This window comes from Sander vitreus, chromosome 12 (assembly GCF_031162955.1).
Source record: "Sander vitreus isolate 19-12246 chromosome 12, sanVit1, whole genome shotgun sequence".
Lineage (NCBI taxonomy): Eukaryota > Metazoa > Chordata > Actinopteri > Perciformes > Percidae > Sander > Sander vitreus.
Window position 1 is genome coordinate 11,984,633 of NC_135866.1, and position 140,931 is coordinate 12,125,563.

At 40.7% G+C, this 140,931-nt stretch overlaps 9 protein-coding genes and 3 non-coding genes across 24 annotated transcripts; 6 read left to right on the forward strand and 6 right to left on the reverse strand.

Moving 5' to 3' along the window:
* Positions 1–469: 469 nt before the first annotated feature.
* On the forward strand, positions 470–21,028 carry per2 (period circadian clock 2). 5 transcript variants are annotated; one of them, XM_078263821.1, is made up of 23 exons: positions 470–641; positions 5,430–5,976; positions 8,393–8,485; positions 8,612–8,766; positions 9,322–9,443; positions 9,594–9,795; positions 10,434–10,485; positions 10,923–11,065; positions 11,256–11,334; positions 11,460–11,566; positions 11,667–11,820; positions 11,951–12,065; positions 12,283–12,432; positions 12,753–12,843; positions 13,002–13,182; positions 13,570–13,694; positions 13,870–14,076; positions 14,852–15,118; positions 16,222–17,126; positions 17,804–18,011; positions 18,357–18,483; positions 19,260–19,410; positions 19,858–21,028. In XM_078263821.1, the coding sequence occupies exons 2-23, from the start codon at positions 5,549–5,551 to the stop codon at positions 20,023–20,025; spliced, it is 4,230 nt and encodes a 1,409-aa protein (XP_078119947.1). In that variant the 5' UTR covers positions 470–641; positions 5,430–5,548; the 3' UTR covers positions 20,026–21,028. The 5 variants fall into 5 exon arrangements, with proteins under 5 accessions (XP_078119947.1, XP_078119949.1, XP_078119945.1 ...); XM_078263823.1 differs by having other exon boundaries at positions 13,005–13,182; XM_078263819.1 differs by having other exon boundaries at positions 471–641; positions 16,222–17,135.
* A 2,530-nt stretch (positions 21,029–23,558) lies between these two features.
* Positions 23,559–25,593, reverse strand: hes6 (hes family bHLH transcription factor 6). Its single transcript, XM_078263828.1, has 4 exons — positions 25,238–25,593; positions 25,068–25,154; positions 24,866–24,947; positions 23,559–24,513 (listed from the first exon to the last, which is right to left on the reverse strand). The coding sequence occupies exons 1-4, from the start codon at positions 25,310–25,312 to the stop codon at positions 24,092–24,094; spliced, it is 666 nt and encodes a 221-aa protein (XP_078119954.1). The 5' UTR covers positions 25,313–25,593; the 3' UTR covers positions 23,559–24,091.
* Positions 25,594–27,327: 1,734 nt separating this feature from the next.
* Positions 27,328–32,260, forward strand: itm2cb (integral membrane protein 2Cb). The gene is made up of 6 exons (XM_078263827.1): positions 27,328–27,569; positions 29,488–29,625; positions 29,765–29,956; positions 30,041–30,151; positions 30,322–30,472; positions 31,022–32,260. Exons 1-6 carry the CDS (start codon positions 27,483–27,485, stop codon positions 31,111–31,113), a joined length of 771 nt encoding a protein of 256 aa, XP_078119953.1. The 5' UTR covers positions 27,328–27,482; the 3' UTR covers positions 31,114–32,260.
* Positions 32,261–32,871: 611 nt separating this feature from the next.
* LOC144526384 (G-protein coupled receptor 55) lies at positions 32,872–38,128 on the reverse strand. 2 transcript variants are annotated; one of them, XM_078263825.1, is made up of 3 exons: positions 37,989–38,128; positions 36,342–37,086; positions 32,872–35,216 (listed from the first exon to the last, which is right to left on the reverse strand). In XM_078263825.1, exons 2-3 carry the CDS (start codon positions 37,068–37,070, stop codon positions 35,010–35,012), a joined length of 936 nt encoding a protein of 311 aa, XP_078119951.1. In that variant the 5' UTR covers positions 37,071–37,086; positions 37,989–38,128; the 3' UTR covers positions 32,872–35,009. The 2 variants fall into 2 exon arrangements, with proteins under 2 accessions (XP_078119951.1, XP_078119950.1); XM_078263824.1 differs by having other exon boundaries at positions 36,342–37,091; positions 37,989–38,093.
* Positions 38,129–39,925: 1,797 nt separating this feature from the next.
* snorc (secondary ossification center associated regulator of chondrocyte maturation) lies at positions 39,926–45,348 on the reverse strand. Its single transcript, XM_078263837.1, has 3 exons — positions 45,009–45,348; positions 41,069–41,230; positions 39,926–40,966 (listed from the first exon to the last, which is right to left on the reverse strand). The coding sequence occupies exons 1-3, from the start codon at positions 45,331–45,333 to the stop codon at positions 40,857–40,859; spliced, it is 597 nt and encodes a 198-aa protein (XP_078119963.1). The 5' UTR covers positions 45,334–45,348; the 3' UTR covers positions 39,926–40,856.
* Positions 45,349–46,190: 842 nt separating this feature from the next.
* gigyf2 (GRB10 interacting GYF protein 2) lies at positions 46,191–62,149 on the reverse strand. 8 transcript variants are annotated; one of them, XM_078263832.1, is made up of 29 exons: positions 62,042–62,149; positions 59,551–59,601; positions 59,204–59,366; positions 58,922–59,017; positions 58,565–58,673; positions 57,384–57,489; positions 57,196–57,236; positions 57,073–57,108; positions 56,715–56,882; positions 55,967–56,154; positions 55,610–55,757; positions 54,693–54,944; positions 54,418–54,587; positions 54,024–54,180; positions 53,734–53,900; positions 53,175–53,269; positions 52,052–52,180; positions 51,785–51,915; positions 51,566–51,666; positions 51,118–51,258; positions 50,844–51,002; positions 50,507–50,752; positions 50,300–50,422; positions 49,869–50,198; positions 48,468–48,673; positions 48,165–48,316; positions 47,866–48,059; positions 47,041–47,182; positions 46,191–46,938 (listed from the first exon to the last, which is right to left on the reverse strand). In XM_078263832.1, exons 2-29 carry the CDS (start codon positions 59,586–59,588, stop codon positions 46,871–46,873), a joined length of 4,056 nt encoding a protein of 1,351 aa, XP_078119958.1. In that variant the 5' UTR covers positions 59,589–59,601; positions 62,042–62,149; the 3' UTR covers positions 46,191–46,870. The 8 variants fall into 8 exon arrangements, with proteins under 8 accessions (XP_078119958.1, XP_078119957.1, XP_078119959.1 ...); XM_078263831.1 differs by having other exon boundaries at positions 55,967–56,157; XM_078263833.1 differs by having other exon boundaries at positions 54,693–54,887; positions 55,967–56,172.
* On the forward strand, positions 62,145–71,542 carry kncn (kinocilin). Its single transcript, XM_078263838.1, has 5 exons — positions 62,145–62,209; positions 68,337–68,405; positions 68,497–68,568; positions 70,479–70,560; positions 71,277–71,542. The coding sequence occupies exons 1-5, from the start codon at positions 62,155–62,157 to the stop codon at positions 71,350–71,352; spliced, it is 354 nt and encodes a 117-aa protein (XP_078119964.1). The 5' UTR covers positions 62,145–62,154; the 3' UTR covers positions 71,353–71,542.
* trnap-agg (transfer RNA proline (anticodon AGG)) lies at positions 62,904–62,975 on the forward strand. The gene has a single exon. It is a non-coding gene; the product is annotated as a tRNA-Pro (tRNA).
* On the reverse strand, positions 63,576–63,647 carry trnaw-cca (transfer RNA tryptophan (anticodon CCA)). The gene has a single exon. It is a non-coding gene; the product is annotated as a tRNA-Trp (tRNA).
* trnai-aau (transfer RNA isoleucine (anticodon AAU)) lies at positions 63,859–63,932 on the forward strand. Its single transcript has one exon. It is a non-coding gene; the product is annotated as a tRNA-Ile (tRNA).
* Positions 71,543–74,973: 3,431 nt separating the features above from the next.
* tmem275a (transmembrane protein 275a) lies at positions 74,974–75,588 on the forward strand. Its single transcript, XM_078264314.1, has one exon. It carries the CDS (start codon positions 74,974–74,976, stop codon positions 75,586–75,588), a length of 615 nt encoding a protein of 204 aa, XP_078120440.1.
* Positions 75,589–116,859: 41,271 nt separating this feature from the next.
* LOC144526393 (glutamine synthetase) lies at positions 116,860–120,651 on the reverse strand. The gene is made up of 7 exons (XM_078263842.1): positions 120,535–120,651; positions 119,642–119,829; positions 119,387–119,548; positions 118,452–118,598; positions 118,243–118,370; positions 117,943–118,142; positions 116,860–117,820 (listed from the first exon to the last, which is right to left on the reverse strand). The coding sequence occupies exons 2-7, from the start codon at positions 119,805–119,807 to the stop codon at positions 117,508–117,510; spliced, it is 1,116 nt and encodes a 371-aa protein (XP_078119968.1). The 5' UTR covers positions 119,808–119,829; positions 120,535–120,651; the 3' UTR covers positions 116,860–117,507.
* Between the last annotated feature and the right edge of the window lie 20,280 nt (positions 120,652–140,931).

Here is a 140,931-nt window from a genome sequence, read left to right on the forward strand (position 1 = left end):
TAAGGATGACTATAAATTAGATAACAGCCACTGTCAAAGATATCTGGTGTTATATCACCGTTTTTAGACCTGCACGTTTTTTGAATGCTATACACGAACGATATGCACACCAAAAGTCCACACGCGAACACACACACACACACACTTGTATAACCGTTTAGATAACAGTCGGCCGCAGTGAGCCAACCATCGGCACCGATTCATTCACCGGCAGCTGCATAGTAGTGATTTGCTTTTGCCTCTGACACGAGGGTGGTAGCCGTGGGTTTCCACGTGAAAGCGGTGACATCTTATGTAAAAATAATGACAGCACTAGAGACCAGTAGCAGTGCGGAGCAGCAGTCACGTATCCGCCCTCGTGGGGGAGGGCAGCGCCTATTGGTTCACAGCGCTGTGAGGTACAGATAAACTGTTCTCTGGACCAATGGGCGAAGAGATGCAGGAGGAGCGGCTCGAAATCAGGTCACTCTGGAGATCCAGGGCAGAGTTACGTATTTGGGAAACTGAACGGGCAAGAGCAGTGTCGCTCACTCTATGGCCGCACAGTACACTTCCTCTAGTCGGGACCATAAAGAGCTCTAATAACAAGGCTTTTATTTCACGAAGACAGCGGGATCGGTAGAGGATTTGCCTTTTGTGAGGTTGGTGGAATTTTACTTATGTAACATGTTATAACATGCAATTTAGGTGCAATGTAGGTGTTGCTGTGCGATACAGATGTTTTAAAATGCGACAAATGAAGATAACATCACCGTTAACGCGCTGTGCTCTAAACGATGTAAAATACTCTAGCCTATGAACGTGAAAGTTGCGTAACTGTGTCAGTGCGTGAAAGTTGCATAACTGTGTCAGTGTGACTGAATCCCGGTCAGTAGACTACTGCAGGCCAATAGCCCTGCCTCTGCCCACATGACAGCGGTGCGGAAGTAACCCTTGTATGGCTATACCACCCGAGGACGAAAAGTTATGGAAGAGTCAATGGGGAGAGGACATTTGGTTGACGCACGGATCCAACCACTCAGCAGGGGTTGCTACCATCACTCATAAATTTAAAGGAAAGGTTCTTAATACCGTAAGGGATACCGATGGTTATTATAACATGTTTGGAAGATGCTTTTTTATTTTATTTTAGGCAATATCTATGGGTACTGCTCACACTCACAAAATTCGAAATTATTGGAAGAGTTGGACTCTGTATTAAATGAGTTGATGTCTAAATATCCTGTAGCTAAAGTCATTTTGGGTGGTGACTTTAATATGGTTATGGATAACCAATTAGACAGGTGCCCGTCAAAACTAACTCTAAATTCAAAAAAACTAATTGACTTTACGAAAAGGCTGGATCTAATTGATATATGGAGGGAAACAAATACATTGTTGAAAACATACACTTGGAGCAATAGTCACCATACGCTACAATCCAGGATAGATTTTTGGTTGATTTCGGCTGATTTAGAGCCCTCCATTGAGTCATGCACTGTTTCTCCTGCTGTTCTGACAGACCATAATGCCATTTCTTTAGCTATTCAGGTTAGCAATGAACAAAGAGGGAGATTCTCTAGCGGTTACTGGAAATTAAATAATTCTCTACTATTTCATGAAGAGCTAAAAATTAAAATATAACTACTTATCTCAGAACAGTGGGAGGCTGCTAGAAAAGGGAATCATTTTGGGACATCGTGGGAACTTCTCAAATATAAAATTAGAGGCGTCTGCTCGGGTTATGGCAAGATATTGGCACAAAAAAAGAAAAATGTAACATACTCGCTAATCAACAATATTAACAAACTTACTGAAAAAGAGCATTTGAGCCAAGAAGATAATAATACCTTATTAGACTTACAAAACCAACTAGACATTTTATATGAGAACAAAGCAAAAGGAGCTTTTATAAGGTCACGTAGGAATTGGATGGAACAGGGTGAGGAAAAACGGTAGATATTTCTTTAACATGGAAAAAAGAAGAAATGAAATCAATTCTATAAGAAAACTTGACATTGGGGAAAAGATTAGCGAGGACAGTAAAGAGATATCAAACTTTATAAGGGCTTTTTATGAAAAACTTTACTCGAGAGATATTAAACTCAAAGATCCAAAGGAAATCTTTAGCTTGATTAACTCACCTAAATGTGTGGATGCAGAATATAATACAATCTGCTGTCAGGACATAAGTCTTGAGGAGATTATATGGGGAATAACTCAATTAAAGAACAATAAATCACCAGGCTGTGATGGTCTGACCTCTGAGATGTATAAATGTTTCTCTGAGTCACTAGGTACATTTCTTTTAGCTGTCTTCAAAGAATCTCTTGACAGAGGGGAGCTTCCTCCTTCTCTGAGGCAAGGTGTCATAACACTTATCCCAAAACCCCACAAAGACCCTCTATTAATTGAAAATTGGCGTCCCATTACATTGCTAAATAATGACTATAAGATTCTAGCATCTATCTTAGCAAAACGTCTCAAATCTAAATTACACACTTTAATTGATGAATGCCAATCTGGTTTCATGAAAAACCGTCACATAGCCAATAACATTCGCCTAGTTTTAGATCTGATTGAATACAAAGACTTTCTAGATGATGAACACCTTATTTTATTCTTAGACTTTCAAAAAGCCTTTGACACCGTAAGCCACACATTTATTTTTGACACCTTTTTAAACTTTTTAAATTTTGGTAAGAATTTGATTAATGCTGTTAAAACTCTGTACATGGGAGGAAACAGTTGTGTTAAATTGGCTAATGGAACCTCACCCAGATTTTACATAAACAAAGGTATCTGCCAAGGCTGCCCCACCTCGCCTCTTCTATTTTTGATTGTAGCTCAAATTCTCTGTGATTTAATTCACAAGAGTACATTCAAAGGAATTACATTAAATGAAAGAGAAATAAAAATTTCACAGCTGGCTGATGACACAACCCTGTTTCTAAAAAAAAAAAAGAATCCCAAATAGGAGTTGCACTAAATGTTGTAAACCAATTTTCTGAAAGCTCAGGCTTGAATCTAAATCTTTCAAAATGTGAGCTGTTTTCTCTTAAAAATAAACATTTGGGTCAAGTACGTGGCATAAATATAAATAATTTAGTAACTTATCTTGGAATAAAAATCAGTCATAATCACAAATTGATGACAGAGAGTAACATATCTTTACTACACGACTCTATTAATAAAAAGTTTGATCCTTGGCTTGCAGAAGACTTATCTATGTATGGCAGGGTTCTTCTTTCTAAAGCAGAAAGTCTCTCACGAGCAGCATATTTATTTACTTCAATTGAAATATCTATGCTACAATGTGCCACTCTAGACAAACTATTCTATAACTTTATATGGAGGAAGAAGCCCCATAAAATTAGGAAAAACATCTTGACTAATAAAATTGAGGAGGGGGGTTTATCGGTAATTGACTTCTCACTCTTCAATGAGATATTAAAAATCAACTGGATTAAAAGATTTTTGAAAAATCCAAACAGTTTGTGGAACATTGTGCCAAACTTTATCTTTGAAAAACTTGAACAGCAGCAAGTGGGAAAATAACGATGAGACAGAGGAAGGAATCTCTCTTTCCACCAGTTTAAAAAACTGCGTTCACCACTGCATCGGTGGCTAAACCTAAGAATCATCAAAACATAATCAAATTTTAATTTCCAACCCTGATTACAAGCTTAACTGTAATGGTTTAAGCCATCAGTCTGAATGGAGTGTTGCATACTTTTTACATGAAAAAGTAAATTTCTTTTAAATTACCTCCCTTAAAGTCCCGTAAGATTCAAAAAGGCCAAGTGGGCAACATGTACCCAACAGGTCAGCCTTTGATAGCCCAGAATGATTTTTTGATTGCATTAAAATGACTGAAAGGGCCCAAGAGGAGTACCATATAACCTGTAATTGTGTTATGTTTGTCATCTTGCCATGCTAGCCACCTGTTGCACGTTGTACCCACCTCAATGTAGGATACAACCGCTTCCTAGACCTATGGCATCAAGTTCCCTGTGAGATCATTCTAATTTTCAAAATTGGTGGACACGTCATAGGAAATCTACATTACTCTCCTCCAATTCCTTCCCTGCAGCAGCTCAACAGGATGAAATAGATTCAGTTAATGACTAGAAAAAAAGAGATCACAGATATTGAAGTAGTCTGAGGTAACCCTTACTGCAGAGGTGGATTTGACATTTATAGGCTATCATCAGCAATAGTAAACAACTTAGCACACAGTAAATATATTAAATACTGTTAGTGACCTTTATTTTATGCTGTTTATTGATTGTTCTTATTAATGATCTTTTAATCAAGTAAGAATTTGAGCGACTGCTATTTTGATTAAAGTTCTCTGTTTCTGTAACGGGGAAATGAAGTGGGTCTGTACAATAAAGTATCTCATAAATATGTCAGTGGTGCTAAGCTAAATATGTAATTGTCCATTCAGAGTGCTTGCATCCCGTACCTGTAGGTCTGCAGCAGCACAAATCTCTATTCTCTTTTTGTCTTTTTACATCTCTCTACCTTGTTTTGTATTTTCTTTACTGACTCACTTATTTACTCTTTCTCTTTTAACTCAGTTCAACTTCAATTCAGTGCATTTTTATTGGCATTAAACAATGTTGCCAAAACAAAAACATGCATTTACTTTAAAAAAAAAACTTAAGTGCAACAAAAAGTATAAACATGTATCGCTAGTCACTGTCTGTCAGTATCTCATCAAAGTGGAAATGCTCACCTAATACTTTCATTCTTGGGCTTTCTGAATATCAGGCACATTGGCAGTCAGCTCTTTAACTTTGGTATTTATATAGCATCATTATCTGAGATGACACTGGTTTTGTACAGGGCAGTGTTAAAAGCCACAGAAAACTGGGCCACACTGTTGGTCAGCAACCTTTGGTGGCATTCAGATCAACGCTGTCTAGTGTTTTAAGTGTCCCAGGGTGGATGATGCTTTGAAAGGATTGGAGGGCTCAGATGGGACAGACCGACTGTTCTTAAAGGCCACACAGTCTGTACAAGGGAGCTTTTTATTTTTGACTGTACATCGAGAAGCTCCTGCAGGGCTCTTCAGAGGTGAGGGTTTTAACCCTGCTTTGTGCTTTGTTATTATATCAGATGAAAGACAAACGCACACCTTTTTGAAGGAGTATTGATGAACGTTTATTTGAGTTCCTGTTGTCTAGATGGCCACTGATTTCAGTTCATATCAGTATGGCATTGAAATGGTCTTGCAGAGACTTGAAACTTACTTGACATAGGTGATTTGTTTTAGTTTTTGTCCACTTGAACACTGATTAACTAGGGTAATGATCCGTTGCAGTCATAGGATTCCACCATATGTCTACTCAATCATTGGTTTTCCAAATATGAAATACTAAATATGCATAATTTGCAATAGACAAGCGTTACTTCATTTCTAACGTGTAATCTTCTCTCAACAGATCAATCCGTGTCCTCTTTCATTCTCTCCGGCGACACCCTTGTGAAAATGGGGTGATTGTGTTCTTTTATCATCCAATTACAACTAACCCAGAACAAGCCCAGGACAGCACTCCTCCTGATGTCGGAAGATTCAGCCTCCAAGCCCTATCACTTCTCGGTTCTGGAGGACCAGAAAGGAGTCTCATGCAGCTCCATGCCAAGGGGGGCCTCAGGGTGCAGCGCCATGGCACAGCTGCACCGGATGGGTGGCTATAGCCAAAGTGGGCCTGATTTAGGCCTCCCCTCAGAGGGCAGCGACAGCAGTGGTCAGGACCCTCCCGCCTCGCCGCCCAAGCATCGCAAGACCTCCCGCTCCGTACCGCTCCCCAAGGAGGACGTGGAGATGAAGAGCAGTGGGTCCAGTGCGAGTGGAACCGAGTCACAGGGCAATGAAAGCCACGGCAACAATAGTCATGACAACGGGAGCCACGACCATTCGTCGATGAGCAGCTCCAATGGCACCAGTAAAGACTCAGCACTGCTGGAATCTTCTGAAAGCAACAAGAGGTCAGTGGTAGTTGTGGGAATGATGAAGCCATCAGTAGACCTGTTTATTTTTCTGACATGCTTACTGTGATAGTGAAGAAAAGAGGGAGAGAGAAACTAGAGCTACTGTTCTTGTTAGCAGGATAGCACCTCTGTGTTTACTGTGAAGGAATCCTCTGTATCCACTGATGTTTGGTCTAGTCAGCACTCTCTGACCTTCTTTGGTGACAGTAAATCAAAGTAGGGATTCTTTTTTTAAATAAAACACTCTTGAGCTGAACTTTTTAAAAACTCTGAAGAGTGAGGAGTCGGCAGCAGGAGATGTGAAATGGGGTGAAGGTTACTCTTTCAAATGAAAAGGCTTACACAGGAAAGCTGTTTTGTAAGCTGAGTACTGCCCTCGTTGTCAAAACAGCTGCATGTAAAATGATGCTTGCTGTTTCAGCCACCCTATCGTAAAGCACATTTGCATGCACATGCCGTATAAAACATTAAATATGCAGGGAAATATGCATTGATTGCGATGCAGTACCTATACTGTTACATTTTTAAGCCATAGCATCTACCAATAGGTCAGTGTAAAAGATAGAAGCAACCAATAATACAAATCACAGCTGTTATGGCTCACAAAAAGGGTCATAGCTGACAAATTATGCTGGACTTCACTTCTCTTCCTTTTGCCCTTATAGTTAACTTTGACATATTCATATAGACTCATGTCTTTTAGGCATACAAAATAATGTCCGCTTTGCCTTCTGCCACCACAGTCTTGACCTAATGAATGCAGCTATAAGCACCGGATGTGTTTGTCGGCGTTGACTAATGTCTAACTGTTATTTTAACCATGTTGCTCAGCTCTACCACACACTTTTTTACTTTACTCAGCCTGTTGAGCCCATAGATATTGAACATGTTATATCTATGATTAAGCCTACCTGTTTGAAGACTTGTAGGTGACAGAATTAAACATGTTTAGCCAGCTTCTTTGCTCTGAGTCTGTACAGCAAATGAGCCCTACTACACAGGCATTTGGTTGAATCATAATGATATAACATTTCCAAAATTCTGCCTGGAAGTGACCACAGTGTGATTTAAAAAGTAGTTTCAGACACTATGCAGTCTGCCCTCGAGACAACCAGAGCGGGTCTGTTGCTGCAAGTAAGGAAGACCAGATTGACGTCATCTGGGAGGCTGGCTTTCTCTCAAAACCAGACGGGCTGTGTCATGCTTTCCAACTCCTCGTTATTGCCATGGCAATGCAATGTTTATCTCTGTTTGTCACTGGGCGGAGGAAGCAGAGTTGCAAGCTTGAATGTTCTTTCCTATGGTTCATTCCTTCTCACTTTCAGCTCTGTCTGTCTTACCTTACTTTACCTTTTAAATCCATTACTTTTTCTTTTTTTTTTACCACTCCCCTTTGCTTGCCAACATGCGAATTAGCCCACTGAACACTTAGCACTGAAGGCTATATTTGAAAGAATTAGATAGCTGTTGGTGCATAGAGAGGCTATTTGTATAGGTGTTCTCTATTCTAAGGCAGGTAAGCAGATTATAGTAACCTGAGTTGTAGCTCTTAGAGCTGTTATTAGTTTTAAATTAAGCTTGTCAGCTAATACAGTGGACTACATACACACAGTTCAGTTGACTGCCTACCTTCAGTTTGAATCAAACTGCGGTGTATTACTACCACATGATACACAGAATTGAAATGGTTAAACAATGGGTGGCTTTCTGTGCATTAACAATTTTAGTTACTGATATTCTAGAGCCTTTGGATTGCTTTTCTTTTTTGGGAAACAAATACCAACAAATTCAGCTGCTGCCTATTACAGTGTGCAAGCTGAACAGATGCTGAAGTTAGTACTATGCTGAAATAATTAAAGACTGATAACATTATTTACATTCAGAAAAGTAAGATGATTAAGGTAAAGTCTTTTTCTAGGCCCCTAATTCTTGCAGTATTGGTGCTTGTGCTGTGTAGCTACAGCAGGAAAGGTCCACATGGAAGTGAGACGGACCTCAGACCTCAGACTTTCTTTTGTAGCCTGGCTGCTAAATGAGAATGAAGCTGCGTCCACACTGTTCTCAATTCACTTTCACAAAGGCAGAATTTGGCTTATCTATTTTGGGCTTACTTAGCCATATTGTGAGATTGAGTATGTTTTTTTTTTATTTTTTATTATAAGGTAACTTGAGCACCTTAACGACGGGTGTCTCAACTGGTTGAGAAGGGGCTTTTGTATCCAATCCGTCTTCTGTTTGATTACCAATATGGATTTTTGTTCAACTTTAATTTAGTGAAGGAGGAATTAAAATCAGTCTGACTGAATTAGAATCAGTTGCGAGTCTCTTTCTCTCTGTTTGTGTCTCTCTTTGAGGTGATTGGTGTAATCTTTATTTGTTCCAAAATGTTAAGTTGTTCTTCTCTTCCCAACAGCTCGAACTCTCACAGTCCGTCTCCTCCCAGCAGCTCAAACGCCTTCAGTCTGCTAAGCTCAGAGCAGGATAACCCTTCAACCAGCGGCTGCAGGTCAGAGCACCAACCACCGCTGTAACACTGAAAACACTTCACAGAACAATGTTTTTAATTTTTAATGAAATGGTTTTCTTTTTGCAATATCTGACTTGCCGCTGTGTGTGTTTGTGCAACTTGCAGTAGTCAGGAGTCCGCCAAAGCCAAGACCCAGAAGGAGATGATTAAAACTCTGAAAGAGCTGAAGCTTTACCTGCCCACTGAGAAGAGACACAATAGCAAGTCATCCACATTGAACACCCTCAAGTACGCACTGCGCTGCGTCAAACAAGTGGAAGGTAAAGTGCATTAATATCTCTGTCTTCTCTCTGCTCCTGTCTTGTGTGTTGCTGCCAATCTCTACATAGCTTATATTAAGGGCCTGTTCCTATTTTTTTGTTTAAGCTGTCTATAGTTTAATAATTCACTCCACACCAATAAGTACATTTACGAATGTAGCTGTTTGTACACAAGAATGTCTTTTCTTTGGAAATCAGGAAGCATAGTAGCTAAATGAGATCCAAAAAAAGAAATAAAGGCAAAACTTTGTGGAGGAGAGAACATTGTGTAGGCAGGTCTATGGGTAATGGTCTGTAGAAGCTTAATATCTACCCTGCCTAAATGTTTACAGATATAAACAATAAGTGGGCAGAGGTTCAACAGTGCAGTCAGTTTGGTTGTTACGGAATATGACGCATTTTAGCATAGCGCTGAGGCTTTTCTCATCATTAAAAAATGTCTGTGACTTCAGTATGAATCGATCATCTTTTTGTTACCCATCTATTCTGTATTGTATAATATGTTGTGACCAGACTTTAATAAAATCACTATGTGTGTGTGTGTGTGTGTTGCAGCCAATGAGGAGTATTACCAGCTGTTGATGACCAATCACAGTCAACCTTCAGTCCTGGATGTATCCTCGTATACGATAGAGGAGATAGACAGCATTACTTCTGAATACACCCTCAGAAACAACGTGAGTCACGGAATTATCTTTAAACTAATACAAATATTAAAATCTCTTTTAGTTGAAAATACTGGTGTGAAGGTTTTACTGATTGTGTTTGAGCAGTTGGGTACAGGTTTCATCATTTATCCCACCATTTGGATTTTGTCTCCTCAACAGGTCTTTTTTGCAGTAGCAGTGTCTCTCGTTACAGGAAGGATAGTCTACATTTCTGATCTAGCTGCCTCCATCCTCAACTGCAAAAGAGAAGTTTTCAAGAAAAGCAAGTTTGTGGAGTTTGTGATGCCCCAGGATGTTAGTGTCTTCTACAGCTTCACAGCGCCCTACCGCCTGCCCTCCTGGAGCATGTGCACTGGAGCAGGTACATATATAACAGCTGCAAGGCTCTCTTCAGATGCAGTATCAATAATACTCGAGATAGATCATAGTAGTGGTTAAGGAAGATGACTGTGAAAGGGATGATCATTCACACTGTCAATTTTTAAAGTACTTTGCGTACATAAAATATGAATTGGAGATATAAATGACTGAATGAGATCCCTAGATAGCCAGTCTGCTTGATGACAAGTCAATGAAGCACAGGCTGCCATCATCATGGTGCATTAAGTTCAATTTGACCTGACTTTATTAATTCAAAAAAACTGAAGTTGGATAGAACAGACTGAGCTGCCTCAGGTGCTAAAGTAAAATGAGTCACTGAATGGGGAGAACTCATTATCTCCTCTCCAGTTTAACTGAGAGTGCCCAGATTGGCTTGTTGGTCCGTAACCTTAAATCCGACCCAGAGCTGCACTTTATCTGTTGTGATTTGTCCCCTATATGCATTGATATATTTTGTCTTGCACACTAAATTAAGCCTAGACTCTGTTTAAATACATTGCATTTAAGTGCAGAGCTGAAGGTTGCTAGGTCACCTGCTGGAGCCTAGACCCCGATTAGCATTCGGTTGGATCTTGTTGCTTTTAAATTATTTAAAACATTTATTTTTCCTGTTATCAGAAGCATCTCCGCCTGACTGCATGCAGGAGAAGTCCTTCTTCTGTCGTATCAGGTGGGTGTGTGTTGGTTTGATCACGGCGGTGGGCCATCTGCTGCTCATACCTGTTTGCAGTTTTTATTCATACTGTCATTCCTCTCTAGATGTTTATTAATTAGTTTGTGACATCATATTGTGAATTACAGCATTACATGCTTTTTCCAGGCCACACACACACACACCTACCTTACTTGTTTGGACCTTCCATTGACTTTATCTTGCCAGACCTTTAATCTTATTCTGATGGAAATTAAACGTCATCACACTTGAGATCACACACCACTCTCATTAATTTTACACAGATATGAATGGAAACATAGCTAAGAACTGCCCCCTTGTTTTCAATAACTTAAAAATCCACAAGCCCAGGCAGGAATTCTTTGTGAAAACTTGTACTTCAATGGAACAAAAATCCTAATTGTTATGTATCTTTTCTTCTAACACATTTCTAGTGGTGGTAATAAGTGTGAGGGCAATCTGCAGTACTATCCATTCCGCATGACACCCTACCGGATGAAGGTCCAAGACACAGTACATGCTGAAGACCAGTTCTGCTGCCTCCTGCTGGCTGAGATAGTTCACTCTGGTTATGATGGTGAGAACAATATGTGTTTATTTATTGGAGGTCCTCATTAATCTTGACACTGTGAAATTGCTGTTCATCTTTGCACCATACTGCTCAATCACTATACTGTACTGTATATTGGACTAATAAACCCTAACCCTAACCTAAAATTGCCAGATTCGGTCAAGTACTTAAGAAATCTTTTCTTTTACTTTTGAAGCACCCAGAATTCCAACAGACAAACGCATCTTCACCACCACACACACACCGAGTTGTGTGTTTCAGGATGTGGATGAGAGGTAAGTCATTGTGGGATGATTTACTTTTGAACTAAAAAAAATTTTCACCTATCACAGGATAATAGAATTGGTGCTTTTGCTTGCCAACTAACCGAGCGAGTTGTCATGTGTTTTGTGTAAATCAGGGCGGTTCCTCTCCTCGGGTACCTCCCCCAAGACCTGATTGGCACACCATTCCTCCTCCATCTGCATCCCAATGACCGACCGGTTATGTTGGCCATTCACAGAAAGAGTGAGTCCTTAGAATTAAGTAGATTTCAGAATTGCCCATGTCTGCACAGGAAATCTGTCCCTATCATGATCTGACTATGTTATTTGGGCTTTCTCCGCAGTTCTTCAATTCGCAGGACAACCATTTGACCACTCGTCCATCCGGTTCTGTGCGCAAAATGGGGAATACATCGTTCTTGACACCAGCTGGTCCAGTTTCGTCAACCCCTGGAGCCACAAGGTCTCCTTCGTTATCGGAAGACACAAAGTGCGCGTGTGAGTATTACTATCTTGCTGATATACTGTCTGTTATAGTGGCTGTCAATAAGCCACTCTTTGAATAGATATGAATTTCACAGTTTATTATACTGTAGATAGACATTTATCAACCATGTGTTTTTACCAGGGGCCCCGTGAATGAAGATGTTTTTGCAGCCCCAGTCTCCACTGTCCAGGAGATGAAGACCATGGACTCTGACATCCAGGACATTACTGAGCAGATCCATCGGCTCCTGCTACAGGTGAGAGATGAGAAAGGAGAACAAATGATACATAGTATTGATTATAGACGAAGGGGTAGTTTATTTAAGCCATCAAAGTAGCTAGCATCGATGTAATAAATGTAAAGAAATGCACATGCTAATATATAGCTAAGGGATAAGAGCAACATCTTACTTAAAAAAATAAAAATATAAAAATAAAAAACAGGTTGGAAATTGTAAAACAACTTTTTTTCAGCCGGTCCGTAACAGTGGGTCCAGTGGCTACAGTGGTGTGAACAGAAATGACCACCCTGTGGGCATGAGCTCCTCTAGCGAGAGCCTCAACAACGGCAGTGGGAGCAAGATCCAACAAGAGGAGGAGGAAGTGAACGGCAAAGCCAGACCGGTGAGTGAAGTTTAGTACAGTGTGTTTTAGCCCATGTGGTCCTGCTACAGGATGATATGGCAATAGCAGATACTGGGTTGTTGAACTTATGCACAATAACTGTCCATGACTTGATTGTTCTTCAACTGAATGGGAGGATAAAACCACTTTAGCCCGAAGTTTAATATTTATTAATATTTATGGGAATGAATGTAACCAAGTTGGCCAATTAATTCCATATTCCTTTATTTTTGGATTGAAAAGTTTTAGCAAAATGTCCTACCAACATATTTGAAATCAGATGACTCTTGACTCTTGAGTCTTGTGTCTCTATTTCACAGCGAACGTTTCAGGAAATCTGTAAAGGAATACATCTTCAGAAGAGCCAGGAGCAGCAGACAACCAGACCAGACATCAAGAAAAGCAATGGCAGTAAGTCCATTCATAACTACCTGCACATTTATGTTTAAATAGTTGAGAAAGTGTCTGAGCCAGAGACAGTAACAAAGTTGTTGGAGAAAATGTCATTTATATTTGTTGTGAAATTGACCCCATCCTGGAGTTATCCCTAACTTCTGGCTTTTTTCCAGTAGAGTCTGTACAAAAGAGCTCAGCGGTGGTGCGGCCCAAAAACTCAGCAGCTCCCCTCAACTGGAAGGAGACAGAGGCCATTATGGAGGAGAGTAGGTCCTCTTCCCAGGAAGAGACAGCCTTCAATGATCCGACTGTCTACTCCTACCAGCAGATCAGCTGTCTGGACAGTGTTGTCAGGTACAGAGATAGACATGATTTTGAAGAATGGTTGAAGTTGAAATGTCTTTAATGTCCCCAAGTGGCAATTTGGTTCACAACATGTAGCCAACACATACACATTCGCACAAAACACATAAAAACATGAGATAATAAATAGATAAGAGCATAAATACACATGTACACTATAAGCAAATAAATGAAAAAAATATGTGGTAGTTGTGATCTTGTGTAGGGTGCAATTTGAACCAAGCCTTGTACAATTAAATTGTATAGGTTATCCAACTTGTAACACATACTTAGTATGGTAAATACAAGCCATATAAAATAATTGAAATGCTACAAAAATCAACTAGCTACTCTTGCAGATAGCTAGTTGATAATGATGTGTTGTTATGATTCCTGTAGGTACTTGGAGGGCTGTAATGTTCCCATCACAATGAAGAGGAAGTGCCAATCTTCCTCTAACACCACGTCCTCTAACTCAGATGAGGACCAACAGAAAGAACCTAACAGCATGCAGGTGTCTGAAGGTATGTGTCCCCAATTCAGATCCTACCAATATTTATTATAGCACTTATACACTTACTTAGACACTTATTGTCACCTAATCAGACAAAGCTACGGCCTCTCCTTTTAAACTCTTCTCTCAAACTCTACAATGCCAGTTCCTTTTCAGTATATCTCGTTCTCTGTTCTCTTTGGCAGAACCAGCCTTGTTGAAGGATCACTCTGTGCTCTCCGCATTGGATGATCAAGACAAAAAGTCCAGTGACGCAGCAACAGCGGTAGTGGGCACTTCATTGCCCCTACCTGTACCTAACAAAACCGAAAGCGTGGTGTCCATAACCAGCCAGTGTAGCTACAGTAGCACCATAGTGCAGGTTGGGGACAAGAAACTTCGACCAGACTCAGGTACAGTTCCGTGAAAAAGTATTTGCTTCCTACCTGATTCAGAATCAGGTAGGAAGCAAATGTAGGTATGATAAATATGTAACACTAGGGGAATCTAGTGTTACATATTTATCATACAAAGATATCCGATCTTCAGATAAAATCTACTATTAGAAAGTTAAAGAACTGTAACATAGCTTATTATGTAATTACTTAAGGAAAAGAAGTTAACCAAAAAAACACCCATTTAAAAAGGTATTGGCCATTTGAAACATAATTAGCAGCAATAACTGCATTAAGTGTACATATTTGAAATGTAAATGTTTAACGTCAGTCTTGTGGGGAATTTAAGCCCACTCTTCTTTGCTCCGCTCAGACACAGTTATAGATTAGAAGCATCATCTTATTTTTTGGAAGATTCAAAACTACTAAGTGTGACAAATATGCAGACACAGAAGATATCAGGAAAATAGCACTGTAAATCCAACTTTACATCTGTACAGTATGTGTACACGCTTCTTTCTCTGTGTCCTATGTGTGTATATGTAGTTGCATGTTATCATGATGGAAGTATGTAAGTGAATATCTGTGGGGTTCACACTTTTTTCCATTTTGTTTTAAAGCCGTTTTTTCATTGGTGTCCAATGTTCCAATTCAAGCCACTACAATGCTTGATCAACACTGCTTTTGTCATTGTCACTGCCAATGCTAAACTGTTGTATTACATAAAACTCCACCTTTCATTGCTTTAGAGTATGTTAAAGTCCTTTCTCTGCTGTCACCCTCTGACTTACAGATATCATAGGGGATGTCCAAGGAACAGGAGAGACTGTAGAATCCAGCCAGAACTCCGGGGCTACTCTTTCTGTTGTTTTACCTCCCAGTCAGGAGAGGGAGCCCTATAAGAAAAAACTTGGGTTGACCAAACAGGTTTTGGCAGCCCATACCCAGAAGGAGGAGCAGACCTTTCTGTATCGCTTCAGGGAGCATCAAGGACTCACAGCACTCAAAGAAAACTGCTCTCAGTACCTGGAGCGTCAGAGAGAACAGATCGCCAGCGATGGTACCTCTGACCACCATACTGACACATAATTTCAAAAGCCTTTAAAGGATAATGGCAGTTTATTACAACTTGGGTGTTATTTTTGTCTGTCCCTCTAATATTTTACTCCCCAAGTTAATTGCTGGATCTCTCTGACGGCTTATGTTTTTGCCCCAGTGGACTTTGTTGTAGGGATGTCACTGTGTTCTCAGACCTCTGCAAATCCTTAGTTGAGTACAGTGTTATTATAAACGCTAGCAATGATGGCCAAAAATAAGACCCAGGTTTTAATTAGTTGGAATTTTCCTCTTACTCTGTAATTTAGAGATGCACTGATTACAACTTTCTAGACCGATTCCGATTTTAGCCGATTCGGATTTCATTTTTCTAACCACTTTACAGCACACACAAATATTTATTTTCTATCTTTTCTTTAATAGAACATTTAGCACAGAACATAGAACATGTTTTGAACAGATAATGGATCACTATAAAATAGAACTATATAAAGTACTCCTGGTGTGGGAAATTCACACACATCTAAAGTGCAATGTTAGAACCATTTCCTTCTTTTCACATCCAATATCCAACTAAAAAAATGTGATTTTGGTTTTTGGTGTCGTCCCGCCACGCCCTACTTTTTCCTTGCAGGTGTTGCATATTGCAAACGTGTTATCTTCTGCACACACACTGAAGAATTTCCAAACAGCTGACATGTTGCAGGTTAATCCACGAGGTTCCCTACATGTGCGAGAATAGCGCGGACACGTGCAACACACGGCGGAAAAGTTGAGAGAAAGGAAAAAGAGACCGTTCTGTCGCGTCCGTGTGTGCGTGCGTCCTTGAGAACTGTAACTTGTATAACTTATGTTGTCCGTTAATTGTAGCATTGACCGGCATGAAATCGGCATATGTCAGACTGACCTGCCGGTCGCCGGTCATGGCCGAGCACGTGAAAACCGGCCAATTCCGGTCACCGGCCGGTCTGTCGGTGCATCTCTACTGTAATTGTTACCTCATACTTGCCTTTTACTGGCAAATTGTAAAGTTTTCAATAATAATTACTTTCGTGAAATTCACAAATTACTCAACAAACTCTTTTTTTAATCCTCTCTAATCTCTAGCTGTACCTGCTGCTCGATCCTACAATGAGGATGGACCGAGTGTACTGCCCACTGCGCGGCGAGATGCACGAAATAAAAAGACCAAGTCAAAGCGAGCGAAGCAAATGGAGTCCTCAGATAGCACAGTGTCCCATCACAGACAACATCTGCGGCCTCCTCTTCTAAACCTCGGCCTTAACCCGACCTCTTGGTCTCGCTCTGACACCTCACAGTCAACTTTTCCCATGGCCTATCCCTCCGTGGTGCCAGGCTACCCGCTCCAGGTTTACCCCGGAGCCAGTTCCCTACCTCCTCACACAGACGCCACTCTACAAGGCTTTGGGCACAATCAGGGCACCCAGTCCCCTCCCTGTCCCCCATCCATCCATCCTGCTCCCTACACCACCCCCATGGTCACCCCCATTGTGGCTCTAATGCTGCCCATGCCCTACCCTTCAATGGCCCCCGGACTGCCACCTCCACAGCCAGTGTACCACACAGTCACTGGTGGCTTCCCCACCCAATTGCAGCCTTTTGGCCAGGCTGCCTCTCCAGGCCAAGGGTCCTTCACAGATCCACCTTCCTTCAGTGTTCAGAACCAGTTCAGCACCCAGAACCACTTTGCTCTTCAAGCAGGCTGCCTGACCCCGGCGTTCTACTTCCCTCCATCCTTGGAAAACTCAAAGGCCCCCGTGGTGGAGGGCCAGTCTCGCTCCTCTACGCCACAGTCTGGAGGAGATGGAGGCCAGGCGTCCCCACCCCTATTTCAGTCTCGGTGCAGCTCACCCCTCAACCTCCTGGAGTTGGAGCTGTCTGTGGACCGGCAGGACAGCACAGTGCTCTCCTCTGGAGGACAAGGGAATAATGCGGCCGAAAGGGAGAAAAGAGCAAGTGGCAACCAGGCCAAGGAGAGGGAGCTGAAGCAGGTAAACAAGGTAATAAACCTCTTTTTGTTTGCTTTCCTGCTTTTCTTTTTCTCTCCTTTTAGTCCCATTCCCTATGACTGATATTCTTTACCTGTAACATTCTTAAACTGTCAGGATAAAATGTCAATGCCCTGCTGAACTTTATCATTGTGGGTTGTTTGAACTCCAGTTGGTAGGCTGTGGCATGTTCCTCGGAGACATTCATTCATATGTGTCTCTGCCTTTCACGATTTAATGCCATCATCACAGTGATTCCTCCACATTATTCACAGTCAGTCTAGACGTGAAATGTGGCCCAGGGTGTTAACCCATTATATTATTATCCTTTACACCCTTTAGCCATCTCTCAGTCTCCTTGGTCCACCTGGACCCTTGAATTGCGAGGGCTCGCCCCGTGTCTATGAGCATTCTTGGGATAAAGTGTACTCTAGGCTAAGGGCTTGCAGCAAACCTCCACACTTCTCCAATCCCATTCTTACCCGATTCCATATGTCAATCATAGCTTACAGTTTCATGACTTATGAAAAGCATTTTTTAATTTTATTAATAACACAGCCAATGATACTGCACCTGCCTGTATCGTAAAGATGCAGGATAAGGAGGAAATACTACAGTGTGCTGACCAAAGCTATGAAGTCAAGCTCTTCTTAAATAGTATCTCTTTAATGTTTTTGTAGGAAAATTTACATGGCGACGGGAACAACAGTGACACCAACTCTTTGTCCAGCGGCATGTTGGACATAATTCCTGACGAGGACTCATGCTCAGGCACTGGCTCAGCCACCTCGGGGTCCATGGGCTCAGGGTCCAACGGCTGTAGAACTTCAGCCAGCGGGACATCTAAGAGCAGGACGTCAGCCAGTGGGACCTCTGGCAGTGGAAAAGGTCTGCACCTAAGTTTCAATCTTATGGCTATGATGAGATAAGTTCAGCTTCACACATTCTCAAGGATAAATGAGCAGGAAACACTGAATACAAGTAGCAATATGTTTGTTAATATACATCCCATATCAAAAGATTTACAGATGGAAGCACGTACAAAAATTGGTTACCAGATCAAACACAGGGATTCTATGAATTCAGAAGTATGTACATAAGCTGTAGTGCAGTGTAAAAAAAATGAGAAGCTTACCAGCAACCACTGGCATATGCCCTTTAATGATAGTCTTTTTGTAGTAAAAAAATCTTTGTTTCAAAAGTATTAATACTGTGCTCTTTGGGTGTTCTCAGGAAGCAACAACAGTAGTCAATACTTTGGCAGCGTGGACTCGTCCCAGAACAGCCAGAAAGTCAAAGATCACCTGAACGGCAGCGAGGGACCAGCCGTGGAGATGGACCAGAGCGAACACTTCATCAAGTATGTACTGCAGGACCCGCTGGGACTGCTCACTATATGTTGAATTAGAGATAACTTAAGCATAACTTACAGGCCAGTTGATGCTGTCTTTGAAGGCGAGAGTTTATCAGCATCAGCAGTTTATAAGTCACTAGATACGTGTATCTCCTCCTACCATAGCTCTTCTCAGTGCTGTTGTCTGTTTTCTGGCTGCTCACACATCTCAAAGTGAGTGTTTTGCTGTCTTCAGGCAGCACCACTAAATATACCAATAAGCCCTTTTTACTCAAGCTGTCATAGGACCATCACATACTCCTGCACACCATTTCTGTGCTGTGTAAGTGGCCAAAACTGTTGTTAAGCATGTGTTGTTTAACTGTTGGTATTCCCTTGCAGTTGCATTGCCTCGTTTGTGAGGGACAGCACATGAAATAGGAAAAAGGGTTAGGAAATAGAAATAGAATCAGGAACTCTTAGCAGGATTGTTGCTGGGACCACTAGATGGCACACTTACATTAACACAGAGTCATTAGGTAGGAGGTACCTGACGTTGAATTAGACTGTGGACTTGGTTGTATATGGTAAACAAAGGTTTCAGTTGCAAACACTTCAATAGCTCGAGATAATTACAAAAAGCAAAGCTATGTTGTTTTCACCGTTAATGATTCTCCAACATTAGGAATATATCATCCAACCCACTTATTTAGCAAACCCCGGCCTCATAAAGGTTTGTCAGATACCGACTGTTGGGTAGAGGATTGAATGTGGCTGTGTTTGTGTTTTTGCTGTATCTGCAGTGACATCCAGAGAGTTCTCAGACAGGACCGAGAGAAGCTGAGGCTGCTGCAGAAGAACCAGCCACACTTTTCAGAGGAGCATCAGAAGGAGCTGGTGGAGGTCTACCCCTGGTTCAAGAAGGGATGTCTGCCCAAGGCAATAGACATCAAGGTAGAATGAATCTTTATTTATTCCATGCCATTCAATTAATTTCAATTTAGTTAGGCTTCAAAGTAAAATATGTGCAAAATCAGGGTTTTAGTCCAGATGGTTTTACACTCATGTTTTATCTTGTTTATCAATTTTAAATGGTTGACATTTTTCTTTATAACAGTTCGTTAGATACATTAGATTATATCAAACTGGTGAAAGTAATTTGAAGATGTTGTTTTTTAATAAACACTATTTTTCTAAGTACATGTACGCTGGTCAGAGTTAATCTGTTATAGCATTTGGATAATATTTGTTTTTGTTTGGTTTTTTGGCTTGAGATGTTTCTTGGAAAAAAAGAAGAAGAAAAAAGCCAAAGTTGTACACCCCCGTCTTTCTCATTGTTTCTCAAATGCACAACTTTTTCTACGTCTCCTCTCACCTTCTCATTTTGTCTTTGTTGTCCAGGCGTGCTCCTGCTGTGCAGGTGTGTCAGAGGGAGCAGCAACAGAGGAAGCGGTGGCGACGGCAGCAACAGTAGAGGATCAGCCAGACCTAGACATTGGTGATACAGAGACGGGGGAGGTCAGCTGCCAGCAGAGAATCCTCAAACACTCTACAGACACAACCAGCTAGACAATAAACTTCTCAAGATTTTCAGTGAGATTAATCATCTCTTCAGCCTTTTTGTTTTTGTACGAGTGAAGAGGGACCTAGATTAGTTAAAGCATCATACAGGCCCTTTGCTCTTCACACAACATTCTTTATTACTGTCTCTGTCTTGCTCTTAAGATTTCTGGCTGGAACAGTCAGGACTTTTGCAGAATGTGAATATACAAGTGCTGGACTGCTATGTATGTTCATGAATTTGTTTCTGTGTAGCACTTAACACAGCGCAACATATGCACTGATCAGGAGATGCCAAGCCCAATAAGGGAAACACTATACTGTATGTGCTCATACACCAACCAACTGGAGGCCGCTTCATGCACGTCAGGAAATGGTGCTATGGTGTTGTAAGTGCTGCAGTAAATGAATGAATTCAGCATTTTGTGACGCAATTTCCTCAGTTACAACAACACCATGCTATGTCAGCATGTGGTGAGAACAGGTGGAGTTAAGTTCCAGCCACTCCTGTCATGAATAGCCTAAAGCACCAAATGAACGGATGATTGCACTTCGTGGGCTGACTGGAAGAAGAGGGAAAACACGAGTTAGGAAATTAAAGTCCAAAAAACAAACTTGCTCCTGTATACAGCAGTGACCAGGCATGGACTCATCAGCAATTGGTGAAGCTTCCGACTGGAAAACCTACTCACATTATTCACTAAAGTAGAAGTAATGGAAATGCAATGCAAGAAATATAGTAGCATAAAATGGAAAAGTACATTTGTTACTGATCCCCAGGCACGGTGGAGGTGCTGAACACATTTGAGACTGCACTAAGAAAAGGACAATCAGGTGAAAGATGTCCTGTAAAGTTACATCTACTCACCAATCCATCATGTGATAGTTTCTGAGAAAGTATCCTCAAAATTTGCATTTTTCGAGTCCCAAGTGTCACTTTATGCATATTTTCATTCAGCATTTGTTTCACTATCAACTGTGAAACTTATTAAATGCTTGTGTGAATGTTTAACAGTATTTGACTCTGAGCATTTTTTATTTTTTTTACATACACCGTTGTCTGTATGAGACTTTTGTGTTTTTAAGTTATTTATGGAAACGAGTGCTTAAAAAAACAAGCAGGACCAAGATGATTACTATATACTATAACAAATACTAGAGTAGTATGTTGTTTACACTTGAAATGGTCAGATGTAGCCCCTCATAAATATGGAAAAGAGCCTCTCTGAGCGTCCTGTGGAAGTGTCTGAAGCCCATTACCGTTTTGTGTGGTCACCTCAGAAGTCTAAGTTTAGGGTTATTGCGCGGGTGTAAAGTAGCTCAGACAGATGTCAAGTGACTGTAGAGAGCTTTCCGCCACTTTGAAGCTTGAAGCCTGTCATTTGAGACGACGCTGTGCTCTTCTCGACAACTTAAACATTTCCTGAATTTTTCTTTGTTATTTGAACGGACTTTATTCTTTTTTTTTTTTTTATCGCAAATATTTTGTTACATTTTCTCTAAATAAAATGTTGCCGAATTTACAGTGACGTTGAGTTTGTTGTGAAATGTTTGCATAACACTGTTTCTTCCTTGCAGGCTCTTATTGACTACTTCAGTGCTTGTTTGCGCAGCGACGAGCGCGCACATTAGTTTAAATTGGGCAAATACTAGACTCATTTAGGATTGCAGCTGTTAATGGGCAGATGACCAATTAATGAGTATAGCCTATAAACGACTTCGAAAACAATTGTCCGTTTGCAGCAAATCGGACGTATTTAAATGATATTAACAGCTACTACAAATACATTTAAATGATAAATATGGGCATAATGTTAAAAAAAAAAAAAAAAATTAGAAATGTGTTCTTTTCCACCCTGAAGTCGTGATAGTCACCTTCCCAATGCAAATGGCAGTCTGACCCGACCACTGAAACAATAGCTGAGATGTAATCTGGTGTCTTTCTCTGCAGACAGTCAGATCCTCCAGTCCACGGCTTAGCAGGCCGGATCAAAGCAACCCCTTTCCCTTATCTACCCCTCCCCCTCCACTGTTCACACCTGAATAAAATTAACAAACCGCCCTCCTGCAGCGGTCATTTGCACCTCTGGAGATTCGCAGATCCGGACTTAAGCGGACAGTATCAAGTTCGTCATCCAGCCATGTCGTGTGAAATCTGCAGTGATGCAAGAATAAGTTGTTTTAAAAGTAGGCCTACTTCTACAATGTAGGTCTAATAGCATATGCATTACTATTATTGTTGTTGATGCATTACCGTGTAGGCAGGATGTTGTGCTACAAAAGTCTCAATCTTCAAAGTAACTAATAGCTATCATACCTGTAGTGTAGTAAAAAACTGTGGTGAAGTGTAAGTAGGCTATAAAGTCGCCTAGCGTAAAATGGAAATACCCAACTAAAGTACAAGTCTGTTGTAGCTAGTCGAGGTAGAGCTACTTTAAACGTATTTATATTGTTGCAGTTTCATCTATCTGCAAAGTAGTAGTACTAAGTGATAGCTAGCTGTCAGATAAATGTAGTGGATGAAAAAACACTATTTCCCCCTGAAATGCAGTGGGGTGGAAGTATACAAAAGCAGAAAATAGACACGTAAAGTACAAGTAGGCTACCTCAGGCAGAATCAACTACAGCACTTGAGTACTTGTTTTCCAACACTAGAGATGTGTTATGCTAATTAGAAGTACTACTACTGTAATCCCACGCTCACTGTATTAATCATTTTCTTGTCATTTAACTAAAGATCCCTCTCAGTATGAGTAAGAAAGTGTAAGAAGTGACACTTGGACATCACAGGAACACAAGAGGAGCCTTCTGAAATGGATTAAGAGTGAGATGAGGATTGCTGTCTTTTCTTATTTATTAGTTGTAGCAGCTGATAGTGCAGAGGCAGAACACTGACTGTGGCTCTCACCAGGACCACAGGTAATGTCTGAGGGTGCAGACACAAGCTTTTGTGTGTGAATTAGCATGGGACTCCTATGATGGATCGATGGTATGCACAGATTTTACAGGTAGATTAGAAATCAGAAAAGGTTTTATTGCCACAATACACAGTATACTTATGTGGAATGTATTGTGGCAATACAACCTTTTCTTATTAGTACATCTATACATTTGATTAGTCATATGTAGTGAACTATTTGGCAAAGGACCACCATTGCATTTCCCTGAATAAAAAGCACCATCTGCAGTATAATACAGTACAATGTAATGTGAAAGTGATAACTCAACAGTGAGCCTATTTCCATGACTGAGCAAGTTGTTTGTTCCCATGTTTTTTTTTAAACTAACTTATAAAAGCTGAAGTGGAGTTATAAAACCCTTTTGTCAATTCCTCAACTAAGCCTATATAAGGAGTGAGTGGATTACTCATTTCACACCTCACAGATGCCTACGATGTGCTATGAGATCTTGAGAGAGAGAGAGAGAGAGAACAAATGGGCCACAATTGCAGAGTAATAACTAATGTCTTGAAAACAGCCGTGGGTGGGTGGATAGTGGGATCCTTGTGTGAAATGTAGCTTTAAAAAAATAAAAAAAAATAAAAAGAAGCTGCACAAATATAATTTAAAAGTCAAAGATATTTATTGAAAAGCTGAAACTTAGGCAAATCAGATGAGGTAGCCTACTAAACGTCACTGGACACTTATAAATAAAAAAGTTAAAAACATCCTAAATACAAAATAATTTACACACAACTAACAATACATTTCTAGTGGGACAGCTATCACAGCCCAGTCATATTCAACAAGTAAATATTTACATATGCATTTACCCCTTCACTGAAGGCAGGGCCAAAACACTTCCAAATGAAGACCCTACAAGTCTCTGACCTCTACAAAACCGATTTAATTACATATTTTATTTATTAAATACATTTTAGTTTAATGGTAGTTCCCCAATAATTATACAAAGAGCTTCTCAGATGCCTTTCAATACGTTGCAAAGTTGTCATCTCAGCAGTGTTGTTGGCATGTACTGAGGCCTACTCCTACAACATAACACAGCATTAGCTAGCTAAATCATAGCTAGCTACATCTAGCGTAGTTTAAAACATGCTATTCCTTTTTTAAATGATCTACCATGGTCTCCACATTGACTTGGAGTAAGTTAAGGAAGGCAAGCACAACACATCCTGGCTTTCAGCCTCCTCTGAAGAAGAAACATGACTTTGCTCTGAGTCCGTCTCATCCAGGTCAGAGCAGAGGTCATCGGTGGAGGTGGTGGAAGGGGCCGGGGACACTAGAGCCGTGTACATGCTCTCAGACAGGGACCAAGTGCTGTTGCTGCCGGGGCACTCTGTCAACGTGTCCGGCAGCATCACCCGGAGGCGGTCTTCGTCGTTTAGGGGCATGCTCTCCAGGAGGTGGTTCAACAGCTCCGCAGATAATGTTGGGTCAATTCCCGGGCAGCTGGACACAAAAGTGTGAACGTCATGCATACACTGGATGTAGCCTGCAGCAAAACGCTCACAGGCCTCCCGGTTCACGGCGTCCACTTCTACGGGAAGATGAAATAAAACAACCGTTAGCTCAGAAATTAGCAAAAACTAAACTACTGACAGTTACAAACGTTGGGCTCTCTGTTCTGATTGGCTGAGCCAAGATGCACATGCGCACCTGTGGCCGCAGCACAGTTAATTGGAATATTAGCTAATGCACACTAACCGTTATAACCCATTTAACTTAATTTTTGGGTTAGTTTAAAAGAACTATATTGTTCGGCGGGAGGACGACATGTAAATAATATGCTAGTTTAGGTTAATAGTTTTTGGTGAAACATAAAATATTTAAGGAACTATTGCCTGCTGGCGTACTCTAAAAGTAAACGTACATATAATGTAACGATTTACCTTGAGCCCGGTTTTGCAGAATGCTCTCCACACGTTTCACTGTCATCTCCAGCACTTCGGCATTCTCCATCTTTGATTGTAACTGCAGCGGGTGACAGAAAAGCGTAAGTAACCGCTGGCAACACAAGCTAGCTAAACCAAGACACCAATTTAGTTCATTTTGATAAGGCAAGGGTCTACAAATACATGTATAGTATCTTACGTCTGCATCCGCCACGAGAACTCTGAGTTCTTGTAAACTTTCATTGATGCGAGCCCTTCTTTTCTTCTCGACCAGAGGTTTCCTCATCTGCCAACAGTAAGGGGAATTTAGTTAATATCAGCCAAGTTAATACAAACATATTGGTATTAAGTGCTCACACAGGTCCTTACCTTTCTTTCAGATTTGATTCCACTGTAGTTATCACCTCTGTCCGTTCCGTTTGTGTTGTTACTGATGGGGGCCATGTTGTTAAAGTTTAACCCAGGCGTTGCCAGAAACCCACTGGAGGTTGGTGTGTAATCCAAAGAGCCGTTACAGCTTGTCAATGGGACAGATGGCCGGGCGATCCCAGCGGCCAACAAAGCTTGCAGAGAGACTGGGCTCCTTAATGCTGCTCCGAGGGGGCATGTACTAGGTATATATGACGGTTCATTTACATGTGAATGGGTGAAGTGGCTACTACGAGAGCAAGACACATCGAGGGCGCGCTACGCTCGTACCCGCCAATCCCTATTGGTCATAGCTTTTGTTTTGTCCCCAACTTCCTTCTGAACCATTGACTGCAAAAAAATAAAAATAAAAATAAAAAAAGGTCTGAACCTACATACAGATAAAAACATCAACTTCTAAAATAAATTCAACCAGAACGGCTGAAACTACTATATATTGCCAATTAAATCAGTGGAAATAATAAAGCATTATCTTGGATAGAAATGCCAGACAACAACCACTAGATTTACCAAAAAATAAAATATAGTCAGTCCTTTACATCTGTTATTTCAGTATACCAAGCTCCTCTTGCAAAAACACTTCAACATTTACCCTTCAATGTTAACATTCTTAAGCACTCTCATTTAATGTCTTTCATCACTTTAGGCCATTATCTGCTAATTCTCACATTGCATCATTAGTTAGCTGGGCCTATTTCATGCTTGATTGTGAGCCATCAGTCCACCTATGAAGACTAGTAGTGCTCCACTCCCTCTGTAGAAAAATAAACAACTAATGTGAATTGGCCGATATGAGCCATTTATCAAGTACATTACTCTCTTGTGTAAAGAGCTAGTCAAAATGGACAAGCAGCCTGGCACAGTGCTGGCAGAAAAAGCGACCATTCCTGTTTTTGGAAGGTTTCGTGACATGTTCCTATTGTCCATTCTGGTATCATTTGGAAGTAGAGCTTTTCAGCCAATTGTATTTTAAAATCATCAGCTCAAACTCAACTGATTCTGAAGTTTGCTAAATTGTCCAAGTTTAACACGCTGTGTCTTTTGTCTGTAGTAAGTCATATGGACACACCGTCATGGCTATTCACATATGGTGGTGAGAGCTGTGTGCATGTCTGCAAATTTGCATGTGTTGTGTAATTTGCATTTTTAGGATAGATATGCACTAGTACATATTGTTTGGTTTGCAGTGATCCGCTGTTACAGCCATGGTTACAGCTTTATTGTTTCAGTAATGTTACACTGCTGATAGCCTGGCTGCAGGTGTTAAGAAGGTGGTCATAAGGTTTTTGTTAGTTTAGTTAAAGGAAAAAATGAATAATTACATCTGATGATTTATCTATTTTATCTCTTTTCAAAGTTGCATTCATGAAATTTGACTTTAGTTTAGAGTTTGTAAAAAAAGAAAAAGGAATGCTCTGCAACACTAATAACCCCCTTTGTAACCTCATGCAGTGACCTATTTTTGAAATGTAAAATTTGCTTTAAGGTTTTATTACAGGTGTATACTATACTAAATGCTAAATTACAATATATTGTATTAAACTATACTCAACCAAGGCACACATACTGTAGCACACATTGTACAGAACACAGTGTACTGTATTGTACTGTATGCATTACATGCCCTGCTGATGCCCATGTGCCCATTATTAGGATCAGTAGTAGTCACCTCGGGCTAACTTTATTGCATTCTAGTAGCTTAGAAACATCCCTACATTAACTTTGAAACATCACTACATTTCCGGATAGTGTTCAAAACATGATGGTTGAGAAACGCAGCTTTAAATAAAATACGGAAACACTACCATATCGGGCACTTGCCTTCAGAATAAGGGCATGGTGCAGTTTAATTTTAACAAACGGAAGATAAAAACAGTTTGTTTTAATCCTAAACAGATTTTATCATTCAAGTATATGTATTTGTTTACCAGAGCCCGCAAACAGTGTATTAAGTGTTAAATGTAACCGTTGTAGCCGGACTTGGACTCTTATTTTGACAGCAGCGAGGCGGCTTTTCCTTCAGACCCACACTGTGCTCGTTCGTCAGAGAAGACGCTCTACTGAGGTCACTGAGCCCCGGGGGCGAGACTGGTCCGCTGCTATATAATCTTCCTTGCTCGGTGGAAGAAACCAGCGCACCAAATCAGCTAACGAGATAAAGCAAACATACACTGAACAAGCAAACATGGTGAAGATCACTTTCCAGACAGTTTCGGCGCAGAAGCCCGAAAAAGAGATCGATGGAGACAAGATCATTATACCTCAGGCTCACGTGAGTTTGCACACTTTGTTTTTCTTTGTTTGTTTTCGTGTTGAGACATGTGTCCTGTGTCCCACTAATTTATAGCATTAGTACTCTTTTTTCATTAGTTTCATTTAGTTATTGCTAAATGGATTCACGTTAATCTGTTTGTTCTTAGCTGTAATGTTGGATTTGTCTGTCCATGCATCATCATGTCACTTGATGGGATTGGATTTTGTAATGGTAATCCATGATCTATTTGATTAAGCAAACAACCTTATATGTATAAACAAAGGCCAGTATGCTAAATAATATATCGCAGTTGTGTTTGTGTGTTTTTAATGCAACTGAATGGTTAAAAATCACTTCACGTACTGCAGTTTATTATATTGCTTTTGCTGGTGCAGTTACTACAGGACACTATTTCTGACCAAAAAAGCTTATTGTGCTATAATGTTATAATAGCAAGGGAAAAGACCATTAATTGCAGGCCATCCCAGCCTGGGGATGTTGACATTACGTCACCTTGTTTGGCCACTGCGAAGACACACTGCAGATGGCTGTCCTGTATGTGCCTTCAGCAGAATATGACACCATTATTCTATATGGTTCATATGTATTATAAGTGTATATAAGTATGCATATACTGTAGAAGAAAAATCTTCCATTTTCTCTGAATGAGCAGTAGGCGATCACATAGCCTCCATAGATGCATAATTAGAAGGTTTTCTCCCGTTTTTGTTGAAATGAGAAAACAACAGAGCAGTTAGATGCGGTCACTGCACCAGTTAGTGACATCACGAGGTGTTATACCACGTGGATCCTGCAGGTTGTGCCTGATTATTGTGTGTTGTAAAGGCAGTTTAGCTTTTTATTTATCAAAATTGACATCATAAAAGTCAGGAGTTAAAATTAGCAAAATATGCACAAATAAAAAAATTGTCTTTAGTTTTAGCTATTCCTGTATCCTATGAGTAGGATCTGGCGGGGCTACTAATTAGATTTCAGTTTATTTGAAGGGTGTTCAGAGAGGAACTGAACATCTCATTGTTTTACAATGGCAGCTGATTCCCTGAAATTCATCTGCAACATGTCAGATCCCAAGACCCAAGTCCTTAGTTTTTAGGCTGCAAACCTCAAACATAGGGCTCAGTCAGTGTTACAATATTTTGAACAGAATTAAACTGTCCTTTAAAGTTGATAGATCGATAGATTTCCTCCCAACACACTGTACACAATGATTATTACCACTTTATGATGCATTCATCACTTCTGTAAACACATTTTTCACCTGTTTGTTACGTCAACAGAAGAATAAGACATGATCTAAAAGGCTGTGTGGATTCTGATTGGCTGCGATAGTAGGGTAGGCGTCAGAGCCAATGTGTGTAGATCTATTAATATGTCCACCTCTGCTGAGGGACTCCACGTAATTCTTCTCGCTTTGACTCCCACTGAGGGTGCTAGGAAATTAACAAATATGGAGCGTGAAAGTAGGCCTCCAAGAATAGACCCAGACGGCCACGTGCCAGCATCTTCATCAGAGCCTGGCACAATCTGTTCTCCCTGCTTCCGCTCTCCATAGCAACAGTAGTAGGGAGATGCAGCAGATTGACTGAGAGACTGTGGGTGGGCATCTGGCATGTTTTATTCCAGTCCGTCCTACGTCTACCAGATCTCCTCGCCTGACTATCGACTTTGCAACCGCCTCCCGTTAGAATAACCTCTGTTACGATTTGGACTTTGTATAGGAACGCATAGCCATGTGAGAGGACTTACATAATGTCCACTGATACTCCTTCATAGAACTGGATATGATTAATTTCAAGTTAACTACTAAGCTGTGCTCCTAATATTTCGCCCAAATCTTCTACCACAATCTCTTGGCTAACTAGCTGACTTTTCATTGTCGTTTTGTCCTCTAACCAAACTGCTTTTCTCTTTACAGGAGCAGCAGGTTCTTCCTGTCAGGCCCAAGAAGCCTTTTCCAACCGGCCTCTGCTGCCTCACCTTTGGCCTGGTGGTCTTCATGTCAGGACTGGTGCTGGCCTCTATCTACGTCTATCGCTACTACTTTATACCTCAGGTCAGTTCACTCTACCTCCCTTTTCTTACATTATATCCTGAACCCAGTGCCACAGAATGTTGAATGAACACAAATATTAAACAAAGATAAACCTAAAGTAACTGTCACATGCTAACTCAGCTCTGTTGCGCCCCATTAGCAGATCCCAGAAGACAGCTTGTTCCACTGCCGGGTTGTCTACGAGGACTCTGTGTACGCTCCTCTGAGGGGCCGGCAAGAACTCGAGGAGAATGTTGGCATCTACCTTGACGACAACTACGAGCAGATCAGTGTACCTGTGCCACACTTTGGAGGCAGTGACCCCGCTGATATCATCCACGACTTTCAGAGGGTAGGTTAATGCATCCATATGTTCACTGTTTTTTTTCAAGTGTTTCATTAAAGGTTTTAACATTTTTATTTTAATTGATTCCAGGGCCTCACAGCTTATCATGACATTGCTTTGGACAAATGCTACATCACTGAGCTGAACACAACCTTGGTGATGCCTCCACGGAACCTGTGGGAGTTGCTCGTCAATGTCAAGGTGAGGCACTCAGTACATTTGCTGCTGATGTCACTGGTGAAGCTGTTGTAAAAGCATTGTTAGAGATGAATGGCTGTCTGAGAAAGTGAAGGACAGCATATTCCCATCTTCATCTGCAGTGTTCCTCCCACAGACCGAATGAGTGATTCATTTGTGTTCTTTTGCCACAGAGAGGGACATACCTTCCACAGACTTACATCATCCAGGAGGAGATGATGGTTACAGGGAGGGTGAGGAACATGAGGCAGCTGGGCCCCTTCATCCACAGACTCTGCTACGGCAAAGAAACCTACCGCCTCAGACGCCGCAACCAGCACAGGCGTAAGTGCACACATCTACCTTCTTTTCCAAACTACTCAGGCAATATGAGATGCTAAAAAATGAGTGGTGGATCACATCCGCTAATGTATCACACTCTTTCACCCTTGTGAGATGTTGAGTCATGTGGCCGTGCATAAAAGAAAATACAATCAGAACCAAATAGGGGAAGACAGTTTATCTGCCGACAGTGTATCTGCAGTGTAAAATCCTTTTCTAACAGCCTGGCAGCCTGATTATCACGTCAGTGTTTATATGTGGGTGCAGCCTGGGAACTTCCTGCTAAGTGAGTCACTGGTTGTGCAGTGGACACATCCACACACTGTGGAGGAGGTAGTGATGCGCTTCAGTGATATCTCTGTTGTTGCTCTCTTTGATTGCCGTGAGAGACATGATGCAACAGACTTTGCCTGAGTACATAAATGGATGTGATTTGCGGTGATTACCACTGCTCATTCAACATGGACATGTGTAGGCCCGGTAGCAGTAATATATAATATAAACACTATGAAGTGAACAGATCTTTTAAACGCGTCTTCTTGTTTCTTTCAGGTATTGAGAGGCGTGAGACAAAGAGGTGCCACAGCATTCGTCACTTTGAGAACACTTTTGTGGTTGAGACTGTCATCTGCGACAGGGTCTGAATCTGAGGCGGAAATCACAGCCATCCAACTCTGAAGCCAGTTTCAAACCATACCTCTTGAATTCTTTAGGCTTTTAATTGCACTTTAAGAGCAAGTATTTGTCCCAACAGTTTTAATGTTTGTTTTTTTAAGTTGAAAATGCTCTATTATTGTTCATGTACAACGTTAATGTCTTTTTTATTCAGACAGTCTGTATATGTGGATGATGTTATAAATGTGTTTTGGATATATCTGTACCATGTCAAGCTGTGCATAAGATGTTAATGTGTGTCAGTTTGTGACATTTACATCAGAAGGCTTGATTTAATTTTATTTTACACTTCACGTCATTATTTTTATTTATTATTTAGTAACCCAGTGCACTGTGGGTGATGGTAAGCATACTTAAAAACTGCTTGCACGGTACACTAATGTTGTAATTACATTTCTTGTTTGTTCTTTTATTTTGTTTGAAAAATGGAAAATGGCGAAACATACCTCATGTAGTTTAGACGTTTCTTTGCTGGTTTGTATCATTAATTGGTGTATATAACTGATTGTTCCTAAGCAATATATACTGTAAATTGATTTTCTTCTGGATTTCATATTGTTACATGCATAGATTTTTATCTAAAATCAACTTGTTTTTGTGAATGATTTCTTTACGGTTTGTCTCTTTATTTACTTTGGAATCACACTTTCCTACTCCTTGGATATAATGGCTTTAGACTGTAATTAGTAGCAGTGCTTTAGAGGGAAAGAAGGAACCAAAGTCTGCAATCAGCAATGCTATGCTTAGTGTTAATGATGTATGAAATATTTAGAAAGAATGTTTTTTTAGCTTAGATCACCTTCTGGAGATGATATCAAAGGCTAAAACTCATTTTGTCTTGCTCTTCCTCCTCTTCACTTGGATTTTGCCTGTTTTAGCTCTCGCCAGTTCCCCATCCTTCCTATCTTGGCATTATAATCTCTACAATGTTAATTTGTCCCAATTTGAAAAAAGATTTGGGGTGTCTTTCTAATGTACAACCTGGAGCAAATAAGTCTCTGTTGAGAGAGACCTGTGATATGTGCGCATATTTCCCAGTCCTGGTTACCTTATTTTGTTGTACAGTCGATTTTTCTTGTAATATCTTGTTGCTTTAAGAATAAATGATAAATTAACTTTTTTTGTCTTTTGAATGTTCATCAGCAACAGTTTCAGTAAATAATACACATCATAAATGTGCAAATTATGGTGTAGAATAATTGGAGAGTTTGCTAACAATATTGCGTGTAAATATTGTATGAAGGGTAACAAAGACTATTGCAGCTAGTAAAGACATAATTTAACTGAACCAAAGCCCTGATAAGTTCCGTTTCTGCTGAACATGCTACACATTTTAATGTGTTGCTTACTGTGGATGATTTTTTAGAACATACAACTGCAGTGTCGTGGTGAATGTGACACACATCACAAGATTAATCTCTTGTGGTAAGCTTTATTTCACTTTAAAATTAAAGAGGAAGATTTGGTTTCATGTCATGCAAATTGTTGAGAAAAGTTGAGTAAATTTAAAGTGATTTCTGTAATTTAATTCAAATTGATACACGTGTCGTCATAATGTAAATGTGAGCTTTAAGTTTCAGAACAGACAGCCATAGAAGTAAAGCATATGGTATAAACATACAAACACACTCTGCGGGTCAACAAAATCAACATTATCTACCTGTTAAGGGCTTTGCTCTGATAAGTATTAATTGAAAAATTTTACATCATGATGTCTGAGCCAGATCAAGAATCTCCATGACAAATTTTACTTAAGGAAAAATAACAGAAACAGAAATTAAAACAGAAACAAAACTGAATCATCACAAACAAATAACTCAAAGAAACTCAGCAAAGACGAGGCTTGTGCAAAATGAAAGTATCGAGACACAAGTAATGCAACAAAACATGAGTTTCATGTCTTGTTTCTGGTTTTGGAAGAGATTATTTGATACGATAAAAATTGCATTAATACAGTAAATCCCCTAATTGAGGCTTAAGAACACCTTCCACTGTTACCAAAAGGTGACTTTGTTCAACACGGGCAAAATGAGTACAATGAGCCTAATGTACTGCATGTGCAACTTTCTGTTTGAGTTTACCTTTGACTACATTCACATAAATCAAATGTCCTCCTGTAAACACACTAATATCAAAACAGTCTTATGATCTTAGTTCACAGGTGAGGCCATTAACAGTTGGCTTTTAACACTTTTAATACTATTGCACATTTGAAGCTACATTGTAAAGAATTAAATAAAAGAATTCAAATATAACATTATAGTTACATGTGTCATGAATAATAGCATGTCATATATATATTTATATACATTGTGGTAAGTCTAAGGAAGTTGATAAACACAGTCAGTCAATTTGCATTCCTAAAACATTCAGCAGACCTTTCCACTTATTTGCTTCCTCATTCGTATCAGAACAATTATATGAAATATGCTAGTATTATCCCCCCTACACATTATTTGAGTATGCATTAATAAGGTCAGAGATACATTTAAAATGTATTTGTCACTCAGCCTCAGGCTTTATTTCTATAATAATTTACAGGATGGATACATAAATGTAACTTAAATTCTAAAACAATAATCAGGTCAGAATGCCCATAATGTATGGGTTCAAATATATTTCTGATGCTATATTTCCAGTTTCTTATTAATGATGATAGATGTAGTTAAATGTATTACTAGTCAGTAATATTTCTTAACAAGTCACAATCTGCCAAAGAACCAAACTAAGAAAACGTCAACAATTGAGAAAGCAATAAAATGATTTAAGTATCAGTTAAAATGTATATAAAATATGTTGTCATTAAGCCATAGTTATTATAAATAATTATCAATTCAATTACTTCATGTGTTTTCAGATCTCAACTGGTTGGTGTCTTGATTTATTCATATACTAAGTAAGTGAATACTTTAATACGTAGGTTTAATATTTGTTAATTTTTACTTGTTTCAAGTGGACTTTTTATGTAAATCTGCATTTTATATATGCAACATAAATAAAACCTATGATAGTTATCATAATTACCTGTTTCTTAAAAGAAGTTTCACAATTTACTAACTGTATCTTTTTTTTTTAAAGATTTTTTTTTGGGGCTTTTCCCTGTATTTGATAGTGACCGTGGATAGACAGGAAAGGGGGAGAGAAAGAAAGGGGACGACATGCAGCAAAGGGCCACAGGTTGGATTCGAACCCCGGCCGCTGTTAAGGACTCAGCCTACATGGGGTGCACGCTCTTACAGGGAGAGCTAGAGGTCACCCCCTAATTGTTTCTTTTGAATCAAATTGTGGCGAAGTGTATCAGCCCTGATTTTAAATGCTTGGTCTTCAGAACAGTAAGAGTGCCTTGGACTTGACTTCTTGAGCATATACAGTAGACTACAAAGCTCTGCAATGAGCTGCTGGTGCCCGGTTTCACTGCTTTGAAATGAATCGTACCCCACATCAGGTTCTCAGTGTGTAGGACTGGATGACCTGAAAGTGCCTTAAGCCATCTCGCAAGCTCATCCATAAATCATTACAGAAAGAAGTCACATTATGGCTTGTTAGGTGGATTTTCTTTTTGCAGCATGCAGGCGTACAGGTTACACAGACGTCTACAGTGCTTCCTGTCACTGGACCAAATCACGTATCAGAGATTGTCGGAGCCTTTCCCCTAAACCTTACTCTCAAGCACTGTGGTTAGTTGAGATTGCACTCTGACCCGTCACTCTTAGTGCATGTTACACTTGCTCATCAGCTACTGGAAACAATACTGGCTCTTTTTCAATTTCACTGACCTGCTAAAACTCAAGATGCCAGATCTTGTATTCACCACCAGGCATCCAATGAGGACAAATATATGTTTTACCTTGTATTGTCTTTGTGTTCAGACCGCTGAAGTGCTGAAGGTGGCTCTTCTTTGGCTGATCATTGATATCCTGAAGATATGTTTGGTGCTTCTCAACTCACAAGTGATGAAGTAGTAGCACAGAGCGTCCAGACAGCAGGTGATGTTGGACAGACACATAGCTATCTGTATAAACAGGCTAATCCTGGTTATGTTGCCGCAGTCTTGAATCATTCCTTGGTGTACCTGGAATTATGTGAAGGGTCACACATAGAGGACAGAGAAACATCAGTTGAGGATCCTTCCTACATGTATGAAAAGACTAGAGACAACCCGGGATTGTGAACCCCAGGTTGTCTCAGTGAGTAGTTTGACAATTTTTTTAATTTTTTATTTATGTCTCAGTTCCAGGATCTTTTATAATTCTAAACAACCTTTTTTTGGTTAAAATAGAATGGTCACAGATGTTTAATACTAAAATAAAAAATAAAATGAACAGTGCAAATGCTTCACCACTAGTTGCTTTCTTTGCTTCCATGCACGTATTTTTGTAACATTTAAATTGAAGAATGATTATATAATATAACCCTAAGCCTACTGGTTTGTCATTTCTCTACCCAAACCAGGTAAAAAAAAACAAACACAAAAGATATCAGTATTTTTATAACCCTGGTTACAGCCTTGCTCGTTATCCCTGTAGCTACCGTATAAAAGGGAAGTAGTTAGTAGGGAAGTTGTTTCATTTAGTATAAAAACAAAGTAGGAAGCGGAACTTTTGACTGCAATGTAACACATAGTCTTCTTAAGTCATTTAGTCTTGCATTGCGAGACCTATCTCCGCAGCGCTGTGTCAGCGCTGGAGTATGGTCTGGCTACACCACCTATCGTTTGTATTTCTTTAAACAAATCACAACTGTCTTGGGCGGCGCAAAGACCCTGTTGCAGCGACAGTGCCCTGCAAAATAGCTTGTGGTGCTAGCGTAAGAGGCGGGACCTCCGGTATGTGAGAGACGTGCCGGATGTCAGGCTTCATCCCAGCAATGTACATTCGTTGAGCCAACATTCCTTGAAGTGGTCCAAAAAAAGGAAATTTAAACATCTACAATTTAACTGTTCTGCTGATGAAGATTATGTGTTGTGATTAAAAGCTCCGGAACAGCTACTAAATGGACCTTGAGGTGAGATTGTTTTCACCTTTTATTAACTCTTTTTACTTTATTGTAAAGTATATTTGTATTGGGACACATATGTAGTATAAACCTGCCACACACCACAGCATTTTTATAGCCTAAGCTAATTTGCAATGCCCGTCACTAGATGGGCCCACTTTAGAGTTCAGTTTACTAAAAATGAACTTGCAGTTTCTCTCACCAGGAACTGCAGGAGGATGCCCAGGTGGCTGGGGGTGAAAGGCAGGAGGAAGGCACTCAGACTGCTGTAGATGATCTTCACACAGGCCCGGCTCTGGGGGCTGTGCAGGCCGGACTGCTGAAGCGCCCAGATGGTCCGCACTGAACAGTAAACCACCACCAGTGCAGGCACCAGGAACCCAAACACCTGCAGACAGATGATCACTGGAGGGCTCCAGCCTTTCTTTGAAAACTGGTGGAAACAGCGAAAGTCCCCCTGCCCGGCCTCTCTGAAGCGATAGACGATTGGAAAGAGTGCTGCCAGCACCAGCACCCAGACTCCCATGCATGTCCCCAGAGCCGCTTTGGGTGAACGCAGTTGCTTGGCTTTGAACGGGTGACAGATAGCCATCCATCGGTCCACAGCTATACACATGATGGTGTAGATGCTGCCATATATCCCAACAAAATACAGGCTTTCCAAGACCGAACAGAGAGGTTGGAGGTTACCAGGCCAGTGATAAGTGTTGGCGTGCATTTTGAAGGGAAGAGGGAAGAGGAGGAGCAGGTCCATCAAAGCCAAGCTGGTCATGTAGATAGTTGACTCTGTCCATTTCCGCAGAAAGAAGCAGAACAGTAAGAGCGCTGCAACATTGAGAATCAGACCAATGAGGAAGATGGGCAGGTATATGGCCGGCTCCAAATATCTCATCAGGTTGTTCACCACTTCAAACGAACAGTTGCTTGTCATGGTGTTGCTTCCGCGGCTGCACTGGAAATAGTTTGATACAGTTTGATTTCAACAGCTCTGTGAGGATTTCAAACTGAATATGTCTTTCCTGTCATTACTCTTTGTTCCCACACTGAAACACATACGTACAAAGCCATGCAAAACCTTTCTGTTGTGTGTGGGTTTAGTCGCAGTAAACTTTACTACTACAACTAGTAACTTTATTACTAAAAAGAATTATTTTGACTTTTAATTAAATTTAGATTTTAGTGAATATAGCTTGATCTTGACTCGGCTGTTTGATCTATTCAGTGCTTTAATCAAACACTAACAAAGAGTACAGTACCCGAGGATCTGAGGGTTTAGTGATGTAAACCCAAATTAATACAAAGAATCAGGTCTTTGGTGGAACCTGGAGTTAATCTGCAGTCGTCACTGGAGGAAAATGTGAGTTTGTTGCAGAGAAAACTATTAATATTATTAGCTATTAAAAATGGTTTTACAGAGAAAAACCAAAAACATTTCTCTGAGCTCTGTGGCCATGTATCTAGAAAAAAATTAAAAAGAAAAAAAATCCACCAGACAAATCGCATGTTAAAACTCACGTAACATTTGCAGCCATATACGTATACAGTATATATATATATATTTTTTTTATTTAACCAGGTAGGCCGTTGATATTGTTGGTTCATTCAAGTGATCAAGATCGAGGTGATCAGTGCTGTTCCTAATAAAATGAATCATCTGAAATATTTTGCAATTTCTTTATACTTGTTCATTACTTATATCCTCTTATTTTATATTATAGTATTAACAATAAAATCATGGCTTGTAATTTAAACATTTAAACAAAAGTGCTACGCACGTTAACATTAACTGCACACTTAACGTGGCACTTTCTTAGGTATCTTGTACAATGGAAAATAGTTGCTGTCTTACCTCACGGACGGCAGTCTCTCAGTCAAACATTCAGTGTATCTGTCTGACTGTCTGAGTTGTGCCAGACACACTTCTGCTTTCTCTGCCTTTGTTGTTTCATCACCACTTCCTGAGTTATGCCCCACATCATGTGTGTGTTTTCAGACGTTTGTTATAGCTGATTAAAATCAAGGCAGAGGAACTCGTCCAGCAAGTCTTAATTTTATATACTTTTTAAAAATACAGGCATGCATGATCACTTCAAACTGCAACAAAAGATTTCATTTGTATTTGTAATTGAGTACAATACAATATAGTGAGAAATGTTTCACATCATAAAAAACACAATGATGAGAGCTAAAACAAGAATAGATTCATTCTAAAAGGTGATGCTGCTGCTTTTCTTTTTATTTGGTCTGAACTGCTGCTTGGATAAAACACGAAGTTCAAAGACATCATCTTGGGCTCTGAATTTTGTGAAAATTGTGGCAGGCATGCTTTTGCTATTTTTTGACACAGAGTAAATAGTTAATTGATTAATATTCTTTAAAACTAAGTGTAAGTCAAGTAATTATAAATAATGATTGACAATGATAATTAGATGCAGTCATAATATCATCAAAACAAAAAATAAAAAGACTTACAAAAATGAATTTAGGCAACAATATTAATTCAGGTTCAGGAGAAACACTACCGCAGCTCTAGGAGACTGTGCTTAGCCACAGGGTTGGTTTGAGCTAAATGCTAACATCAGCATGCTGACATGCTCACAATGACAGTGTTAACAGTGTTGTTTAGCAGGTATAATATTTACCATGTTCAACATTGTAGTCTAGCATGTTAGCATGCTAATATAAGCTAATTAGCATTAACACATAGTACAGCTGAGGCTGATAGGAATGTCAATAGTTTTGCATAAATGTAAATGTTGGCACTAGTTTAAAAGACAGGATCACCAGAGCCAGTGGGAATTATCCTATGGGCCATGAATGTCCTCACTTTTTTATTTATTTTAATACATCCAATAGTTGTTGAGATATTTCTATCAGGACCAACGTTGTGACTAGTATGACTCATATCCTTTATTGACTTTTTACTTTTTAGGTCAAAGGCTAGTTTGTTTTCCATCTCTTCATCAAAGTAGAAATCTAGCATTGATCACTAGTAAAGCACGATGACTCAGGTTCCGTGATTTATGTACTGGTACTACTATTGGCATTGGTGTTAGTCCAAGCTTGTCAGTGGAAATCAGTCTTCTTTCTCTTGTGAGAAACTGCAAAAGTAGATTTAGACTGTGATTATTTTATGGGGGTTTGAGGGTTTCCTGGTTTCAGGTGCTGAGATGACTAAATTCCCTGTTTAAGTCTCTGTTGTTCAGAAGTGAAATGCAAGATAGATGTTAATGAGGATGTTTGTGGAGGACAGTTTGAACTCAGTCAGCAGAGAAATGTTTTTGAAGTGGATTAAATCCAAAAGGTTTAGGGCACATTAGTGTGGCATAGCTTTCATTTTTGGGAAAACCATAACCTTTTTTCTGTAAATGCAAATTAAGCTGGAAGCCACACTGCCACCTACTGTTGACTGACTGAAGTGAGGCCAGTGGTCCCTATAGATAAACACTCAGTACATTCTCCTCTGTTTTGGGGACCATAAGGACTTTTGTGAAGAGTTTATTTTGTATAGTCATGTGAGACAAACAATGTTGTTGTGGTTTGTTGTAACTATAGTTAAAGATTATAAACTACAGAAAGTTGTGCAGACACTTTGTCATCCTTTGTGAAAACATGGCTTATTTTGTATCAAATATAGTTTTTCGTACAATACCTAAATGCTAACTGACAAAAAAGAAATGGCTATAATAATAAAAAGAAAAGAAAATGCATATATAAAAAATATAATTATCTAAATGTCATTCTGTTATAAAAAAACAACCACACCGTAGTCACAGACATTTGGCATCGGATTCATTGGATTTATTTATTCAACTTAAATCTCACAAAATAATCAGGCAGTGAAATTACCATGGCAACATCCAGCTGTATGGCTGAGGATTCTGAGGCATGTAAAAAATACAAAAAATTTCGTACTAAAATGATTTCCAACCCACTGCAAATAAAACGACAAAAAACTACAAACACTCACTTGAGTGCAAACACAAATTCATCCACACTCTATCTTTATATTTGCTATGCAGGTCAAAACAAACAACCCAACTACCCTGTTTACATTCATCGAAGAAGCCTTTCTAAAATGTTTTCTCCTTATTTTCACTCTACAAATGTTTGGAAATGGTGCAATACAAATTGTACATGGGTGACACCAAGGGGATATTTTAGACATGAGTTAAAATTATTGTGAAAGACTAATAAAAACCTCATGTGTATCTTATTGAATGAAAAAAAGTAAGACAAAAGACTGACAAAAGCACACACACTTCATCTTCAAATATAAAAGCAAACACATGCAGGACACTTCACATCAGGAAACAAACAGCCCACAAACATTAAAAACCATTTAGAGCATGCAAGTTCAAAAAACAAACAAAGTGAATGACATGGACATGCTACGATTTCCACTGGAAGAGCCAGCCAGTTTCTAACATTATACCTTCAGTAACAAGTGGACGTGCTGAGCAACAATTAGAGTGTGCTTCCAGGAGGAAATCTGGAAATAGTCAGTCAAGGGACCTGCCACAATTTTCAGCATCTACAGCGAAGCAAAAGACACAACGCATTTTTGCAAGAAAGAGTTAAGAGATTGAGATGAGAGGCAAAAGAGAAACGCTGACACACACACACACACACACACACACACACACACACACACACACACACACACACACACACACACACACACACACACACGCATGCAAGATGGGATGTATTCACTCTAGGAGGCGGTGAACTTCCTGAGTGTGATGACGATGAGTGCGAGGAGGACAGACGCTCCTAGAAAGACCGCTATAACAATGGCTGTGATGGCCCCTGGCCCCAGCACTCCTGCACACACACACACACACACACACACACACACACACACCGTTTAAATCATTTGAATACATAAGATTGACACAAATTTGGTGTAAATAGTGTCAGTTTTACCCTCATTCTTGTCCAGGGCCTGAGAGTGTGTGGTATCCTCATAGTCAAAAGTGAAGGACTGCTCCGTAATGTCCTGGAACGGCTCTTTGGTGGTGACGTCACTGGGTGGTTCTCCAGACATGGTGTCCTGGTTGTCTCTGGTTGTCGAGTCTGCGGCTGTCTCTGCAGACCAAGAACAAAAAAAAACTATTTACCACTTGTGCTTCTGTTTAACATGGCTGATCTAGAAGCAGTCACTTAACCCTTGGGCAGTATTGACTTACTGCATGTTTTCTTAAGGTAGTAATTTCACTGACGAGGCGCACAGCTTTGCTAATTTTCTCTGGACTCAGAGGCCTCTGGGATGCAGAGCTGCACACATGGCCCCGTCTGTAATGACCCCAACAGCCTCTCTCTGTCTCACTGAGTTAACGGCTCAGGCCTGGACATAAAGATGTCTTTGTAGAGAATGAACATTTCGTCCGTTTGGAAATAGGTAACCTCTTGACATGTTTCAAGAGTTGAACAAAGCTTGTCTATTGTCTAAGAAACTCCATCAACCAAGGTTTGATTAATTATTTCAGTGTAGTAGTAGATGTTTTATGCTTTAGCACAAACAGCTTGTAGGAGAGGCAGTGATTGGCTGCTGTGCATGAAGCTCAGGTTGTGTACAACTCTCTCTGCCAATCCATCGTCTGTTCTCTTTCCATCCCAAATTGTCCCTTTGACATTCCTCCCATCTGAGCATGAAGTTACCCTGAGACTTTTCACACCTTGACAGTAGCCAGACAAACAAGGTCTCTTTCTACACCACAGATCTGTTTCCTAAGACCACTTGTTAGAGCCCCAATTGAAGATAAACCACCAAAATGATAATTGTGGTTGCTGACATCTTTATGGTACCTAAAAAGCTGTACAGCTTTTCTTTTGAACAGTGGGGTGGTGGGGGGGAATGTGATGTTCATCTCCCCTGGAAACCAACTCTTCACACACAAGCCCACCCACTCACTGATTCACTTATCCTATCCTCAACTCTACACATACCAACAAAACTGTAATCCAAACATATTTACACTCAGTTTATTTAACTCTACATATTTACCCTGTAGCCTCTGACACCCTCAGTAAACTCTTTCACCTTGCTTAACATCTTTCCTCTGCTGTCTTTTCTGTGTCATTATCAAAGAAGCCTCTTATTATCTCTCTACATGATTACTAAGAAACTAGTGCATAATGATATAATCCTCAAGTCTTAAACGTCAGTATGTTAGCTGCAGTATTTTCTGACTTCTGATGTGAGTATTTTGATGCTGCTGTGTTGACTCTGAGTCGTGTGCAGCTTCCTGTCCTGTAGCTGGCTGAAGGTTTGGAGGCCCGGGCCAGTGGCCAGCTCAGCCATCAATGAGGCCTTCAGCTGAGGGCACAAAAGGCAGCTTGTGCGGTCACGGAGGGCGGCGGGCTGCAACCAGTAACAACCGGCCAGGCCCAAACCAGGCACCGGCTGGGCACTGGATGTCAAACAAACTTGTTTATTAAATAGTCCCTGTGTGTAAAAGGCTGTGCCTTCTGGACAGCTTGATTTAATAAGAAGGCAAAAAATAATAACATGATGTGTTCCGTTGGTGTTTGTTTCCACGAGGAGGCGTTCACTCGAGCTTGTAATTTCTGTTTATTGAAATGAACATGACTGAGGCCTCGGGAGAAAAAAACAACTGACCGCTAGCCACTCGGTCAGTGGCAACTGTGTTGTTGTCTGATGTACTGTACCCCCACAGCCCTATCAGATGAGCTCAAGTAGGCTACCCCTTCATCAACACCATCTGTCATGTTGTGTGTCTCTCTCAACTGTTTAAAAATTACTTCTATCAGTTTCAGCTTTTTACTCTTTTAGCTAACTATTCCAACCGTTCATCCATTACTTTTAGGGAAGCATATCTATGTGCCTAGGGTCCTATGTTCCCCATCTCAGTATCTTTTTTAATATGACACATTAAGGAGACCTCCTTTCTCTGAACAGATTTTTACCATTCAAGCTGCATTTGAAAAGTCCATCTCCCTTTGTTGCAATTTGAACTGTGAAGATAGCCCTTACCAATCTCTTATAACGGGAACATAGGTGAATCCACTTTTTGATAACTATTTAAATTGTCATTACTTTAACTATTTCAACCATTTATTCATTACTTTTAGCTAACTATTTCAACTTCTTTTCTCGTAAGCTAAGCTTTTCACACACTGTCAACTGCACTTAGTCACACTTTTTAAAGACTTCACTCAATCAGACGTGTCAATCAAGAACCCTCTATACACAAGTCCAGATTTATAAAAGCTTGGCAGACTGTAGGAAAGGATGATTTCAGACACTAAAAACACAGGCGGCCATTTGTTGGTACCTCAGGCCTTCAGTCAGGATTTCACACCGGCCAGAGAAATGACAAAACGCGCAGACGGCTGTGTGTGAGAAGCAACCTGGCCAAGCATTGGCGTGGGATGCAGCCCAAACAGGACATCGGTGGTGTCATGTCTCCTTGTTTCACCCTCTTTAGCTTATGGTGGCCGCATTGTAAAATATTTGGCTAATGACCAATGTGTGATGAACCCGTCTCTGTTTTGTAGTCCAAGGCTCTTACACTTAATCAAATGTCACGCTGGTTAAGTCACTAGGTCGGTTAATGATGTGGTCGAGATTGATGGCACTACTTGAAACCATCACATTCTGTACATGCCAGCCACGGACAGATAAGAGGTGGCTGCAGAGTGGACACTCAGTGTGAAGCATAAAAATATGTTTCCACCTTAAAATTGTACAAAGCAAGACGAGGCCGCAAGATATTTTTTACAAAGGTATAGGCAGGACATGGCACCTCTCACCTTATAGTGTTTGCCACAGACCCTTTTTCTACCACAGTAGGTTTCGTATCGCATGTAAAAGGTGACCGCCGTTTTTATTTTTTTACAGGACAGGGAGAACATTGTTGCCCCATTGCCCTCTCAACCTCTACTGTCACCTCTGGGCCTGAGAGCTGCACCACTGTTTCCAAAGATTTTTTCAAGTGGATTTGAGAGATGTCACAAAGAGGAACAGAGGAACATAGTAAGTGAAAGCAAAGAAAGACCAGTGAGTGTGGTCAAGTCTTAAATAGCACTCATGCTGAGAACCAGTTGAAAAAGAACTGTTCACATTGAATCTGTGCCTGTTTCTTACTACTACCTCCAACATCTCTCCACATACATTATATATATAATAAATTAAACACACCTGTGAACATTTCACTACCTCAAACCGATACTACACAGAATCACTTCAACTTTATAGCTGGAGTCAGAGGGCAGCGTATTCAGTTTCATATGAACATCAGGCATCATGAAAGTAAATGAATCATCCTGTTTGTTAAAGAGCAGCTTTCACAGCTCTCAGTCTCAACAACGGCATCATTTACATCGGGGTGCTGTGGAAGCTGTGTGGAAAAGAGGGCAAAAATGACACATATACACAAATCCTTGATTTGATACTTCAGAGGACCAAACATCAACCCATGAATCACATACAGCAGATAAGCTAACAACTATAAGCATTTGGAATATAAAACCTTAAACCTACCTATTCTGAAATGTTTATGGACACAGCATTGGGGCACAAAAAAGATCAACGATTTAGAATTCCCCACATTTTTCTATAACAAGAGGCTTGTGACTTGATTCAGAATTTCTTTGATATGATTTGTGTTGCCTTATTGTTTTTATAGAACAATTTCTCCTCACATCACACCTTTCATTTCAAGGGTGACAGGCAGGTGTTTTTTTAACAAATCAGACTCGGAGCTTGTATGCTTTGTCTTTGTCTCTTTCTTGCAACATTTCTACCATAATTAGTTGCAGCACACGCAGATGAGGTTGCTGACTCGTCACCCAACAACAGAAATGAAATAAACATATTAATCACACTGAAAAGGAGATTTACCTGTGTGTACGAAGGCTACCAAGATGCCCAGGAGCACCAGGAAGAGTACTCTACAGATACTGCTGCTGTGAACCATGGTGGCTGTGAGGGATGAGATGTCAGACAGAGCAAAAAGCGTCTCCAAAACTCCTCGAACTTCAAACGAGTAGCTGACCCTGGGAGAGGAGCAGGAGAGGAGTACAGAGGAGCGCAGCAGGGGGAGAGGTAGGCAACTGAGGGGTGAGAGAAGGGGTGGGACTAGGTGTGCACAGGACTGTCTGGACAGTGTGGACTTTGTGAGCACATCATCGCAGGGCCCACCCACTGCAAACTCCTCCGGCCACATAGTTGGGTGTGAGGGGTAAACATTCGGTAGCCACTGACCTTGCCCAGGTCACATCACGAAGGTCTCTGCTGGACATTTATTGTACACCTTTACTCTTTTTTTTTTTTTAAATCAAAAGATGGCAGTTGTGGAGGACGTATTGAGATCTAAAAGTATCAACATCTAGAAACTACAAGGAATATTAGCAGCAACATGTAAAGTTGCAAGTAAACTCATTATACAGAATGACTTTTACTGCATTATATCATTGGATGTTTGTTACTGATGCATGAATAAACATTTTAAAGCAGTGCTTCAGCAATTTAGTATTGCACTTCCAAAAAAGGTTGGGGGACTCACTAAGGTTAATAATGGCCAAAGCTCATCTTTGGCAGTGAAGGCTTTTTAAAAAAAAAGGTTTAGTCACCAGTATGGTGACGATCTTTGTGCGTGTTTAGAAAAATGTTGCTTTTCATCAGAAGGAAATGGAGGGTTTCGTTTCCTTTTTGTGGATTTAAAAACCTTGACTAATTTAATGTCAATATGTACTACAACCAAGCGGTGAGAGGATGGGCTTTTCTTCCTGAAAAGCTGTCAGTGTTAGTTTCCAATTTGAACTTCTTCAATTTGTCATCTCCTGTGGAGAAAATGCATTGGGTTTGCATTTCCAGCTCTAAACAGGACCTCTGTAAGTTGCAACTGATCGTAGTGTGACCGAGTGATGTGTGTGAATCAAATGAACTCTGTACAATTGATGTTTTTCTGAATAGTTCAGACACAGGTTTGAACAGCCCACATATCAGACTGTTTTATTATTTCATACCGCAATAAAAAAGTATGACTCCAGCAGATAATTTTCATATATTATAATACAGATGCAGAATTGAAAGTTTATTCTTTAAACAGCCTAGTATTTTACAAGAAATAGATAACTACTTGGAACTTTTGACATGTCCTTAAAACAGGACATAAGTGGGCACGAATCCTTGGGCTTTACCTTGCATCATTATCCATGAACACCCAGCAGACAACAGGGAGGGATAAGAGAAGGGGGGGATTAAAGTGTAATGGGAAAACATTTAATAAATAAAACAAAAACAATGGATATATTCTCTCTAACCTGTCCCATAATATCCCAACCACCCCAGCCATATATCCACACTTAAAATAATGGGAGGCCAAATTTCAAATTTGTGACAAGATTCGGAACCAAGCAGCTGATGCCCAACATACATAAACACCTCTGCAGACTTTCTCCAGAAACTTCAGTTCATTTGCTGATTGCTCTCTTGGCTGGTCGGATGTTTCACTGGCCAGTTTTCTACAGTACATTTGTCTTGAGGGTTTTCATCAGTTTATAGGTCCGTAAGCAAAAGGAAAACACACCCTGCCTTAGAGATCATGGTTTGTTCGCAATTTGGAATTTATGAGTGATTACCAGAGGACATCTGATAAATGTAAAACTGAAAATAAAGATGAAGGTGGCAGGAGGTTTGGGTAAAACGACTGCTGTTCAAATTGGATACAGTCAGTTGGGTTTGCTTGGCTGCAGTGCCCCTTAAAAGTCCTCCAAAGTCTCAATCTCTCCCATATTCAATCTCTCAGATGACGCATTCACAGAAAAACCTGAAAAAAAGAAAGAAAGATGCAATTAGCAGATGAGATATAAAAAGCAGTGACACATCGTTGCAGATTTTTCAGATTTAGCAGATGGGCGTTTGCTCTCACCTAGAAGGCTTGGGTCTGCGCGGACCATCTTCTGCTTCTTTTTCTTTTTCCCTGAGGTGACGGTCTCAAAGCACTGCTGCTGGCCACTTGTATGGTTGGACTGATAGAGTGACGAAGAGCCCGTTCCACCCCATACAGAATCCTGGACAAGAGAGAAAAGAGACATTTAAAAGTGATTCAACTGTTGGAGAAAAAGCAATTCTGTGAAGTTCTAGTCTGTGACGACAGCAAAGTCAAAATGTTACTACTTGACAGTATGTGTTATTTATATATTGCGGTATCAAAATTTAGTGTGACATAATAAAGCATATCCTTATTGATGCAAAAAAAGCATTTCAAAATCAAATTTTGCCATAGAGCCATCCTGCTTAGTGATATGCAACACTACCCACACAGCTTAACACACCCAAAACATTAAAGGGAGAGAGACCAGAAAAATCTGTCATGGTAGCGCTTTTAAACTATATGATACGTAGCCAGACCAGTCTGCAGGAAAATCACATGGACACGTTTGGTCTTCATCCCATTAGGAAACAAGGAAGGAGCAGTACAATGACATGTTTTGGGGCCGATCCAAAAGGGGTGACGCGAGCGAGTCACACCAGAAATGTAAATAACAGTTGTGGCCATGGAGTATGACGACATTGACGACGTCTGATTGATCTGAAAATGCCAGGCAGAAATTCCCCAGAGCACAAGCTATTTTTGGAGCGAACGGGACAGCTGTCTCTCTTTTTGGTCACATTACAAGACTCACATGGCTTTATATGGAAAAATAATGGGACCAAAACATATGGTACCTCATATACTGAGCCTCTTGCTTACCTGCTGCTGCTTGAGGGGTTGCTGTTGTTTCTGCGGTGTCTGTTTCTGTTGGTTAGCGTTCTGTTTGGCACGACGTTCGAGGAACTGCTTGGCAAAGTCCTTGGCCTCGGGAGTGTCCCCCAGATAAGCCCTGACATAGTCGTGCACCTCGTATGGAGAGTCCACTTCTTTCAGGAAGGATGCAAATGTTGGAACTGGCAGGGAGATAGATGGAATATTTGAGAGTCTGGCTTCTATAAATGGTTAATCAATAGCTGTAGGTAGAGTGCTTTTGCAAAGATATATATTTAAAGTCTTACCATCCAGATTGTTGGCTGTGTTGAGGGTGTGCAGGGTTTGCTCACACCATTGCATGAAGGTGTCTTGCTGGCTCTTATTGACCCCTTGAAACAACTTTAGCAGCTTCTCCTCCTCTTCTACTTTTTTATTGGCCCGCCCACTCACAGAGTTACTTTACATGCAGGAGATAGAAAAAAGGAAGTTATTAAGATATGTGTATTACTCATATCCTTCATATGGTAAGTCATGCTTTTCATCAGAAGGCCGGGACAAATAGTGTTTTTTTTGTTTTTTTTTCCTATTTTGGCATTCTAAATAAATACCTGATGTTGGCGTTGCCTTTGTTGTTCTTCTGCGTGCTGCTTTTCTTGGTTTGAGGAGGTTGCTGGACAGCCTCTTTCACAGCTTCATCCCAGAAGCCCATGTTAGAGTTGTGGGTGTCACCCCAGATACTGCTGGAGTCTGAGCCCCAATTAGTGCAGGTGCTAGTGTTCACAGACCCCCACACCGAGTTACTCAGAGACGATGTCTGTGATGAGAATGATATACTGTTACTGACATACTACTTCTTTCTAGGGCTGCAAGAAACAATACATTTCATTACTGATTAATCACTTCCTCATTAATCAGAAGTAGGGCAAAAATGATTCCTCAAAAAATGTGATTACTAAAAATTGTTTAACCCATATAACTATATATATATATATAGAATGTATTTTGCATGGGTAATTATTACTGTCACACAACATGCTTATGGGCTGTGTACAGGTGACGTGACATGGACGGTGCGGATTGAAAAATGGACGAAGAGAGAGAAAATAGCGAGGGGCCAAGAGAAGAGACAGGCGCAAGAAAACAAAAAGTTTCCAAAGTCTGGGATCATTTCAAGCTGAAATGAATCTGATTACTCACTTAAAGCAACATTGCACAACTACAAATAATGTATGTAACAACTTCAAAAGTAGTTTTTATGCTGCACTGACTTGTAATAGGGAGAATGGTGCCTCTGTCATTCTCACTGCGCGCCTGGATCGCCTGTTTTCGCCTGTTTTTGCCTTTGGCGAGCGGGATTGATATCCTGGGAGAAGTGCTGTTACGCTTTATGGCACTACCACTGATTTTGGTGAAACTAGATCATATTTTATGGAGAAAATGTTTTCTGGTTTTCCCACTGATGTCCTCTGGCTACTGTGCCTCGACTCTCGTAATTTACGGAGTTCCCTGAAGTAAAGAAAGCCAATTTGGCTAATGCAAGGCTAACAGCTAACTGAAGCCGCCGTCAACATTATAGATTAATTTGATGCCGGTTTGACTAATTGATTGATCTAATCATTTCAGCCCTCCTTCCTTCTTTTGCAAAATATTACTTGAGGTTATTATAATTAAAGAGGTCACATGAAAAACAATATGACTTTGTTGAAATTTTAGATGATCATTTCAATTTCTAAAAGATTTGTGAAATAGTTTAGAGCCAGGAAAACAGAGCCACAACTATTCTGTCATAACTTCAAGCGGCTATTTCTAAGATACATATACACTGCTCGGAGTAACTGAGCTTTCACATCCAAATTAAATGAAAACTGCATTGTTATATTTTGGACATTAAATCAAAATTTCTAATGTCAAAATATTGTCCACTAAACATCCACACCAAACCCTGTGGCTTTACGTAGCTTTTATCCTATCATAGCCAATAAAGACATGCTATCATATAGGTCACGTACAGTTCTGTTTTGAGTACGGATCTGTTGGGGGGCAATGGGGTGTGGTTGCTGCTGCTGCTGCTGTTGTTGTTGTTGTTGTTGCTGCTGTTGTTGTTGCTGCTGCTGCTGTTGTTGCTGTTGTTGTTGTTGCTGCTGCTGCTGCTGCTGCTGCTGCTCCTTCCGCTGTTTCATCTGCTGGGCCTCTTCCCTTTGAATCTCCAGCAAAGATTTAGTTGCAGCTGGCTGTTTTGCCACACTACCCCAACCAGACAGCTTGGCCTGGGGCTGCTGAGCCAGTTGCAAGGCCTGCTGCTGCTGTAGCTTCAGGAGCTCTTGTTGCCGACGTCTCTGCTGTGGGGGTGAGGAAGGTAAAGGAGGAAACAAATAGGTTTGCATAAAAATGACATTTGGCTAAATGAACCAAACACAACCAGACTGCGCGCTGACTTTACCTCCTCCTGTGTCTGTCGTTCTCTCTCCTCTTCCAGTTTCTGGATCTCAGCCAGTGACAGGGTGCTCTGAGTCTGGTTTATAGCGTTGACCGACTGCTGGCCCCACTTTGAAGAGGATGGAAGCTGCAAGGCAGGACGAGGTGTTTCATGAACTTTAAATATATTTTGTACTGTCTACTTTTGCTGACTAACCCTCTGCGACCTTACCTTCATGTGTGCAAGCTGTTGCTGCTGCTGCTGTTGAAGTCTCCTGAGGGCCTCTTGTTGCTGCTGCCTCTGTCTCTGCAGCTCCTGCTGTCTTTGGGCCTCCTGCTCTCTCCTCTTCTGCTCCTCCAGTTGTTGTTGGGCCAGAGCAGCTGCTGCCACAGCAGCTGTTGCCTCTTCTTCCGCTCGCTTCTCCTCCTCACGCCTCCTTAATATTTCAAGTTCCTCTTGCTTTCTGCGCTCTTCTTCCTGGTGAGGTAGAAAACATTGCAATTTAGGGCGACATTTCACAAATCCAGAAAGGAGGTAGGAAGTATGTGACATGTTTTTGTTAGCTTACCTGTTTCCGAAGGAACTCTTCCCGTTTCTTTCTCTCCTCCTCTTCCCTCCGCCTCTCCTCTAATCTACGCAGAGCTTCCTCTTGTTTCATTCTCTCCTCTTCCTCTTTTTGTCTGCGATGTGCCTCTTCTTGCTCTCGCTGCCGTCTTAAAGCCTCCTCCTAAAGATTTAGAACACTGGGTCAGTCCCAACGACATCAAAGAAAAGTGCCTCACAATGAAACGGTAGCTCAAAGGCTTTAAGTGCTGTAGATTTATATTGTTTTAATACTCAACCTGTTTTTGCCGTGCCAGCTCCTCTTCTTCCAAGCGTTTGCGTTCCTCCACCTGTCGAACCCTCAGGGCCTCCTCCATCCGTTTCCTCTCCTCTTCCTCCCTTTTGGCTCTCAGTTCTGCCTCTCGCCTCTCCAACTCCAACTGTCAGATGAGGAAAATAAAAATTCACTAATGATATTATCTGCAGCCAGGGATGTGAGATTAGAGCATATTTCAGACCAATCCTAAAATTTTAAATCATAGATCCGTCAGATTAATTTTAATATTTGACTATTTTAATGCAACCAATTTCATCTTACAAGTAAAATAGCAAGATACTACATTTTCAGACTTGGAAAAGACTCAGACATAAGATGCTGCTGTATTCAAGACTTTAGGTCTTGACTTTAGATGAGAAACATTTTACACAGACAACAAAAACAGAAAAGTGAGCAGAAATACTTTTTACCTTTGCAGACTTTGACTTCTCTAACTGTTGCATCTGCTCGATGGTTGGAGCCTGTGCTATGGAGTCTATAGGTAAATCCCACACGCTGCTGCCATCCCATGCTGTTGAGTGTGATAGAATATGATGCATTAGAACTGCTTTAACATAATATAGACTTTCCTTTTCCTCTCATGTGATTCAAAAAGAACCCAACGCTGCAGAATATTTTTAGAAACTCACTGTTTGAAGCAGCTTGTTGGACATTTGGTGTGCAAGACGCCTGAGAGGACGGGTTCTGCATTTCCCACACAGAACCAGAGTCTGGTACAGACAGGGACCGGGTAACAGGAGGTAGGAGGCTCTCAGACGCTCTACAAAAACACAAGAAAATACACATATTAATAAATGCAATACTCTCTTCATGTCAATGCAAAGTAGGATTTGTAAACACAGAAGCACAGGTACAGATGTATTTAGAGGTAGGGCGAGACAGTGTTTGTTATCAACCTTAGCTTGAGAGCCTGGTATTGCTGTAGAAGCAGGTTGATCTGCTGTTGGTGTTGTTGCTGCTGTTGAAGAGGAGCTGAGCTAAGAGCTGCAGCTTTCTGCTGGGCCAGGGCCTGAGCATACTGCTGCCTGAATAGTGGAAGACAATGCGTGGGATGGGAGAAATGAGAGCCAAACAGGAAGAATTAGTTATCATTTGAATGAATGTCACTGAACATACACTGCAAGTTAGATGTTTATTTCCTATATGCATTAATGCGATTTAATGCTGGATGTATATTTTTTTACGATTGCATTAGGTGGTGGAGGGTGCTTTTGATTTTGAGGCATTAGGGATATGGGGTTCACAAGAATGAGACAAGATGAGATTTTAACACCATTTTAAAAGAAAACGTCAATTTAGAAATATGACTGGAAAAATAGTCTTTACTCAGAGAACCAAGGTTAGAACGTAACCAAGCGTTTCATTGCAGCAGTAAACCAGGAAGTAGGCTGCTCTTGTATTGATTTATGACCATTTCAAGACAAGGCGAGAACATTTCTCTTTGTTTAATATCATTAAACATCATCAAGTTAGGTTTTGCTTTCCGCTTTCGACTCATTTAAAAAAAGAGAGCGATCTGTGTGAGTCAGCGCCACACTGAGCTGCAGTCCAGGTGAGTGAGTGAGTGAGTGAGTGAGTGAGTGAGAGAGTGAGAGTGAGAGAGAGAGAGAGACCGTACCCTCTAACGCTGGGTTTTATAGGCAGCTTTTTACAATTGCAACTCCGCTGCACATTTGGCGAACAGGCAGGGGATCTTCTATGCTAATTTAGAGGTTCAAGTCAGACTCATCTTCAAAGCCAGATGTATTATAAGACCAACCAGGTTAGACTGTCTACTAGCTGCTGCACTGCACTCTGCACGACGGGAAGTCTCGTCACATTTTAATCTTGCAAGATCTCGTGGGACGAGATCTCGTCACACCTCTATGAGGCATCAATTCACGCTGTAACCTATTCCTGTATTAAGCCCAGGGAAGTGAAGCAGTTTATAAATGTGTGTATTTGGATATTTTCATCATGACAAATGAACAATCACGCTGCAACTACAAACAAAAAGTGTCAGATCTGAGTCTGGTGTACCTGAGGAGGTATTGATATTGGAGCTGCTGTAACTGGTAAAGGTTGAGAGCAGTGAGCTCTTGCTGCCTCTTCAACCTCTCTTGATCACCATCCCCCTGCATTATACAAGAAGACACAGTTGAAATCAATCATAGCAGTCAAAAAAGTATAAGGTAACTACAAAAAAAACAATTTGAAAGTGCTTGAACAGCATCCAAAAAATATTCTATGCAGGAAAAACCCTGCATGCATCTTTATGAGACAGATGCATTTAGACATTTTCAACATCTGGCTAGAATTTAAGATTTCAATCCATCTTGAATGTTTCTTGGATGCATTTACACTTTTACACAGCTTTTTGTTGCAATCAAGAAGAAAACTTCTCAACGGCTACAAGAAAAATCTTTACAAAGTCCATTAAGTCAGAGGTAAGGTTCTTAAAAGAAATAATAAATACATAAAGGATTCTTCTGACACTTTGTTCTGTTACAAAGTGTGAAATACCACGCCATCTGGAGGTCACGGCTAGTACTGGCATCCAGCGCTGTTTACAAACGGGCCACATAAAGCAAACGCATACCTGTAGAGGTGGTGGTGCAGGGCCTGGAGTAAACGGTACTCTTCCCCATATCTTCATGATCTCTCCAAGTGCTTGAAATACTTCATCACACCCTCTTTTGACTAGGAGAGACATTGTGAAGTAACCAGCCTGGAACCACTCAGCCATCTCCTGGTTATTGAATGGACCTGAGCCCAAAAAGAGAGCAAAGATAGCAGAGGAGACTCAGGGGCAATGCTGGAGCAGTGTTGATAATAAATGTACAGTATTTAAGTCACATTTTGAGCACATAAAACCTCTTCCAATCTTACCCTGTATCTCCCCTTGGGGGTCTTTGTAGAACCACTTGAGAGCAGCCTCGTGGGTGAGCGGCAGGCCTGCAGGTTTGGACTTCTCTGAAGTCTTTGCTGTAAGCCTGTCATCATCCACCACACTATCCTGTAGGTATGCTACCATTTTTTCTGCCTCCTGGGGAAGGATGGGAGCCAATACACAGAGAGACCATTTTAGAAAGCTATAACAGCACTCATAGTCTGGCTTTTATCTCTGTTATCATTATATTCACAATACGCTTTCCTTTTCAATGAGTACAAGATTTTAAGAGATCCATTAAATCCATCAAAGATATCTTATGACTGTTAGTGGAATAGAGGATAGCCCTACCATCTCATGACTGATTTTCATGTTAAAAATCTACTAACTTACCTGCTCAAAGTGTTTCAGTCCCTCATCTTCATCTGTGTCGTGTGGCACAGTGGTGGGCCTGCCAATAGGTGCAATTATACTTGAAGGGAAGGGCAAAGGATTATTCATCGCCACAGGAACCTCCATGGGCTTTTGTGGTAGCTGGATGCTGGGCGATGGAGCAGATAATTCTGCATAGCATGAGGAAAAGCAGATATTAGGAGGTTTTCCTGGTAGGTGGAACCAACTGGCAAAAAAAGTCCTATTTACAGTGAAATTGAAGACCTAAATCCCACCTGCAAGGGTTGTAGAAATGTGGTTCATGGGTAGGGACTCAAGCATACTGTTAGACATGGGGACGTGCAGGGGGACTTTACAGGGCGCTGGTTGGAGCTCCAGGGGTGGATGCCGTTCAGATGGCCTCTCAGACTCTTCTGTTCTGTTGGGCTGGCTCAGGGACAGAGACTGGGCAGGAGCCTGGGGCTCTAAGACTGGGGGAGCAAGAGTTGGATTCACAGGTAAAGCCTTCTCTGATGCTCTCGACAACTCTAAAAAAAACAACAAAATAAAATAATAATAATTGTAAATACATGAGATGGGATCATAATCAACATTACTATGATCCTCAATTTAAAAACATTTTGATTATGGTTGATAATGAACATGAGAACCTCTTTCACATCAGCCATTTTTCTTTTTTTGGTCATGCTCACATCAAGTGGATTAGATTGCTTTAAAAATGCTGTCACTAACTTCCTATTTAATCATTGTGGTTGGTGAACAAAGCAGCCACCATCTGCCGAGCAACTGAATGCGTCTTTTTGTGTCCTAAACAACAAAAACGTTTTCCCCGTCAAAGAACATTGGGTCTGAAAATATATTTTACTGCTGTGTGGCTTTTAAATCTTATTTCAGTAATAACTGAGATATTACAGTTACTGTACCGTTTCTTAAGATAATTTGGGTCAAGGCAACAGAATGGCATAGTCCACTAAGAGAATTCCATTCACAGGTCAGCACAGTGACCTTGACCTTTGACCACCAAATTCCAATCAGTCCATCCTTGAATCCAAGTGGACGTTTGTGCCAAAGTTAAAGAAATTACATCCAGGCATTCCTGAGATTTTGTGTAACGAGAATGGTACAGACGGACGGACAACCCGAAAACATCCAAAATGCATTTAAAAAAAAATCAGCACTCAAATTATCGGACCTTTTCGTTCGGCCTCTCTCTTGGCCTCCGTTTCCATTTCTTTGGTCTCCCTGGGCTGGCAGTCATCCTCCTCCAGGCCCTCTTCACACTCTTCCAAGGGTTTGAAGTCGAGCTCTGCCTCCTCCAGGATTGGCTCCTTGGAGGCTTTCTGAATACACAACAAAGAACAAAATTACAGTACCTCCGACACCATTATTATCCCATAAAGCTTTTAATATTAGTAGGAAAGGAATGATCTACTTTATAATATCTATTGAGGACGAGCCATTTATATAAATAAATGGCACTTTAATACTTACTTTAAAAGTCTTTGTCACTCATTGATTTAATCAAAACTCTTCTCAGGTCTATGCTTACCTTGAGTGAAAGAAAGGCTCCCGACGAGTCGAAGGTGCCTGCCTCCTCATCTGCGTCCTCCAGGCACCACTCTGGCAAGCTGTCCCTCTCGTCCTCCAGGCTGCCGCTGCCTGACCGTGGCCTCCTGTAGCCACGCTCGTCTTCTCTTGCATCAAATGGAAAACGGCGACGCTGATCTGGGTGCCACCCTGCTGACCGAGGCCCATCTAAAATGGTTAGTGTTCATAACCAATCTTAATCTCATGATCTACCTTGGCTTCAAGATGGACAGCACTTTGGATGGACAGCAACACTTTTGCTACCTGTAGCGCTACTGAAGTGCATGCACATACAATAAACCATTGTAATAGTATGATTATTGAGCATGTGCATTAAGATGTGCAGTTCAAAAGCAGAAATCAGTGCACCATTAAACTGTCCATTTTACATAAAACATGTGCCCTTAATTGGTACCTGTTGTATGTGATAAAATTCCAATTCTAGCCAAGACTATACTATACAGAAAGAAAAAGTTGAGCTGGAGAATACCCCTTAATTCAAGCAGGTTGTATGGTAATATTATTTTTCTCTGTGAGCTGCAATGAAATCACACAAATGTACAAAGGGTGGGTGCGCGCGCGAGAGAGAGAGAGAGAGAGAGAGAGACCCTTAAAATGTATCTTATTCTGAAACAAGCCATACGGCAATACATCACAAATACATTTATCAAAGATAGATGTAATGGTAATATGGTCAGTGCTGCGCCCACCTGGGCTCGTGGGGCACCACCAGTCACTGTCCCGCCGAGACCCCGCCAGGCGCCAGCCCCCCTCATCATCCTCACCATTCTGAGAAGTACGCCAGTTCTCACTCTCTGACCGCGTGAAGTCGTGCTTCCTCGGTGGGACTGTTACACCATCCTCATAGTTTCCTCGGACTGCATAAAGTAGTGGGTAGGGGGATAGTTAAAGGTCAAGACATTATCATTACATTGATAGTTTACATTTAAAGCTACATTACTAAACTCAAACTCACTGTAATCTGTTAGAAAACTGTAATTTGTGCCATTTACACCTACTAAAGAAATCTGAACTCAATGATCTATTAAATTACAAAGGCACACTTACTGTGATTCATTGGAAAATGTCCTGGAGCAACTTCAGCTAGGGTGACAGAGAGAAACAAGTGGATAAGCCAGTGCATTTGCCAATGAATACATCATTATTTAAGCAACAAAATTTACCACCAACCTGGGTCTTTTCGACCTGGCTTTTCAAACCGTCTTTCTCCCCTGGTGAGAAAAAAAATACACAAGTAATTTTAAAATGTTTAATTTCTGTCTAGAAAAAAAAAAGTCTCATATTGAACATCTGCACATGGTCAAATAAATGCCAGATTTTTACAACAAAACTTGATACCACAATGGGCATTTTAATACCTTTCTTCCCAGCTTTGGGAGCGATGCATCTCCCTCCCTCCACGACCAAAACCTTCCACATCATCAAAACTTCTTTGGTAAAACCCTCCATCTCCTCTTCCCCGGCCTGAAAACAATCAAAGGTTTACATGACCTGAAGAGATCAAGTTGCTATTGACTGTGTGCAAATGCTAAGCATGAACTCACCTTTAGGAATTATATATTTTACATTGTGATTAGGGATGCACCGATTGTGAAATTCTGGGCCGATACCAATGTTTAAAATAACAATTTGGCCGATAGCGATGTTTTGTTGTCGTTTCCCCTTTTGTGACAGGGAAAACTAACGTTGCCTACTCAATGTAAGTAGCTGCTACTGATTAAATTCGTACTCTACCCATTGTCCGGACATAAAGAGTTCAAGAGTTATGAGTTCAAATGGATTATATGCTCAGTACAAAAGCAGATTGGTAATGTGTGCTACGACTTTGCAAGATCATGAATCAGCGTTTGAGAGTTGGTCAGTAAACAATAGCCTACAGTTTTTGCAATGAGTGGTATATTTCATTTATCACTATTCTATTTGAGTTGCTTTTGTCCCGTTGCCTTTCCAGAACTGCATCTCCAAACTGTGGTTGGTCCGGACCAACTCTGCAGTGAGGAACAGGAGAGATGCCATTGAGATTTATTTATTTTCTTTGGCAATAAACATAACACACACGGGCTGGCCGATAACAGTGCTGCTATTTACTGAACTTCTCTAAACACTTGGGACTGACCAACAGTAACTTAGGCGGTCTAAACGGCACTATAAAATACAGTATGCGGCTTTAACTGATTGGAGGATGTATATAGTTCTCTGTGTAAGTGTGTGTGTGATACTAGCAGTCTGTTTTCAAACAGGGGTTTTCATGTTTGAGACACATCAATAGTTCAAGCAGCTGCAGAAGAGTATGCACAACAGATACAGAGTGCTAATATTACACTCCTTGTCTCAGTTGGTGGGATTCTTTAAAGGCATCTTAAGTATCTGCAGTTGTTGCAACTTCTGAAACTGCATACACAAAATAGCTAAATAGCTAAAATAAAAGGCTAATTTGAAAAGAAAATCTACCATAGCGCTTTCACATCAGAAACTGTTTATCCTTGAAATGAAAAAGGAAACATGACAGATTCATGTATGATCTTAGTTCAATTCTTACCTCTACCCCTTGAGGTACTTCGGCCTCTTGGTGCCCCTACTATCGGACCACCTCCTCGCCCTGTCAGCCGAAGTACAGCTGCACTGTTTACAGACATGGAAAAATTTCTCTGCAAACACAAACGGGGGAGGGGAGCAAGGGGGACAAAAGGCAAGCTCTTAGCTCTCTTTTTTTTTTGCACCGGCTCTGTATTTGAAAGCCTAATTGCTTAAAGTACTGTATAATCCAGGTAATTACAATAAGGAGCCAACTGGCCTGAGGCCAATATGGCATTTGTTTTGAAGTCAGAAGATAAATTGTTTCTGATCATCTTACCATTTCTAACCAAGATAGAGAACTGATATTAAGTACTCATACCTGTTCCTCCTCTGTAAAAGACACAAGTGCCAGAGGCGGCAAAGGCTCCTCTTGCAATATCGGCAGGAACTCCTTATCATGTAGGTCTATAGGGATCTGGAGGGGTGAAATAAACAATCAAAAAAATCTGTTAAGATGCATAAGGGTTTGAAAGAATGTGTTATAACACACTGAAATGAAGAAGATGTAAATCTAATGGGCAAGAACATAATTTGTATGTAAATCACGTTGACTGCAGGCCTGCATCAACAGCTAAGATGCAGACATTATAGGCCTACGAACCTTGTTATCCTTTACATAAAGTGCTAACATTTCTTCTCTCCCGTAGCGATAGTCTGCAAGTTTATACTTTGGCAATGCAGGTGAGAGGGGTGGAGAGGCAACCCCGCAGCCACCGCCTCCACCACCACCACTGCCACCACCACCTCCAGACAAGGCGCGGAGCCTGCAGAGAGAGAGAGAAAGGATAGTAAAAGAAGAAGGGTCAAAGGTAGGGGAGACAACACTTAAGCTGAGGTGGCACTTGACATGTCTGAACATTTATGTAAACGCTGCACTGGGCTCCAACAGAAAACCAGTTTCACCACCTACAAATCAATTCTAACCAATCATGAATTCATGCCATTTACCATTCAGGTCCAAAGTTAAGTGTCTGAGTTTCGGCCATTCTTCTTGAAGTTCTACAAATATGAAAATGGAGGAAAAGGATTAGTCCCACTCAGTATAAACCATTATGGTAGAACAGTACTACTTGCATAGAAATCCTACATATTTACTTTCATAGCCTGTTTTGTTTAACAAACATTCACTAATAATTAAAAGGTCTGTGGTTTTAGTTTTGTTCACATACTAGTGATGTAACAGTTAGCTGTATTAATTGTAGGCTACCTCTTCAAAAAAAAACTTGTGTGTATGTTTTCAATAGGAAAATTAGATTAGACTATTGCATACATCACATGGACAAACAATTTAACTGCAATGCTGTCTTGCTTCGTTGATCATTAATTATATCTTATAATCAGGATACCTAAAATTCAATAATTTTCCCCCATTCCAAACACACGTGCAATTAATTTATATCTACACAAATATTATTACCTAACACCTATGCTGTTTTACCATACCAGTTTAAGTAAAAGTTTTATTTCACAATTAATTTACAATAACATAATTCTGCTAAACAGAATTTGGAAAAATACTTGTATCACCTGCTTTAATTTATTACAACTCCTCAGTATACATAGCCCATCCCACTAGCACACAAGCAGTGTACAATTTCAATCTGCAAAAGCTATTTTAGGAAGTCTCCCAGTCCGCAAAGAGGGTATGTCAGACACCTTTAATTGACAACGGATGTTACCTTTACTTCACCAAATAAACTAAAAACAATAATGTTTTGCCAACAAGCTTAGCTGTTTGTTTATGCGTGTGTGTGTTTGTACTGCCAATACTTTCCTTAACACTTGAAAGCTTGGATTTATTACATAGATGCTTTCTCAAAAAATAAAATAAATTAAAAAAAACACTGCACAGATGTTTATATTCCAACTTCACCTTAACACAGTCCTTGTACATGTATTCCCAACAGTATTACCTGTATATAAAGCCACTATATTTCAGCAATTTGCAATCTCATCTACTGTTTTAGTCACAGCAAAGCAAATGCATATTTTCTAATCTATAAACATATTTGTCTTTTTTTTTTTATTTACCTTTATATATAATGTTTTTCTCTATTTATAGTTCTGTGTTATACATGTGTATAATGTTAAAGGATAGCTAGAGTTTACTTCGTTGTGCAATGACAAATTAATTATATTCTAAATATCGGGCACAAACGGCGACAGTAAACGCACAGTACGTTGCCATTGACCATATGGAAGCCAGGATAAGCCACGTGTAAATTGGTAACGTTAGTTAGAGTAAAACATAACAGTTGAAAATTCCCCTGTACGCTTCGCACATTTACCAGTGTTATTTTAGACTTGCATTTTGATGAGTAAACGGCTTAAGTCTACGGAAAACATGACTGACCACTATGTTCTTTCATAGTGAGCTAGTTGTCCGGATTGTTACTTTGACGTTGAATCCACCATGTAGCTAATGTTACTCAAACAGCAAAGCAGCTAACGTTACCCAACGTTAGTCATACCGACCCACCCTACTAATGCCATGGATGTATTAAGTAAATTACGTTACTGATGAATGTTAAAAGTTGGCGATGGTCACTCCGGAAGGTTAACGTTAAATGAAAATCATCCTCGGTTACATGACACTGAAGTTAGCTTCCGATTCGGCAGTTAAAGGGAAACTTAACGCTGAAGTTAGCTTCCAATTCACATGTTAGTTTCCCGTAAGTTCCCCCTTAACTGCCTAATCAGAAGCTAACTTCAGCGTCGTCTCAGTTACCAACTTTAGCTACGTTAGCTAACGTAGCAAGCTAACCAGTTAAATACACTAACATGGATAACAGAGCAAACACATGGCACTTGTAACGCACATTAGCCTACACATGTTTCCAACGGTTAAAAGTTGACAGTATACGTATAGCTAGTTATGTTGAAAGGTGGCAGCATAGTTGTAGTTAAAGTGCCGCTAGCTAGCTAGATGCTGGTGCCACACCAAGGTATTTTCGATGGCTAACAGTGGTTATGCTAGCGCGTTAGCAGCATCTTATCCCAGCGTAGCTAATGTATGCTTGTCATACGTGAAGGTTTACATATGTATTGACAATAATTTAATTTACCATAGGATAAGACGTCTTGTCATATGTCCTAACGTTATATAACACAATAACACTCATATAACACATAAGCTGATCCCTATACCGTTACTCAACACTTGTAGCTAGCATGCTAACAGGTTGGCTAACTAGCTACACGCGGCCTTCGAGCAGCCTGGATCCACAACAACATTTCCTAGTTAAATCGTCCCGCACCTCACACGGCCCGGGCACGCACACCGAGTCACTAGAGCCCGGTGCTGCAAGGCCAAGTAAACATGGTGCTTGAGCAACAGTCCCAAGCACCCCAGCTCGTCAGAATATCACTCTCTGACATGGCACTTAACTTAAATGCAATTTTTTTTCTTTGCTAGTGTATTTAACGTTGGCTGTCTTACCTCTGCTTGATCTGACAGCACAAGGTTTGTATGCGAGTTGTGTGGCTCTCTCTCTCTCTCTCTCTCTCTCTCTCTCTCTCTCTCTCTCTTCGGTTTCCACAAGATGGCTGAGTATGGGTCACATGACAAATGATAAAACCCGTATGCAGTGGACAGAATTGCTGACTGGTGCGTATGATTCACGAACAGCCAAGTGAATATTGCCACTGTATTTATTGCTTTTATGTTATACACGCCTGCTCTGCACAGTACATTCAGTCATAAACCATGTCTCGTGAAATGACATTTAAATAAAGCGGCTATTACTTTGTTTCTACACATCAAAAGCATCCAAGAAGGAATATGGTACAGGCCAGTGGCAGACTTTCTTTTACTGTCTATGGGCAGACTCAGACTGTCTGAGGGGCATGGATGAAAAAAATAAAAGAAGAAAGTTTTCTAGCATGTAGGGCAGCCTGGCACTGCATCACATTTATATTATTTTTTAATATCGCACACAAACGGCAACAGTAGAAGCAGAGTACATTGCCATTGACCATATGGAAGCTAAGATAAGCCATGTGTAAGTGTAAGTAAGTAACGTTTGCATGTAGAGCAGCCTGCAACTGCACCGCATTTTCTCAATTTTAGAGGGCACTTTATCGCATTTTCTCTACTGGAAGGGCACCCAGAGGGCACTTCATCACGTTTTCTCAATTTGGGCACCCCAGAGAGCACTTTGTCATGTTTTCTCCATTTAAGGGCACCCTCGATGGCACTTCGTCATGTTTTCTCTACTGGAAGGACACTCAAGACTCAATTTCTTAAGTTTAATCAAGGTGCACATTTTCTGAAGTCTAACACCTACCACTTCCTTTATATTGGCTCGTTGGTCTAGGGGTATGATTCTCGCTTAGGGTGCGAGAGGTCCCGGGTTCAAATCCCGGACGAGCCCTGAGTTATTTTGTTTCATTGTTAGTTTGCATATCTTCATTTCATTTTACCTCTGTCGCAGTGTTGAAACGAAACTATCAGTGTTCTGCAGGTCATGCCTACAGCTGATACATTTCAGGTGAGTTATTTCTCACATGCCACTTCTATAGCCTTTACATTTTTTGAGTTATGTTCTATGGCAAAGATTACCAACATTTTTCGTCTTAGGTACCCCTATGGCACTGTCAGATGAACTCGTGCCCCTTTATCAATTCCCAATGTATGATAAAATGCAGACTATTATACTACATTATACTGTTAATGTTTTCATACTTGTTGAACCGGCAATATTGGATGGTTTGGTTTGGACAGCAATCATATTACCTAAATAAATGTGACATTTTGAAATAAAAGTCCCATGAAATAAAGAAAAGTAAGTAAGTAAAACTTATTATTGAACTATATTGACTCATTTATGTATTTTTATTTACATTTCTTTACAAATGTAAATATATATTCATTGCCTCGCTCATTTCTTTCTTTTAGGATGTGTTTCATAGACATATTTACAAAATATTGATCTAAATGGCATTCCATACATTAGAGGGAAGTATAAAAGGAATGACCCCGACGTGATTTGAACACGCAACCTTCTGATCTGGAGTCAGACGCGCTACCGTTGCGCCACGAGGTCTAAAGCAAAAATATAGTGTAGACAAAAGATAAAGACAGAAAGTATATGTCGGTATTATTTTAGGTTTCTCTCTGTCATATAATGGGTTGGATGTATTGGAATGGACAGTAGCCTGTTGTCCCACGTCATAACATCATTTATGGACACTATCATGTGTATGCCTACTCTAATATTTGAATATGATAGAATTGTAATTGTATAGCTAGCACGTGGCCGGTTAGCTCAGTTGGTTAGAGCGTGGTGCTAATAACGCCAAGGTCGCGGGTTCGATCCCCGTACGGGCCATGTAATTTTGAGCGTAATTTCTCAAACACCGTCCGCCAATGCAATTCCTTTTTGTTTTGTTTCACTGCTCCTCACAGACTATTTCTATTCAAAGGATGACCGAATAATGCATTGTTTAATGTAATTACCTGTTGTAGCCTATTTACAGAACTTCAACTGCGTGTAACTGCTCAACATGTTTGTACATGTTCTTTACGGCTTATATCCTGTAAACATAAACAGCACAACAGCGTCTTTAATTTTTTATAAATGTAAGGTCAGCAATCAGAAGTAAATTGTTGTATGTTATTATTTCTGTGAGAATAGTTAAATGTGGGGAGACAAGTGATTATTGTTTTTTTTTATTAAGTATTGCAGAGAGACTGCAACAACTGGATATAATTATGCAGCAGTGACATTAGGTCTGCTTTTCTTAAGTATGTGTTAAATGTATTGAAGTTGATTGTTATTATTTTGTAATTAGCCTATTTGTTTGTCTAAATCATTTTTCCTTGAGCAAACCTTAAGGTAATAATAAGGTAAACATAAACATTTGACTACTATGTACAGATAAACATTTGTATATATATATATATATATATATATATATATATATATATATATATATATATATAAAAGAAGCAAATATATACATTACATACTTATACATATACACATGTAAACAAACAACACTGAGAGGATTGTAAACATTAATACAATAGTGCAATGCAATAGTGCAAATGGTGCTGGAATAAATCAAGAACTATTAATATAACAGGTTGCTTATATCTCTGAGGTATGTGGATATGACATAAACAATGTATGTTTGACAGTGATGAGTTTAATACTATAAAATATTTAATTTACTGAAAGGTGGATGCTTGGTGTTGCACAGGGATATATTCGGACACTATACTAGTGTTTGTAGTGACAGCCTGTGGGAAGAAACTGTTCTTGTGTCTGGTTGTTTTGGAGAACAGTGTTCTGTAGCGCCGACCAGAGGGGAGAAACTGAAACAGGTTGTGTCCAGGGTGAGATTGGTCTGTAGAGATGCTTCCTGACCGTTTCCTGAGTCTAGAGAAGTGTACGTCCTGAATGAAGGGCAGGTTGTCGCCAATGAATTTCTCTTTAGTCCCGACTTGCAGGCTGTTCCTGTCCTGTTTGGTGGTCAGTCTAAACCAAACAGCGATGGACGTGCAGAGAACACAATGTATGATTGCAATGCAGAACTGAATCATCAGCTCCTGAGGCAGGTTGAACTTCCTGAGTTGGTGCAGGAAGTTCATGCTGTGCTCTGCCTTTTTCCTGATGGTGTCTATGTTGTATGTCCACTTCAGGTCCTGAGAGATTGTGGATCTCATAAACCTGAGGGATTCCACAGCAGACAGTGTTGTTGAGTATGGTGAAGGGGGGGCTCCTAAAGTCCACTGTCATCTCCACAGTTTAGAGCGCGTTCAGCTCCGGGTTGTTCTGACCACGCCAGAGCTGGCTGTTCAACCTACCGTCTGTATGCAGACTCATCATAGTCCCAGATGAAGCTGATGACTTTTGTGTTGTCTGCACATTTTTAACAGAGTTTACTGAGTTTAACAGAACGGACACGGACACACACACACACACACACACACACACACACACACACACACACACACACACACACACACACACACACACACACATATTTATCACCAGCATTGATTGATAATATATGTAGACATAGAACAACAGGAAATGTGTCACTGTTTCTCTTCTCCCCACTAAGTTAATTTGTTATCCTATTCACCGGTGTTAATCCTGCTTACCCTCTTTTTCCCTCTGTTGCCATGGATATGCTATTCCTATGGCAACTGCAGGCCTTTGTGGATGGCCTCACCGCAGAGGACTCTCTGAACCTTTCATTACACATTCCCTTCAAGCTCACAGACAAATCACACAAGTAACATAGCTATAACTCTCTAGCTGCCACCCTTTCTTTCTCTCTCCATACCCCTTTCTCTCTTTGTGTCTCTCTGCTGCTCTGCACTGTGTCTTACTTCTAAGTCCTTGATGCACTGCACATACTCAAGACAGTCACACAGCTGTTTGTTGTTTTAGTGTTCACATTTCCTAAATTTAACTCACAGGCATTCACTGTGTAGATAGATTTTTATTGTCCTTTTTCCATGGGAACTTGGTCTATACAAAGCCTCACATAAATGCATAGAGACATACAATACATTATACACCACAACATGACAACATGACTACATGAAAGACATCAGATACATCCATCTACAAAGTAACATGATACTAGATGCCGGTGCTGGTAGGAAGAGGGCTGTGATCAGATTTGTAGCACACGTGTATCACTGTCATAAGAGTCAGCACCCCAAGCTTTCTAATTTTCGGTGGTAATGGAAACCAGAGCACCATCTTTAAAGATGCATGAGACGTCTTGAGCTACGGAGAATAGAGATGGAGGCTTTGCCAGAGAAAGTGTTTCTGTGTCAGAGAGAGTAAAAGAAAGGGAGGGTGAAGTTGCCAGTGTCAGTGAGGGCCCGAAGCAGAGTTAAGTGTCAGGACTGTTCACTGTGTGTGTGGGTGTGTGTGTGTGAGGAGCAGGTGGGGGGCCTCCACCTGCTGAATGAACCCTGTCAGCGTCGGGCAGTACCATGGGCTACGGGTGGGCTCAAGCCTGCTTAGCATTGTGGCGGGCTGCATCATCATTGGGGTGTCCAGGGAGTGTGATGCTGATGCTGTAGGGGGGATCTTCCTGGGAGCGGGAGGCCTCGGTGAGTGTGTGTAAAACCTTTTAGGAACTACTGACCCAGTTGTGGGAAAGGTATTTAGTAATAGTTAAACGTCATTCGTTGTCTTGATTGCTTTTTGCTTTTTGCTTCTTCTTCTTCTTCTTCTTCTAAAGCCATACATTAATCTTTTGCTGTACTGTCACTGGTTATTGATGGAAAGTTGTTGTTAGTGTAAACAACTTAAAAACATACTTTACATTCCTTTTTTCACCTTGATACTTTATGACTTTCCTGAATTTTTTTGTACAAGCTTTTAAACATGATTTTGACCTGATTGCTTGTCAAGGGAGGCTGCTATAGAAAATGTCACATTACTTCTGTTTGTAGTCTCAGAGACCCCAGCTGTAAAACATGGTCAAATACAGTGGGGTTTTCACCAGGTTTTCACATAATCTGTATCTATGATGTTTTATAACATTTTGCTCTAACTGGGTTAACCAAATACTAAGTGATGTCACTATGTAGGAATGAATGAGTTACTGGAAAACAACAGGAAAACACAATATTTCATGCATAGCCCATAAAAAAGATAAAACATTAAATGTTCCCTTATTTGGTGTAAAAATGCTTTATAGTAATACAATGAGGAAGTAAAACCTATGTTAAAAAAAAAGTATTGTCTGGTTTGAGCAGGACAGATATATATATATATATATATATATATGACAAATATGAATCTATATATATATAAAGTGAAATATCTGGGGACTCTGACATTTTCCTTCCACTGCTCTTGAAAAACAAACCATGATCATTTGATACAACAGTGTAACTGGAACCAACTGACAGCCTGAGAAGTCGCACTGCCAAGATAAAGGAGTGAGATAGAGCACAGGGCAGGTTTTTTTTATCTGAGAATGATAACATCGGCATGCATTTGATTTGATAGCTTTTAATAGTTAATTTGTGTTTCTAATGTGGACAAGAATTTGGCAAATTAAAAAAAACGTGTTTTAGGACCTATGTGCCTTGATGCCTCCTCCGACACGTAGGCTGACTAATGAGTATGAACAGAGTGTTCTCTACAGATTCTTTTCACTCCTTCTGCAGTTTCACGACATTTTAAGCACATGCATGCATCACAGCCACCCTCAGGACCTGCCAGGGTTTAACGCCAGCTCGTGTGGCTTACAAGGGAAATCAATAACTGTGCCCTGTAGTTCAGATATTACTTTATCCTTCGAGTTGAACAAGAAGAAACATCACACACTGTATCCTGTACACTCAAAATAATCCGAAGGCTATTTCATCAAAGAGTCTTATGTTTGGTCATGATGTCTGCAAGTATGGGAACGTGTATAAGAAAGGGAAGAGAGTTTTTCTCCTTTCTGGTGTGGCTCACATAGCACTTTTTACACAGATTAGCAGCAATCTCTTTATAATGAGATTGTTCTTATCGCCTGCAGTACACAATAATTTCCTCCACTCCTGGTTTTGTTTCAGTACAGTGCAAATTCAGGCCAAAGAATAAATGGAATTGCCTATCATTTCTTTGGAACCCAAGATTGTGATACATGTTCACAATAACACTGCAGTTCATCTGTCCTTGCTTATTAATTCAAACAAAAATGATTAGGAAACTAAAAGCAGTGTTTTTATATAATTCATGAAATGAATTACTCTGTCTGCTTTCCAGGCCTGCTCATATCGATCTACCCCTTTATAAAAGCTTGGCTGAACATCAACCACATTCTTCCATCCTTTGGTTAGTTGTTTGATATTTTTACTCAGTATTTGAACATTAAAGTATTGAAAGTAAAACATTATTTGGCTCTGAAAATGTCTTAACTTCCCAGGAAACTTCAGAGTGCACCCCACACCTGCCAATCCTGCTCCTGATCAACCTGTAGAGATTCTAAGAAGAGAAGGTGAGCGAGTGTGTGAGGCAGCCTTTTGCTTAATGTTTCAACAGAAGGGCAGCCAACCATATGCATGTATTATATCATTCAACGATATGTTGTTCAGTTAGCCAGATAGTGAGACGTCAAGTTCATATAGTTATTGATAGCAAATCTGACACCTGTCTGCACACTGGAGAGCTAAAAGTTAACAGCAGTGAGAGAGGTGGAGTTGTGTGGTTATTGCAGAGCATCAGTCATCTCTCTCATACCTCATGGGGTGCAGTTGTGTTCTTCTTTCATAACCACTTTGTCTGGAAAACATTATGAGATCAAGGAGAGATGATAGAGAGAAAAGAGCCATGTAACAGCTAATAAATATGTTCATATAAATGTTAGTTCAACAACAAAAATCAAGTATAAAATATACTTGCATCATACAGCAATGTACTGTGGTTACAAATCATAAGACACTGTTTTAGTAATGGGTAGCCAACCATACAAATATGAAAATAGATATTCAACTTGATTGTGATTGTGGATCTGGAGAAGGCGTATGACCGGGTGCCCCGGGAGATACTGTGGGAGGTGCTGCGGGAGTACGGGGTGAGGGGGTCCCTTCTCAGGGCCATCCAATCTCTGTACGACCAAAGCGAGAGCTGTGTCCGGGTTCTCGGCAGTAAGTCGGACTCGTTTCAGGTGAGAGTTGGCCTCCGCCAGGGCTGCGCTTTGTCATCCACGAGGCGTAGTCGGGGTGGAGAGGGGTTGCAGTTCGGTGGGCTGGGGATCTCATCGCTGCTTTTTGCAGATGATGTGGTCCTGATGGCATCATCGGCCTGTGACCTTCAGCACTCACTGGATCGGTTCGCAGCCGAGTGTGAAGCGGCTGGGATGAGGATCAGCACCTCTAAATCGGAGGCCATGGTTCTCAGCAGGAAACCGATGGAGTGCCTTCTCCAGGTAGGGAATGAGTCCTTACCCCAAGTGAAGGAGTTCAAGTACCTTGGGGTCTTGTTCGCGAGTGAGGGGACAATGGAGCGGGAGATTGGTCGGAGAATCGGCACAGCAGGTGCGGTATTACATTCAATTTATCGCACCGTTGTGACGAAAAGAGAGCTGAGCCAGAAGGCAAAGCTCTCAATCTACCGGTCAGTTTTTTGTTCCTACCCTCACCTATGGTCATGAAGGCTGGGTCATGACCGAAAGAACAAGATCCAGGGTACAAGCGGCCGAAATGGGTTTCCTCAGGAGGGTAGCTGGCGTCTCCCTTAGAGATAGGGTGAGAAGCTCAGTTATCCGTGAGGAGCTCGGAGTAGAGCTGCTGCTCCTTTGCGTCGAAAGGAGCCAGTTGAGGTGGTTCGGGCATCTGGTAAGGATGCCCCCTGGGCGCCTCCCTAGGGAGGTGTTCCAGGCACATCCAGCTGGGAGGAGGCCTCGGGGGAGACCCAGGACTAGCTGGAGGGATTATATCTCTAACCTGGCCTGGGAACGCCTCGGGATCCCCCAGTCGGAGCTGGTTAATGTGGCCCGGGAAAGGGAAGTTTGGGGTCCCCTGCTGGAGCTGCTACCCCCGCGACCCGACCCCGGATAAGCGGATGAAGATGGATGGATGGATGGATATTCAACTTGAAAAAAAGACTAATATCAAACACTCAAGGTCAAGGATATTTGATCTAACTAACTGCATGCTTGGTTTTCATTCATTTCAGAGATTCTAGAGACAATGAAAGTAACTCCCCATGATCATTTCTAAATCAGAGGTCTTTTTTTGTGCATGAAAAATTGAACATTTTCCGAATAATGTTTCATTCTTTTATTCATTCATTCACCTGCCAATTTTTATACCACGATATAAAGCTCTCAGACATCCACTAACTGGTGAAACATAAAATGTAAGTGAATGTTGCCGCATGTTGAGCTGCTCTCTGTGCTCTCGGCAGGGACTCAGAGTCAACTGCATCTGGAGCATTCTAAGAGTCGAATGGGAACCTTTGTGGAGGGTGGACCCAACCCAGATGAGGGGTATGAGGCCAATATTATATCCTGTGAATTATGTTTGTATGCAGTTAATGTGGATTAGTGAGAGCAGAGTGTGACGTTCATATAGTGCAAGACAGTAAGGGTGAGCAGGAGTAGGAGGTGAATGGGTGTACAATACAATTTACTTTGACACCAGGTTATTGGGTTTCCGCCCCATTAGAAGTCACAACCATTTCCAGATCATCATGTGTCCCTAATCACACACACTCATGAACACACACAAATACATGCACACACAGGGGCATGCTTCTTGCCACCAGTCAACATTGTTTTCTTTAAACCATGACAGTGATCTTTCCCTCACATTAACCAAGTAGTTATTTTTCGAGATCTCCAACCTCAACGAAATGTAATCATTGCATTCATCATTGATTTGCCCTTGATTATTGCATTGTTGCACTATTTTGACATGTTGCTTTCTACCAATCTAATTCATCTGTCAGCAAATGCAGCAGGAATGTTTTAGATACAAAGACTGCATTCTATGGTGCTCTTTTTTTGGTATGTCCAGTAACCATTTTTTATGTCATAGTTTAAAGGAAAAGGTGATGAGGTGCTACAAATTGAGTTTCCTCTAAGCAATTTTTAAGCTATTTTTTTCCCCTAGGGATGTTTTAGTTTAGCTTCATCTGGCAAACAGACAAAAGACACAATACAATATCCGTTGCTTACGTGAGTCATGCATTGGTATGTTGCAGGACATCTTCAGACATGCCAGACGTCTTATCAAGACGTAATCTTAAGCAGCCACCTTCTGATCAAGATCTACCATGATGTCATCCTGTGACCTCACTGACCAATATTATTCAACTTCCTGCTAAATCTTCTTCATTTGGTTTCTTTCAAATTTGGGACAAAAGATGCTGATTTTCTGTAGAATTGTTGTATCAGCTGAACTTGTCCTGTCCTAATATCACCTTTTGATATTATACTTATGTAGCCTAATAAACATCTCCAAAGATTACATTGTGATTGTTAGAGAAGTATTTTCAAACTTCCTGCCAATGAGTGAAGCAAACAATGTTCTCAGCCGTCAATTAGGAAATGATTATGGTCGTTATGTGATGATGGGACTCATACAAGATTTAACTCAAGTTCCCCTGCTTATATTTGTCATGAGCAAAACAAATTAGATTACATGCATTACATTGCATGCACACAGTGTACTGCATCCCGGCAGTGAAACATAATACATTGATATTCAGGGCAGCACAGGCAGGATGGCAGCTGCATGGGAAGTGGCGTGTGGAAGAACGCTGTGCTCTGACAAAAACTGTGGCGTGCTGTGAGGCTGAATAATGTCAGCAACAGGAGACCGAGGAGTCCGCGGTGCCTTGATTGTTTGATTGTCAGACCTCAAATCACAACCCCTCTGTGTCTGTGTAAAGTTTAACAACAGAGGGACACATAACAAATGCTTTATTGCACACCATCCAGAATGGGTTACAGCGATTGACAATTAAAACTCACCTGAATAAAAGCCAGAAGGTGTAAACAATTGTACCACCTGTAAACCATCCAGCCAGTTACCTATCCCAGCATGCTCTTGTCGAAAGGCAGTGAAACACCATGGGCTAACCTTATAAAACAAGCATTATTAGAACATTTAAACGGTCATTTGACCCAAATCACAAACAAAAACCATCCTTTTTTTTCAATTACCCCTAAGGTGTCCAGCCATATTTTTTGTTTAATTAAAGAAATTTTGAAGTATCCATCCATGAGAATTCTGTCACTGCCCAATGGATGGAATTTCGATGGTTAGGATGCAAACCATAGGTATCTATGCATAGATATAGAACAATATCTATGTATCTATGTCTTTCGGTTGAAAGCACCGGAGCGAGATAGTAAGGGGACCTTGAGTTGGGATTATTTTGGCTGCATAGTAGAGGTAAGGAGTTTTTCCACTTTTTCCCTTTTCCATGCACCTTAGAAGTGAAGTTGTGATGGAAACCCCTTCTCTGCTTTACAAACAAACTGACATTTTAAACATGCAAAGAGTTTTAAAGAAAAAAGTTAGTAAGTGGACGAATATTTAACTCTCAGGTTTAAAGATATTATTGGTGCCATTGGCCTCACTAAAGGATTTATAAGTAGCAACTTATTTTTCAGTTACTGTACAACTTACTGATAGTTAATATATTATTTAGTGATGCTTTATTAACATTAATCAGCCCTTAATAAGAACAGATTTTGGGTTGCCAGCTACTTTTAACAGTAAATGGTTGTAGGTATTGTTTATCCTTCTCATGACGCATGACATTTGCTAAGTCCTTTTTAGCTCTTTAAGTCATCAGAAAGACCCCTACAGAGGACAGCTTGACCTCTGACCTTCTGATCCCTTTATTAATGATTTATTTAATATGTGCTGTAATTACACATGACTTACTTACTTCTGTTCTTGGCTTATTAGGTGACTTTTGGTCATTTCTTAATGACTTACGAACATGCATAACTGCAAACACGTTGGCTTATTTGTTTATTAATGACGTATTAAATACAGCCAGAGAGATTTTTTACTACCTGGCAACCCTAAGTTTGTTATAATTAATTACTTACAATAATTCATTTGTTAACCATTAAGCCATTAGTTACAACTTAAGAACCCTCTATAAAAAGTGGCATCATATTATTTAAGGGCGTGACTGAAGGCACGATAACAAGCAACTGATTGTAAATTAAATTTCAAAAGAAATGGTGAAATAATTTAAAATGTGCGTCGTGTTCCTCTTTAAAACAGCAACAAGTAAACAAAGAAGCTGGTGCAGGCAAAGTATAATAGCCTTCACCTTCAACACCCCCCCCCACACACACACACACACACACACACACACACACACACACACACACACACACATACGCGCCAGGTTGAACACTGGTAAAGGATGGATCGGTGAGGAGGAGGCAGGAGAGTCGCATCCAGAGGTCCACAGAGAGGAGAGAAGATGCTCTGCGCGCCAGATCAGATAGCGTATGCATTTATGAAATATGACGACTCCACGCCGACTACCGGAGAGATGCCTCGCGTATATTAGCGGTTTCCCTCCATTTCCGTTGCAGGATGACCTGTCAGGTGCTACGTGTGTCTCGGTCCACATCATGAGTAGCGCACGGTGTTGCGTCTGTGTGTCAACTCAGAAGAAATGCCTTCTCACCTAAGTGATTTTTCCTCTCTTCTCCTCGGATGTTATATAGCCTACATCAGTAGGTCGGATCGCCTTGCTTTTGTGTTTCCGTGGCCACTGATTGATGACTTGTGCCCCCAGGACTGTGAAGCTACGGAAGCAGGATGAAAATCCCTCATTTGGTGTCCCTTCATCCCCTCAGTAATTACACCCTGTTATTAGACTGGGAATCTCGGTGAAATTCAACTGATTAAATAATGCAAAGACCTTCAATATATCGACATAAAGGGTAAGATGATTTTTTACGGGTCGATTTTGCAGGAATGCAACACATCAGTGCAGTAAGCATGCATTTTAATGTATTCTTAGCAAAGCCTAGTTCCTGATTAAACGTACTGTGTGTAATATATACTGACACATTTACAAAAATAATATTCTTTCCTCACATCCCCTCTCTTCATTTGCACTGTATGCTCTTCAATATGTGCATGCTGGAATAAAAGTGCTGATTCAGTTGCAACTAAATACTGAAATAATATGAATATGCTATAATCATAAACAATATTATGCACAATTCATGCACAAATTGCAACACAGCGTGCTTAACATAAAATGCCATTCACATAATGGCCTAGCTGGCACAAATAAAGCACCTGCAGCAGTGCCATTACACGCATTTTACTTCACAGAACAAAATAAAATAAATAGCAAATGTGATCAAACATGTTAAATTATTAAGCAGCACTTGTGACTTTTTTTTCTAAATAGTGATGCAAGAGTCACAGTGGGCATGCATCTCACTGTGTGATAATGCAACAATATACAGTAGATAACATTCTCTATTAATGGTCCCACCAATACATCTCCACTGTTTTATTGTTTAAATGTATTTTTGTCTACCTGGGTTACATGACGTGTTGTGTACTTTTCTTATGTATTGTTTCACATGGAATTTGAGCAAAACAAGCAAAATTAGATATAGTAACCTACTTTAGTTCGTGTTTCACACATTTTCATTAGATAGCTGTCCAGTGACACTGGTGCACAGAACAAGAGCAATATAATGAGGGCACTTATATATCAATTTATTTTTATTCATTGTATCTAATAAAAAAAAAAATCTTACAGCTGTCATGTATTGTCATTTACAGACAAAGATGTTTCCTGGCTGTGAATTTATTTAAACATTGCCATGGGGAAGAATTTGGACTAAAAGACAGAGAGATTTGATAACACAGTGGAAGAGACAGAGCCTGGAGGTGAAGACATGGTCATCACTGATAGAAACACCGCCACCCCTGTACCTAAAAAGGAGCCCCAGAAGAAGACGAGGAGGAAGTCTCGCCCTCATGGCCTGCCCTCTCCGGCACTCTGCTGTGCCTGTGGCCTATGCATCATGCTGGCTGGACTCAACATCACCCTGGTGGGAGCGTTTGCCTTCAGCACACTGGTGCCTTCTGCCAATCCCCCGATCATCATTGGACCTATCCTCCTGCTGGTGGCCTTTTCCTTTTTCGGGGCCTGTTGCGTTTGCAGCCGCCTCCCCCCTCCCCACAGCTCCCGGAGGTCTAAGGTGGGCAGCAGAGGTACAGGGCTGATGGGACATGGCGGGCTGGCTGGTGGGGCAACGTTTGAAATAGAGACCAGCGAGCACACACTGCAGGATACTACAGCTGTGCAGCTAAGCCCCACTTCCTCCCCTGGATCATCCCAGGCATCCAGCCCAGAAAAGGAGACTCCTGACGTGGCCCTACCAGGACCCTGCAATCTTTTCACCATGGAGACCAACGGCCCTTCTGTTTCCGCCACCGCAGTCTACTCAGCCTCCACAGCAGCAGGAGGGGAGGTGAGGCTCAACCTGCCACGTGAAGAAGTCGCCTAGCAAAGCAGAAACTCTTCCAATACCGGAGTTATGCCAGTGTAAATATCCTTCTGGGTAGAGGGCTTGCTGAGTGTGATTGTGTCCTCTAGTTTACGTAGTGCCATATTTCTGGTTGTGAACAGTTTGCTTTTGATTTTCTTGTTGTGCAGCCAACTGGTAATTAGCATGCAAAGTTAATGAAACATCCAAGTGTTTGTGGACCTTTGTGGAAAAGGTTTTGGAATTCAAATTCCTACCTCTCTTGTGCTGTTTTTTTCCTACAGGTCTTTGTTTTTAACGTAGGGCATTATGAACAGTTTTCATTTAGAAATATAACAAAAAGTGTACCATAAACATTTATATTCCACTGCTACTCTGGTTTGTTGTAACCTCAGCGGTCGGCAGTGATTTCAGAGGGCTGGATTGAAAAATATGAATGTTTATTTGTTCTGAAAACTTAAAGATTAGATGTGAAAGGTCAACAGTGAACTGTACAGGTACGTTTGTAGTGACATTTGGCATTTTGTGTGCCATTCTCAGTGCTGAACTTGTTTTGGGGGCATTAGATATTATAGGTCATAGGGGTCCCAAAGCAATATCCTCTCACCTGACATTAAATTCTCTGCATTTATAGTTCTTTTCACAAGTAAGTGATAACACACTACTTGTCTACAGCCAATACATTTGTAATGAACAATGGTGCATATAGAACAGTGTGTTACAGTATAATAACATGTAACTGTGTACAAGCTTTACCTGTAGTTTGACAAACATCTGTCATCACACCAATATTAACACTGTGAATATGTTTCTCAGCACATTGCTTTCTGATTTCACATGCAAATTTTCATTGACGGTAGTCGCAACTCAGTTTTCTTTTTTTACAAACATTATTTAGATTTTTCCATACAAAATAACAAGTAACAGCTCCCATTGCCACCCCCATCCATACCAGGGTCAGCATACATAAATACAGACATAATACATACATCATAAATCACACATAAATACATACATGCATACATACATACAAATGAATTAAGCAAACAGTAGACAAAAACAATGATGTCTAAATAGACAAAAAAGAATTGTGTGCAAGATGTGTGAATATAGACTGAGTCAGACCATAAAAGTTCTCTTCTTTAGTGTCTTTAGCGCTATAACTTTGGTAGAAAAAGGGCTTAATTCAAGCAAAAGACAATGTTTCTACGTATCCTTTGACCAAGTTGTATAAAACTTTTCCTAGACCCACGTACTAAATACCTGACTTTTTTCAGAGAGGTCATTATATCTTTTTGATCCATTAAATGTCGGGGGACGTTTGAGAAGAATGAGACGGCGGGGCCCAGAGAGAATGCCAAAATGACAGTGATAGGGTTGAGGTCAAGCGTTCTACCACACACATGCAAGAGGGGTTCAAAGATAGGTTTCCAGAAATTATTCTGTGCCTGACATGTCCAAAACATGTGGCCCAAAGTAGCAGGACTTTGGTGGCATCAGGGTCATTTGGGATTCACTGTATGGAATATTTGAGCTAGTCTAGCATTTGAAAAATACAGTTGGTAAAGGACTTTGAACTGTATTAATCCATGTCTTATACAGAGGGATGAGGTATGGATGTGTGATATACTGTCTTCCCATACCTGCTCTGATTGTTCTTCCCCAGTGTCTTCTTACAAAGCTACTTTGTTGTCGGCACAAGTAAGGGGCTTAATGTGCTGAATCACAGTATATACCCTAGAGAGGCCATTCCCATACGGGTTAAGATCTGGGTGGTAAAATACTGGATCGACTGGGGGAGTACCAGAGAAAGATGGAAAATGATAAAACTCTGGACCTGCAAGTATCTCAAAAAGTGTGACCTGGGAATATTATTTTTTTTACATAAAGTTAGGGAAAAAACAAAGACCATTGCTACAACTTAAACGCTGAATTTATTTGTGATGGTAAGAATAGGTGGTTATGGGTTAAGTGGAAAAAAAGGATTTTTTTAAATTGGAATTTGCAGTGTGGATACCCAGATATAGAAGTAATGGAGAGGTCAATTCGGAAAATGTGGTAATCCAGCAAGGTAATTTAGATATGTTTGCACTAATTATGATGTAAATTGGGTAGACCTAGTCCACCTTTTGGTTTTGACCTTTTCAGATATACCTTTTCGTACACGAGGCTTAGATTTATTCCAAATAAACGTAGAGATATATTTGTACAATTCTTTAAAAAATGACTTGGGTAGAAAAATGGGGATCATCTGGAACAAGTATAAGAATCTTCTCATTTTAACAGATTAGTGCGCCCTGCTAAAAAATAGGGAGTCAACTCACAGTTTTAAGGTCGAGCTCATCACGCTATTTCATATACATTCATATATTTATATACAGTGTAATTCAGTTTAATTCATGATCCAAGTGGAATAGGACACTTACTATACCTCATCCTAAGGCATAGAAATGTGTCATAATGATGATTTTTTCATCATGAATTTAAATTTACAGTGGGATCCCACAAAAGAATGTTTTACAAATATGAATTTCACAGTATTGAATTCTTTTTTTTATGTCCGGTATAAGACAAACTTTAACTTCACATTCAGAAGAAGTTAACCTCCATTGGAGTTTAGATATTCAGATTGCATAAAAAAGTAACTGTTCACCGTCACTGTGATGTCTTCAACTCGACTGGTCAAAAGAAACATTCAAACCCTGATTTCCTTTGAAAGGAAAGTTGCCTTAGACTGAGATATCAGAATCAAACTAATGAGGGCTATAACAAAAGTGCACAATAGCATTTATCTTCAGAAAGCCTTTGTTTGGCTCTGGATTTCTATTCCATATTGTTAAAAAAAAGCCTCAACAAGTTTTTTGTGTGTGTGGGTATAACAAATGCATGCAAATGGCTTAAATGTTTCATCACAGCAGACATTTATATAGAGTAGCAGGTGAGTGAACACCTGCATACAGATACACAGTCCAGTGACCAGAGCATTACCATATAAGGTGTTAACCTTCATTATTTGTGACACAGCTCCTCAAATGGACCAGTTTCTCTGTCAAAGCTCTCTCTCGTGCTAAGCTTATTTTTTGCAAGTTCAGAGAACTGAGTCATGGAAATGTGAACACCCTGTTGTGAACTATTGGTGTTATCTGTGTATTTTAATTTGATTAGCACTTCTACAAAAATGAAAATCTGGAAAATGTAAAGGATAGAATATTTTTGTGAAGATTATAATTTGTTTATTTAAACAAAAAGCAGTGTTCCAAATGTAAATCTTTCAAAAAATACAAATAAAAAGGCTCTTTCAGTAGAACACGAGGTTACTCATTAGTTATGCGTGGCATGACACTGTGTTCTTGCTACATTGCATTTTGTGTCATCATCAAGTGAAATGAATAAAAATGTCCAACTGGGTTTGTTATATGTTCAAATTTCAAACAAGACCATTGTGATCTTGTAGGATAACAGCCGTTTCTTGGGGCTTGATCATCTTTACAAGCATTATTCATTCCAAGAGGGACTCTATAAAGACTCTAACAGAAGTTTGTAGGAAAACAACAAGACGATTCCCCAGATGTGTCAAAAAGAAAGTGCAAAACAGCTGGTGACTTTATGCTTCAGTTTATCTTTCCATGCCAAACCAACCTCCTGTTCACCTGAAGCATGCTTCTTCCAGTCTCACATCTGGGGATGCAAATAACGATTATTTCATATTTGCAGATTCATCTCTTGAATAATAGATATATCATTTGGTCAAACGAGCCAAAAGCCAAATATATAACATTTACAGTAATACAAAACAGAGAAATCTTCAAATCTGGAACCTGGAACTTTTTGCATTTTTGCTTGACAAATAAGTTGAATTAATGAGTTGTTTATCAAAATGTTTGCCGATTCATTTTGTGTCAATCGACTGATCATCTTTTTTAGCTTTAGTCACATCGCCTTTGCTGTAAAAAAAAACTAAGGCTGGCTTATTTAAAAGTTGTTCTGAAGAAGTGAACAAGAAATGCTGCTTATCCCTTTACGAGCAACATCAAAATGCCCTTTGAGAAAAGAACTCGATATGAGCTCCATCTGGCTCCTCTACAAGTGTGTATGTGTGTTTAAAGTTTTTAACACTGGAGGGCAGCAGAGCCACATCTATGAGTTACAGTGAAGTTATATAAAATATGGCTGTCATTTTACATCAAGCCAATAGATGTCAGTAGATCATAAATTAACCTCTGTTGGCTACTGTTTAGGGAAGGCAAAAGCACAAATGCTGTAGTAGATTATATTGAAGTGGATTTGGGGACATTGTAAACTGCATATTGATTATTGGTATACAATATCATCAGAAATTGTTTGCAGTTTTCACAAAGCATTGTCTTGATAAGTTTGCAAGATAAACCAGTCAAAAGTGTCAGTAGTCTACATCATGTTTCTAGAAGATTTCTCATAGCTGTAAGAGAACATGAGAGTGGCTTGTGTTTTGGCGATCCCATCATAGCACTAATGACACCAATGTAACGAGAGTATCATTTTAAGTACCCACAGTGCTGATAAAGCTCCCCTTGTGCTCATGAAGATGATAACGGCACAAATCTGGGGTGGCCTACTTTCTGAGGCTTCTCACAGATGACAAAACGAGAATCAAGATCTTTATTTTCTTTCAGAGAGGCTCCAAAAACAGATACCAATTTCATATATAAGTTTCTGATAAATGTTTAACAGTGTGAGTAGTATATTAAAAAAAAAAAAATTAAATGTTTAGCCAGCTGGAGGCTGAAAGATTTATTGCCTTCTGGAGGTGCACAGGTTTGTGGGTGAGTTGCGGCCTGAGGAGAATATTCACATGTTTATGCGGTTGGAGAGCAAAGGTCAGGGGTCATGGTTTACCGCTGCAGTTAAGCTTACTTGTCACAGAAAAGCGGACCAAATAGGTCCATTCACCTTTTTCCCTTTAAACCTCCATGTCTCCCTTATATCCTCAGGCCTTATTATGGGTAATGATAAATGTTTTGAGTACACTGTCTGAGCCTTTGACCTGGATTTCTCTCATATCAGAGCAGTTATCAAATGTACCCTGTGACTGCAAAATGTTTGCTTTACAATAACAACAGAGGACTGTTTGATTTCTGTCAGAAAATAAAAGAGGATATTTAAAGGGAGACAGACGTACTGTAAACAAGCAGTAGTGAATGTTGACACTTCCACTGTTTGTCTCTTTCATTATACTCTATTTGTTTGTTGCATTCATATTGATGAATTCCAGGAACACCTCCAGTATCAGCAGGCTTTTCAATGTTACAAAACCACTAACATGCTGCTGGTATATCAAATATTATCAGTGTACAGTCTCTCTTTGTTGACATCTTTGAGCAGATTTTAACACCGCTCTTGTTCACACAGATATCAGGCTGCAGCGATGACTGCCTGACACTGATGTTTGTGATGCTAAAATACGGTGTAAACAACTGGAACAGTCTGCCGATTAGAAGCAAACACGCACAGGTAACCTCAGACGCATGTCTTCTTGTTTGTCATGACGAGATGCTGCACAAAACACTGCTGCAGCCGCGCACACCTGCAATCACAAGCATCCCATCCGCTCTAAACCGGAGCGTGGCGGATCTCGACGCACTGTTCATGTGCTTCTGTGTGGATGTGCTTGTGTATGACAAAACTTTCAGTTGAATGAGTCGGCAGAGGAGGGGGATGGAGGGTGTAATCAAGCTGAAAAGATTAGGGGAAGACGAGCTGCTAAGGATCTATAGAAGCAGACACTGGTTATATAACCCTAACCCAGTTCACTCCACTTCCAAAGACAGACTGGGAGGGAGGAGATGGGGGATTTACTGAACTGGGGTGAATCTTTTTGTTAAGACCAAAACGAACGCGGCCATTGGTTATCTGCACACACTCTCGGTTCAGCTTGACAGGTGTCAAATTCTTATTCATACTCTGTTTCTCCAGGTCAACAAGGAGTTTAGATTTGATTTAGATTGTTTTGTCAGAATAAAAGCATTGACCTTATTTTGTGCTGGAGCAAATTCAAATGATTTTGTTTTTTATTGACTTTATTGACTGAAGTGTCCACCTTTGGTTATTGCTTCATTGCACTGGTGAGTACAACAACGTATTTCAGGCCCTCACTGCAATCCTGCAACCCTGCAAGTGTTTACTCAAGATAGGTCCCTGGGTACGTTTGAACATATTATTTGATCAGAAAACATATCAGACAAACTTCATTCTAAGTGTCGCTTTGGTCCTCTATGTGCCATGCATGGGCGGGCCTTGTGACTGCTGTGCTGTTTCTGTTGGTCTCTATGACAGGGGCAGTTCGAGGACGCCATGAAAAGGAAAACTCCCCACACATCAGGGGGCAAAGATACAGCGGATTTTGATTGAAACCAATGAGGGTCCTAATAGTAATGCCGTAGTGCTCTGCATACCAATGACCACTGACAATAGGTCCCTCGCCATTTCTAACTCCTCCATTCAAGCTCAGTAAATGGCAGTTTATTCAAGTGGCCAGGCTGTTGCATAACCTCACTTTTTACAAGTATATATGTGGGCCCTGGGAGAAGGAAACATGCACAGTAGAGCACAGAGAGCAGATCCCAGTGCAGTTCCTGGGAAATATAAAAGCACAAACAAAAATGTTGCATGTAACAGTATGACCAACAGGACATAAAACCAATCACTATGTCCTATATCCAGCCATTAACAAAGCCAATCAATGTTGCTTTCAGTTGCCTCAGTAATGCTCGGCTACTGTGCACACTGTGTGGACAGTTAGGCCTGTTTCTCTTTACCATGACTCGGTGTCTTTGACCTGTTCTGTGAATGTTATATTTTTGCATGTGCACTGATAAACCAAGCAAATCAATAGACAGACTGAAAATAGAATGGTGGTGTGCTAATATTTAAATGTGACTACTGGACAAATATTTAACTTGTGAGTCCAATAAGCCAAAATAATATTCTGTGGCAAGTAAAGCTTTGTCTTAAACACTACTGAGGGGAGTTGCACATGATTTCTAGAGCATTGTGAATAGTACATCCCTGGTGCAAGGCCAGGATAGTGTGTACAGCACAGTGTTTTATGAATAATGTTTGATGAGACAGCTTCATGCTATAGTGACAAAAAGAGTCAATTGAATACTGTAATGGGATGTCCTGGGGTGCGAAAGCCTTGGTAAACAACATGTGGTACCAATGGATTCCAGCAGAGGCCTCCATTTTTCAAAGAAATACAGGAGCAATGAATGAAAAACAGTTCTCCACAGCAGACTGCCTCAGACCAGTTTGTCTGCTCCACATTTTAGAGAGGTTGTCATATTTGGAAATTCAACATTGGACTCTGCTTTTAGCTCTTTCTGTGCCTGACTGCGCCACTGTGATCTGGACACTTTACCTTATCATTCATGAATTGGCAAGTGAAGCACCTCTGATTGTTTTCTATGCAACCGTTGCATAAAGGGAACTGCTATGATGTGTTTTCTTCAGTAAAGGCAATCTTCTGTCATTACAATGCAGTGCATATAGCTACGTATTGTGCCTTTATCCCCTGCATGCTGTTACGTCTCCTTTTGTGGTTTTGTAATGCTATGATAATAGTCTGCCCTGTGGGTCATTTCACTGGAGAAAGGATGATGGGTAGTTTTGTACCTGTGAACTGTTCAGTTTACCACTTAAATATATATTACATGGAATAATAATGATATGATTAGTAAGAGGAGACGGCTGAGAAATGACCCTTGATTAAATTAAAGGCCTTATCTCAGCATCCCTAAGAGCCATGTGTTGCGTATCAGGTATTCACTGAATCACCTTTAAATAAATAATGACAGGCTGATCTTTAGAGCAAATGACTGAATACCCACACCCCAACACACTACCACATGCCACCAAAGGGACTGAAAGTCCTTTTCCGGTTGGAAGCAAAGGTCTGATTTAGTAGTTTGCTGGTAGACACTGGCCACCTGTGGAAAAGAGAAAGCCCTTCTTGCTGTGTGACCCACCAGCCAGTTTAATAGCAGAGAATCGGTTTGCCATGGCAGCGGCTATCGGCTCACATGGCACTGTGGGGGTGGCCGATCTGTGTCAGCACTCATTACCATCCACTGCCTTAGTGGATGTCTCTTCCAGGAGTCCTTTAGAATTAAATAAAAGAGAGATGCTTTACAATTTAATGACTTTCCCACAGTGGCTCTCAAAAACAACCCTTCCCCTCAAATTGCTTTGGTCTGGCTGAGACTGGAGGAGAGTCCCCACTGCTCAACAGAGGAAGGGAAATACTGAGTCCACTGTCTGTCCACTCTGCAAGGACAGCCAACAGGGGAGGGGGGGATAATCAGGTCTTTATGTGGCTTGGGGCCTACAGGGGACAGCCTTGGTATTGTCCCCACAGCCCCCTCTCTTATCCTGGTTTGATTGTTCCTCTGGATCCAACACATGGTCACGTTGCAAAACCCCCACAAACCCAAACAAGGGTTCCACCAACAAACCCTGACCTATCATTGCACATCCAGTTCAAAGCAAACAGATGAGACGTGTTCCCTTACATCATTTCATAAAACTCTTTTTCTAGGTGCATGTTCTTGTTTAGATCTTCTGTTGGCAGGTTTATTAAAGTAAATACCCAGAGCTACGATGTAAGTGGCTTACAATGATCACATGGCCACTGACTCCTTCCAAAAAATCTTTTGTGAAGGTTTATCTGTTCTGTTGGAGTTGCCTGTTGACAGAAGAACAAATGGACAATGTGACACTGGACTGATAAACACATTTCTACTAAATGGAAACAGGAAAGAAATATCAACAATAGTTACTCCAAACACCCGATCCACATGTCAGCTCCACATTAAAATATGTTGAGCCTGTGGACAGGATTTGCTCTGATCCTTATCCTTATAATTTATGCCAAGTTGATCAGTTTTTTTTAAAGGTTATTTTTTGGCTTGTATTGCCTTTATTTATAGGACAGATTAAGTGAGGAAAGTGGGAGAGAGAGTGGGATGACCCACCATGGGGTGGGCCGTGGGTCGGAACTGAACCTCCAGCAGCTGCAACAAGGACTGAGCCTCTTGACATGGGGTGCACGCTCAACCAGGTGAGTTAACCAGGTGCCCCCCAAGTTGATCAGTTAATCATTGATTGATTCATCAGTGTATAAGAGCATTAATGTTTTTCTGAAAAGAAAATCAGATGCAAGTGGGAGGTCAGCAGCAAATCGGGCATTTGTCGGGTTTATTTAAAGGTTAAACCCCTGGTTGAAGACATGATAGTTTCTCAAGTTGCATAGGTGGTGAGTCAGAATTTAAATTCACACTATTGTCATCGACCTGAGTTCATAACTGACACAAGGTTCAAAGTTTCGTGAGTTCACAATGGTAATTTTAGCTGTGACTTTGAGTGAATAATTCTCTCTTTCAGTTGTATATTCTTTTTGCAAGGTGTCAGCAAACAAGGCCCTGTTAAAGTGGATTACAGCGAGTGATGGCATGTGTAATAAAATATAATCCCTGCGGTAAATCCTCACTGAGCTTGTTGTGTGTGTGTGTGTGTGTGTGTGTGTGTGTTATAACCAATTATGAGGGTATGTATGTTATGTATGTGCTCTGTCTAAGCTTTCCTTTAAAACACTGTGACATACACTATGACTGTATAGTAATACTGACAACTCACAAATCAAATGTCCCTTTATTTCTGCTGCTACTGCAGTATTTAATCTTGTGATGTTCTGTTATCTATAAACCTGTGTGATGAACAGGTGACCAGCACGCTGAGAACTCACCCTGTTTTTAGAAAAAGAAGGAATAGGACTGAATGACAGTATGATGAAATATATACATGTTTATTTTTTTAATTCTCGTTTTCTGTTTCAGTTCATTGTCATCTACAATATTATCTGTTTTATTTTGTTTCTTTCTTCTCTTATCAATTATAGGAAAGAATTGAAAACCAGTATATATCTTCAACAAATAATAAATAGATACATTTGCTATGTATGTTTCTGCATTTTTAACCACACTAGCAGCGTGACTGGAGCCATGAAATGTCATGCTTCCCAGAGGATAAAGACCACTGACTTCGGGGATTTCCTGACTTTTCCTCAAGAGCCACCATGAGGTTTTTGGGTGAAATGTCTCGACAACGAAGGGATGGATTGCTATGAAATTTGGTTCTGATATCCATGTCCCCTTCAGGATGAATTGTAATAACTTAAGTGATCCCTTAACCTTTGCTTAAGCTTTTATGAGTGTTTTATGAATAAATACTAAATTAATACAAAATGTATGACATCTCCATCAGCCTGATGTACTTGGTAGATGGTGAATACGGTAAACATTATAACTGCTGAACATGTATGCATTGTCATTGTGAGCCTGTTAGCATTTACCTTAAAGCACCGCTGTGCCTAGGATACCCTAACAGGGCCACATTGATGAATGATAGTCATAGTTATCTAATTCTCACTACCATATGGAGAACATACAATATAGACTAAAACAGTGGTTCCCAACCTGGGGTCCGGACACCCCTCAGGGGGGCGGCAAAGATCACAGGGGGGGCGCAAGTCTTTATCTGGTTTGAGGTTGAGGTAAAAAAAAATATTTGCACATGTTAAACAAATTATGATAATACACTAGAATATATAATGTATACAAAAGTCTGTATAAAAACTATATATTTTTGTTCTCGCTTAAAATTATAGGCAGGCTACTTAGTAGCTCAGCTTTTCTTAGACATAAGTAGGGGGGGTGCCAAGGAAAAAAGGTTGGGAACCACTGGACTAAAAGACAAAACGACCTTAAGAGAGTTGATAAGTTCATCTCCTAAAGGAAACAAGCTGACTAGAACTGCAAGCAGTTATGACGGGGTCCAAGCCTCTCGGTGCCAGTCGCCCCTGACGCCAGTCGTCCACGACGACCCGGGGAGCGTGCGAAAGCGAGACCCAAAGCGTAACGGTGGGAAGGCAAACGTCAGGAAATATCGAGTGGTGTGAGCCACAAACCTTTGGTCCGTCTGGTTTCATTTTCTATAAAAGCTTGTAAAACATCAACCCTGTTGTCCATAGTCAATCTATGAACATCATTTTGTTCAGGAAAAACTGGGCTATTAGATTATTTGTGCTGCAGTGAGGTCACTTGAATGTTAAAAAGGTTGTAGGACAGAACATGAATCTTACAGATATTGATATCACACACACAGCAATGCCACAGCACACAGCACAACATTTGTGTTGCCTAAAACAGTTCTATATATTTGATAAAATCTAAAAATAAACATATTGAACATTATAACTCCTATAAAGGACAAACTATTTACATTTCTTACATACAGTGTATCAATCTTGGATTAATTGCACAAAGACCCCAAAAAACTCTAGACTTCTAGGCTGGATACAAAACCTTCTGTAAGGGCTAGGAAGACAACAAAGACATCAGCAGAATGTGGCGACTGCTAGCTTTTAGCTCCAAAAGACCGTATGTTTCTACTAGTTATAATTATAAAGTTATTAAGTTATGAATCAGGAGTGCTGTTTGTTTCGACCTCAGAAGGGCTAAAAGAGCCCAAACTGGTCTATGTTGACTATAGCGCCTTCCTAATGGCTGATCTTTGCCAAATTTGGTACAGAGCCACAGAGTTTCATGTTGATGGAAATTACTACGGTAGAGATATTGCAATCGCAAATGTCCATTTGCATACATTGGTTATTGGCCAAAACACATAATCGTTGATTATAGCATCCCCTACTGGCCGATCTTTGCCAGATTTGGTACAGAGCATTGTAGTGGGATGTTGAACGTCACTCTCAAGTCTTTTGCTGATATAATTTAATTTGGCCGAGATATGATAACATTTGTATTTGGTAGCTAGCTAGGAAAAGTTGTTGCATGCTTGCAACAAATGTGCATACTTTAACGTAGCAAAATTGTTTCCATAACTTTTAGTCTGGTCCATCTGGAGGTGCTACCTACCAGGTTTCGTGCAGATCGGTCGCACGGCCTAGGACGAGTTTGAAAAAGTTGGCTTTGGACATTGCGGGATATTGTAAAAAAACTTCTTAGCAGAATGGGTGAGGCCTACATCATGTGATTCAGGTTAATTCAAGGACAACGTGGATGTATGGTTTTCTAATGTGCAGATGTGTAATGTGGGAGTTAAAGGCAAACATTATAGCGCCAACTTGTGGTCCACATGTGTACTTTTTGGTAGGTGAGGTCCATGACCCATTGTAGATCTGCTCTGTAAATTTAAAGTTGCTCACATTAGTGTAAGTGGTGAATCCAAATGTGGGTCCCATAGGACATGCCCACTTTGACCAATCAGTACCCCACTGTAGGGGTGGCCTCAGGAGTGGTCCTAGATGGTACCCTCCAAATTTCATAAAAATCACATGAGCCATGAGATATAAACTTTTTGCCCCCTAGTAGCAAATTTTTGTAAAATGTCTGGGGGACCTCCAGAGGGTCATGTCAAACAATAATCTAAAGTTTTGCATTGATAGCATTTATTTTGGTCGAGATATGGCAAAGTTGGTGTTTTCATAGTTAGCTACACAAATTCGTTAGTGCGTAATTTGCGCAATTATTATCCTATAAAAATTCTTTTCATAACTTTGTGTCAGGTCGGTCTAGAGATGCTACGTGCCAAATTTCACGCAGGGTCGCACGGTCTAGGAGGAATTTGGCAAAGTAGGTTTTCGATAAATCGCGATAAATTTTATTTTTCACGCATAAAGTCTAGACGGAAATGGGCGTGGCCTATATCAGGTGATTCAGTTGGATCCAGGGAACATGAGGATATATATTTTTTGAATGTGCGATGTACAGTTTGGGAGTTATATAACGCGTTTTTTTCTGCTATAGCACCACCTAGTGGTGGAAGTGGGTCAATTGTCCTGAAAATGGCACCCCCCCACCATGTACGGTTTAGGCTGTAGCGGGAGTTTTAGGCGGAGAAGAAAAATAGCGAGAAAAAAATTAAAATAAAAAATGCAAGCAGCAATGGATGGGCCCTCGCGCCTGTGCACGTGTCGGGGTTACTGGCAGATGCCACGACCGTGCATTTGCGTGGCACTCAGACACTGCAAATCATCACCAATGAAAAGGGAACTCCCTGCTGAGTTCAATGATACCTCACACAAGACTCTACGTCATACAGTTCATTACCTGTGAAAGGCAGCGTGGCCTAAGCATAGGCGTCAGGGCAAACCTTTACCAATAAAAAAGAAAGTCTGCTGAGTTTATTGATACCTCACATAAGACTCTACCTTAAACGGGTCACCAGTTATGAAAGGGGGCGTGGCTTAAGCATAGGGGGGCGGGGCAAACCATCACCAATGAATAAAGACCTATCGGCTGAGTTCAATGATACCTCACACAAGGGTCTACCTAATGGCGCTGACACACCAACCTGATAATCGGCCGTTGGACAGTCTGGCGAGGTCGGTGACTCGAGTCTGTTCGGTGTGTTCCGTGCTGTTGTCAGTCGGAGGAGCTGTCAGCCTTCATTTTGGCCGACCCAACATGCTCAGTTGGAGACAGGGCAGTCGGGACTCACCCGGCGAGGGGATGAGCCTCTCAAAATCTGACGAAAATCTTTTAAACTGACCTTTGTCGATCTGAAATGAAGACAGATTCAGCAACTGTATGAACTATTTTAGTACAATATGAGATCGTATTCTGAACAAGCCGCCATGACAGTCTGGCTTTGAATTTCCGGAGAAAAAAGACCCACGTGACACATTCGTCCTATCAGCTGTCGGTTTTCATTTTCTGGGAAACAATACAGAGAAGCGCCGCCTGCTGCTATGGAGATGTATTACGTTTCGCACACGTGCAGAGCGTACGCTCAAGTCGGCGTCGCCTCAGTGTGTTTTGAGGCATTTTTTTGGACCCGACTGATCAGTCCGACTGCCTTTTCTGCAGATGGTCTGCCGTCTGGTTGGTGTGTAACCTCTCTTAAACGGTTAAAATGTTATGGGGGCGTGGCTTAAGCATAGGGGGCAGGCCGAACCATCACCAATCAAAAAAAACTCTCTGCTGAGTTCAATGATACCTCACACAAGACTCTACCTTAAATGGTTCACCAGTTATTAAAGGGGGCAAAGGGTCTACCTTAAACGGTTCACATGTTATTTAAGGGGGCGTGGCTTAATCATAGGGGGCGGGCCAAACCATCACCAATGAAGAAGGAACTCTCTGCTGAGTTCAATGACACCTCACACAAGACTCTACGTTAAACGGTTCAAATGTTATGAAAGGGGGCGTGGTTAAAGTATAGGGGGCGGCTCAGTATCACATGTCGACCACACATTATAAGTTTCAGGTAAATCGAATGATGTTTGACATATATGGCGGATTTCCTGTTGCCAGCGGGGGGGCGCTATGACCAAAAGTAAATATTGGCCTGTAGATGTCCTCAGACCTGGACCCTTGTCAATCGTGACAAATTTCGGGCAGATACGACAACATACACTCAAGTTACAACAATTTCTTTGTTCATCGCTAAACACTCAAAATGGCCGCCACGCCCACACCGTTTGACGAAAAGTTTTTCTTTTAATAACTTTTCATCTTTAAGGTGTTGAGATGGTACAGACCAAATTTGAAGTCCGCCGGATGAAATCTCTAGGAGGAGTTTGTTAAAGTATAGCACCTTGACTTTTAGGCCTACTTCCTGTTGCCTCTAGGGGGCGCTATGACTTTAAGTAAATATCGGCCTTTATTTGACCTCAGGGTTGGACTCTTATGAATCCTGAAAAGTTTTGAGCCAATTGGACAATGTACACTCAAGTTACATCCACTTCCTGTTTTGATGGCAAAACGCACAAAATGGCTGCCCTGCCACGGCCACGCCCTATGACGAAAAGTTTTTCTTTTAACAACTTTTCATCTTTAATGTCTTAAGATGGCACAGAAAGCCCCTCAAAAAGCCAGTTCATTTGGTGTAATAATAATTCATTCAGTTTCAATAAGGCCTTAAAAATTCAAAAAATAATAATTCTTAGGAAAACAATAGGGTTCCACAGCCCTGCTGTGTGAATCACTTAGCTTTGCTACCGCGGTTCTTCCAGACTTGGGCTTGGACCCCTAAAAATCAAGACCCTGGCCCAACCAGTTATTGTGCTGTTCCTGTTCAAACTTGTTTTGAGTAGGCCTTTGATGTGGGCAGTTAACCACCTGAAAGTGAACAATACAACTCCTCCTCTCTTCCTAATCTGATTACATGTATTTACCTGTCCGAGCTGAAGAAAGACTGAGAGAAAGAAGGAAAGAAAGAATGGCATGTAACTGGAAACCAGACATTAAGACGTGTAACTGAGAAGGTAAAAGAAAACATGTCAAAGTCCACACGGACAACTTAAATAGACTATTGTTACAACACCTGGTCATTCAAAGGTCAAACCAAACACTTTTTAAATTTTTTGGAGATTTGATCACCGCTAAATGAGACATAGCATGATGCATAGTATGATCTGAATCCATGACAATGTCATATGTTGGAAAGTATTTTGAGCATGTACAAATAAAGCTTTACAACTGATCTAAAAAGGTTGCCAGGGTTCACAGTGGAAATAAAAAAAGTCAGACGTCACAAAGATGCAGCTGTTTCCTGACTTTCCCTGACTCATGGCTTTGACACAGCTGACTCATGAAAAACAAAGTCACCTACCTTGTATAATGCTCACGCACTGCTTACTTAGACATCTGACACTGTGAAGACTGAAGGTGGTGTTTTTTTCTTTACGCATTTGTAGATGACATTACTGTTCGTCTAGGCTTAAAAAAGGGGAAGAGAGGATTGATGAGTCTTCAGAAACAGAAAGTCTGCACAAAATAAAATAGATAGAGAATAGAGAGAAGGAAAAAGAAGATATAGATGTTTAACAAGTTTTATAAAATTACTGTATTGTGAAGTATTTTAAATCATGCAATTAAAAAAAGTTATCCATTTTTTTTGTCAATAACTGTGCTTAATAATTCTGTTTGTGGGTATAGATTAACTTTCTTTTCATCAACACTGCAAATATGTCTTTTTTATATAGGGACATGCATGCTTTTCTTGTTTTATATTATGTTAATACACGGCATATATGTATATCTATATTATTCTTACTATTACTATTTTTTGTTCTAAAAAGCCTTTTAAAATGTCAATGATGTCATACACATATATGGCCAGAGATACTGCTTTATGGCAAGCTCTGAGTCGCTTCCTTGGTTCTCTCGAGGCATCAGCAACACAGCTGACAGGTTAGGCTCTCCCTGTCAATACATGTGCTAGAAAGAGGTTTGCTAATGTTTTAAAGACCACGCCAAAATATTTATTCTGACATTCTGGTTCTGCTTCGGATGCCGAACTTGCAAAAACTACAATCAAATCTGAGATTTCTCAACGACAATCAGGTGAAAGAGACAAATTTAGCTGTCTAGCTCCATAGACTCCCATTCATTTTGCACTCGCCTGCGATCACCCCCAGTGGAACTCTGGTGGAACTGAAACCAAATTTGGTACAATGGGGCTGAATAGGGAGTGGAAAGGCTTTCCGTAGACCAGCTTTGATTTCGTTGTCTTTGTACTTTGCACTATGACAATGAAGTTGAATCTAATCTAATCTAATCTAATGTGATAGCAAAAGTTGAATGAGTTTACAGCAGCAACATGTGCTCTTATTAAAGCTGAATATTGCTGTAAATTTGGGGGGGAAAAAACATTTTATTCAACATTTTATTTTTAGATTGGCACACTGGCTTCATGCAGTTAGGCCTATGTTTAGCTGACAAAAAGTAACTGTCAGCCGTGTAGAGGGCACCGCGAGAGCACAGGCTTTTATGACATTGTGAGGCATTGGGTTCAGCGTTCTCAACCTGGAAAGTTACCGCCATGAACTTCGGGTCTGAGGAGGAGGGGCGACTCTCTTCAGTATTTTGCATGTGGACTGCAGTAACCATGTTAGAAACTAGCTGTCAGTATTACATATTGCTCCTAAAAATAAGTGTTTTTAAGCCTTAGGCATTAATAAAAAATTTTCGCCACTAAAGGGCAGAAGAAATCCATAACAATCTGACAGACATGCGTCATGGATGTATAATAAGACCGTATGCGGCCCTAAAGTTGTTATTGCTAACGTTAGCTAGCTTGTTAGCACATATCTGCCTGCTTACCAGCAGACACAAAGCAACATTATTATTCACTTGGAGTCTTGCTTTTGGTCACCTGTAAGTCCAATATTTACTCTCATTTTGGTTTTGTTCTCCACCAACTCTGCCTGAACGAATGTACATTGCTGGAATAAAGCAAGCCTGACATGTTATTGCTATCAAGGATTCTCTATAAGCATGGATGTATTAAGAACTGGATACAGCATTTGAGGTGGAGCCCCATTCATTCCGAGTTGCTTTGTGGCACATATAGCCATCATGGAGCAAAAACGTAGGTGCATCTCATGTCTCTTATTTGATAGCTCCTTGGTCTTTTGCTGAAACGGAAGTTGTTCTGTCCCTCTTTCGTGAAGACTCTTTCTGCCCTGAGGAGCAAGGAGCGAGCATCGAGGACGGATCACCAAGGAGCTATAAGCGAGGAAACACGAGAGCTTCCTGGAAGCCGTGCAGCTAAAAGGGTTGCTAACTCCGCCCATACAGCCAGGGGCGTAGCAAAATATTCTGGGACCTGTAGAAAAGCATTCTCAATGGGCCCTTACCCACATCCACAGCTATTCAGTCTAGCATCTTTTTGGGCCCTCCTCACATGAGGGCCCTGGGTTCTCAGTCCCCTTTCCACCTCCAGTCCGACACCCCTGCATATAGCTGATAAATGCATGTGACACATCAGGAAAGGACATCTCATCCCTCTAAAACACATTTCCTCACTCCTTCCATGATTTTCTCGCGTCTCTCCCGTGCTTCCTCGGTGGGACAGACTAAGATGCGAGGAAGGGAGGCAAGTGGAAGAATCGGGAGTGCAATTTAAGGAAAGTGTGATGCACCTCAAGTATGAATGTACCCGAACACTGCTTCCACACTGTGTGGCCCATAGAGCAGTCAAACTAGAGACTTCCACTGGCCGAGCTGGCTACTTCCGGTTTAGCGCTCCGCTAACTTAAATGGGGACTAAATTATTAATCGTGTGGCAAATTATTAATCGTGCTACTCTTCCTGACTTTCCAAATGGTATCGGACCGAATGGATCAAATTCTGAAAAAAAACCAGATGAAACGTGGAAGTCAGTAATCAGTCATGTATGCATGTATGAAAATGTCTGTAACAAGCAAAAAGACAGCTGCGTTGAGGGAAGAGAGAACACTCTGTGGAAAGGTTGTGAGCTTATACAAGTATATTTTAATTCCCATCTGACTATATCATGTGCCATACTGACCGGTTCTGTATAGTCTCCCCCAGTTCCAAAAAGGTTGTCAGGTTGTGATTGATTTAAAAAATGGTGGGGCAACTATATTTTGCTACGCCCCTGGCTACCGCCATTCATCTGCATGTACGATGTGTGTCAGCCGTATGGATGTATTATAAGGTTGGCCCGGTCTTATAATACATCCATGCCCACTCTCCTTCCAGCAAGCTGCAACACACTTTACGGCCCACTGACGTGTGATGTAATCATTACAACTAACAACAGTCAACATTTTGTTTTGTACCAATAAAATGACCATGGCACAAAGCTTAATGTCCTCTCTATCAACATTTTGTTTTGGATGGAAATGCACTTACTGAGAATATTGAGTCCTATTCTTGCACATTGAAAACACCTCAGCTGGCAAGTGACATCCCTTGTAGGGTGTTCTCACTTTTGTATAATGTTGTCATTTAGTTCAGAGGATTTCTCCTCTCAGCTGAGCTCAAAGGCTTTGTGAGATGCCAGCATAGCTGTGCCCAGTGTCAATATCCCTTACCCTGTGACTGTCATAAGGCAATCCATGTGATGCAGCCAGCATGATGGTGAGATCAGCGTAATAAGAGGCCATTAAGAGACACTGGTTTCACACAACCAGGCGATGAATGGCTCCTGTCATTTTATCTTAGGAGCTATGGATCCTCTAGAAACTCATACAACATTACAAACAACTTGACAACATAATAACATTTTATTTGATATAATGCACCAGCAACAATAAGAAAGGAATTCATACATCTGTTATACCAGAGCTCTTTTTCTGTGCAAAGGAAATGTATGTGCTTGTTTTTGGCATTTAGTTGACTGTATTGGGAACAAGTGTCCTCTGTGCACAAAAAAATAAGATCACATGGAGACTAGGTGTGTGCACAAGTTGGAGGAGGAATTATTTCAAATTTCCTTAAGGAGCTAATCCTCCACCACCTTTCACTATGATGAATGGGTGACAGACAGCCCAACAATAAAGCTAATATATTGATCTGGTGTTGGAATGTTTAAGATTTCGGTCATATCCATGCAGAACTGTTTCTTCCTTAAACCAGGATTTGAACATTTTTCAGTTTAATCGTGCAGCCTATGCTCACTGTGCTCCACCTGGTTCAGTGTCTGTCGGTGCAGAGAGTACAGTCAAAGAGGCTTATAGCCATCCGTTCTTAATGAGGCTTTACACACTCCAGACCCCCCTGTCAAGAACAATGACCCAGCTTTGTGTGGTCCTTTTCTCTTTGGTGTGGTAGAACATATGGAAAGCTCTGTTAGCAGGTCAGTGGAAATGTAATGCGTCCTCAGCCGTTTGTCTGTATATTTCTGTGAGGTTATGGCCACAGATGAAACACGGCTGCATGTTATTTATTGCATCAGGAACACAGCATGCTCAGGTGTTTGCTAGATCAAAGGCAAAGAACTTGCATAACGCTTTGGGACACAATGCTATAGAACAGGCCTCATGTACTCTGCTGCACATTGCTGCATATGCAGAGCAATTACTTTTTAGATACAGTTTTTGCAGATCACCAAGCCAGTGTTGCCTGACTAGGCAGCTTTTTTTATGTTTGAAGTTTGAAAGAGGCTTTAACCACTCGCCTAATAATGGAGCCATTGAGATCCGATGGGACTGAACTCACTATGAACAAGCCCCTCTTACATAAACAGCTAGCAAGGCCAACTCTAATTATCATATAGCCACGAACAATGGGCTTCCGAGTTTAACTCTGTGTCTGAATTGGTTTGGACTTGGTTTTATGATGGGGTCGGACATTGTATCAATTGAAATCAAAGCTGCCAATGATTTCTCTCTGCAAGGAAGTAACAGGATTAAAAAGTGTTGATCTGATTTCAAAGCATTTCATGGGATTTTGGGGTACATACATGTACCTCTCTGCACTGTTGTAAAGTACAACAACCATAAGGTTGTTACTCATCCTGCTTCTCGGTGCAGGTCATCTGTGGGCATTCCTCCTGCAGGTAATGCTCAGTTCAATTAGTCCAAGAGCAAAGTTATTGATTAGGTTTCCTATACAGCTATCAACACTTTTTCATGCTGTTTATGTTAAGCCTGACCCATCCTTGACCTCATGACAAGTCAACCAGGGTCCATACAGTCAGCTAAGGTAGCTCCTGAAAGAGACTATACCAGAAGGATGTGTTATGGAAACCAGAATTGTAACCCAGTCATTGAAAAGTTAAATGTCAAAAACAAACATTGCATTTTTTTCTCCAAAATGTTTAAATGCAATCAGGGCTAAAATGATTAGTGACTAGTTGATCGATAAAAAATGAATCTGCAACTAATTTTGATAGAAATTTTTCAAGTAAAAACAATTTGCTGCCATTCTTGGTCTTGCTGTATTTGATCATAAACTGGTGTTCGGACAAAACGATCAGTTTAAAAACATCACTTTGGCTTTTAGTTATAGTGATTGGCATCTTAAAAAATAAATGACTAAGGATGTCACTTGGGGCTCTGGGAAATAATGATGAAATAGGATTTTATAGACGCCTTTACAATATGATTGTAGCAATTCTTTTTTATAATCGTTCAGTCTGTTGACTATTTTTTTGAGTCATTGTTGTCTATTATATGTGAAGAATACTGTTCACAAGTGATAGGAATTCATGGTGAAATCTTGTTTTGTCCAAACAACAGTCCTAAACCCGAAGAGATTTAATTGAAAACTGTAACAATTAATCAATTATCAAAATTGTTGCAGATCAATTTTTCTGTCCATCAACTAATTACACTGACTACTTGCTTCAGCTCTATTTGAAAGTATAGTTCTACATTTTCTTTATTTTGCATATCATCACAATGTGCTGAGAATAGTAAGGTGACAATAAAAAGGAAACTGAAAACAAGGCTAGTTTTACACACATAAATAAAACCTTATAGTCCCATAATCAAATACTTTATTCTGTGGAAACTCCTGTGGAATTTCTAATATAGAGAAATATAGAATCTACATTTATGAAAATGCTGTCAACAGAAAACAGGTGTCAGAGAGTCATTGTAAACTTTAACCTGATTGTGGCCCCTGTTCAAGGGATTTTCTCTCACAGCTCTGGAAACATAAAGAGGCCATTTGTTGTCTTTGTGTTCAAGTTTTAATTAAGATGGCTCAGCTAAATGTCAGTGTGTGTATGCTATTGAATAATAGTTCCTTTAGTCTGTACTCAGTGTTGCACCCCAGAGAGGAACAATCAGATGCTTCTAGCCTGACTTGGTTTGGGTTGAGTCGGGTGATGTTACACGAACAGGCTGCTGTGTGCCAGCTAAATGAATTGGGTCCATGCTGAAGGACAATTCCTGTTTTATTCCGCTGTCCCTCTTGACAGCTCATGTGCCACAATGCACTGTTCTCTGCAGACACAGTTCCCACGGTACGGTGGGCAACCTGGAACACACTGTGTGGTTCATGTTGTAAGGGGGAACCAGTGTGTGCTTACCTGTGTCTGATTAGCAGTCTAGCCTGCAAAGGTGCTGATTAAATGACGCCCAGAGAACAGGGATGAGGGAAGATAGTAGTAAGAAGATACAAATAAAAAAGCAGACAATGAGACCTTTTTATAAATGTAAAGGGCTGGAAAGCTTTTATAGATAGAAATGAATGACTCTTTTGGCTTCCTATTGTGAAAACTTTCTTTGGGAAACCCAAAATAACAAAGAAGATGTGAAAATGCTGCAGAGGAAGTCGGCCCAGACATGCAAAAAGAGAGGAGAAAGTGCATCTAGGTCAAGGTGTGTGTTTTTCCAAACATATGAAAGATATATTTTCCTGGCTGTTTGGTTTTTGGACATAAAGAATTTCCCTTTGGGCAACTATATTTTGGGAGGATTTGTAAATCCTTTCAAGATGACTTGGGCAATCTCTCCCTTCAATTTTATCTTAGACCAGACATGAACAGATTTCAATTTGTAATGTTTGCATGAAATTTGATTAAATGTTCTCTTCCCATCGGAGTTCCATTAAAGTTCAAGGGACATTTTGTTTTCAGAAGTACCAAAGAAAAGTCCCAGTGAAAAGATCCAGATGTGTACAGTAGGTTGTACCACAGTGCTGGTGTTTTCAATTACAACAGACAAAGGCCTAGACGTTTGCTGGCAGGTCTTCTAGTTGTGTTTCTTGCAGTCTTTCTGCAAGCTACTACACATAGCTGGTGTTTTAATGACAATGCTAAACATTACTGCAATGCTTAATACTTAATCAAGAAAACTAATAAAAAAAGATGAAATAGAGATAATTAAACCATGCTTTTGGTTTGCTTTGTTTGTTGCTAAACCACTGCAATTATAGATTTGCGTATGCTTTGATGTTGCACGAGATACTGTTGGGTAAACTATGCAGTTAACACGAGTATTCATGAGCAATGCTGCCTTGACATTGTCCCCTCTTACTACAAAAGCCCTGCTTCTCTGGCCACTGGAGGGCAATCCCTAGCTTCAGCGTTCACAGTGGTTTCACTGGTTTTGAGTCTTGAGATTTCAAATTGTTAACCACAGAGGACAAAGTTAAGCAGGACGAATAGTTTAAGCACCGGAATGAGAGGTGTTCTGTTATGTAATTTGTTTTATATTTTCTAAACACCATCTGCTACTTTAATTAGAAAAGCACGCCATCTATGATATGCAAATTTAGTAGAGTGAAAACCACTGTTTGTCAAAGCAATGCAGTTTAATTCAGTTCCGGTTTATGACTTCTTTACTGCCCCACTAAGTTATTTCTCATCATGCAAATAAGCCCAGTGTCTTGCCTTAACCTAAAATGGATCAAGACAAATTGAAATTATTTACAACATGCAGCCAGGCAGGACAACATTTGTTCTGATGCCATTCAATCAATCAATCAGACTTAATTTATATTATATATACATTCACCCACACTTAACCACCCACCCCTAAATCGACAAAAATGAATTAATTAAAAGCAGGAAAAGAGCTGAACCGGACTGAGGAAACGTCATCATAAGTGAGGAAACACCAGAGTCAAGACACTTAAAACCAAAAGTTACTTAAATATATACAGTAAATAAATAAATACAAGATTTAAACAGTGGCTAATAAGTACATGACCTGTAGATTGTTAAAAACAATCCATAAAATACGGATACATAAAGTAGAATAAAAACAACTAATAAAATAAATTATAACACTAACTAAAACAAACTACCTATAAATAAATAGACCACAAGTAGATAGATAAAGAAAAGGGATAAACAAGTTGTTTAATAAAATGCCTGGCTGAAAAGGTAGGTTTTAAGTTTGCCTTTAAAAATATCAACACTCTCTGCAACCCTCAGGTCCTCAGGCAGGCTGTTCCATAGACATGTAGCATAGTAATCGAAGGATGCCTCACCATGAGTTGTCGTTTGGACGTTTGGGACTGTAAAAGACCACTGCCAGAAGACCTGAGGGTTCATAAGATAAAAGCACATCTGATAAATAACTAGGGCTAAGACCGGTAAGAGCTTTATAAACCAATAAAAAGACCTTAAAATCAATCAATCAAAAAAACATTATTGCTGTCCTACCACCCTACCAAGTTCTGCAGAAATTAAGTCTAAAATAGAAAGCTCAGATGAACAAACTCTGATGACTTGATGATGTTAAAGGTTTGTAGTTTTCTATATACTTTTACACAGTCTAATGGTATGCTCAGTATGCTTCAAGCAGTCAGTTTTTTTTGGGCCAAAATATGGCCAAATACATTGCTTCTGTTTCAGTCCTCATGTGCAACTGCATTTAGCGTTTGAGTGAACGAGTGCATCAAATGTTTAATTACTTAAAACATCAGAGAATTCAACTCAGACCAAATCTATCTTCTTTCTTAAATTTCTTTTCTTAAAAGATTCTTAAATGACCATTAAGATGTGTGGGTACTTATTATAACTCTAAGTCATTCATTCTGATCTAATATAAATACTGGAGGGCTGTCATGAAGCACAATCCTCCAATGAACAATTCTTTAAATGTCTCTTACATCCAAATGTACCACTTGAACCACTTTAAAAAAACGATTTAGATTTGAATTTAAATATAGCCTCACTGTGTGCAATTATGTCCATTAATGTCCAACTCAATATATTTAAAACAATATATTTCATGGCAGGCTAGGAATTCTAAAGAATGCTGCTGCCTTAAATGCCAATTACTTTTAAAATATGAGCCTTTGCTTCTCAATATAAGAGGTCTCCGTCCAACAAATGTTGTGGAAAGTTTTGGAGACATCCTGGAGACAGATAAACAAACTAAGCAGGTGCAAAAACACAACCGCCTCTGTGGGGGGAAGTAAAGGATTCAACAAGCCCTCACTGTTCCTTTTTATCAGTCATGAGCCTCTTAACAGTTCTCAAAGTGAATAAAGTTCTTGTTCACGTAAAATTAATACTAACAAATTTGGCAGTGACAGCAATACAACAATTTTCGACTGCTGGGTAAATCAGCCTTAAGTAATAACTACAAATGGTAGACATGATATCATAATAATGATTGTATTAAAATACATATACACTGATAACATTTATTTATCTAAAGGGTAGAGTTGCATGTTCTAGTCTCCTTGTTTGAGCTGGTAAAAGTCAAACATCTGTGGGAAGATTATGACCCGTAATCTCAGTTATTTCACCTTTGCTGCTAACACAGGTTGTTTTGTAGAGAAAGCTGCTCCGCCTGGCTTTTCACAAGAGTGATTATCAATGTTATATGTGCTTTATTTATCTTGTAGAGAATAACCCTGAAGCACATTCAGAGGAGCCTTCAAGGTTAGTGCTTTATTCAGAGGCACAGTGAGTGGTGGGAGGACTTTTTTTTAAATGGTTGAAACCTGACTCATACGTGATGATGAGGAAGTGGAGGATTGACAAAAAAGGAAACCCTGGGAAAGTTCTGATGTACGCACGTTCTTTCATCACCTCATTTAGGACTATGCTCTCTACAGCTACAAAGAAAACTTGTTTTAGTCATTGTTTGAACTATTAAGACAAGAAAAAAGTGTAAAAATTAGGGCTGTCAGCGTTAACCCGTTAATCACGATGCGATTAAGAGCCGACACAATGCGATTAATTTTTTTTAATCGCATTAATCGCATGCCGGCATGCCATCCATCCATCCATCCATCTTCATCCGCTTATCCGGGTCGGGTCGCGGGGGTAGCAGCTCCAGCAGGGGACCCCAAACTTCCCTTTCCCGGGCCACATTAACCAGCTCCGACTGGGGGGATCCCGAGGCGTTCCCAGGCCAGGTTAGAGATATAATCCCTCCACCTAGTCCTGGGTCTCCCCGAGGCCTCCTCCCAGCTGGACGTGCCTGGAACACCTCCCTAGGGAGGCGCCCAGGGGCATCCTTACCAGATGCCCGAACCACCTCAACTGGCTCCTTTCGACGCAGAGGAGCAGCGGCTCTACTCCGAGCTCCTCACGGATAACTGAGCTTCTCACCCTATCTCTAAGGGAGACGCCAGCTACCCTCCTGAGGAAACCCATTTCGGCCGCTTGTACCCTGGATCTTGTTCTTTCGGTCATGACCCAGCCTTCATGACCATAGGTGAGGGTAGGAACAAAAACTGACCGGTAGATCGAGAGCTTTGCCTTCTGGCTCAGCTCTCTTTTCGTCACAACGGTGCGATAAATTGAATGTAATACCGCACCTGCTGTGCCGATTCTCCGACCAATCTCCCGCTCCATTGTCCCCTCACTCGCGAACAAGACCCCAAGGTACTTGAACTCCTTCACTTGGGGTAAGGACTCATTCCCTACCTGGAGAAGGCACTCCATCGGTTTCCTGCTGAGAACCATGGCCTCCGATTTAGAGGTGCTGATCCTCATCCCAGCCGCTTCACACTCGGCTGCGAACCGATCCAGTGAGTGCTGAAGGTCACAGGCCGATGATGCCATCAGGACCACATCATCTGCAAAAAGCAGCGATGAGATCCCCAGCCCACCGAACTGCAACCCCTCTCCACCCCGACTACGCCTCGATATCCTGTCCATAAATACTACAAACAGGATTGGTGACAAAGCGCAGCCCTGGCGGAGGCCAACTCTCACCTGAAACGAGTCCGACTTACTGCCGAGAACCCGGACACAGCTCTCGCTTTGGTCGTACAGAGATTGGATGGCCCTGAGAAGGGACCCCCTCACCCCGTACTCCCGCAGCACCTCCCACAGTATCTCCCGGGGCACCCGGTCATACGCCTTCTCCAGATCCACAAAACACATGTAGACTGGTTGGGCATACTCCCAGGCTCCCTCCAGGATCCTTGCAAGAGTAAAGATCTGGTCCGTTGTTCCACGACCAGGACGGAATCCGCATTGTTCCTCTTCAACCTGAGATTCGACTCATCGACCGAACCCTCCTTTCCAGCACCTTCGAGTAGACTTTACCGGGAGGCTGAGAAGTGTGATACCCCTGTAATTGGCACACACCCTCTGGTCCCCCTTTTTAAAAAAGGGGGAACCACCACCCCGGTCTGCCACTCCTTAGGCACCGTCCCCAGACTTCCACGCAATGTTGAAGAGGCGTGTCAACCAAGACAACCCCCTCCACACCCAGAGCTTTAAGCATTTCTGGACGGATCTCATCAATTCCTGGGGCTTTGCCACTGTGGAGTTGTTTAACTACCTCAGCAACCTCCACCAGGGAAATTGATGCCAATCCCCCCTCATCCTCCAGCTCTGCCTCTACCATAGAGGGCGTATTAGTCGGATTTAGGAGTTCCTCAAAGTGCTCCTTCCACCGCCCCTATTACCTCCTCAGTTGAGGTCAACAGCGTCCCATCCTTACTGTACACAGCTTGGATGGTTCCCCGTCTCCCCTCCTTAGGTGGCGAACGGTTTTCCAGAAGCACCTTGGTGCCGACCGAAAGTCCTTCTCCATGTCTTCTCCGAACTTCTCCCACACACGCTGCTTTGCCTCTTTCACGGCAGAGGCTGCAGCCCTTCGGGCCCCTTTGGTACCTTGCAACTGCCTCCGGAGTCATCTGGGATAACATATCCCGGAAAGACTCCTTCTTCAGTCGGACGGCTTCCTGACCACCGGTGTCCACCACGGTGTTCGTGGGTTACCGCCCCTTGAGGCACCTAAGACCCTAAGACCACAGCTCCTCACCGCAGCTTCAGCAATGGAAACTTTGAACATTGTCCACTCGGGTTCAATGCCCCCAGCCTCCACAGGGATGCACGAAAAGCTCCGCCGGAGGTGTGAGTTGAAAGTCTGTCGGACAGGGGCCTCCTCCAGACGTTCCCAATTTACCCGCACTACCCGTTTGGGCTTACCAGGTCTGTCCAGAGTCTTCCCCCACCCCTGACCCAACTCACCACCAGATGGTGATCGGTTGACAAGGTTACTTACTCCAGTAAGGTTGACAAGTAAGTTATTTTACACTTCACTCGGCTTTGCTTCGTGCCTAACGGCTACTATTCTGACCCTTTGGCGCTGCCGTACTTCTTCATAACACATCTTCTGCTGCAGAATGCAGGCAGGCTGCCGGCATGGAGAAAGACAGCAGCAACACACTTCTGATGGCGCTTTTCTTTTAAAAATAACTCCCGGACGGCTCAGTAGACAAGTCGAAAGCCATATGCACATTGTGTAAAGCCGAATTAAAATATCACAAAGCACGTCAAGCTTGAGCTACCACCTACGAGCTAAGCATATTAACGTGACGCAGTTTGATGCTAGTGGGCTCAGGCAAAGCAGTATTTTGGAGAGTGCTACTTGCCGACCTGTGGATGAAACCAAATCCAAAAAAATTACTACAGCTCTTGCAAAATGGGTGGCAACTAACTGCAGACCTGTCAGCATCGTAGAGGACTCGGGTCTTAAAGACGTACTATGGTTGACATGTTCTGACCCGTCTTATACACTGCCATCGAGGGGGACAGTAGTTTCACCATACACAGCCTGTATGACACGGAGAAAGCAGCCAAACTGGAACTGCTGCCAAGTGCAAACGCTGTCTCATTAACCGGTGATCACTGGACGTCAGTGAGTAATCACAATTATTTAGGAGTTACTAAACACTATATTGACTCTGGCTGGACTTTGCACTCGTTTGCCTTAACGGTGGCTGTTAGTGTTACATCTCAGTCAATTGTTCTCAATCCTTGTTAAAAATGTAAAGGTTAAATGTCCTGCTGTGGCATCTGGTTTTTGGACCATTTTGTTTGTACTGTATAAGCAACGTGTTAGAGTTACATCTCAGTCAATTGCTGTGGTGTTTTAGTTAGGTACTTGGAGGAATTGTGCAATAATGACAGATTCACACATTTGTTTACAGTAAATAAATAATAGTCAAGTTCATAAAGTGACTTTCTTTGCATTCATTTGATTCCTAATCAAGATACACTGGTAAGAAATGCTTTCCATTGTTAATATGTACTTAAAAACAGTTCTGAAATGCAAAATAATAGAATTTTAATTGTGATAAAACATGCGATTAATCGCGATTAACTATAGAACTTCAGCGATTAATCGCGATTAAATAATGTTCATCGTTTGACAGCCCTAGTAAAAATATATACATTGTTGAAGATGTGCTAAGTTAAGTGTCCCCTGATTACCTAGAAGAGTATAGGCCTATGTGCCCCGGCCCAATTTAACCACCTGTGTTTCCCATACATTGACTTATTTGTGGCAGCCCGCCACATTATCAACACTGACCGCCACATATTCATTTTCAATTTTTTTTACTATTTAAATGGGTACAATCTTGTTTCATATTAGAGCTGTGCACATTGATTCTCTCTCTCTGTCGCTCGCTCTCTCTCTCTCTGTATGTGTTTACATCAGGGGTCAGCAACCTTAGACATGCATGCCACCATTGGCAAGCAGTAGCTCAACCAATGGCACACCAGCAATAATTGTGCAAGAGACTTTTTTGGAAATGTTACAATCTGCATGCTAAATTACCTCTTTGATAGCCATTGGCAGAAGCAAAGCCTGTTATTTACGGTAGTTTCATTTACTTTTTCCTCCTCCGCATTCCGCGAAGACCTGCTTTACTCTGATTGGCTAGTACTCATTGCATTCTTCCCAGAAGGCGATGCGTAGGAAAGTGGTGGTAGTAATCGGAAAGGAAAGCTCTTAATTGCAGATTTTTGTTACAGTATTACATTATAACATTGAAACAGTTAGGACATTTTTGATGGCATTATTGTAACTCACATAGTCCAAATGTGGCTTCAGAGCATCTTTTCCACACTGAGCTCTCGTTCTCTCCACACAATCCCTGTTCACTTGGTGGCCTGCTGCACCCCCACTGCTTGTAGTAATGCTCTCCCTGAAACCTCTACCCTCCACTGGGGTGATCCTATTACTCTGAACAAGTCCCAGACGGGCGCCAAGAACACGCCTTATGGGAAAATGCGTCATTCCAGTCCGCTGTGCATCATTGTGTTTTGATTACTGGGTGTGTTTGAGATTGATTCACCATGATGACAATCCTTTGAGCAGTTTGTATTCTTTGCTCCTACTTCTCTCATTTACCCTACTTGTTGTTGTGCCTCAGTTAAGGCTGGCAGTAGTGTGTGTGTGTGTGTGTGTGTGTGTGTGTGTGTGTGTGTGTGTGTGTGTGTGTGTGTGTGTGTGTGTGTGTGTGTGTGTTGGATGTACAGAGGAAAATAAAGGATTTGCTGGGATTAGGCCCTTGCAACAGACTAATGGTAGTAGGAAACTTGCTGTGGCACCATCAGATACATGATCAGCCCTTAATCTTACAGGAGCTCAAGGGGGTGTGGGGAGTTGGAAAGGGCACTGCTTTCGTGTAATCATTTTTAAACCTCCGGGTTAGAAGGAGGCCTAAAGTGTTCATCGAGTGTTTTATCCGCTGCAGGCAGATGGTAAGAACATGACAAAAGATGAAGAAAGTTCCACAACTGCATTGGCATGCCATAACTCTGTGTGTGTGTGTGTGTGTGTGTGTGTGTGTGTGTGTGTGTGTGTGTATCTTTATAGCTCTCAACTGCTACTGTCTGTCTGTCTGTCTGATTTTAATCTGGGCTTGATGGGAACAAAGATCAGACACTAAGACTGGTTTATTTTGACAACAACACAAACTATATATATACTAAGAATAAGAAAGAAAATAATTTTTTTTCTTCATCTTTTCGCAGTGAAAACCCATGTAACCAGTAAATACATATACAAATACTAAAATGTGGCTGTAAAAGCACAGACCAGAGGACACATGTTCATGCTTAATTTGAAAACAAAAAGAGAGATAGCAGGTGCAGTAAATCAACAACTATCACAATAAGAATGATACAACCCAACTATTTTTCAAGAACTTTGGGTTAGATGAGGACATCTTGTTTAGATTTGTTCAAGGGTTATTCCAGCAATTTAATGTTTAATGTATTCTATAAACTAACAGGCTCCCAATGACAAATGCTAATGTTTATCAGCTAGTGTTTTTAACATTTGTTAATAAGTCAAATTTATTAAGTCAATTTAGGGCTGTCAAACTATTAAAATGTTTAATTGCGATTAATCGCTGAATTTCTATAGTTAATCGCGATTAATCGCATATTTGATCACATGATTAAAATTCTATTATTTTGCATTTCAGAACAGTTTTTAAGTACATATTAACAATGGAAAGCAATTTGTACCAGTGTATCTTGATTGGGAATGAAATGAATGCAAAGAAAGTTACTTTATGAACTTGATTTTAAGATTTGTAAGTATTTATTTACTGTAAACAAAAGAAAAATGTGTGAATCTTGTGAATGTGAGTCATTATTGCACAATTCCTCCAAGTACCTAACTAAAAAACTAAAAATCCCTATCCTTACCAGAGTCAATATAGGGTTTAGTAACTCCTAAATAATGTTGATTACTCACTGACGTCCAGTGATCACCGGTTAATGAGACAGCGTTTGCAGCACCTTGCAGCAGTTCCAGTGTGGCTGCTTTCTCCGTGTGGTATGTGTATGGTGAAACTACTGTCTCCCTCGACGGCAACGAGACAGGTCAACCGTAGTACGTCTTTAAGACCCGAGTCCTCTACGATGCTGACAGGTCTGCAGTTAGTTGCCACCCGTTTAGCCCGCTAGCGGGTAGCATCACGATAACTGTACTACTATGCTTAGCTCCGTAGGTGGAAGCTCAAGCTTGACGTACTTCGGTGATATTTTAATTCGGCTTTACACAACGTGCATATGGCTTTCAACTTGTCTATGAGCCGTCCGGGAGTTTTGGAAAACAAAAAGCTCCATTCAGAGTTATTGCTGCTGTGTTTCTCCATCATGCCTGCAGCCTGCAGCAGCAGGATGTGTTAGGAGGAAGTGGCAGCTTGATTATAAGTAACGGTGCTGCAAAGGGTCAAAATAGTAGCCTGTTAGGTGCGAGGCAAAGCCCAATGAAGTGTAAAATAAATTAATAAATGCCGCCATGCGATTAATGCAATTGAAAAAAATTAATTGCGTCGCGTCGGCCCTTAATCGCATCGCGATTAACGCGTTAACGCTGACAGCCCTATCAAAATTATAAACATCATGTGAGCTTTGTCTTTTTATGTCATCTCACACACGAGAAATTACAGTACAATTTTTCCATTTTGTAAACATGAATGGCAGAGGACATAGCAATTCTGTAAATAGTAAAAGGCCAGCAGCTTTACACATAGGGTCAGTGTGTTTCATATGCTTAGTCATGTGTGTACAACCTGCTCATGTGTTGAAGGCCATACATCCACGACGTTACATAATGTCAGTGTAGGTCAGCATCACTTATGGAAGGAGGCAATAAGTAAATGCAGATGCAGAGCAGAACATGAGTCAAAAATATCTTAGTTTATTTCTGTAGTCATTACTAATCGAACCATTGCAGATTTAATTTTATCGCCTATATACACCACAGGGTTATCTGAGGTTTAGACCCTCAGCTGCTCACACTGTGAGCTGTTCTTAGATCACCTGTGTTTGTCAGCATGACTCAAGTCCTCAGTCATGAGCTTAGCGCTCAACTGCTCTCGTCTATGATTATTAAAGAAAGAATGAAAGAAGTTTGTCTATTAGGTTTCATGTTACAGTTTTTCTTGATTGCTTTGACACAGCAGTCAACTCAAACTCCACATTTTTCAAAACTGTAACACACAGGCCGAAACAGTGGCACTCATGGTCAAAATGACACATTTTGTTTGCAAAAGGCTCTAACCGTGCCAAAACATTTAAAATATACAACAAAAGCTAATTTTGCCTTCAAACAACACAACTTGCAAACAAGTGTATGAGCTCTTCCAGTCAACCATTACACAGTGGACATCAATTTGTGTGGAGTGTCAAACAGGTGCTTCAGTGATTTCATACTGATGTAGGTAGTTCTAATAGTTAGGAACATATGGTTGTTGTTTGGTTACCATAGCTATAACAATGGAGTTTGGACTGCTTGAATGACATCCGTGTTAACTGTTCTGCAAAAGGGTGGGAAATGTGTCAATCCAATGAGAAAGGGTTAACATATTTGCAAGATGTGTCTTCTGCTCTGCTGAGACAGTGATGATGAAAACCGAGTGGATCCCAGTTTCTTTAAGCAGGTCAAAGCAATCAAGAAAAACTGTAATTGGCTCTTTTTTGCCAGTGGTCAGCTACTTTGATGAACATTTAATACTTTAACATCACAAAGTCGCGTCATCCATCTCTACCCTACCCAATCACCCAACCCACGTCATTTTACGTAACATTAACCTGCCATATCTGCGTTTTACGTAAAGCCAAATCAAACAGCAAGATTAAATCAATACAGTGTCTAATCTCTCTTTGTTTTCAACCTAGCTGTGATATTTCATGTAACTCTTATCAAGACTCAGATCAGACATAGTACTGTGTAATGTAAATGATATAAAAACACTTTGACATTGTAGGTTTGTCCCTGCAGTGGTAAGTTCCGTTAATGAGCTTACTTTATAAACACAGCCTAATATGGCGGGGCTTCATGTTGCCAGAGACGTGTGTGCATTGTAGCATCCGTGCGGGCATATGTGTGTGTGCTTAAAGGGCGGTGAAAATCAGGTCAACATGAATCCTGGAAGAATAAGCAATCCCTTTGTCAGGCCTATAAACAATACTGAGAGGTGTTCAATGGGGCTTCTCCTGTCTTAGCTGGTCAGGACTAGAAGCACATGGATGGATGAACAAAGGAAGACAAAGCAGTTGGGTTTTTACTCTGTTCTGCCTGTTCACCATAACTAACACTGGACTTTACCCAGGTTGTTTTCCTTATTGTCAGTCTGTCCTATCTTATTAATATCCTCAGGACATGCAGTATGTTGTTTGTGTACTGTGTGGTGCAGTGACATGGCAGCAGTGTGGGGGAGGGTTAGAGTTAAGCTCTATGGAAGAAATTATGCCTTTGATCATTTGCATTCAAGAAAGATTTAGGACGTTTTACTTACTGTAATAGTATCAGCTCCCAGGTTCTTGTGTTTGTTAGTTCCCTAGTTTTTTTTGGATTACTTTTATTTCCTCATAAGTGTTGACAAGCCACAGTAGAAATACAATAGAAGTCACCAGGAAGTACAGAAGAGTTATACAAGTATGAGCCAACTGTGTTTTTACAACATTCAGATATCAGGAACTACTTCTACTCATACTACTATTATAATTAATATAGGTTAGTCATTTTGTAAATGTTGTAAAGCCATTATTTTCACATCCAACAGTACTTCTGCTGCAGGCAGCACGTTTGTGTGAAGATACCTAACCTTTAAAGGAATCAATAACACTATATCACTCCCTATTTCCCACATAATGCACTATATTTACTGTATGACATTTTCATTTCAGTGTCCAAATTCTGAGTGAAAAAATATACTATAATGTTTCTGGCAGTAAATCCATCTCGTGTGTGTGTGTGTGTGTGTGTGTGTGTGTGTGTGTGTGTGTGTGTGTGTGTGTGTGTGTGTTTGCGTGTATCTTTATAGCTCTCAACTGCTACACTGACCCAAATTCTGTTGAGACTTTAGTTTTGTTAAACAAAAATCGGTGTGGAAGAAATCAGCTTTAAAAATTGAAAAAATTAGCAAACATGTTAGGAAGCAAACCATTGAAAGAAAGAATACCGATAACTTATGTTGTTCTGTCATCACATCAACCAAACTTACAAATATCTCATCTGAATACAAATGTAGACATTTTGAGAATTTCAGGTTCATAATTGTATTTTGAGGTTGTACCAGAATAGGTTTACATGGTTTAATTTTCACCATATTTTTTGTTGTACTGCACATTGCTGCAGCTCCTCTTTTCACCCTGTGTTCAGGTCTCTGTTTTAGCTACAGAGTGAGACCTCCAACTGCTGTAACATCTTTGTTGGCAGTCGCACATGCACAGTAGCTAGGTAAGATCACATCATCTAGCTAGCTGTTTGTTTCTACAACTTCAGTAGTATAAGGCAGGATTAGCCGGGAGACTTCTTCTGAACGAGGGCACACTTCCAACTTTGCGTGGAATACCTGCAGAACAGTGACATGTAAGTAGTTATTTTGTAGATTAGGGTGAACTCGTGTGTGTTGTAGCAGTGTTTTGCCATTCAGAACGAGCTAGCATGCTAGCGCTAGCACACAAATGTCATTGGGATTCATCCTCTGGCACATGTAGATAATTCCCATTAACATTTTCATTTTGATGATGGGTCTCATTATAGAGAGTCAATGTATTAAAACTAGTCTCCACGTGTCCACTGCGGGCAGTAAGAGACAGGATCAAAACAGGATCCAGCGCAGTTTAAACACTGCACCTGAAGGAGCTGAGATGAATGTGTCTGAAAGCCAGAGTCTGTTCGTTCGCTATGGTTCAAAGTGTGGAAATGTGTCTCATGACAAGTGTAGAAGTTTATGCATCATATGATGTCTTTATTGTTCACTTCTGCTACCACGGCCGCTATAAAAAAAGACAACCACAGATTTTATTGGTTCCTACTTGCATGCGAATGGCTAATTTGATGAAGTCTCACTGTCTCACCCAGTCACCCTAGCGGCATACCTGATGACACTAGACAAGTGTGTACAAATGTAAACGTAAGTAAACTAAACTAGAAAGGTCCATCTCGGGCGCGGCTCAGCCCGCTAAAACTAATAATGGAAACGCAAATCAGCACGGCAAAGTGCTGATTTGTGCCAAAGTGCCAATGGAAAAACCCCATTACTGCATTTACTCAAGTACTGTTCTTAAGTAGGCCTACAGTTTTGAGGCATGTGCACTTTATACTTCTAGCTGTAGTTACTGGTTAGTTTTCAGAATTTTAACAAGTTTAAAAAGTAAAACACGCTGTTAAAGATTAAACCAGTTGGGGCTCCTTGTCACGTTTCAGATGTGGATGAGTTGTTAGCAGTTACACCACAGAGATGGTTCCCCTCCAAACTCGTCAAATGGTTTCCTTACCAGATATTGCAACATTGTTGTACAGTGCAATTTTTGGGAAATCAAAAATCTTCCTGTTAACTGTTGGTAAGCCTGAGGGTTAGCGAGTAGATTTTACATAACTCACAAAGTGCTGAGTATGTTACCTAACTGGTGGTGTGGTGCCATTCAACTTTTACTTTAAAAAAGTTGTGTAGAGGTGTGACTAACGCTAAGAGTGGGTGTGAGGCAGGGTGCTTTTGGTGTGCTGGAATTTATGTCTGACTCATATGAAGATGGTGTTGTTCCTTAAGCATCTGGGAGAAGTGTCCATTCACTGCTGAAGTTGACCCAGAACATTGACTTGTTTGTGGGTCAATCTTTTGAAGAGCCTTCAGTATAATGGCTGCCATGTGAGAGAGGCAGCTGTTAGCATTACGCAGAAGAAACATGACTTCTTTCTCCTGCTGAAAATCCCCAACATGGTATTCATCTTAAACTTATAAATGAATGCAATAGCATTATATTCCCCCCTTTTTTAATCTGCTTGTATAATCTGCATATATAAAACCTTTTTTGTATGAAACTAATCAAAGGCGGCTTGATTTTACGAAGTTTAACAAGATCTGTTAACCTTTTTTCTTTTTATTAGAAAATACACCTATTTTTTGATCATGTGTGATCAGGCTTCAGTCAAAGCACAAATCTTTATGAATGTATTTGAATTTGGTATATATTTATGTTTTTGTTATTAATAAAAATTATGAAATCTTCAGTGCATGTCGTGGCAATTTTGTAATCTGATTCTGACAAGGAACAAGTCAAAAATCTCTTACAGTATTGTCACACTTTTAAGGCTCAGAGCAAGGTACACAAGACAAAGGTTAGTTTGTAATATGCACACTGATAGGATTATGTTCTCTCTCTCTTTATTCATTGGCAGGTTTGTTTCTTTCACTGAGATTGACAGGTGAGAGTATTCTGATTACATCCAGATGGGAGTTCATGCAATCAAGCCAATTCATTCAGTCAAATGTTCTATTGTAAAGGATTCAACATGATCAAATACAAGGGAAGTTTAACCGAATTGCATACATCTGGTCAAATGCGATTTCATTCAAAGGTTACATTGTAAGGGAAATACGGCATGATCAATGACAGCTTCACTCACAGTGCATTTTCATATTTTGCATGTCTTCTTTTATATGTATACTGTCTGCTGATGCAGTGCTCCAGTGTCCCCACATAAAGCAATAAAGTTTCATATTATATCAGTTTTTTTAATTTTTGTTTCATTACAAGCATACAGGACAAAGTGTACTAGCAAAAGTTGTTTTCCTCTGTAAGGACATGGATGTGTTTTGCATGCCTCATTATGAAATAGAACATTTCCCAGAATGTGGGGGTCTGCAGGTCACCCACTCTTTTGTGTGTTAAAGAACGGACAACCCCTGCAGATAAATCAACAGGAGCCTTTTTTTTTTGGGGGGGGGGGGGAAGCACTTTTTGTGTGTTCAGTGTCACACGAGTACTGGCATCTGGCCATTCACCCTGCTTACTATTCAAGTTATTGAAGTGTGAACTGTTTGAAGGTTGGTGAAACTGAACAGAACAGTTCAGTTTGTGAGTTTGTCACTTGTCTTTTCCTCCCAGGAGTTATGTACGAGAGTGGATGAATATCTTTTAAGTGACAATTTAGAACAAAGAAACATTTTAGCAATGCTGGATGCTTGTGCAAAAATAAATGTCTTCTCAAGTGCAAAGAATTTAGATACAGAAAACCAAGTAGGTCAAGTATGACACCACCTTTGTCTGTCAGAGGGTTATAATCCCTAGTGCTTTAAATGTGGACATTGCTTTGGTTTATAAATAACTAAGCAGATGTCTGTTCTTTTCTCCACAATTACACCATTTTTACTTGCAAAAGCAGGTATGAATACATTTCAGATGCTAAAATCATTGTTTTCTATAAAACTTTTTTTACCACACTACACAAAACAACACACTTTCGTCTGATACGACTATCGGCTGTGAAAGAAACAAAGGCACATAACTGTATCTGTGCTGCAGCTGTACAGTCAAAACTGTGTCACTGTGTCATACGTAACGGTGTGACCAATCATGGCGCAGGTAAGCATGAGTGGCTAAAGGGGATCTAGCATCAGCCCAATCACACCAGAGTGCTCAGCCACTCAGGATGCCTCGAGTAAGGGCACAACATCTGCCTGTGTGAAAACACACAGGCAACCGTTTGAATATGTGACCACACCGTGGATGTAAACATGCAGCAGCTTGGTATTCTCTGCCCCTGCTGACAGTGCTGTGTTAGCACGTGTTGCAAAAGCTAACATGAGAATGCATGATCAGCTGTTGAGTAAACGCATGTGAGAGTGAATATTTTGTGCGTGAAGGACCTGCAAGAAAGGTTGTTTTAAGAAAACAAGATTTGGTTATTGAAGAAATCACATAAACAGCAACAAAAACCAATGAAATTTGTCATAGTTGTTATATACAGTATAATAATTCAAAACCCCTTCAGATATGCCCGAACTCATCTAGTTGTTTTTTCCTCTTTTAATAGGATTATACATGCTTCTTGCCAAGAAATGAGCAATGAGACAATTCTGTCCTTCACTGACATTTCCTCTCCATCTCTTGCAGTTTTCTTATGCAGTATTTGGCATTTGACAACAAGCTACAATTTCCTTTCGAAGCGGTTTTGTACATTTTATCATCCCCTTGTCCTTGGGAACACTTTACTGCAGAGCTCCTTTCCTCTGTTGCACATTGTAGCAAGAAGAGCCAGTACTGGTTTGAACTAGTATGATGTGTTACACAACACAGCTTCCAGAATCATACTGTAGCCCACATGCACAGCAAAGCCACATCCTAGATCCATCCAAGATAATAGTTACTCTGTGCACGTGCTGTTTTTCTTGCAGTTCCATGTGCTGTTTTTACATTAATTACCAAAATGTCAGTCATTATTTTAAATATTATTTTACAAAGTTGGAGGGCATTTGCATTGCTTGGTGCCATAGTGCGAGTGCATGCTAACTGAATAACATCTTAATGTTGTGTTTAGCCAGAGGGGTATTGTACAGCTCCATTTATGAGACCCCATTTCGTGTATTTTCACGCCTTACGTAACATGTTTTTTTTCTCTCCCACTCCACACAAGAACCACCACGATCCAGCCTGTACATTCTGGTGGTTGTCATAGCAACAGGGCAGCATCCCTCTCCATCCTTTGTCCAGTGTCTCCCCATCGTTTGAGCTTCCCAGGAGGAAGGTTATTTGGATTCTGCATGCAAATAGAAGCCCCCTAATTGAGCTTCGAAGCGAGGAAGTGGAAGGGAGTTAAGACGGTGACTGAATGTCATTAAGTGCTTTTCACAGTTCTTATTTAACAGTCAAGTGTGTGTTAAATAAGAACTGGATACAACAGATCCATACAGTTTCCTGTCAGATATAGAAATGGAAACATGATTAGAAGGAGTAATTAAGGTTAATGGCCTTTTGGTAATGTTTTGACTATCCAGATGGTAAAAGGAATAAAAAAAAGAATGGCACAAGTGGGATTAGTGGGAAGGTTGGGGAACAGAATTTTTTTTTTTTATATAAATGGGAAAAGTAACACACACAAAGGGTTGTCGTGAGATGCTGATTTGACTTGAAAATAAGAAACGTGTTGCACACTCTGGTTCTATTTGCATATCGCTATTTATTCTGACAACATTTTGGCCCTCAGGCCTTCTTAAAATCAACAATCTGTAATTGTGTTTAGCAGTTACTGGATGGAGTTTTTGGATGTGGGTCTATGTTTTGTTTTTGGTGCATGGCAATAATTATGCAGTTAAGAGGGAGTTTAACTGCATTTTCTCCACTATTCTTACACTATTTTGCTAGCTGTACTGCAAATAAGCTTCTGCATGAATGTAGACAAAAATAGAAATATGGACAAAGAAGATTTAGACCCATTGTAGCTAGCGATTACTTTGGAATGATGTTTACATTCCATATTAAGTATTAAAGCATAGCTGTTTCTTCATACCTTTAAAGCTATTCTCCAAACCTTGCATTCTGTACCACAGGTTTTTACTTGAAAACCTGACACAAACTCTAGGAACCTGCAAATGCAGGCACAAAACAATGTTTAAGGGCCAGAGAGGTTTCAGATTACTGTAACACCAAAAGTTAGACTTGTTTGCTTGAGGACAGCCAACATCCTCTAAAAAAGGACTTAACCTGCCCCTTAGCTTTATGATTGGTTAACTTGTTCCTGGCAAAGCCAATCAGTGAGCGGACTAAGGTGCTGTTGTCAGAGCAGTCAGGATGTAGGGGAAAGGTCTCAAAGCATGCAAACTTTTGTTGCCCTTCCCCCGAGTAGGACACCAAGTACATGTTTATGCCCTGTGCAATGAGGATGTTATGTGCTTCTTGTGAAACCTGTGGTTGAAATGTCTCCCTGTTCTGTTGGTATAGGAAACAAATAATTCATTCACTAATATTTATATTTGTGAAGTTCTGACTGCCTTCACTATTTCTTAAAGACAGCTCTGATGTAAATACTGCTGAATTGGCACACATTTCTTAGACTGCAGAGCTTGGTCACATACATCATTTGCAGGCACTATAAATATATTCTGAGGCATTAAGGAAACAAAAATTGTCTTGATATGCTCATTTTGGTAGAAATCTATACTAAATCCAGATATCACATACAGCTGTACCCAAAAATAAATGTATTTCTGTTGTCAACTTGCTTGTCTGGTTTGTTTTGTAGTCAACAGGATGCAGACAAGGTAGTTTCTCAGCCATAACAGTCAGATGTGCGGTGTACTTTATAACTAAGCACTTCTAGGAACATTGGCTTTTGACCGTTGCAGTGAAGGAGTATAACTTGTCTCGTGAGTACAGCAGTTTCCAGTTACGTCCCACACAGTCCTAAAGACCAGCCAGAACAAAGCTGCTGTTGAGCTCCTGCCAAGATATCAGCTAGACTGAAACATCACATTTGGCAATAGAACACAGCCAGAGCCTTTACTAGAGTTACCTTTAGGTGAAATTCTCTCTCTTTTAGTGTTTACTGCTTTCAGTAAAATGCTGTCACCAGCGGTGCAGCTTTTACAAGTGTGAGCGTTTGAGCATTGTGGTGTTCACAAGATCTTCAAAGTTAAAAAAAAATATTAAAAAAAAACCACACCAGTTTCATGGGTGTGTGCTCCATCATTATGAATTCATGTTTTGAAAGAGCTTTGAACTCTAGTGCTGATCTCCACTTCAGCCAGCTAGCTGAGCATAAAGACTGGAGTCAAGGGAAACAGCCTGTGTGAAGGTAACAAAATTAATGTTAAATCACTAAACTTTAGGGGTGTCCTTTCACCGCTTCCAGTCTTCATGCTAAGCTAACTTATTTATCGCATAGAGGTATTGATCTTCCCCAACTCTTGAAAAACAAAATACATTTGCCAAAGCTATATCTTAGGTGTTGAAGTGAAGAGTCCTACATCTTTGTTGTGATAAAAATAAGTTTTAAATGTATCAATAAAAAACACCAGGTCCAGTAAACATGTTTTACCAAATCAGGTGCATTACAATATTGCAGTTAACAAAAGGATAAAACTCCTTGAGGAAATCTACAAATGGCATTATGGACTGATCCACCACATTTGGACAACGTACGTCTGGGTACAGACATCTACAAATGTACCATACAAGATGACCCAGTGTGTCAAAAACTGAAGACATCAAACATTGCCATTTAAAATATAGACACTTCATAAATCAAGAGTTAGTAATATTGAAGACTGGATAATTAAAAAGGCAGGTCAACATATTAACAGTACATGAACTAGTCAGATTTATGATTAAGTTACACATGCTGTCCAGCCTTAGCAGCTCTACTCTTCAGCGTCCATGTGCTTTAGTTCATTTTAGTCAAACAGAAAAGGGAAAGATATGACATGGGCTATAAAACAGTGTTACAAAAGCTGTTCCCTTCTAAAGACGAGGGGAAAGACATACCCTGCCCTTACCAGCGCATATCTACCAAGGATATTACCTTGTCACATTTTAAGTTGACCAGCCAACTTTAAGCCATTAAAATTGAGGTTAAATCATCTCAGAAGGAAAGAAAATAAAAACAGTACTAGTTTAAAGAAAAGATAAGTCGTGAGGGCAGTGGAAGGGAGTCACTGAGTTGTGGATTTAGTAATCCGTAGGCTCATCACCCTCCTCGTTCAGCAAACAGGTGCGGATCAGGGCCTCGGTCACACTGTACGGGTCACAGTTGGCCGATGGGCGACGGTCCTCGAAGTAGCCCTTCTTCTCCTGGCCGACGTTACGAGGAATGCGGATGCTGGCGCCACGGTTGGCCACGCCTGCGGAGAATTCGTTGATGTTTGAGGTTTCATGATGGCCGGTGAGACGGCGAGCGTTGTCAAGCCCCCCTTTGGGATCATAGGAACGGATGTGATAGCTGTGCCTCTTCCCAAGCTTCTCAATGGAATCTTCAATGGCTCTGAAAGCAGAAATGACAAGATTCCCATCAGAAATTCTAAATCATGTATGCAAAAAAAAAAAAAATGTAAACTACATGGCAGAGCTGTCAAGTCAACCCCCCATGATGCCTTTGACACTCACTTTAATCCACCTTCTTCCCTCATCTCTTTTGTGCTGAAGTTTGTATGGCAGCCAGCACCATTCCAGTTGCCCGTGATTGGCTTGGGGTCAAATGAGGCAACAACGCCAAAATCTTCACAAACGCGGTGCAGGATGAAGCGTGCCACCCAGAGATGATCGCCCATGTTGATCCCTTCACAAGGTCCAACCTGGAACTCCCACTGAAAATGCAAAAGTTTATTATTAATTTACATTTTTAACTGGCTGTTAACGCCATAAAAATGTATAAAGTCCAAACATGGATTAGGATTTTATCATTACCTGAGCAGGCATCACTTCTGCATTTGTGCCACAGATATCAACTCCAGCATACAGACAGGCTCTGTAATGGGCCTCCACTATATCTCTGCCATAGGCTTTGTCAGCTCCCACACCACAGTAGTATGGACCTGGAAATATTTTAAGTATTAAACAAACCATCCAGACAAGAATTCATTTCTATGCACAAAAGCTTTAAAGTAGCTGCTTACCTTGTGGTCCAGGGAAACCATTAGATGGCCAGCCAAAAGGGTGTCCGTCTGTGCCCAGAATGGTATACTCCTGCTCCATGCCAAACCAGGGATGCTGGTCCTCCACCATCGTCATCACCTTGCTGCATGTGAGTCGAAGGTTAGTTTCTGCAAAAAGGAAGAACAAAAAATTTAGTAAGATAAGACTGACACAAGTACAGTAAAATCCAGTTACCTGAGACAGTTCTGCAAAAAAAAAAAAAAACATTCCTGTAGTAATCTAAATGGCAAGGCAAATTATACAAGTAGTGATTTGGTCTCCAACATGGAAGGTATTGCAACAATTTCCAATTTGCTTTAGGGTCCCAGAGCTATGAAAGTGTTGGCTATTCCCTCAAGACAAAACCTTTAATAGCGTATGAAACTGTACAATAGTTATTCAGTTACAGTTTAACTATAGTTTAGTTTGAATCTAAATGTCCTCTACAATTTTTTTTTAGTGAAGGGCTTTACCAATACAGCCACCACTTATAGAATCCTCAACTTCTAAATACCTGTATCAGTGTGTATGCACAATAAGTGCATATGCAAATTAGTGAACTTGGTCTTGTGTGCACAATAAGTCATGCAACTGTAGGAATGCAACATAGCAGGGCTTAATCTTTAAGTTGCTTGAATAGTTTGAGGGGAGCCACAGAGGGTGGCCCCATTCAGGTCAGATTGCATGTTTGTTTTATCCAACATATTAGCAACTAAAGATACTCAGATCATTTTTGAGCATGACCTTTCTTGATCCAAGTGATTAGTTATAGTGAAGTTATTCTCCCTATAAAAGTAATGTTATAACCAATCAAATCTGCTCTTGTTGAGAAGGAACACTTTACATCACCTTTTTAAAGTTTTGTTATATTACTTAATTTTGTAGAGGGCAACAGTTTTCTGAACGTGTTCGTTACCTGCAGGTTTGCGGTTGTACTTGAGCACTTCACACAGGACCAGCTTGTTAGGGTCTTTACGGAATGGATCCCGGAACATGGCAGCAGGAATCAGATACATGTCGCTGTTGGAGCCCTCACACTGGTAGGTACTGGAGCCATCGAAGTTCCACTCGGGTAGATCTACAAGAGTCAGAAGACGACAAGGCACGCTATATTACACTGTAGGACTTACCATCTTTACGAACGTTTCAGGATGTTTCAGGAGCCGCTTACCTTCGATGCTTTTGGGCTCAAAATCCAGCGTCCTGGTTTTGCAGCGGAGCCCCTCTCCGGTTCCATCAATCCAAATATACATGGCTTGGACTTTATCCCCCTGAGAAAGCTCCATGTACTGCTGCTTGACAGCTTTACTCAATGTGGCGCTGGCAGACGTGGCCATCTTATTTCCTACTATAACACACCTGAGGAGAAGCAAAGCAGAAAGGAGATGAGACCTCGGTGCGCTCTGGATCACAAGTTGCTAAACGTTTTTTTTTTTTTAAGGGGGTAGGGGGCGGCGCAAAAAACACAAAAAAAAGGCACCATTGTCGCCTCTTCCAGAAAGGCGGAGGGGTGAAAAACGCGTTGAGGATGTAAAAGAAGGCACATTTCCAGTATTTTCCCCCCTCTCCAGCTTGGAAACAAAGGGAAAAGCAAAGCCACTTTCCACCGCATGTGCATGGCTATTAAGATAGAATTGAACAAGGCAGATTGCCAGCTCACAAAGGATACCTCATGGAAAGCCACATTACAAGGCAACAATCACAAAAATGCATCTTTACTGTACATCCTGTTGCCAGTACGCCTGTAGTCATAGTTAGCTACAATAGTTGGCTGCCACAGTGAGGCAATATTACATCATTGGCTTCCACGTTGTAATCCATCAGCTCGCCTACAATCTACAACCTTATTTAAACAAAAAACGTACACATAACATACAAAACACACTAAATAAAAAGTTGGAGCCACTTAACCGAAATAAATGCCCATAAATGTAAGAGTTCATTGTCTAAAGTAGCCTATGGTAGTGGTTACACGTAACGTTATCGTCACAATGAGTAAGCTACTGAGCTGCTACTGCCCCTGATTAAGTTTTTAAAAAAAGCAGGGATAAGAAGTCAAATTACCTGGATAAACGCGAAAATCGAAATAAAAACTAAAGGACGGACAGGTCCGATGTCTTGTTGTCTGATGTACCGCTAGTGTCTCTCTCATTATCTGGTACCCAGTCTCCGCCGATCCGTGCACATTTATAAGAGCAGGAACTGGGACGTCGCGTCTTTGATAGGTCGGAGAGACGTCAGCGTGTTGGTGATTGAAGGCATGTAGCTCGATCATTGGACAGGCTGCAAAACAAACGGAGCCTGCAACGCCCTCTTGCAGGAGCTCAGCTTAGCCGCGTGCTGCCAGTGTGTGACCATCCACTGTGTGTGTGTGTGTGTGTGTGTGTGTGTGTATGTGTGCGTGTGTGTGTGCGCGTGTGTGTGTGTCCGCACATATGTAGTTACGATGTAAGAAATTATATTATTAAAGTAAAAACAAAAAGTGTGAATGACGCTACGAAAACGTAACTAGACTTTTCGAAAATGTGCTTCATTGTTGAAGACGGACTCAACCGTGAGGCACAAACATGCACACCATCCTCCATATACATTCTATGGTTCTCAGTGCAAGACGTCACCGTGTGGTAGAAGTCAGGTACTGCAAGTGTACTTGTTTTAATGCTAGATATTATGTAAATGTTAATTTAGTCTGGTACACTCCGGTTTAGTCCAGGATGCACCAGTTGTGTGTAAAATGTCCATTATGATCCTTATTTAAAACGATCAGAGGTCTGTTCGACTTTTCTGAAATGGTGTGATGTGTAAGGTTAGTGTTTGTAGCATAACGTTAAATGACAAAGAGGTTTAGTTTAAAACTTAATTTAATAGTATAATTGCCAGACTTTTTTATTTATTCATTGTAATAAAACTGCCTATTGTTTCAGGCCTTTAAAGGTCCCAAGGCATGAAAATTTCACTTTATGAGGTTTTTTAACATTAATATGCATTCCCCCAGCCTGCCTATGGTCCCCCAGTGGCTAGAAATGGTGATAGGTGTAAACCGAGCCCTGGGTATCCTGCTCTGCCTTTGAGAAAATGAAAGCTCAGATGGGCCGATCTGGAATCTTGCTTCTTATGAGCTCATAAGGAGCAAGATTACCTCCCCTTTCTCTGCTTTGTCCGCCCATGAGAGACATCACGCTTTCAAACGAGCAAAGTGGCAGTTGGTCAAGGCCACACCCCCACTCTCCACCTTGCACCCCCCCTCTCCTCCTCAATAGCTACAGACACAGAAATGGCACATCGTTGGTAAATTAGCTGCTGTTACCCTTTGTCATGGTTGGATCTACTGCCTAATTCAATTACTAAAATGTTGGATTAATTTAAAGGAGAATTACGGTCAATTTCAACATGTAGCTCTGTTGTTTGGAAATTTGGAGTGCTGGCAGTAGCAAAAAAAATGAAAACAATCAGTGCTGCCTACACCGTGTTATCCCCCTGCTAGCGTTAGCACCCAACAGGCTTAAACAGGGCAAGTTTTCAACGTGTTTTAAGCCTCTAAACATGCTTGAAATGTCATTACAAGCGCCTACCCATGTGCAGTGATTCCTTCCGAGGGAACCTGACTGCAGTAGATGTGACAGAAATGCATAAAAGTTGTGTTGTTTAAGCCTGTTGGGTGCTAACGCTAGCAGGGGGATAACATGGTGTAGGCAGCACCGATTGTTTTAGTTTTTCTTGCTACTGACAGCACTCCAAATTTCCAAACAACAGAACTACGGGTTGAAATCGACCGGAATTGTCCTTTAAATTCAGTTACAGGAAATAACTAGGAAGAGTAGGCTAGCTGTTCTAGCTAGCTTATCTTTTTAGCTTTGTTTAACAACTTTAAGTTAAAAATGTTACACGCTGTTCTATCTGAACGTAAAGTAAACATTATAGTTATACACATATGGCATAATTGATCTGATTCTGGTCTCAACTTAATTTCGACTGAATGAATAACGTTTAGGCTAGTTACTGCTTTTTGGCTTTGTAGGCCAGTGAAGATGGCTGACATTTAAATGAGGTGTTGGGACACTACAAGCCTCCATAACAGCTTCAGTGAATAGAGGGACAAACACTATTTTTACAAAAGACCTTCCCTCATTTGGTGTTTTGATGATTTGGTGGTGGAGAGTACAGACATTGGTCCAAAATCTCCCATAGGTGTTCAGCTGTGTTGAGTTCTGGTGGTTGTGAAGGCCATGGCTTCACAATATTTCCATACTCATTAAATCAGTCAGTGATGTGTGGATATTGTCATCCTAGAGGAGACTACTCCACCAGTATGAAATGTTTCATTTTCAGATGAAGGTGATCGCTCAGAATAACTTTGTATGGATTTGCAGTGAGCTTTCCCTTCAAGGGGACAATGGTTTTCTGTTTTCCCAGCTCTGATACAAAGGTGATGCAAGATTCTTGTACTGTTTTTTTTCACGAGATAACTGTGCCTAGGCTATATGCAAGCATCCTGAAATGACCTCAATGCCAAACAGCATGAAGATGTGGCCTCAGGCCTAATTCCTCGGGACACCCACTGACCCTGTGACATTTAGCTAGCTTTGAACTTTAGGTAACTTTAGGGAGGTTAGTGCTGAAGGGAGGCATGAATGAACAGGTCTGCTGCATGGGTGTAAATCTGATCTAATCTGGGGGACAATAAACATAAAATTTCTGAAGAGCAATTTTTGAAGGGGACACAAATAATTCAGCCACAATTATAATCGTAGAGGACATGTGTACGCAGATGAAAGCCTTAATACTATCATTAGTGTAGCATGGAGACTGTACCATTATCCTTCTTTTCAGTGTTTCTCTCGATTAAATGAAAAAGCTGACTAAATTGACCAAAATATTCTTATTTAAAACCATTTATTTATTTCAAAGTTGTTTACAATCAAGCCACAAAAATACCTTAAAACATAATGACTTATTTTGAAAATATTTCCCCATATAAAAGAAATACAATGCTTTTGTACACTTGTTAAATTAGCAGATCATAATGTAAATTAGTGAGCCACTAGTAAGGCTCATCTGCTCACCCTGACAGCCACACACCTCCAAAAATATGAACTAAGCTCAACACACTCACGTCAGATGTCTAAATATGAGTTAGTTTCATAGGTTCACCACGCGGTCATATTATAATTCTAAAATTATCTTGCGTCCTCCACATAAATATTAGGTTTCGTCTGGGACAGAGGATATATATTTAACTGATCAGCCACTTAACTTCATATTCAGCAAAACACAACTCTAGATCTTCAATATTAGCCCTAATATCAGTTCACACACATAACGTTAGGCTTATCGCTGTGGTAACGTTAGTTGTAGTGGGTGCATTTCTTATCCAACAAGCTATTAAATAAGCTAGGTAACGTTACATTATATTACACTAACATAGCAAACTTTTTTGTCATGACTAATTCATTAATTACTCAGCATAATTTCTATTTGAGAAAAGAACAACTTCATCTGATGTTTAATGTGAATAAAACAGCCTTGAACCGCCTACTTACTACGTTCCTGTCGCTACCCAATGTGACTGTGAGTCTAGTGCAGATCCTGACATACAGCAGGCAGTGGACCAAACCACTGTGAGGCAAGGGAGGGGGGACTCAAAATGTTTCTAAACTTAAAAAGCATTTTTTGGGGTTTGTATTGTTTTACTACTTACACAGATATTTTGAGTATACATCATTTAGTTATTTACAATACACAGCATTGTTTTAATGATATTTCTAGGGGGGGACAACCATTAGATGGGGGGGGGGGTCCTGACCCCCCCCGACCCCCCTGGGATTTACGCCCTTGGTCTGCTGTTGTGGTTACCCTGGACAAGAATGAGGAGACAGTGTAGAGAAACTCCCCAGGAGCCTTTGCTGGTTGTGGTTCTCCCATCCTAAAATACCATGCTTCACCATTCGGGACTGTGGCAGAGCTGGACATGTCTATGAACCTGCTTCTAAATTCAGAGGATGTCCCCACCAAAGCCCTGCAGCAGGTTCTGGACAAGAATGTTGTTGCAGTGTTTGGTGTATTGGTGTGTGTTGTAGATAGAGGCAGAAATGAACAACACCCACAAAGATAGATCTTATCAGCCTGCAGCCCTCTGGCAATGTTGTGCCCTGGATTCAAACTATAAATTAATGAATAAATTTAGCAACAAAATATTGGTATTAATATTAATGGACTCTTCTGGCTTCATATATATATATATATATATATATATATATATATATATATATATATATATATATATATATATATATATATATCAGGATGACTGATAAAAGCTTTCTCACATACTATAACTGATAATTAAACCTACATCTGTTATACCCTGAAACATTGTATTACATCATACAATGCTATTGTTTTGTTTTGCAGTTCAGTGGATGGACAGCACCACCTGATGGACTCAGAGCTCCAGAGCAGCAGATGAAGATGATGACGAGGAACCTCTGTTTCAGGCTTTCCGTAGCAACAATGACACTGAACCATCAGACTGTTATTACCTCTGGAGTACCTGAGAAGAGGAGGTCCCTCTACCTGCTCTTTATAAAGACAAGTAAGACCAAAAAGACAGTACAGTACAGTAGCTTCACTTTTCAGTTAAAATCATATTTGTTGTTAAAAAATAATGTTTGAAATTAATATCATGATACTGATAGGAATATTTTCTAAATATCTATAAATATCACATAGGAAGTCATATATATATATATATATATATATATATATATATATATATATATATATATAAAAAAATCAAATTCGATGAACATGGACGTTTCACAAAATAATCTTAACTCAAAGTCTACTTGGTATCATTTTAGGGCTTTTAACCACATGTCAGCATTTTCATCAGTTGTTGGAGTTTGCTCAGTTGTCATGGAGATGGACTGATGCCAAAGACCAAACGTGAACAGAGACAGTGGTTACAATTTCTGGAGAGTTCAGTAAAATATTCAAAGTAGTAGTAGAAAGTATTCAAGAGTAGACGTCTGCCAATGTCAGAACACATCCTAACTGAAGAAAATTGTTAAATAGATATAAATAACTCTTGTGACTTTAGTTTTTCCAAAGTATCAGGTTGTGTTCCTGGTGGATGAGGATATCACAGCCCATGTTAAGTGACTTGTCATTCTCAGACAAAAACATGTTGAGTTTTCACATCTTAATCATTGTCACATTTGCCTGACGGCACCATGCAAGCTGCTGCACCAGTCTGTCGAGAGTTTTCTGTGAAATGTGGCCTTAAATAGAGAGAGAATACCATGAGTAACCTAGGGGACGTGGCTCTCCATCTTATGTACATTTACTTGAACAGAGAGGTGTGGAATCTTCTTTTATTTTGGTTTGGTTCAGTTTTATGACAAAATAATATATTTTTTATATATTATAGTATATTCTTAAAATACAAGATAGGAGACTGTAAAAAAAAACAGAGATGACTAAGAGACTATAAAAAGAGTAATCAGTAAAGGGGAGGATATTCTATTTTCTCTTTTTGCTGAAATCTTTTGAAGAGTACAGGAGGGTCTAAGAATGGTTTCATTTTTTCTCACCCCAGATTTATATTTTATTTCACCCTTCCCTTGTGAGATTTCCTTGTCAAAGTTAGGTTCAAATAATACATTGAATTGTTTTGGCCCCACGGTTCAAAAAGGTGTGTATTCCCAGGGGGCGCCCATGCTAAGGTCTATGGTGCTGGAGTGGATGAGGGGCCCAATTTGGAAAATGTTGTCCCCCTGTCCATAATTATTGACAGTAGGCTTGTTTGCATCATCACAAGAAGCATAACTACAGTAAAAATTAAAAGGTAACCCACAATTAATAGAAATCCTAATGCAATCCAATATTGTTTTTGTATTTTTCCAACATGTAGGAATTACAATTATTTAGAGGATTTGTATATCTAGTATGATTATTTCTTGTGCATAATTTATCTTTTTTGATGACGCAGATCAGTTTCACTGCAAAGATACAAATGACAAAGATTAGAATCTGCGTGTCAGCATTAATGCAGGGTATTGTGATAAAACAGAGCTTCTTTGTTTTAGAGAATCACTTGATATTCCAGCAGAGGGCAACAGCTACCAACAAAGGACTTCATCTGGCAGAACTAGAGTCTATGGTTTCTATTTTTGAATCATTTAGCAACTAAAGTGGGAGCTTCCCCTTTAACCTGTCGATGTTTCTTTCCTGGAATCAGTGTAATTCTATGATTAGAAAGGCAATATTTCCCATTCGCTTTGATGAAAATTATTACATCTCATGTGTACTATAATGTGAACTGGTTTGTTATATTAGAAGCCTCCATAGAGGAAACTAAAGTGAGATGGCAGGGTGCAGCGGTGCTATTTTTAGCAGTGATAAATATAATGTGTTAAGGAGAGATTTTTGAAGTCAGACTTACAAATAAAGCATTTTTTGACCATGTGATTCTTCCAATGGAGCTGTATAGTATAACTAAATTCTAAAAAAAAAAGGATTCTGAGAAAATTGCACCACAAACTTTCTCTCCAGGACTTTAAAACTCACCTCCTATGTTGTAGCTCGGTCACTTAGCACAGAGCTTGATAAATAACCCTACACACATCTTACGCCTTCACCCCACTCAACCTTGTGACAATTAGGCTCTAACCCCTGCTATCCCCTGGCCATCATATATCATCATGTCCTCTAGTAAACCACAGGACACTACCTTAAAAATTAATAAGGCTGACAACATACTTGTCGCTATTTCAATGCCCAGCATGTCCTCTATGACTCATCGGTTCAGCTGTAAATCAGGCCAGGGGGAGCCTCGAGGGACATTGTTGCTCTAAAGCTCCTTCAAAACACTTTATATGGAGCATCGATAACCAAACACTTTGCAATAACACTTATTGGCAGGGCAGCATGAAATACTATTGATTGTTCAAATGAAAATCAGCAGGTGCACGAGCTGTTGCTGGGATTGTTGCCTTTTTTGTGTGATTTTTGTCTATATTCTCTCCCTGGTATCAGCGAGGATGAAGGCAGAGCTGCATGAGGCATCATGGGTTATATTTAATCCAGCCTTGCTCTTCTTTGGGATAATAACTTTTTTGCTCCATTCCAGGACTTGTCTGTCATCTTGACATGGCAATATCTCCCAACTCCACTGTTTCATAGTCAGTTTCATTTACTTCCAAATACCATTTCACACCCTGCTGACTTTAACTAGGTATTATACAGCATGTGGGGAGTGTGCTGCAGATTGAATCGTGACAGAGACAACAACGTTTCTGGTGAAAAATAAGTGAATATTGTAAGTGGCAGGCTATAAAAAAAGATTTTTTGCTCCATTTTCTCGCCATGAATTTGTGTGTTTGTCATCGGGTTGCCCTTTATTTAGTTTTAGTTTTTAAAATTAAGATTTGCATCAAAACGGAGAACAGTTAACAGAATGCATGCTCCTGTCAACCACAATTTTAAAAGGAATTGGTATTATTATGATTTATTATAGTAGCTGATACTACATTAATATTGTAAGGTTTATTATAGTTTTTAACTTGTATTCATCCTAAACTTAAATATTTTTACAGCTTCTTACAATCAGTTTCCAGTGACAGTCAATACTTTACTTTCAGTTTCTTCCACAAATTCTTACTAAATTATCAAGTTGGACATTGTAATGAATATATTTTTTATTTCAAGAGAGTAGCTTAGCTACCAAATAATGGTAGCTAACATTAGCTGTTTAACAATTGCTTTGGTGGTTTTCTATGGCTCTTGTTTGTATTTGCTGATGTGTCAATTTCAGTGGACATTAGATTTTGTGTTGGCTAATGTCCTGTTTGTTCTTGTCATGCGTAAAAACTAGAAGCACTCTTATGTGTACCTGCTATAAACTCAGAATATTGTGGGTTTTATTTGCATTTTGAGCACACATCAGCCCCTCAATGAAATCCTATAGTCCGCCTTTTAATTAGTTCTAGAGCCGACCCTGTTCTCCCAAATTTATAAAGTACAAACTCAAAAAATGCCATTTGTTTATGTTGCACAGATAAACTGAACCACAACAAAACCAGGATGAATGCTAATTTTCTTTCACAGATGTTATTGCATAATTTACCTTTAGTCTCTCTTGCACAACAATGAAATCAAGAGACAGGAATGTTTTTTTTTCCATTTATGTATTCTTCTCCAGTAATCGGCCTGCTAATGCCCACAAGGGCCTCCATATGGAGAGACTGCCCACGGATGTGTGTGCCGTGATGCCAGTAGGTGGTCCTGCCCGTGGCTTGGTGGGTGAGCATGCTGTAGTCCCTGCTGCCACTGCCGCTGACATATCAGAGCTGTTTATTAAGAGGATGACAACTCTATCAAGCCCCATAAGCGGGCCCTCGTGCACAGGAGTTCTTTTGTTACTTTCAGGGAGGGTGTCATCAATCTTGCTGCCATGCTACTCTCTTGAGCTGTTGATGGCAAACACGATTCCTCCCTTTCTGCCTGGCCTCTCCCGCCTCGCAGTCTGGAATCAGGCGTGGTGAGGGGGATCGGGGAGATAGGAGGACTTTCCCCGAGAGTGCCTTTTCTTGACAGGCGACAGAGCGGACCGTTTGGACACCAGGGGTGGATATATGGGACCATGTAATGAAAAGACGTTGACAGGACCTGCTTGCTCTGTAATGAAGGTCCTCTGGAGCTGTGAATGGAAACACACATCTTTCACGCTTTTGTCTCCCTGCCTTTCCCACAGAATCTATCTCATCCATTTTAACCACCAGAAAAAAAGAAGGTGTAAGAAAAAGGATCCCAGACAACAGCTCACAGTGTTAAACATTTACATGCAACAACGTGGTGTGAATTTTTAATGAAACAGCAACTAAGTTGATTTACACCTACGATTTGTAGCTACATCTTTTCCGTAACAGCACATGGAGGTGCAGTCGGATGTTCAGCCTCTTTCCTCTCTCTCTGTCAGTGTTACTCAAGACTCAGTGTAGCTCACAGAGACGGACTATGATGTATGTACTCCACTTTAGCATTGGCTGAGGTCACAGACTCCATAAATGTCTTAGACAAGTCTGATATTTTAATCTCTTTTTAGTGAGGGGATGTTGGGCCTTTGCCCAATCAATACACAGGGCAATAGCCTTGCCAAGATATCTCATGGTAGCTTTTCATTGTTCTGTCTGCAAGCTGAAATGTCAAGCAGTGTAGCACTGCTCAAACTGAAGCTGAAATACGGCTGTCTGTAGTCAAAAACATCATTTTTTATAATCGAGACGCTTCTGACAATAATGAACGCTGCAATCGCAGTCTGAAGATGACTCGCATCTGAGAGAGAGAGAGGGGGCAGACTGACACCTGAAATTTTCTTTTTTTACTCTCAAATCAAGTCCAATCTGTTTAATTCATCAGCAATAGCCCAAAAAGCCTGAGAGTGGGGGAGCTGTGCTGCTGCCTTTATAAGCACACACAGCCAAAAATATCAAGACACTCTCTCACATTAACATTGCTAATTTGTTTGCCAATGGTCTCCAAGGTGCTGAATAATTGGCTGTGAGATATTGTTTGTTCAGGTGTTCTGCATAATTGAATTCTGTATTGAAAATACTGTGGATGAATGTTGGAAGAATACTGAAAAGAATCATGTACTTTGTGATACATTTTCTTTGAAATGGAGCTATTGGTGTAGATTAATTCTCAGCCCAATAGCGACTAGTGATGATTGCAGCACATTAATTATCTGGCTAATGTATAAAGCACACACGTTTTGAATTTTAAAACAACTTAAACTCGTGTTCACCCGTTTCCAATTAATGTCCTGTTGTTGCATTTCTTTGTGGAGCCTTTCAGAGATGATATGGTTTCTTTGCACATTATGACCTTTTGAAACTCACAGATTGATTTCATGCATCCATTATTCTGCCGGAACGCTGCTTTTGTCAGTACTCTGCTTTGAGCCGCATGCTGATAAGCCCACTAATGTGTGTTTCTGTGTAGCTCGGCCCATATGCACATGTGGAAGTGATATAGCGTCCAGCTAGACACTTGTGTTGACAGAGCCGGATAATGTATTTGATCATAGTTAGTTGTGAGGAGGGTCTTGCTTGGGTTTGATTCAGCTGCCAGACGCTGACCTAATGCCTCAGCTCAATCAGTCACCTTGTCCTCCCCTTGACTCCTCACCCCGTGATCCTTCCCTCACATCCCGAAAGACTTAAGAAAAACAACCCAAGTGCTTAAGACCCTCCCTTTGCTCAAACCCCTGTCTGCACTGAAATAAATTAGATATGAAATCAATGCTGGGTCCTCAGGTTGTTGTTTTCTCAGAGCACTCTGTACTGTGTCTCTTCGTAGTGGCGTAGCACAAAAACCTGGGCCTCAGTCATCCTCTTTCTCCTATTAAAACATCTATTTAGGGCTGTCACGGTATTGATTTTTTCCGTACTGCACACACCGTGAAGTCATTTAAACCACCGCAGTTAGCGGCATAAAAGAAACATTTTTATCTCTTGTTATAAAATAGTTCCTAAATAAACTTTTCAAATGCATTTATTCCTATAGTAGTCTATTCTTTACAGCATATATAGGTTAGTCTCAATGTCTATCTTTATTGCAGGGTTGTCATTATGAGGCCGACTTTGCAGAATATTGTTCTGCATCAGAGCATGTGAGCGAAGCGTGAGCTAGCAGGAGGATTTTGGGTGGAGCGCAGAGCGCCGCCTTATCTCCCGCTCCATCCTACTCGCACCAGTGAGTTCAAAGCATGCCCGAGCCCAACCTAGGCTCACGGTGTAGGCTACATGCAGATGAAGGTGCCCACCCTCCCTACATCTGGCTGACATTTTGCCGGCGGCTGAACTAGGAGCTCCGGGCACTGACAGATTGGAGGGAGGGCAGGCGCTGTTCATCTCATAAATACAACGCAGCAGGGGGAATGAACAGCCCCGTGAGGAGGAGTGCAAATTCTGGACCCTCCACTCCGGTTACATGCATTCGGCAGGCACACATTCGTTCGAAACACAGACAGATAAGCTACTGAACACTGTTTATTGACAGTAACACACTTGCAAGAACAAAAAAAAAACAGCAGTGTGTCACTGCGACAGCCCTACATCCATTGTCATTCCTGTACAAATAACCAAGGCTGGTTGCCTTTCTTTTTTAGTTTTCTCAGTTTCCACAATTTTATAGTGCTCTTCATTATATATTTTGAATTTCCAAATCTGTGTGATCTGGTTCCTTCAGTGCTATTAGAGCTCCACTTGTGCTTCTTTTTATCAGCCCGACATTGTTTGTGGGTGTGAGAGAGTGTGTGTGTTCGACTCTCCGGTCTGATAATCATTGACAGAGATGTTACAGGAATGTGACAGAGTTCTATTTGCCATAACTGACATCTTTATCCCATTACTTTCCTTGTTTTTTTGCAACTTACCAAGTGCTGGCATCTGTGGTGTTTCCAGGCGGATACACTGCAGTGGTGTGGGAATTCAGAGGATTCAGACAAGGCCACAGCAGCTCAGGCAGGTGGAGAGAAGGAAGAGCTGTGCACACAAGCAGGACAGGAAGAAGGAGGAGGGAAAGAACTGCGAAAGAGAGAAAAACTAACTTGCCTTTCGGAGTCTTACACTTCAAGTGTTTGGCAGACATGCTGTCAAATACAGAGGTCAGAGGAATGATTGTATCGACAGGTTTTATTTGCCGGTCTTAAGTGAAAAAGAGACAGAAAGCAGGCCCGAACAGCAAAGGCTTGTGATGCAGAAAAGCACTATGAATCACTACATGCAGTTTGTGCTGAGTGAAAACAGAATCACAGCATGACATTTTCACAATACCCTCTCTGAATTTCAGCGTATTTGCTTCCTCAGCTAAAATGTTCAATTTCATTTGGCCCATACAGCTTTCGAATTGGATTTACACTTGGAATCATCATCTTAACGCAAAACCTCAACTCCATTCATTTGTAAATACTTCATGATTTATGGATAGCATGATTGATATTTCTAGACCTAGAGTACTTGACTGTAGAGCCCAGCAAGACAATTTTATAATTGAATGTGAATGGATCTGCAAACAATGCAAATACCCAACATATAACTGATCAAATAAAAACATCTCAGTATCAAGCACATTACACTAATAGAAAAAAATGACAGCCATCCAAATTGACAATAAACAGGCTCTAACTTAGTTTACTTGGGTTTGTGAACTTGTCAGGTTTTGTAATTCAGTGATTTGAATTTATAGTATTCAAAATAACAGCCACTAAAGGTACTGACAGAAACATGTAAACTCCTCTTTGTGCGCAGGTATGCACACTCATTTTTATGCATTTTTTTTATACAGCTTTGACTTTTTCTCTCATCACACTCTCTTCACTGAACTCAGTTGAACTTTCACAATTTATATACAAAATTAGAAACATAGTTCATGTAACACACTGGACTGCATTTGTGGTCGTAACAAAGTCAGAGCAGTTGGCAACGAGAGCCATCCATCATTATTAAACAAAAACAGCTCCTGTTAACAGATTAATAGCGCAACGTAAACAACATATTCTCACTGTCCAGTGAAAGCCATGTATTTCCAAAAAGGTTCACGTTTCATTAAGTTAGAAAAACATGCTCATTTTAAGTTTTTAGACAATGCACCTCTTTAGATATTTTAATAGGATTGAAGGTTTAGCCTGAGGAGGAGAAGAAAAACAAAACAAACAAACATCTGTACGCTTAACCTTTGTTGCAAACACCTAATTTACCGTCTAAGCATTTCATCAATCGTCAACTGTCATGCTCTGATGAAGGTGACCCAAAGACATTCATTTGCTCCTTTTTGCAACAAGCTTGTTTTTGTCTTGTGGTCGTGTGTGGTAGATCAACCCATTAAGAGCCTTAAGAATAATATACATATACTATTAATATTGGGATATTTGTTTTTCCCTGACAAGCACATGTATATTGTCCAGATATTAACTGATAAACCTTAAAATACAAAGTGTAGTCTTTTGAATCACTGGGTCTATTGGGTTTACAGCAGCTCTGCTACAAAGCATGGCAGGTTTTAACTCACTGAAGGAATGTGCAATGTTTATTAGCTAACAGGAGATCCACTGACTATTTAGAACATTTAGTATACAAGTAGAGTTACTTGAACCTGCACATATGCTTCAGTCTTTGTTTGGAGAAACTCAATTTTCATTGGCAAAGGAGAGCAGAATCATTTCTTTGCACAGATCTTGTATGCAGCGGACTTGTTGGTAATGCCATTCTTTACATGTGACTGAATGGATGCTTGCATGGTTTCGCAGTGGCTTTTCAGTTGCCAGTGGCCCATGATGCCTGACCCCTCCCTTTCTTTGTCACCGCTGGCGCTGTACTCTGTTTTCTCCCATCTCCGTGGCAACCAGCACTGCATGCTATTGTGTTGATGTTTGTCCACAGCTAAGGTGTCGCCTATGTGTTTAATAGACCTCCCAGTCCGCTTCTGTGTCCGCTTCAGCGTCCCCCAGCAAAGCTGGGCTCTGCCACTGTTTGTCCCTGGGTGTCAGTGAGTCGATACAGGGTGGGGATGAGATAGGGCTGATAATGGTTGCTTTGTTTCTTTTGCTAGATGTGTTGGAGCTATGCTCCTGTGGACCAGGAGACGCCTGGTCAAACAGAGACACACAAAGGCTCTGGAAACGGCTAGCCATGGCCCATTCTCCACAGTCTGCCATGCTGCCAACATACACCACCTTCTGCAACCGTGCTGAATTACTACCCTCACAACCTTTCACACATATAAAAGCACTCTTTCACTCAGTGGGAACACTGACATTTGCCTTTTGTTGGATACAAAGGATTTTTTTTAATACTATGTTTTTTTTAGGTGATCACTCCAAGGCCATATACACCATTAGAATCAGTATGGGGGCGCTCTTTTGAAGGGCATTCAATTTATTCATTTGTAAAAGCCACACAGGCATTACTTGATTAATTTGGGATGGCTGCTTTCCCACTGCCTTTGATGTGTAAGTAGTACATTTTGCATTTTGATTGATTGACAAAATAGGCACAACACATACCTGATACTGATACCCTCACTAGTGTTAGACATTGAGCATAAATTACTCTCCATTGAGCTTTTAACATTTGCAGAAAGGACACAGGGCTGCACAGACAATAGTCATGTTTCGTAGTTTTCTATGAGATAACGGTGAATTAAACAATCATTAACAGTGAAAACCTTTGGAATTCCGGGAATTAATCTCTAGAGCTAATGCGCCACATATTCTCATCTACCGGCTGGTGTTTTAACCTCTTTAGCATAGCCCCTCGAGGAAATGGGGGATATGATTAGGAATTCGTTAGAGGGCTTCTATTTTTATGCTGATGACACACTTTCTTCTCCCGGGCCCTCAATGTTGCTGGCTCTTGACTTTCTCACTGTCTTTTCTAAACTAGATCAGCTGTTTACCACCATGTAGGAACGTGACATGAAGTTCACTGACTAAAGCAGCTGCAAGCAGAAGAGGTCTGATATCAGTCAGGGAGAAAACTCCTCTGTCATCTGAAAGCCATTCACAGCTTTCTTTGAATCCCTGAAGGCATGGTGGTTGTTTTTTTCATAGCTGCTCCATTTACGTTTCACCAGTTGGACCTGCAGTCGTGCCACCTGCCTCAACTATTGACTGTGAGATACAAAAAGAATGTACAAAACCAATAAAGGGTGCCATACAATTTTGTTGAAATCCGCTGTTTTTGTTCATCCCATCATGTTTGGAGCAGATTACAGTGTGTCCACACAGCCCTGCTCCCCAGGGTGCCTTCTCTGTGGTTCAGGTATTGTGACCAGGCAGGCGGGCTGGTGGCCCTGGGCCCTGGGCGCTTTGGAAAAGAGAGGACAGTGGCTGCATTTGTTTCCCACTGAAAGGGATTACAGGTCCTGACGGCCATGATTAATCACCCAGAGGCAGACATCTGAATACGGCCAGGGAAAGGTTCAACTTTTTAATTCATCCCACACACAATCTATTCAAACCAGCTGTTGGCGCTCCTTTCCCTCATCTCCCTGCTCTTTCTTCTCAGTGACCATTGCCTTCTACTGTCTTTCTCTATCCGTTTATGGCTCACATAATTATCTGGGGACGCAGAGTTGTTATAATTGTGGGGGTGCTTGGACGACACTCTGCGCTCTATTTTTATTGGAGATGGGTTCCTTTCTTCTTTGTGGGAGAATAGTTAATTGACTTTGTTAATGCTTTTGGGGATCAGTGATTTCTCAACAGCAAATGACCTTTATGGAGCTCAGCGTCACATATTGTTTATTGTGAGCCAATGTGTGTTGCATCAGTGTGTGTGTGTTTGTGTGTGTGTGTGTGTGTGTGTGTGTGTGTGTGTGTGTGTGTGTGTGTGTGTGTGTTGATCCATTGTGACCTTTTCTTGTGTCAGGTGTGTTTGTGCAGAGGCAGAGAGATATTTCCCTCACAGCTTCTTTTCCAAAACACTTCAAATTCATAAACATTTCCATGCCACTACTACGTTTACAGACATCTGAATTTGTGTGTTTTGAATAAATTTCACATCTCACCATGTTCATATCCACTTATATGAGCAGGCCTTCTCATTAAGACTCAGCAGGTTATATGATGGTATTGCTGGAATCCCTGGAGCAAAATGAACAGGGACAGCTACACTGCTTAATGCAAGGTAGCCTAGCAACAGATAGTGGGATGGCGGTGGAAACATACCCTCATATTTATGTTTACATGAGAGAATGATTTGTCTGTCAGGCTGATGGATCCTAATGTTCTCCTCTCCCCGGGGCTTTTCTTGTGCCGCACACAGGCCTGACACTTACCCTGAAGGACAGGCACCACCTTCCCCAACATGCATGAATACTTAATACTGTTAGACTGCATTTATGCAAAGAATGGAAATGGTACTAGACGAAGAGAGGGGGGCTAAAATGCATCAAAAGCATGACACAGTATGCATCATGAACATGGTGGGGGAAAGCATAGCAGAGAATGAGGACAGAATCTGGAAAGACTCTAGCATGTTGTTTCTTTTCTGCAGTTTAGCCCTCAAAGTAACATGCAAGTGATCAGGTTGTAGTGTCAGTAGTTTCATGTGCATCGTGACCGTTGACACCTGTGACAATATAAACGCAAGTCACTTCCAGTAAGTACAGTACATGAGCTATATCATTTGATAGAGTTCGTCTTTACTGTATGTCCAGCTTCTCCAGGGACAGACTACATCAACTCAATTAGCCTGGCACAGCCTGAGTATCAGCACCATAGATTAGATTTCACTCTGCCTTGTTTACCAGAGAGCGGCCCGCAGAATAATATCTATACAATTTGTGCTTTCAGAAAAATGATGATGGTATCATGGAGGGTAGCAGCAGATATAAGCTTCTCCTGTGTTGTGGTATAGGGTAACTGGCTGGGAGAGATATAAAAAAGCCTTTTGTCAGGAGATAGGCATATCCCTGTTCATCTTGGGAACTTGTTTCCATAGTTACATCAATGTTGTTGAAGTGAGAAGATCAGGTATTCCAGTGAGTGATCCTTTACATGAGCTTAGCTCCTCGCCTATTGATTTTCATCCCACGTTGAAAAAACTGCCCACTGCAAACTGTCTCAGAGATGTTGTTGAAGTAATGAAAGGGCGAAATGTGCCGGAAATGTGCTGGACAAGAAAAGAAAAGGAAAGCCTTTGCATTGACAGATTTTGAGATGTCATGTCCAGCTCCTTTGGGGGTCAGGTAATGCTGTCAGAACCACAAACCACAAAGCATGACATCGGCTGAGACTAAAAACTAATCGCTGTCTCTAACAGTCGATGATTGCCGTGTTGTTAGCCACATGCTTATGTGTTCATGTGAAATCTCCTCAACAGCGTGCTACTTGCTGTAATGCTAATGGCTCTGAGAAGAGAGTTAATCACTGCTGAGCGGTTAGCCACATGCTTGCCTCTTGCAGCATGCTTGGTGTGTTTCAGGGGTTAGCAAAACACTGGCGTAACACATCATCGCTCTTTATGAGGCTGGGGCCTGCAAGAGAGAGAGGGGGCCCGCAGACGATGCTAAAAAGACGGTAATGACAGCCATTCACCGCAATCCAATTATGCAAAAGGGAGCCTAAACAATTCCATCATCCCCTAAATTAGATTGTCCTAACGAGATAAAGGCACCAATTAATCCTGAATTAATTTCTACAGCTCATTTTCCCCAGAAAACACTCTAATATGCAAATGCCAATGAAAGACAGAGAGGCATCCTTGTGCAGGGGTTTACACCACCTCTGCTTGTTGGCTTTTCTATTTGAGTGAACTTATGAACTTGGACATAAATTGTGAGGATAAAATCAGGGAATATAACACAACAGCTCCAATGTAGTACTGAAGAAAAATTGTTTAGAGATTAATGAATGACATTGTTTTATTGACACACGATGCAGTTCAATAAACTCCTTATAGTGCTGCTACTAGTGTAATGGAAAGCAAACAGAAACCAAAACAAAGTCAATACATTTAATTTGGCATCTGGGTTTAGCTGATTAAATGTGAGGAGCTCAAAGTTTCAAATGTTTTTGGTGTGACTGGATAATAGTGATGATGTCTGTACATACAAATGTGCATATGTGTTGGTCTTTCATTAGCTTTTGTTCAAACTGCAGAATCTCCAGAATGAAGAAAAACTGCCCTGTTTTCGGCTTCGGCTGATTTGAAGAAGTGGTTATTTTGCATTTCTTTGTTGTCATTTTGTATCTTTTTGTTGTTGTTATATATTTCTGTATGGTCCTTCTGTGTTTCTTTGTGGTCATTTTACTTATCGTGGTCGTTTTGGGTCTCTTTGAGGTTGTTTTGCGTCTCTTTGTGGTCATTTTGTGTCTCTTTTTTTATTGACTTTTTAACATTTTTGTCAGTTCAAACAGGCTCCTAAACCCTTGGGCTAGTGGGCCTGTGCTCAGGGCCGCTTAATAATTCATCCATGGTGACAGTACATTTTCATTACATTTTTAAGTGGTTAGTTTTGCTAAAGAAGTAGGTTTCAACCCATAAAGAAACACTTAATCTGCCAGTTTATGTGAAAAATTAAAAATCTCCAAATATGGAGACTCAGTGAAATTAGTTTTTCATCAGACAGTGATGATGTCATCACTTGAAAGTTGTTAAAGTGACTTCAACTGAACCAAGAAATTTACGTTAGCCACAGACAGACTAGCCTGTAAATATCTCCTCACTTTAAAAACAAAGCAATTAAAATTTGTGTTCATCATAATCATCATTATCATTTTCACACTCCTAATTGTCTCGCTGCCAGCTGTCTCGAGTTGTTATAATTGAGTGATTTGACACATTTTCATAGTGCCTGAGAACCAGCCTCCACCTCTGGAGCAAATGTATGTTTTCAGAAATGGCTGTTCAAATTTTATGTAAAACTTCAACTTGTTATTATTTAGGATTTATGATTGAATCCCTTTGGTTTTTGAGCATAAATCTAAACCCTACTTCATACTGAAATGAATACAAATTTAAAAATGCCTCTTTACTCCATCGTGGAGGATGTCTTTATGAACCTGGTTTAGACCTTGAAGCACTATATTTTATCGATCGGCAGTGAGCTACTACCACCTGTGTACCCCCCAGTAATGACAGAAACAACCAGTCTGTCAGTTGCCAGGCAATATTCACAACCACTGGCCCACATCAGCTAATTACCAGCAGAAATCACGTATTGACAGATGGGCCCATGCATATTGATCTGCCAGCGCTGCCACGTTCTAAATAACCAAACACTAATGAATCATTTCCCATTTGGGAGAGACAAGGAAAAAAGCATTAGTCTTCTGCTTGACATCATACCTGTACTGCACATAGCACATGTGGACACACACACACACACACACACACACACACACACACACACACACACACACACACACACACACACACACACACACACACACACACACAAATCATAGCAAACTCTCCCAAGACTTTAGCTGCTCTTATATGCACCACCAACCTCTCTCTCTCTTCCTTTCTGTCTGTCTTATCTGTCTCTCTCACCATCCTTCTCACCCCAGCCATCCCTCTCTCTGTACTGTTTGGCAGTTATTTTTCATCGTGGCGAGCTGGGCTAGGCAGTAAATACCCCGCTCCTCAGACTACGGACCCAGAGTGACCCTGCAACCTCCGTGTCTCTGATGCCTCTCCCAAGGTCTCTCATTCCAAGGCCCCTATGATGCAGCGCTCTGGTTGCAGTGCAGACCCTGTAATTCACCAGCCTGCTAGATCGCCTGCCAGGAGCTATTGATTTTTGTTTCCCCAATCTCCAGGAGAGAGGGAAAGAAAAGATTAAAAACACTTTGTCAGTTTGGGAGGGAATAAGAATTCTGCGCAGGGGGATACCTAGGAGGGCACGGGGTCAGGGCGGAGGCACTGTACGTCTTTATGGCTTTAACTATTTCCACACCACGGACATCTCTGTCTGTGCCTCTCACCCTCTCTTTGTCTTTCTGTATGTGCAGGGACTTTGCAGGTGTTGTTGCTCAGGGTGACCTCTCCTGCTCTTGGTATACACTGTGGATTACGACATGAGTAACTGTGTTTGAATGCACACACAAACACAAAAAACAATTGAAGGTGGGAAATCAAATAAAGCGTTTGCATGTGTCACATTAGTCTGATTACTGTATAATCCCAGTTTAATTGCACCATGCTGAGTAATCAGATTTCCGCCTACTGTACACCATCAAAACAAATAATTACTTGACCAACATTTCATTTTTGCTGCATATAGGTGATGATTTACGAAAGGATGATATGGATTCTATTTTACGTAGCTCCCTAGCTAGCATATCTAACCAAGAAGACAATATTTGCCTCACATTATATATACGAATATACAGAGCCCAGGAAGGGACACGGAGGAAAATATTTCAATGGGAGGAAATGGGGATCTTCTTTAGCGGGATCCCGCAAAAGTATGTCTTTCTAATTTTTTCAACCCATTCGAAAAACTTTCCTCCATGTTTCTTTCAGGGCTTCGCATAAATTTAAACACAGAGCTGTTTTTGCTGTCCCTGTTTATTCACCCTGTTGAGGTGTGTAGATTTAATCAATAAGAACATAGGATAGGCATATATAAGCTTTTGCTTCAGCCTAATCGTTTTCAGTCTCCATATACTGTTTGAGTTTACACTGTAGGGCTGGGCAACGATTAAAAGTTTTAATCGAGATTAATCGCATGATTTCCCTGATTAATCGTGATTAATCGCATTGTTATACGCAAAATCCAACAATGAATTCAAAAGTAGTGTATAGCGCAATTTTATTTGAAATGTTCTGCCATATGAACGAAAGTGCCATAACATTTGTTCTGCAAACACTTAACATCAGCATTTTGTTAATACAGTAGCAGTTAAATAAAATATTTGCAAAGCAGGGAACATGATCAAAAGGCAGA

What these genes read in the sequence shown, in the direction of transcription:
- per2 (XM_078263819.1), top strand. Translation starts at nt 5,549, where the DNA reads ATGTCGGAAGATTCAGCCTCCAAGCCCTATCACTTCTCGGTTCTGGAG. An exon ending in AATACACCCTCAGAAACAAC is followed by an intron (nt 9,444 to 9,593) that starts GTGAGTCACGGA and finishes TCTCCTCAACAG; the next exon opens with GTCTTTTTTGCAGTAGCAGT. An exon ending in TTTCAGGATGTGGATGAGAG is followed by an intron (nt 11,335 to 11,459) that starts GTAAGTCATTGT and finishes TGTGTAAATCAG; the next exon opens with GGCGGTTCCTCTCCTCGGGT.
- hes6 (XM_078263828.1), bottom strand. Translation starts at nt 25,312, where the DNA reads ATGGCCCCCATCAGTAACAACACAAACGGAACGGACAGAGGTGATAAC. An exon ending in GAATCAAATCTGAAAGAAAG is followed by an intron (nt 25,155 to 25,237) that starts GTAAGGACCTGT and finishes TACTGTTGGCAG; the next exon opens with ATGAGGAAACCTCTGGTCGA. An exon ending in TCTGCAAAACCGGGCTCAAG is followed by an intron (nt 24,514 to 24,865) that starts GTAAATCGTTAC and finishes ATCTTCCCGTAG; the next exon opens with AAGTGGACGCCGTGAACCGG.
- itm2cb (XM_078263827.1), top strand. Translation starts at nt 27,483, where the DNA reads ATGGTGAAGATCACTTTCCAGACAGTTTCGGCGCAGAAGCCCGAAAAA. An exon ending in TCATTATACCTCAGGCTCAC is followed by an intron (nt 27,570 to 29,487) that starts GTGAGTTTGCAC and finishes TTCTCTTTACAG; the next exon opens with GAGCAGCAGGTTCTTCCTGT. An exon ending in ACGCCGCAACCAGCACAGGC is followed by an intron (nt 30,473 to 31,021) that starts GTAAGTGCACAC and finishes TGTTTCTTTCAG; the next exon opens with GTATTGAGAGGCGTGAGACA.
- LOC144526384 (XM_078263825.1), bottom strand. Translation starts at nt 37,070, where the DNA reads ATGACAAGCAACTGTTCGTTTGAAGTGGTGAACAACCTGATGAGATAT. An exon ending in GCATCCTCCTGCAGTTCCTG is followed by an intron (nt 35,217 to 36,341) that starts GTGAGAGAAACT and finishes ACATAATTCCAG; the next exon opens with GTACACCAAGGAATGATTCA.
- snorc (XM_078263837.1), bottom strand. Translation starts at nt 45,333, where the DNA reads ATGTGGCCGGAGGAGTTTGCAGTGGGTGGGCCCTGCGATGATGTGCTC. An exon ending in GGTAGCCTTCGTACACACAG is followed by an intron (nt 41,231 to 45,008) that starts GTAAATCTCCTT and finishes CTTGGTCTGCAG; the next exon opens with AGACAGCCGCAGACTCGACA. An exon ending in GGCCCTGGACAAGAATGAGG is followed by an intron (nt 40,967 to 41,068) that starts GTAAAACTGACA and finishes GTGTGTGTGCAG; the next exon opens with GAGTGCTGGGGCCAGGGGCC.
- gigyf2 (XM_078263829.1), bottom strand. Translation starts at nt 59,588, where the DNA reads ATGGCCGAAACTCAGACACTTAACTTTGGACCTGAATG. An exon ending in CAATATCAATACCTCCTCAG is followed by an intron (nt 52,181 to 53,174) that starts GTACACCAGACT and finishes TCCACTATTCAG; the next exon opens with GCAGCAGTATGCTCAGGCCC. An exon ending in AACCCCTCAAGCAGCAGCAG is followed by an intron (nt 47,183 to 47,865) that starts GTAAGCAAGAGG and finishes TCTCTTGTCCAG; the next exon opens with GATTCTGTATGGGGTGGAAC.
- kncn (XM_078263838.1), top strand. Translation starts at nt 62,155, where the DNA reads ATGGGTCACATGACAAATGATAAAACCCGTATGCAGTGGACAGAATTG. An exon ending in CCACATTCTTCCATCCTTTG is followed by an intron (nt 68,406 to 68,496) that starts GTTAGTTGTTTG and finishes TTAACTTCCCAG; the next exon opens with GAAACTTCAGAGTGCACCCC. An exon ending in GGACCCAACCCAGATGAGGG is followed by an intron (nt 70,561 to 71,276) that starts GTATGAGGCCAA and finishes GGTATGTTGCAG; the next exon opens with GACATCTTCAGACATGCCAG.
- tmem275a (XM_078264314.1), top strand. Translation starts at nt 74,974, where the DNA reads ATGGTCATCACTGATAGAAACACCGCCACCCCTGTACCTAAAAAGGAG.
- LOC144526393 (XM_078263842.1), bottom strand. Translation starts at nt 119,807, where the DNA reads ATGGCCACGTCTGCCAGCGCCACATTGAGTAAAGCTGTCAAGCAGCAG. An exon ending in TGAGCCCAAAAGCATCGAAG is followed by an intron (nt 119,549 to 119,641) that starts GTAAGCGGCTCC and finishes TGACTCTTGTAG; the next exon opens with ATCTACCCGAGTGGAACTTC. An exon ending in TGGTTTCCCTGGACCACAAG is followed by an intron (nt 118,371 to 118,451) that starts GTAAGCAGCTAC and finishes AAATATTTCCAG; the next exon opens with GTCCATACTACTGTGGTGTG.